Source organism: Mobula hypostoma, chromosome 2, assembly GCF_963921235.1.
Source record: "Mobula hypostoma chromosome 2, sMobHyp1.1, whole genome shotgun sequence".
In the NCBI taxonomy this organism is placed as follows: domain Eukaryota; kingdom Metazoa; phylum Chordata; class Chondrichthyes; order Myliobatiformes; family Myliobatidae; genus Mobula; species Mobula hypostoma.
Window position 1 is genome coordinate 152,888,432 of NC_086098.1, and position 144,179 is coordinate 153,032,610.

The window sequence follows — 144,179 nt, forward strand, 5'->3', positions numbered from 1 at the left end:
TTCCTTGGGGCAAAGCACCTGGACGCAAAGTGTCCGACTTTCCCACAATTATAACAGACGACCCCAGGAGACTTCCTACCAGACTGCTCCCGGTCTACCTTATCCTTTTCACTAGTCCCCGGCTTACTTTCTGACTTTTCCGGCGGACTCTCCCCGCCGTCCTGACTACCCTTCTGGTAGCCTTTACTCGGGGCAACCTTCATTTTATGCGTCAACGCATACTCATCCGCTAACTTAGCAGTTGCGGCTAACGTGGCTGCCTCTTTCTCATCGAGGTAGGGTCTCATACCCTCAGGGACACAACCTTTAAACTGCTCAATCAGAATCAGCTGCAGCAGTCTGTCATAATCCCCCTCTACCCCTTTCGAGGCGCACCAACGCTCACAATATGTTTGCATCTCGCGAGCAAACTCCAAATACGTGCGGTCCCACCGCTTCCTCGCATTCCGGAACCTCTGCCGGTATGCCTCCGGGACCAACTCATAAATCCTGAGGATGGCCTCCTTCACCACCTCATACTTCTGGGCATCTTCCGCGGATAAAGCGGAGTAAGCTTGTTGGGCCTTCCCTTTCAGTACACTCTGAAGTAAAACAACCCACTTATCCCTCGGCCATTCCTGACTTATAGCCACCTTTTCGAAGTGGAGAAAGTACCGATCCACATCGGTATCGTCAAATGGGAGAACCAGCCTAACCTCCTGGGTCGCCCGGAACCCTCCACCTTGGTTCGGCACGAGCCCCTGCTCGGCCCTTATCTTTAACTTCTCCAGCTCAAATTCCCTTTCCCTCTGTTTCTCCTCTCTCTCCAACTGTCTTTCTCTCTCTTGCCTTTCTACCTCTTTCTCTCTCTCTTGCCTTTCTACCTCTTTCTCTCTCTCTCGCCTTTCTAACTCTTTCTCTCTCTCCCGCCTTTCTAACTCTCTCTCTTTCTCCCGCCTTTCTAACTGCTTCTCTTCGTGTTCTAACTGCCGTACCCGGAACTCGTGCTCGAGTCTCAGTTTTTCAAGCTGTACCTGTACCGCGTCTCCAGCAGGTTTTTCAATAGACACCTCCCCCAGCTCACCTTGGGGAAACACACCTTTAGATACATAGTGCTCTACAATAGCTCTGTGTATCTCCTCTCTCCTCATTGTCGACTTCACCTTGGCAAGATTCACCCGTTTGGCCACAGCTATCAATTCCGATTTCCTGGCATCCTCTAATGCCTCCAAGGTCGGCGCCTTTATAAATTCCTCAACCTCCATTTCTGCTGTTTGTCTTTTCTTTCTTTCGGGAATTTTAACCCAATCAATTTACTCCGTCCCAAATTTAGCGTTCAAAATCCCGGACGAGCCCCCACTTATGTTACGTACCCCGTAACTGGGTTGCCAAACCAGCAGAAATGGATCACTCAGTTGGAGTCTGGAGTACTAGAACTAAGAAAGTTTTATTAAAGAAACAAGCAACACAGTAATCGAAAGGATAATAAATGCAACAGTTCAGTGATGATAAACACACATGTGCACAGAAGTAAGATAACAGCATCAATCAAGCTCTATCGTTGTCTAGGGGTAAATGACCAATTTCAAAATGACTCAAAGTTCAGTCCAGTTAGTAGTTCAGTTCGCAGTAATTGTTGCCATGGCGATGGACAAGGTGGGGGAAGAGAGACATAGAATAGGAACAACTGATCATTCAGAACGGCTTCACTCACAGACCAGCGGGATGGCTCACAGACCAGCGAGATGGCTCACAAACAGCTTTTGGGCGGGTCCTTGGTGATGTCACCTGAGGTCACCGACTGTGACCCCTCCTCCAGATGCGGTCGATCCTCTGCAGTGAACCCGGCACCCAGGCAAGGGCGGACACACACCGGGTTCCCGCTGATCGTACCTTTCCACCCTTGTCGTTGTCTGGCACTTCTCACCCACTCGTGAGAGGCGCACCACTTCCAGGGTCTCGTTACCTCGGGTGGCGTGTGTGTCTGTCTTAGCGAACCTGTCCCTTTTTATCCCCCTGCTGGGGTATCGCCTGTCCATCACTTCAAACAGTTCAGGGTTCAAAGGGGGGAGCCGCTCCAGACAGCTCTCTCTCCCACATCCCTTCATTACACATCTCCAGACGCTGCTCCATTGTTCCTTATCTCTCCTTCCCCTGAGGGCAGGTGGCAGACCAACTGCTGATGCCACTGATGCTAGCCCAGGCCAGCAAACATCTTAATTTTATGTGTATTCTCGTAACACTGGGTATATTTAAAGTGGAGGTCGATAGGTTCCTGATTAGTCAGGGTGTCAAAGGTTACAGGAAGAAGGCAGGAGAATGGAGTAGAGAGGGGTAATAAATCAGCCTTGAAGGAATAGTGGGCAGACTCAATGGGCTGAATGGCCTAAATATGCTCATATCTTATACTCAACCTGGACATGCCCTCACCTCATTTGTACCATCAGAGAGCAGCTACAGGAGCCTGAAGACACACGCAGAACGTTTTAGAAACAGCTTCTTACTCTCTGCAAATACAATTCCATTGTTTAAGAAAGAATGAAGAGAGAAAACAGAACTTTAATCCCATTAGCTGACATAATGATTAGGGAAAATAGAAGATGTTATTATTAAGCATCAAAAGGATGTTCAGGAAATAATAATGGTATTGAGTAGAGTTGATATGGATTCTGGCATAGGGTCAAGGAAGTCTTAAGTCTACTCCAGCCTTGAGGAGTGGAAGATGGCTGGGGAGAAAGTCTTTTCAAATGAGGTCGATGTTGGACAACAGATACAACACAATGAAAGAGAAGAACTGGCAGGGACTCCTGTTTGCAAGGATATCTGATCATATCTCACTATCCAAGCTTTGCTCTCTTCTTGCTGCTGCCATCGGGAAGGAGGCTCAGGTGCCACACCAGCAGGTTCAGGAAGAGTCACTAACCTATAACCATCAGGCTCCTGAACCAGCATGGATAACTTCACTCACTTCAACACAGACTGACTACTGAACACCACCTATGGACTCATTTTCAAGGACTCTACAACTCACGTTCTCAGTGTATATTTATACGTTCATTCATTCATCTATTTATTTATCTTTTATTTGTGCAGTTTGTCTTCTTTTGCACATTGACTGTTTGTCAGTCTTTGTCAACAATTCAAAGATTCAAAATACATCTATTATCAAAGTATGTATGTAGTATACAACCCTGAGATTCATTTTCCTGCAGGCAGCCATGAGACAAAGAAATGCCATGGAAACCATTAAAAGAAAACATCAAACACCCAACACACAACACCCAACAAATCGTGCAAATGGCAAAAAACAAGTGAATAATAGACAGAATATAAAACATCAAACCACAGTCCTTGCAGAGCCAGTCCACCCCAATCAAAATCATGCCAAATAGCAATAAACAAAAGTAGTACTCAGAAACATATCAACTGTTGGGTTTTCTAATGAGTCCAATCCACAGAGCATGCTGATCAAACCTTGCCCAAGACCCAAGACCCAAGGCGCCCGCACCTTGCTATTCAACAGAAGGACACGAAGAGGTAGTTTCATGGACTGTCTGCAGGTTGCATTGGTTGCATCTTGCCACAGGTTTGTAGTTTTTCATTGACTCTTTCGTATTTCTCTGTTCTATTGTAAGTGCCTGCAGGAAATAGATCTCAAAGTAGTACATGGTGACATATACGTACTTTGATAATAAATTTACTTTGAATTTTAAACTTTGATCCAATTAACAAGCACCTGCTCCCCTCACGTTGCCAGGGGCAGCAGGTTTATTAAAAAAGTTCTGGCAAGTTTCCACAGTCCATTCTGTCAACTGTTTGCACCATTGTCACAAGATGAATTGAATGTCAAGGATGGAAGACTTCCTATTGAACAGGTTTCTGTATCCTAGTCTGCCTTTTGGGTTATAATCCTAATTTTCTACTTGCTTCCATCATTTTCTTAATTGAAACACCATTGATTTGAGAAGTTGTCATCCTATCTCTATAATTACATTATCCTTCAGTATATAAACTGATTTATCTATGCAATGTTAGGAGAAGCAAGCTGTAATTACCTTACATAAGTGGCAGCTTTGTTCAGTTAGCCTGTGGACATGTAGTTTATATGCAAAACAATCCATCATCCGGCTAGGATTAGCAAAATGAGCATCAGTTCAATTATCTCAATCATTGCTTAAGGAAACACAATAACGAGAGTTAGAAAGCTGCTTTGAAGCATGTTTGATAATGTTGTGGCAGAACAGCTGCTCAAGCATTCGTTCCTCAAAGGGCTCCGTTTTGAGAATCAATTTGAAAGCTGAAGAAAATGCAATCATTTTGTTCCAGCTTTATTTTCCTCTCACTTCTCAAAACAAAATGGTTTCATTACTAGCCCAGGAGCCCCCCCCCCCCCACCACAGTTAATTAGTTAATTTCTAAATATATCTTCCTCCGGGTACTTCATACTTAAAGCTTCAGTCTTCATGACTGATCTTATGAAGCCTTTTTAAGTTTCTTGGAACATTTGCAACCCTCCTGTAACTCTTCCAGCTCACCTGTAATTCTTCTAACTTTCATTGAACGTTTCTATCCCTCCTGCAACTCTTCCAACTTCCTGATATACTTCCAATTCTCCTATCGCTTTGGCCATCTGTTTCTTTTCTTCTAGGTCATGAACAATTTGCATTTATTTCCAAGTTTGTGTGGGCTCTGGGGTGACTCATTAGTCCAACATGGGACCCCGCAGACTTTGGGAACGTTGGTAGCTTGAGAGGTAGTGCACTTCCATTCTGGCATGGCCTCTGCGTGCTCCTAATGCATGGACAGTCCCAAACATCCCTTCTCCATCTTGAAGAGTCATCTCAGAACTTCCAAGGAGACATTGGCTATTTAAATTACCAACCCACGTGATCTCTGGAATGTGGGAACAAACTGGACCAACCAGAAGAAATTCACGAGGCCAATGCAAATTGCACCTGGGCAGGATTGAGCTTTGATCTCCCATGCAGCAGGCAGTGACTTTACCAGTTGCACTATTGTTATATCCTGGGTTTTAACAACAGATGCAACAAGGAGATATGTGCATTCAGAAGGAAGGGCTTCAATTTCTGTTACACCCTTCATAACTTTAAGAGGTTTCTGAAGTGTTAGTAATCAACGAGTTATTTCTCAAGTTAATCCACTGAGATATATACAGGACAGGAGCCAAATTGTGTCTATCTGTCCCACACGGTCAATAGTCTGCTATTGAAAGGGAAGTCTGTTTTACTGATGTTAGTAACCATTTATTTATGATGACACAAAGGAGAGCATTTGGCCCTTTGGATAGTACTGTCACCCAAGAGTCCTAATCTCTCTCACTTTCTTTAGCCTTACATACTGTATACCTTTCAACTTCCCTCTGCCATTCCCTTAAGATGTAATTTACAGTAGTCGGGTAGCCCACCAACATGCCTTTGTGAAGAAAGCAGAGCACCCAGGAGAATCCAACACTCGCTCAGGACCCTCACCATCCAGGGTATGTCCTCTTCTCATTATTACCACTGGCCTAAACTCAGTGATTCCGTAATAATTTCTTCCATCAAATTTCTGAATGGTCCAGGAACCCACAAGCATTACCTTGTTCAATCTTCATTTCCAATTCTGACATGTTTGTTCATGGCCTCCTCTACTGCCATGATGAGGCCAAACTCAGGCTGGAGAAGCAACACCTCATATCCAGTCTAGGTAGCTTCCAACCTGATGGTATGAGCATTAATTTCTCTAAGTTCCAATAATTTCTCCCCCCCCCCCTTTTTTTTCCATTTCCATTCTGATTACTGAAAGTACGCATGCAAGTACAGCAGGCAGTGAAGAAAGCTAATGGCATGCTGGCCTTCATAACAAGGGGAGTTGAGTATAGGAGCAAAGAGGTCCTTCCGCAGTTGTACAGGGCCCTGCTGAGACCACACCTGGAGTACTGTGTGCAGTTTTGGTCTCCAAATTTGAGGAAGGGCATTCTTGCTATTGAGGGAGTGCAGCGTAGGTTAATTCCCCCGTATGGTGGGATTGTCATATGTTGAAAGATTGGAGTGACTGGGCTTGTATACACTGGAATTTAGAAGGATGAGAGGGGATCTGATTGAAACATATAAGATTATTAAGGGATTGGACACGCTAGAGGTAGGAAACATGTTCCCAATGTTGGGGGAGTCCAGAACCAGAGGCCACAGTTTAAGAATAAGGGGTAGGCCATTTAGAACAGAGTTGAGAAAAAGCTTTTTCACCCAGAGAGTTGTGTATCTGCAGAATGCTGTGCCTCAGAAGGCAGTGGAGGCCAATTCTCTGGATGCTTTCAAGAAAGAGTAAGATGGAGCTCTTAAAGATAGCGGAATCAAAGGTTATGGGGATAAGGCAGGAACTGGATACTGATTGTGGATGATCAGCCATCATCACAATGAATGGCAGTGCTGGCTCGAAGAGCTGAACGGCCTACTCCTGCACTTATTGTCTATTTACCCTCTCACCCCGACTCTTCTCCCATCCTGCCCATCACCTCACTCTGGTGCACCCCCCCTTCAGCTTCTTCCCTTGCACGATGCATCATGTCTGATCCCGAATCCCACTCAACCCCATATACCTGGCTTCTCGCCATATCCTTTGATGCCCTGACTGATCAGGAAACTATTAACTTCTGCCTTAAATATACTCACGGACTTGGCCTCCACCGCAGTCTGTGGCAGAGCATTCCACAGATTCACTACTCTCTGGCTAAAAAAAAAAATCCTCCTTACCTCTGTTCTAAAGGGTTGCCCCTCTACTTTGAGGTTTTGCCCTATGGTTCTGGATACCCCCACCACAGAAAACATCCTCTCCACATCCCCTTCCCTCACTGACCCACTATCCCCCTCACCTACCACCTTGTACCTCTTCCCCTCCCCCCACCTTTTTCTGCCCCCTTCCTCTCCAGTCCTGACGAAGGGTCTCGGCCTGAAACACCAACTCTTTATTCCCCTCCATAGATGCTGCCTGAGCAGCTGAGTTTCACCAGTACTTTTTGTGCTTAGCACAAAATTTTCAGCATCTGCAGAATCTCTTGTGTCAGCCTCGTTATTCATGGTTTTTTTGCACTGTATCTTTATTTCTGTAATTTATTTTATGATTATGTTCTATCCTGCTGTGGCAAAATACCAACAGCGCCCAAGGTTGGAATTGAACCGGGATCCCTGAAGCTGCTAGGCAGCGATGTTCAGAGCACGAATATCAGCCGGGGCACTGAGCAGAACTCGTATCTTATTCAGTACTTTACCGTCACCACACAAACAGGCAGATATTCATTTGACTGAGATCTCTGTAAGACACAAAAGCATACTGCATCGCCTTGGATCGTTTGTCCTCTGGGGCAACTGAACAAATGAATTGTTATAACAATGGGTGTGAGCAGCAATGACATTAAAATATTCCAATTAAATTATGTTTTGTGTAATGGCTTAATTATATTTGATATATTTGGATGATCTTGAACAAGGTAACTAATTAGGTAATAATTTCAAGAGTGATGCATCCCTAGAGCAGGAACGTAACACAATCATCCTAATATTGGGCTGCTATTTCAGCCACTGAGCAGAATCTTGGCTTGCCAGGACATCAGCAGTAAAATCTGTATTTAACTAAACAGTTATTCTCATTTTCCTCTTCTTCCTCCTCCTCAGCGATCAGCCCTCCTCGGTCATAGGGCCGCCGAAAGCAGCTCACCAGAGCTCCTCTGTCCTGGGCCAATAGAAGTTTGACTGGCCCTGTGGCTTTCGTTTTCGTCGCCCGACTCCAAATGTTTTCCGGGCAAAGATCCCTCCCCTCCCAGGGATGAGGTCTTCAGAGCTTCTGTTGGCCTCAACAATTTGCTTGAAACATATTAATGCAGGTTGTTATCTTAAAAGTGATCTGGACTGAATAGAGAGCAGGTATCTAAAACACTGAGACTCCCCAGTCCCGATGAAGAGCCCCGGCCTACAATGTCGACTGTTTATTCCCCTCCGTAGGTGCTGCCTGGCCTGCTGAGTTCCTCCAGAACGCTCTGCATGTTGCTGAAGATTTCCAGCACGTGCAGAACCTCTTGTGTTTATGACTTCTAATTAAACGACTTTGATCACTCTGGTGCGACAGAATCAGAGCCAGATTCATTATCGCTGGCGTATGCCATGAAATGTGTTGTTTTGTGACAGGACATTGCAATACATAATAAAAACAATACTTTACAATAAGAAATATACATATATATATATATTCAATAAGTGGTGCAAAAAGAGAATTACATATATATATATATATATATAGTGAGGTAGTCAGTGTACATGGGCTCACTGACCATCCAGAAATCTGACAGTGGTGGTAAAGAAGCTGTTGCTAAACTTTTGAGTGTGTGCTCAGCCTCCAGTGCCTCCAGTGCCTCCAGTGCCTCCAGTGCCTCCTGTGCCTCCTGCGTGATGGTAGGACATGAACAATCTACCGTTCCAGGTCCTGGCATCTGCAGTCTCCTCACTCACTCTGGGCCTAAGCACGTGAGGGAGGACACGCTGGCCTCAGAGAAGTTCACTGGAATGAAACCCGAGATAAAATGCTGGAAGCGGTAGATGTGACGCTAATTACAAAGTTGAAGAGGACAGGTTTATGCTTAGGAATGGTTTGGACGGGTATGCAAATGGCATTAGCTCGTTTCAGCCACTTAGCTGGCACGGTGAATTGGAGATGGAACTGGAATTTGAGTAGGAATTGGTTTATTACCATCAGGTGTGCAGAGATACAGGGAAACGCTTGCCTTGCATACTGTTCATATAGATCAGTTCATTACACAACACACTAAGGCAGAGCAAGGGAAAAGCAATGACAGATTTGGGGGGGGGGTGGCCACAGTAGCGTAGTGGTTAACGTAACACTTCTACAGCGCCAGTGATCCAGGTTCAATTCTACCGCCGCCTGTACAAGCCTGTGAGTTCTCCCTGTGACCACGTGGGTTTGCTCCCACATTCGAACGGCGTTCAGGTGAGTTGTTTAATTGGTCACATGGGTGTCATTGGGCCGTTCGGGCTCGTTGGGCTGGACATGCCTGTTTCCGTGCTGTATCTCCAAATGAAGTAAGAACGCAGAATAAAATGTGACAGTTGCAGAGAGAATGCAGTGCCGGTGAACAATGAGGTGCAAGATCATAGCAAGGTCTATGGATTGTGAATTCGAGGAATCTACCTTATCCTACAAGTACGTGCTTTCAGGACCGGGTACCTGTCTTCAGTTGGGCCGAAGGGCTTATTTCTGTCTGATATATCTCCATAACTTTGTAACTTTGTGACACTGTGGGAACAGGTTTTCACAGAATTATTCCTTCCAGTAGAGGGCTGGTAAAAGATGAATCGAGTTTGCCAGATGGAAGGAGCACAGAACAAGAAGAGATCATTTGAACTAGGAGCCACGCTGCTTCAAGCACCATATCATCCCACAGTGGAAGTGTGGAAGCCTTTTCCCTGGAGAAGTTGAAAGTGAATATTAAGACTGATAGATTTTTGTTAGCAAAGAGTATTACTGGTCATGAACCAAACAGAACACGTGAACCATAGTTAAGCTGAATAATGCAACGTATATACAGAACAATATTTTTTCTGTCAGCCCCAGTGAATCAGGAGTGAGAGAGGAGGCAACTCACAGGTGAGATTTAAAAAGGAACGTTTGCAGGATTTTAGCATTTTCTGGCAGCCCAATCGAATCACGATTCGTTAGCAAGGGCAAATAAAAATAAGGCAGGGGCAAGCAGAGGGGCCATTGTTGGAGTTGGCCAGTGTTAGAGTGGGGAGGCTTTGGTAAAAACAGGCTCAGGTGAGGTAAGCATTCGGTAAGTTTCTTCTTCATCCTTCATTCTTCATCTGTTAGTACACAGTGCATTGAGAATGGCTCCAGGGGCTGTGTTGCGATCTTTGTGTGAGATGTGGGCATTCTGAACAACCACATCCACAGTGGACACATTGAGCTGCTGCTCCTCAGAGAATGTGTTAACGAACCCAATGACCTTCAGCTCATTTGGGAGACCGAGGAGGTGATCATATCACAAACCAGAGAAAATCTGCAGATGCTGGAAATCCAAAGCCACACACACAAAACGCTGGAGGAACTCAGCAGGCCAGGCAGCATCTGTGATGAAGTCCTGCTGAAGGGTCTCGGCCCGAAACGTCGACTGTTTCGGTAGCTGCAGGGACCGGGTCTCTGGCACCGAGTCTGACACTGCAGCTCAGAAGAGAAGTGGGGAGACGAGGACTGGTGTCGTGATATGGGATTCCTCGGAGGAGTAGACAAGAGGTTCTGTAGGTGTGATAAAGACACCCGGAGGGTACGTTGCCTTCCAGGTGCCAGGGTCAGGGATGTCTCAGATTGGTCCACAACGTTCTAAAGGTGGCGGATGAGCAGTTGGGAGTCTTGATACACGTTGGCACCAATGACACAAGTCTGAAGAGGGAGGAGGTCCTGAACAGAGAATTTATGAATCTAAGTAGAAAGCCTCCAGTGTATTAACCTCCAGATTACTGCCTATGTCATTTCCAGAGAGGATAAGAATCGGGTGAATAGGGCAGATGAATGTGTGGTTGAGGAACCGTTTTTTAAAAATACTTTATTAATTTTTATTAAACACAAACAAAAACAAAAACACTGGACATATGCTAACAAAGCTAGGGAATCACACATAAGCAGCAACAAATATATAACTATTAACTTCAAATATACAAACAAAAAAGAAAATCCACTCGAAATACTGCTGGACAGAAGGAACTATATCTAAAGGGAGTCACAAAACAAAAAACATTTACAGAAATAACCCAAAACGTTGATAAATTTGTACAGTCTTTACAGCTTTCTGGTTATGGGAAGTTTTCAGAGTATTAATGTATAGTTTGAAGTCTAACGTAAAAAATATAAATGAAGGTTTCTTATTGCTGTATTTGCATTAATGAATATAAAATTTACTGTAAATTAACAAAAGATTTATGATAAAGAAATTATCCTTATGAAATTTGCTATTATTAGTAAACCCAAATAAAACATTTTCAAAACAAAAAGTAAAATCCACATTAGTCTATTGATCTATAAATTGACAAACATCGACCCAATAAGTTTTAACATATTCACAATCCCAAAACAGATGAAATAAATCCTTTGGATATAAACCACAAAAAGAACAGTTAGTTTCAATATCAGAATTAAACCTTGTCAAATAGAGATGGGATGGATAATATCCACGTATAATTTTAAAAGAAATTTCTTTAATTTTATTCCTCAATAAAAATTTATTAAATAAGTCTCAAATACTCCTCCACGCCAGATTCCCCAAGTGACTGTTCCAAAAACTAACAGCCGTAGGAATAGAAGTAATGTCTTTTTGAAACAAACTTCTAATACCTCTTTTTTTTCCAGAAAAAACGGAGGAAAACAAATCTTTCCTACAGCTGTACTGGATGGTCCACGCTGGGTAATTCAGCTACTGAATATGATGTATTTCTGAACAACATAATTACACCAGAGGGAATTGCATCCATAACAACAGCAAATTCTTTTGGAATTTGGAACTGGTGCAGGGGGAAGGGTTTCAGATTTCACCATCATCACTATGTGCCATTTTGTATGACATAATCACTGTGTGCCATTGAATGACATCATCACTATAATACTGTGTTGAATGATGTCATCACCATGTGCCGTGTTGAATGACATCATCACTATGTGCCATTTCGTATGATGTGGGTGACCATGGTTAATGACCATGATTGTTTTTGGCAAATTTTTCTGCCCATGTGGTTTGCCATCACCTTCTTCTGGGCAGTGCCTTTACAAAACAGGTGTCCTGAGCCATTATCAATACTCTTCAGAGATTGTCTGCCTGGCGTCACTGGTCTCATAACCAGGACTTGTGATATACACCAGCTACTCATACCACCATCCACTGCCTGATCTCATGGCTTCATGTAACCTGATTGGGGTGGGGGTGCACTAAGCAGGTGCTACAACTTGCCCAAGGGTGACCTGCAGGCTAGCGGTGGGAAGGAGTGCCTTACTCCTCCTTTGGTAGAGACGTATCTCCACCCCCTCCACACTGCCACCGGGAAAGGTATGGCCGATACAAAAGGGACGGGTTACACTTGAACCCAAGGGGGACCAAAACACTTGTGGGCAGGTTTGCTAAACCCTCCCCAACGAGAGGAGGGTTTAAACTAATCCGGCAGGTGTATGTGAATCTGAGTAATGGGGCTGAGGATGAGGCAGTTGCTACAGAAGAGGAGGCAGTGTGTGGTGAGACTGTCAGGAAGGACAGGAAAATAGTATGATTATGATTATGAGGACACGCAGTCCCCCTTTATTGTCATTTAGTAATGCATGCATTAAGAAATGATAAAATGTTTTCCCAGAATGATTATCATGAAAATCACATGACAAGCCAACTTAAAAACTAACATAAACCACATAATTATAACATATAGTTACAACAGCGCAAAGCAATACCGTAATTTGATAAGAACAGACCATGGGCACGGTAAAGTCTCAAAGTCTCTCGAAAGTCCCATCATCTCACGCAGACGGTAAACCTCCAGTGCCGCCAACTTGCCGATGCAGCATCCTAGAAGCATCCAACCACAGTCCAACTCCGTCCGTCCAAAAACTCCGAGCCTCTGACCACCTATTCAACACCGAGCACCGAGCACCATCTCTGCCGAGTGCTTCGACCCCGGCCCTGGCAACAGGCAATAGGCAAAGCCGAGGATTTGAGGCCTTCCCCTCTGGAGATTCCCGATCGCACAGTAGCAGTGGCAGCGAAGCAGGCATTTCAGAAGTTTCTCCAGCTGTTCCTCCGTGCTTCTCACATCTGTCTCCATCAAATCTGGATTGTGCACCGCCCCAAGTTACACATACGATATCATTCGGAACGGCCACGTGCACTGCATCGCGCCGCCATCTTCTCCTCCCTCCTTCCAGTAGGGCAAAATTACAGTCAGTGGGATGAGTTGCAGTGCAACAGGGGGCAAAATTTTAAAAGATGAAAAATACGAGAGAGAAGGTGTTGTATTTGAATACACACTGTATACAGAATAAGGTAGATGATCTTATAGCGTAGGTAGAGTTTGGCAGGTATGATGTCATGGGCATCACTGCGTTGCTGAGTTGTGGCTGAAGGAAGATTATAGTTGAGAGCTATATAGAGAATACACATTGTATTGAAAGGACAGGACAGGTAGGTTGGCAGAGGGGATGTGGTGGCTCTCTTGGTAAAAAATGAAATTAAATCCTTAAAGAGGTGACATAGGATCAGAAGATGTAGAATCGTTATGGGTAGAGTTAAGGAACTGCAGGGGTAAAAAAAACTTAGATGGGAGTTATGTTTGGGCCTCCGAAAAGTAGCCAGGATGTTGGCTACTAATTAAAAAGGGGGAGAGAAAATGCCTGACAAAAGGGCAAAGTTACAATAGTTTTCAATCGATTTCAATATGCAGGTAGACAGCGAAAATCAGGAAGAGAGAGAATTTGTAGAATGCCTGCAAGATGGCTTTTTAGAGCGGCTTGTGATTGAGCCTACAAGGGGATAAACTATTCTGGATTGAGTGTTTTGTAGTGAACCAGATTTGATTAGGGAGCTTAAGGTAAAGGAACCCTTAGGAGACAATGATCATAACATGATAAAATTCATCCTTCAATTTGAGAGGGAGAAGTTAAAGTAAAATGTATCCATATTACAGTGGAGTGAAAGGAATTACAGAAGAATAGGAGAGGAGGTAGCCAAAATTGATTAAAGGGGACACAAGCAGGGCTGATAGCAGAACAGCAATCACAGGAATTTCTGGGAGCAATTTGAAAGGCACAGGATAGATACATCTCAAAGAAGAAGAAGTATTCAAAAGGCAGAAGGGACACAACTGTGGCTGACAAGGAAAGTCAAGGCAACATAAAGCAAAAGAGAGAGCATCTAATAGAGTAGAAATTAGTGGGAGGTTAGAGGAATGAGCACATGACCAAGTGATTAGGGCATTGGACTAGTGACCTGAAGGTCGTGAGTTCAAGCCCCAGCTGAGGCAACGTGTTGTGTCCTTGAGCAAGGCACTTAATCATACATTGCTCTGCGATGACACTGGTGCCAAGCTGTGTGGGTCCTAATGCCCTTCCCTTGGACAACATTGGTGTCGTGGAGAGGGGAGACTTGCAGCATGGGCAACTGCTGGTCTTCCATACAACCTTGCCCAGGCCTGTGCCCTGGAGAGTGAAGATTTCCAGGTGCAGATCCATGGTCTCGCAAGCCTAACGTATGCCTTTTTTTTTAGAGGAATGGGAAACTTTTAAACAAAAAACAACAAAAGAAGCCATCTTGCAACTAAAAAAAGGCCATAAAGAGGGAAAAGATGAAAAATGAAGGTAGACATTAGCAGGCAGTGTGTCAGAGGTTTAAGAGTGTCAGTGGGAAGAAGTGAGTGCAGTTGCTATTACAAGGGAGAAGGTGCTTGGAAAGCTGAAAGATCTGAAGGTAGATAAGTGACATGGACCAGATTGACGATACTGCTGGGTTTTGAAAGCAGACATCCCACCCTGCAAAAACTCATTTCAGGGAGGTAGCACCCCGCCCCCTGCAACCCCATACCCCTCCCCCCCCCCACCGGTCGACCTCCAAGGGCGTATGTATACGGGACATTTGATTATGAAAGAGCACAACAATTTATTTGACACATATTGCAACTACACACACACACACACACACACACACACACACACACACACATATATATATATATTCCTTGTTGTGTATTTTGTTGGCAATCTCAATGCTAATGTAAATAGCTTTTCCATTTCTTTAGCAAACTTTCCTTGTACTGTGATGTGGCTCTGCTGAAAAGAACTGTGAAATACTTGAGCAGCCTTCCCTGTGATTAGCCTCCCTAATAAGTTGTGGTCCCTAAAAGAAGTAAAAGCATAAGGTGTATCCTTACTATATTGTCTTATGTAATACTTTGTTCAGTGATCTTGTCTAATCTGTAAACCAATCTGTAATCTGTAAACTGGGTATATGCAGAAAATGTGACATTAAAATGTGTATCATGGAGTCGTTTTTTTATTCTATTACAACTTTAAGCGTGTCTACAGGGAGTTTGGCCTCATCACGTAGGACATCAATAGAGTAGCTCCTTAGCAGCTAGCCAGCTAGTTTAAATAACGTTAGCTATGCTAATGAACGAATGACACCTGTTAAACTCACCTCAACATGTCTTTTACAGTCTTAACCCACCATGGGCAATAGAAAAGTCACTGTTGCAAACAGTACAACGAGCAACACTGTCATTATTTTTGACCCCTATTAGGCAGGGGTACACTTTAGTGTAGTCTGGGGTGAAGTACGTTTTATATTTTCTTTTTTTGGAACACTCTGCCATGGCACTGCAGGACACTAAACTGAACTGATGGAGAGACAGAGGTCGACTGTAAAACCTGCCCACAGAGAAAACTGATGGGTCTACTTAGCACAAAGAGACACCAATCAGGATGCTCGCTCTTGCTCTCGCTCCCGCTCTCCCTCTCCCTCTCATTTCCGGGATATCGTACATAATTTGCGGGCATCAGGGAGCTGCTGTTAATATGCGGGAGATTCCTGCAACTTCTGGGAGAGGTGGGATGTCTGAGAAAGAGGTAGCTGAAGAGATTGTGGAGGCATTAGTAATGATCTTTCAAGAATCACTGGATTCTGGCATGGTTCCAGAGGACTGGAAAATTGTAAATGTCACTCCACTTTTCAAGAAGGGAGGGAGGCAGAAGAAAAGAATTTATAGACCAGTTAATGTGACTTCAGTAGCTGGGAAGATGTTGGAGTCAATTGTGAAGGATGAGTGTTCGGGTTACTAGAAGACACGTGAAAAAGTAAGCCAAAGTCAGTCAGCATAGTTTCCTCAAGTGAAAATCTTGCCTGATAAGTCTGTTGGAATTCTTTGAGGAAATGACAAGCAGGAAAGACAAAGGAGAATTGATGGATGTTGTGTACTTGGATTTTCAGAAGGCCTTTGACAAGGTGCCCCACACAAGGCTGTTTAGCAAGATAAGAGCTCATGGTATTACAGGAAATGTACTAACATGGATAGAGCATTGGCTGATTGGCAGGAGGGAGAGAGTGGGGTTAAAGGCAGTATTTTCTGGTTGGCTGCCGGTGACTAGTGGTGTTCCACAGGGGTCAGTGTTGGGACTGATTCTTTCTATATTATATATGTAAGTGATTTGGATGACAGAATTCAATGTCTTTGTCCTAATTTGCAGACAATAGGAAGATAGGTCGATAGGTGTGTAGTGTTGAGGGGGATGCAGAAGGACCTAGATAGTTAGGAGAATGGGCAAACAAGTGGCAGATGGAATACAGTGTTGAGAAGTGTATGGTCATGCATTTTGGTAGGAATAAAAGCATAGACTATTTTCTAAACGGGGAGAAAATTCAAAAATCAGTGTTGCAAAGGGATTTGGGAGTCCTTGTGAAGGCTTCCCTAAAGGTTAACATGCAGGTTGAGTCGGTGGTGAGGAAGGCAAATGCAATGTTACCATTCATTTTGAGAGGAATAGAATATAAAAACAAGGACGTAATGCTGAGGCTCTATGAGGCAATAGGGAGGCCTCACTTGGAGTATTGTGAGCAATCTTGGGCCCCTTATCTAAGATAAGATGTGCTGACATTGGAGGGGGTTCAAAGGAGGTTCACAAAAATGATTCAGGGAAGGAAAGGCTTACTACTGGAATTTAAAAGAATACAGGGGGATCTCATTGTAACCTATCGAATGTTGAGAGGCTCAGATGGCATGGTTGATTCCTGTGCTGGGGGAGCCTAGGACCTGAAGGCACAGACTCAGAATAGAGGGATATGCATTTAGAATGGAGGTAAGGAGGAATTTATTTTGCCTGAGGATGGTAAGTCTGTGGAATTAGCTGCCACAGGAAGCTGTGGAGGTCAGGTGATTGGACGTACCTAAGCTGGGTGAAGATAGGTTGCAGGGAGAAGGCAGGAGATTGGGGCTGAGAGGGAAATAGATCAGCTATGATCAAATGGTGGTGCTCTTGATGGGCCGAATGGCCTAATCCTGCTCCTTTATCCTGTGGTCTTTTATGTATATGTGTAACGCGCTGTATGGTTTCACTGCTAATGTAATGGCTTCTCTGTAATGTTCACTGCCGAGGTAACGGTTTCTCAGTAGCAGCAATGTTTGGGTTATGGCTGGAGATAACAGGATGCATGTTAGCCAATAAGAGATTTTTGCTGTGTCTTGTGAGTCTGGAAAGGTGTTTTTCTCGCGGTCTTTTGTCGAGGAGAGATGAAGAGGGAGGATGCATATGGAGAGAGCTGGTAGACCACCGGATGGAGTGGACTGGGATCTGAGGGTCTGAAGGTCGGCGATGTTTGGAGGAGACCGATGGTGGAAGAATAACTATTGAGTGAGCTCCAACGTGACTTTGAGTTGACTTGGGCCCTTTTTTTGGTTTATTTTCATTACTAACCCTATATTCAGATTAAGGTTCATAAAGTTCAATCATTTAATTGCATATAGTGTACTGTCTGATATTTTGCATTGTGGGTTTGTAACTGGGGGTACATTATACAGCATCCACATAAACATGATTACGCAGTTTAGTGGAGCTGAAGTCTGCTTCCTCTAGACGAACGCGAGCTGGGCAAGCCTGAGGGTTATATATGTTCCTGTACATCAACACAAGAAAGTGAACGTGAGGTACTATTTGGTGATATATATGTACTCTGATAATAAATTTACTTTGACTTTAAGTGGTGATAATGTTTTGGTTTAAAACCAGATTTAATTTAATTTGTGCACTCAGAAGTAAACCTCACCATCCCACGATATCTCCAACACCTTACTGTCAAAACATAGTTTTGAAGTGTTCTACTGTAGGACTTGATGCAGTTACTTTCTGCACTGCAGGATCTCAGAAAAGATCAATTTAAAGATCCCCTCCGTGTACCTATCCAAACTTCTCTTAAATGTTGAAATCGAGTATGCATCCACCACTTTCACTGCCAACTCATTCCACGCCATCACCACCCTCGGAGTTAATGGGGGGGGGGGTCCCCTTAAATAATTTGCCTTCCAATCGCACGCTACCTCAGTAGAAAAAACCTGCTTGCATTACTCCTATCTATAGCTCCTATAATTTTGTCTACCTCTATCAAATCTCCCTGCATTTACCTGTGCTCTTGGGATAAAAATCCTCACCTATCTAACTTTTCTCTACAACTCAAATCCTGGCAACATCCTTGTAAATGTACCCAGGGAACGTGCTTTTCTCCTTAGACAAGACCCCGGCTTTTATTTGTCCATGGCCAAAGGGTGTCGAGTGATGGACTGGGTGACCCATGAATGTGAGCTGCTCCTCTGTGTTTCTTTTTGAGTAACTTGAATTTTGACGTGTGTTCGGTATGACTACCACCCTTTAAAAAGGCTTTGTTGAAAATAAAGTTACAGATATCCAGAAAGCAGACCGAGGAGATTCACTCGCCCCACCTTCTTACTCTGACTTCTCATCTTTTTTTTTAACCAGTCTTAAGGAAGGGTTGTCAGCCCACAGTGTCAACTACTTACTCTTTTCCATGGATGCTGCCTTGCCTCCAGCATTTTGCATGTGCCGGCTGCGGAATAGTTCAGCGTCAGGGTGAATGAAGTTGTCCACATTGGTTTAGGAGCCTGATGGTCAAGGGGTAATAACTGCTCCTGAACCTGGTGGTTTGGGACCTGAGGCTCCTGTACCTCCTGCCTGATGTTAGAAGTGATGGGAGACCGTGTCCTGGATGGTCCTTGATGATGGCTGCTGCTTCTTGTAGCAGTACTCCTTGTGTACGGTATCAAGATCTTTATCTAAAGTAGGACGTCAATGAATTGGAGACAGAGAAGTTCAGAGAAGGTTTACCAAACTAAGACTTGGAAAAAATCAGACAAGCTGGATTTGGATCTTCTGGAGTTTAGAAGAATGAATGGGGATGATTGGAAGTGAAGAATCTAAAACTAAAGGTTACTAGTTAAAAGTTAGGAGTTGCCATTTTTAGACAGAGATCAATTGAAATTGTGTGTTTTCACATTTCTCTTCTTCAAAGAAACAACGTTTGGAAGTTTTTAAGGCAGAGTTTGAACATAGAACAGTACAGGCCCTTCGGCCCACAATATTGTTCTGACCCTTTAAGTAACTCCAAGATCAATCTAACAATTACCTCCTGCAAAGGTCTCTATTTTACTATTATCTGGGGTCAAGGATCAAGGGGCAACTTTATTTGTTATATACATTAACTGGCATTAGGAATTTGCTGTGGTGTGTTGGTGTAACAAAAATAACAATATTCAACAATGATAAAGAATACAGGATAGATTAGATTAGATTATGAGGACATGCAGTCCTCTTTTATTGTCATTTAGTAATGCATGCATTAAGAAATGATACAATATTCCTCTGGTGTGATATCACAGAAACACAAGACAGGCCAAGACTGAAAAACTGACAAAAACCAAATAATTATAACATTTCGTTACAACAGTGCAAGCAACACCGTAACTTGATGAAGAACAGGCCATGGGCACGGTAAAAAAAGTTCAAAGTCTCTCGAAAGTCCCACATCTCACGTAGACAGGAGAAGGAAGAAAACTCTCCCTGCCAAGCCCGACCACAGTCCGACTCTGATTTGTCCGAAAACTTTGAGCCTCTGACCAGCCTTCCGACACCGAGCATCATCTCTGCCGAGCGCTTCGACTCCAGCCCCAGCCGCCAACAGCAAGCAAAGCTGAGGATTTTGGGGCCTCCCCTCTGGAGATTCTCCATCGCACAGTAGCAGCGGCAGCGAACCGGGCATCTCAGAAGTTTCTCCAGATGTTCCTCCGTGCTTCTCACAACTGTCTCCATCAAATCAGAATTGTGCACGGTACCCTATTTAACAAATATGATATCGTTTCACCAGAGAGCTGTGCGTGCTGCGTTGTGTCGCCATCTTCTCCTCCTGATAAAAAATATATATAAAGTTTGAAGTTTGGATATGGTATAAACTGTGCACAAGATAGTTTGGTAGATGCTTCATAAGCAAAGGGAGTGAAAGGTTACCACCTGTAGATATGAATAAGGACTGAGGTTACAATAGCCATGATGCTATGAAATGGTAGCAGGCTTGAGTTGCCTCCTCCTCTCTTTAACTTATATGTTCAGAGGGCAGGGGAGTTCTCCCTCAAGCAATATTTCGAATGTAGAATATACCTTCGGTTGTGAAGTCAGTGATTTTAGGAGGTAGCTGTGTGAAAATCAGTAGCTGCATTTCCTACGGAGAATCATACAGGTGCTGAGTTTGATCATGCTCAGGGAGTTTCACCACAAATGGGCAAAGATAATCTGAATGGGCCTAAGGCAGTGTGAAGCACGCCTGGTATTCATATCTCCCTGGTAACCAGGCAACTTTGGAGTCTGCTTTTGTAACTAGATCCACATAGATTGTCATTCAGGAGTACAGAAGCCTCAGGTCCCACATCACCAGGTTCGGGAACAATTATTACCCTTCAATCGTCAGACTCCTGAACCGAAGTGAATAATTTCACTATTCAGATTTATCACAAGTGAATGTTAACATACAGTAAAATACATTATTTGCATTGGCCCATAGTGGTTGTCACAGGAACACAGAACGTAGCAAAACAACATGTAACAAGCAACAAAACAACAGAGGCAGAAGAATCCCCTTTCTCCTCTCCCACACACGGACAGTCCTCGAACTCCTGGACAAGCCTTGACCATCAGGTTTTGACTTGCAGACCTTGATCAACCTTCCGCATTCTATCTTTAGTATTGACCCCGGACTAGCCGATGACAGGACCCCAGGCTCCAGGCCTGAACTACAGGTGCATGCACTCACTGACCCTTCTGCCTCCTCATGCTTCCTGCTCCCATGGTCATCCGATCCCAGGACCGACTATTGTTGGCCTTTGAGCGTGGCGAGGAGACCTGGACTGCAGATGTCCTTCATCGCTTTGAGTGCCGGCCAGAGGCCTAGTCTGTGGACATCCTTCTTTGCTCATCCACATCATTGGACTTTGAACGCGGAGCACGGTGTGTCGGCCTGGCCTCTACCTTCTGTACATCCCTGTCCCTAAACCCTAACCTGACCCTTAAATCCACTCTCGGTCCCCAAAACCATCCCCACAAACCTAAAGAAAAGCATCTATGCCTAAGCGACAAACTCGACAGAGGCCTCAGCTTGGTGCCATCTTGATTTAAGCTCTAATACATTTGTTTACTTTCCCTGTAAATGCCAGTAAGAAAATGAATCTCAAGGTCGTCCAGTTTATGGTTAGATATAGTATACATATGTTGAATGTAAATTTATTATCAATTTTTTGAACTTTGAACTGGGAAAATGGTACACACTCTGACCTTCAGAATCATGACATCCTGATCACCACATTATTGCAATCAAATCAGGGTCAATCCAAACTCTAGCCTCGAATCCTGTTAATAAAATCATCAAAGTCATGACAACAGGGCCTACGATGCGGCTAGATTTGTATTTGCAAAGATCATTGCAGACAGTTGGAGTTCACAGTGATTTCTGGAGCCGATATCAGTTTTGATGGTTTTAGTGGAGCAATCTGTATAAAGTTCCCACCTTCAAAGCTGCCAGGAAGATCGATGAGCTGTAAAAGTCCTGCCAGACTCCAGCTGCTTCCAACACTCCTTGAAGTTTCTTTTTTTGTTCATTCACTTGTTCACTGGAAGTGCAAATCTCGCGCAGGACCTGCGTGTATTTCCTGCACTGACTGTCCCTGAATGATAGAGTCATAGAGTACTACAGCACAGAAACAGGCCTTTTGGCCCATCTAGTCTATACTGAACTGTTATTCTGCCCAGTCCCATTGAGAGGCTCAGTTGATCAAATAGTTTGGTTAAAACAAAACTGACTTGTCATCAGTTTTGGGCCAAACCCTGTTAGGATGGTAGATTTTGGGTCAAACTCTGTCTGCATGGTAGATTTTGGACCAAACCCTGTCTGCATGGCAGATTTTAGGCCAAACTCTGCATGGTAGATTTTTGGGCCTAATCCTGTCAAGAAGGTAGATTTTTGAGCCAGACTCTGTCAGGAAGGTAGATTTTGGGCCAACCCTGTCAGCATGGTAGAATTTGCTGCTTGCAATGAACCAAGTGGTTTTTACAACAACCGGTAGTTTTGTGATTACTGATTTAGGCTTTTTTTCAAGGATTAACTTTATTTGTCACATGTGCATCAAAACATTCAAACATACAGTCAAGGATGTGCTGTGGTCATCTTGCAAACGACGTCATGCTTCCAGTGCCAACATAACATGCTCACAACCTACCGGCACGTACCAACCTGTATGTCTTTGGAAAGTGCGAGAAAACTGGAGCATCTGGAGGAAACCAATGTGGCCACACAGAGAACATACAAACTGCTTAGAGACAGTGGTGAGAATTGAACGCAGGTCGCTGCTGCTATAATCAAAAAATGGGTTTCATTTTACCCAGATTTTATTTTAGTTAATTTAATGTAAATTTAAATTCCCCTATTTTATGGTTCAAATTAAGTTCGCCTCTCTCATTGGGTCCCCTCACCCCTACCACTCCCATCTGTCCTCCCCCCACCCCACCACCATCCATTATTCCATTGTCCAAATTCCTCACCAATTAATTTCATCACTCAGCTCACAAATTCTGGTGTTATCTCCACTCTCCCAGCTCCTGGCCTTATCTCCACTCTTCCGGCTCCTGGCCTTATCTCCACTCTCCTGGCCCCTGGCCCTATCTCCACTCTCCCGGCTCCTGCCGTTATCTCCACTCTCCCAGCTCCTGCCGTTATCTCCACTCTCCCAGCTCCTGACCTTATCTCCACTCTCCCGGCTCCTGCCGTTATCTCCACTCTCCCAGCTCCTGCCGTTATCTCCACTCTCCCAGCTCCTGACCTTATCTCCACTCTCCCGGTTCCTGCCATTATCTCCACTCTCCCGGCTCCTGCCATTATCTCCACTCTCCCAGCTCCTGGCCTTATCTCCACTCTCCTGGCCCCTGGCCCTATCTCCACTCTCCCAGCTCCTGGCCCTATCTCCACTCTCCTGGCTCCTGCCATTATCTCCACTCTCCCAGCTCCTGGCCTTATCTCCACTCTCCTGGCCCCTGGCCCTATCTCCACTCTCCCAGCTCCTGGCCCTATCTCCACTCTCCTGGCTCCTGCCATTATCTCCACTCTCCCAGCTCCTGCCGTTATCTCCACTCTCCCAGCTCCTGCCGTTATCTCCACTCTCCCGGCTCCTGGCCTTATCTCCACTCTCCCGGCTCCTGCCATTATCTCCACTCTCCCGGCCCCTATCTCCACTCTCCCGGCTCCTGGCCTTATCTCCACACCATCAGCTCCTGGCCTTATCTCCACTCTCCCGGCCCCTGGCCCTACCTCCACTCTCCCGGCTCCTGGCCTTACCTCCACTCTCCCGGCTCCTGGCCCTATCTCCACTTTCCCTGCTCCTGGTGTTATCTCCATTCTCTCAGCTCCTGGCCTTATCTCCACTCTCCCGGCCCCTGACCTTATCTCCATTTCCCACTCTGCCATCTCTAGTTCAAGTTCAGGTTCACCTTTATTGTCATTGAACTGTACACATGTATACAGCTAAACAAAACAACATTCCTCGGGGACCTCTCTGTGAAACACAGTGAGGTCCACCTGCCGAGAGCACACACTATGGCATTACTTCACCTTCCCTTCCACCTCAGCGCCTCCCCCAGATCCTGTGCTGTTGCAGCTGAATCTCCAGGAGCAGGGACAAGGCTTACTAGTAGCTTTGACTCCCACCCTTCCACCAAACTTCAATGCCCTTTGTGCCATGCTGGCCTGTCATTCTGGATTAGGAATGAAGGCCCAGCTAGTGCAGCCACTCACCTCTGAGACCCTGTCGAGCTGCACCTTTCCAAGCATTGGTCCCGCCTCGCTCACCCAGCACTCAGCAGGCGGAGTGGGTCACCGCCAGTAATCCCTGGGGAAGGTCGGTTTAGAGCTTGCGTCCAGGAGACCCACAGTAGTGAGGACCCACTGCTTTTGAGCCCTCAGACACCCCCCCACCCATGTTGCTCATAATGTGGGTTGGTTTGGCCCCGAGTGGGATCCTCTATCAGTGGACACAGCGGCAGCTGTCTTCAACCATCCACACCCAGGAAGGGTCATTCCAAAACCTTGGGATGCCCCCCTGTCTCCGTTAGGAACGCGACGGATTTCCTGTATCAGCCAGGGTGCTGGTGCCCAGCCTTCTCCACAATCGTTGCTGCAGCTGTTGGGCTCTTCAGATGCTTCGGTACCCAGGTGGGAGAGGCCACACTCAGGACCCGTGGCCTTCTGGGGCCGCTGGGTGTAGATGTGTTCACCTGGCGCCTCCACAAGCTCGGAGAGTGAGGGTCCAGAGGACATTGTCCAGTTCCAGACTCAGGGTGTTGACAGTATATCCAGAGAACAGGGTCCTGTGGAGAGGCTGGGAACCCCCCCACTCCCGGGTGTCTCTGTTTCGGCAACAAACTGCTTCCCATTGGTGCCTGAGTGACAGGGTGGACTCCCAGCTACATCTGCCAGGGCCTGGCTCCCTCAGCTTCTCTGGGCCCCACCCTCACGAGTGGATGATCCAGACAGAGGCAATCCAGATCCCCTCTGGACTTGGGATGGCTCACCAGACCGAGGGGGCTGCTTGCGTCCCGGGACAGAAATCATTCTACTTGGGTTTCAGGGGAATGGGGTGACGGCTCTGCAGTCTGTGGTCCTTTCTCCAGTTCCTGTTACCAATCCAGCTGCCTGATCTCCAGGACGCTAGCGAATGCCGCACCGGATGGTGGTCCTGGTTAACCCTTTCCTGGCCTCTCACACTGTCCTCCTCATACACACTTGTGTTTCACCACTGCTGGGCCGGCTTAGGAGCCCAGGAAGATGCCAATTTGTCTGACATTTAAAGACAAGCCTTCCTCTGTAGGGACTCTCTTCATCCCAACCTAACCCTCACACTGCTGAACTCTGTCTAACGGGACCTCAGGGTGAGGAGGGCAGACCTTGTCCGGCTCCTGGGACAAATTGCTCAAAGTGAGGGTTATTCCTGGAACTCCATCACCAGACCCAAACAGGAACTGAACGGTTAGGACATGGACCTGGACCTTCCAGCTTCTGACTGATGCTCTGGCAATTTTGAGATGCCCATCAGATTCGGGAATCTCAACGAAGCGACATTCATAGAGGATCAAGCAACACACATCAAAGTTGCTGGCGAACGCAGCAGGCCAGGCAGCATCTGTAGGAAGAGGTGCAGTTGACGTTTCAGGCTGAGACCCTTCGTCAGGACTAACTGAAGGAAGAGTGAGTAAGGGATTTGAAAGTTGGAGGGAGAGGGGGAGATCCAAAATGATAGGAGAAGACAGGAGGGGGAGGGATGGAGCCAAGAGCTGGACAGGTGATTGGCAAAAGGGGATACGAGAGGATCATGGGACAGGAGGTCCGGGAAGAAAGACGGTGGGGGGGGACCCAGAGGATGGGCAAGAGGTATATTCAGAGGGACAGAGGGAGAAAAAGGAGAGTGAGAGAAAGAATGTGTGCCTAAAAATAAGTAACAGATGGGGTATGAGGGGGAGGTGGGGCGTTAGTGGAAGTTAGAGAAGTCGATGTTCATGCCATCAGGTTGGAGGCTACCCAGACGGAATATAAGGTGTTGTTCCTCCAACCTGAGTGTGGCTTCATCTTTACAGTAGAGGAGGCCATGGATAGACATGTCAGAATGGGAATGGGATGTGGAATTAAAATGTGTGGCCACTGGGAGATCCTGTTTTCTCTGGTGGACAGAGCGTAGATGTTCAGCAAAGCGGTCTCCCAGTCTGCGTCGGGTCTCACCAATATATAAAAGGCCACATCGGGAGCACCGGACGCAGTATATCACCCCAGTCGACTCACAGGTGAAGTGATGCCTCACCTGGAAGGACTGTTTGGGGGCCTGAATGGTGGTAAGGGAGGAAGTATAAGGGCATGTGTAGCACTTGTTCCGCTTACATGGCTAAGTGCCGGGAGGGAGATCAAGGGGGAGGGATGGGGAGGACGAATGGACAAGGGAGTTGCATTGGGAGCGATCCCTGCAGAATGCAGAGAGAGGGGGTGAGGGAAAGATGTGCTTGGTGGTGGGATCCCGTTGGAGGTGGCGGAAGTTACGGAGAATAATATGTTGGACCCGGAGGCTGGTGGGGTGGTAGGTGAGGACCAGGGGAACCCTATTCCTAGTGGGGTGGCGGGAGGATGGAGTATCATAGAGGATACCGACTTTGGTCATGTCTGTGGAAAGCACTTTAAACCTCTCTTCCCTCTCTTCCATCCCTCCTCATCCTTTGGGCTAGTTGGTCAGTCGTCAGTAGTGTGTGGAGGACGCCCAGGATGAAGATCGACTCCCTTTTAGTCCTTTGTTCACTGCTCCCTCCTAAGTCCCTCTTCATTCTTCACACGACATTTTCCACTAGGTTTTCGGGGGAGTGAAGAGTCTGTTTGTTCCTGTTTCTGGGTTGTCTTTGGGTGTTAGACACGCTGAGTTCTGGAGCCTGCTCACAATTCCCCAACCACAGGAGCCGGGGTGGGTGGGAAAAAAACAGGGTGTGGCCTCCAAAGGAAAAGCATCCCAAACACATCTTCACACAACTGAAGACATTCTCCCCCACCAGTCACTGGGAGCTGATGTTTCTTCCAGACACTGCTGGCTCTAGAGTTCTAGACCAATCAGCACAGCCAGCCCTAAAGTAATGGCATCAGCCATCAGCCAATCAGCAGCCATCACTGTGAGCACTATGGTGCAGGATGGGAGAGGGTTTCAGGCCAACGATAGGAATCAGGGTTCTGTCTGGCTGCTGGTCCGGGGAAGGTACTAGACACCACTAAGACCAGGTTCTGAGCTCAGACGGAGAGAGTGGTCACCGAATGCAATATTGTTTCACTGGTTCGCTGTGATTGAAAAGTAACGTGGAGCTGACCAGCTCTGGAATGTTTGCTGATTTGTGCACAGGGAGATTGGGGGAGGGGCAGCGGGCTGCTGACTATCACCGGGCTCAGCTAGTTTTCTGAACGCCGAGACACAGACTGGTGAGGGGCATGGTAGCATAGCGGTCAGTGCAATCGGTTAACAACTCCAACGATCACTGATTCCACATAGGTTTCCTCCAGATCCTCTGGTTCCAAAGAAGCATGGGTTAGGATCAGTAAGCCTTGCGTGGTAACTCGAATCACCACTGCTCTGAACTAATTCCACAACTGGCAGATTTGTTTTTAAGGACTACAACTCATGTTCTCAGTATTATTTCGGCATTATTTTAATTTGCACTGTTTTACTTTATTTGCACATTGGTTGTTTCATATTCTTGGTTTGTGTATAGCTTTTATAAACCCTATTGTATTTCTGTATTTTTCATGTGGATGCCTGTAAGAAAATGAATCTCAAGGTAGTATATGGTAACTTATATGTACTTTGAAAATAAAGCTTCCTTTGTCTTTGACTTCGAACCTGACATTAGTTTTGGGTGATGTCTCCGCAACAAGTCCAGGTGTCGGAGCAACTTGGGATAAATCTGCCTGTTCTGCCTTTCCAGAAGAAGGCACTCATCCAGTTCCTCTTCCCCTCACCACAGCACTCAGTTTAAATCCAGTTTGCTGCAGGAAGTTCCCATGGTTTGAATTAGAAACTCTGTTACATCTTTACCAATAACTCAGTAGTTAAATCAACCAGTCGCAAGACAGATGAAACGTGACATTGGCCCATTTTGTCTCTGAAGAATCAATGCCATTTTCAAAGACCCTGAACTGCAGGGAAGCCTGGTTAAACAAAATGTAAAATATATCCTTCAGCTGAAGATTGGTAACAAACTGCTTCTATGTCAGAAAAAATCAGGACTCTTTCAGTGAGATTGTGAAACTATTGTGGTGGAATTGATGATTGAATGATTGGTGATGTTTGGGGCGGATAGTGCATAATATTAAAAACTAGCGGAATGTGCACTTACCTCCCAGATTAGGAAGCAAGCGCATTTAATAATTATTATGTAGATTATTGAGGGATGTCTAGTGGATTTGCATTTGAAAATGCGGTGCTTTTGATTGCAAGATTCAAGATTGTTTTGTGCCATAAAGGAGAACAAAATAATTGTTACATGTATTACATGCTAAAGGAGATCTGTTGTTTTTTGTGAGAATGGTCTTTTGGAGGTCACCTGATGTGATTTTCCCGCCGATGTGAGGTCACGTGATGACATGTGCCCTGTGAATATATAAGGGTCGACCCAGGTGATGCAATGGGTTTTTGAGTTTGTAGTTTTCCAGGTGGAACGTGTTGTGCCTCTGTTTCTGTTGCGTGTTTGTTTTTGTGATGCAGTTTCATTTTTAAAACGGAAGGTGCGTTCTCTATGGTATTATTGGACCGGAAATTTGTGGCTGGAAGTGCCAATTTACTCAATTCCGACCGTTTTGAAGGGAGAGTGAAGAATTCATCAAAGTGAAGGATCGAGAGAAGTTGGCATCGTTTGGCAGTTTAATAAAGGATCGACCTTATTGAGTCTTCGTTGGAGAGAACCTGCATCGAGATAACTCTTGCAAAAGGGCAATGAGTTCATGCAAAAAGGTGCTCTCTCTCTCTAAAGGAATTTAAGGTCAGTTGATTTAAACTGTTTATTTTCGGCATCGGGATCCTGTGGACAAAACCAGCAGTAAAGGTGCGTCTGTGAAGAAATCCTTCTCCAGAGAAGTCTCTCCCAATTGAATGTGTAAAACTGTTGGACTTTCGAAGTTGTTGCTTTTAAGAACTATATCTGACTGTATCGCTTTAAGAACTGTTTTCGCATTTAACGCTTTAAGAACCAGAGCGGAGTGGAGTTGGTGAACAGCTGCGTACCTGTTAAACTCTGGTTAAAGTTTTCCTTTGTTTTTTTTTCCCTTATCGTTTATATGTGTTTAATAAATGTTTGGTTGTTTTTATATAACCTGTCTCGATTAATATTCATTGTTGCCGGTTACGTAACACATGGGATTTGATGCAGCACAAAAAGAACATGATAAAATAAACACAATGAATATAAACACATAGCTAGTTTATGTACATAGACTGATTGTACTGTATGTGCAAAAAGTGATTTGGAAGTCTTCAAAGTTCACATTGTTAATATTCAATGAACAGAGGACTGTTGTATAAATGATAAACACAAGAGATTCTGCAGATGCTGGAAATGCAGAGTAACACACTCACAATGCTGGAAGAACTCAGCAAGTCAGATAGCATCGATGGAGAGGAATAAACAGTCAACGTTTCATGTCCTGATGAAGGTCCTTGGCCCAAAGCATTGACTGTTTATTCCTCTCCATCGTTGCTGCCTAACCTGTTGAGTTTCTGCAGTACTTTGTGAGCGTTGCACAGTCATATAATTGCCTCTGTCAGACCAATTTTTGTTAATATTGAACTTTCCTTTAGCAACATGTGAATCGATCACATTTATAACACGGTCTGATAAAATCTATAATGAAACACAAAATACTCTCATACCAGGCAGTGCCTGTTTAAAGAAAAATGGTTAATGTTTCAAGTTTCCTTCAAACCCTGGGAGAGCTCGAGATAAAATATCTTAAAATGCAGAGACAATGGCAATGACAGAGAGAACAAAACCAAATCACTGTTAAAGGACGTGGTTGAGTGAGATTGAAGGAGAAGAGGTGGGATAAATTCAGGTGAGTGGGGTGGTATGGTAAAGGAACCAGTGAGTGTATAAAATGGTGAGAGACATACAGTATATAAGGTAGGTAACCTTTTCCTCAGGGTGGAAGTGACAAGTATCAGGGGGCATGGATGAGGGGGAAGTGGGTGGGGGAGTTTCAAAAGGAGATGCACGAACCAAATCTTTTTACAGAGAGTAGTACACACTGCCGGTGTGGTGGCAGCAGATACAACTGCAGCATCTAGACAGACAAATAAACAATAGAGCGATATAGATCTCACACTGATTGTTCCTTGAGAATGCACTCTGTTAGCCTCAAATAGTAAGACCTTAAGAGATTGGAGCAGAATTAGGCTATTCAGCCCATCTAGTCTGCTCCACCATTCCATCATCACTGACTTATTATCCCTCTCAGCAACATTTTGCTGCCTTCTCCCTATAACTTTTAACACTCTTGCTAATTAAGAACCTATCAAACTCCACTTTAAAAATACCTAATGACCTGACCTCCACAGCTGTCTGTGGTAATGAACACCACAGATTCACCACCTAAATAACTTCCCCCTCATCTCCGTTCTAAAGGACTATACTTCCATTCTGAGGTTGTGTCTTCTGGTCCTAGACTCCCCCATTATTGAAAACATCCTCTCCATGTCCACTCAGTCTAGGCCTTTCAATATTAGAAACATAGAAAACCTACAGCACAATACAGGCCCTTCGGCCCACAAAGCTGTGCCAAACATGTCCTTACCTTAGAATTACCTAGGCTTACACATAGCCCTCTCTTTTTCTAAGCTCCATGTATCCATCCAGGAGTCTCTTAAAAGACCCTATTGTTACCACCTCCACCATTGCTACCGGCAGCCCATTCCACGCACTCACCACTCTCTGCATAAAAAATTTACCCCTGACATCTCCTCTGTACAATACACCCTGGCTGCTGTATTCTAGTCGTCTAAGAGACCAAAGTGGGAATGGGATGAATTAAAGTGACAGGCAAGAGGTAGTTCCAGGTCACACTTGGTGACTGATTGGAGATGTTCTTCAACTGTGTATGATTTCTCCAAAATAGAGGAGAGCACAGGCATGGGAGAGACAACGGGATCTAAATGGTGTGGAAGTGACATCTTGCTCCACTTGGTTGTTGTGATAGTGACCATGGACTCTGAGGGTGTTGTACCTCCTGTGGTTGCATGGGGAGGTGCTGTAAGGAGATTAGAGAGTATTGGTGCAATCTGCAGGAATGTAAACTCAGCCAGCTCTCACATGGACACTAGTCTCCCCAGCATCGACGACACCTTCAGAAGATGATGCCTCAAAAAGGTAGCTCCATCATTAAAGACCCCCATCACCTAGGACATGTCCTCTTCTCATTGCTATCATCAGGGAAGAGATACAGGAGCCTGAAGACAGACGCTCAACATCAACTCTGGCAGGATAGGCAGGACATTACTTCCTACAAAGTTAAACCCAATAGCATGAATGGCAGTGATGCTTCTCTACCAGATGAACTCAACGACATCTACGCCTGACTTGAAAGGGAGGCCAATGTTAGGCTGTCTGTAAGGAGGGTGAACCCTCGCAAGACAGCAGGCCCCGATGGAGTACCTGGTAAGGCTCTGAAAACTTGTGCCAACTAACTGACGGGAGTATTCAAGGACAGTTTCAACCTTTCACTGCTACAGGTGGAAGTTCCCTCCTGCTTCAAAAGGGCAACATTATACCAATGCCTAAGAAATGTAGTGTGAGCTGCCTTAATGAATATCATCCAGTAGCACTCACATCTATAGTGATGAAATTCTGTGAGAGGTTGGTCATGGCTGGAATGAGCTCCTGCCTCAGCAAGGACCCGGACCCACTGTAATTTACCTATTGCCACAACAGGTCAATGGCAGATGCAATCTCAGTGGTTCTTCACTCCTGGATCACCTGGACAATACAAACACCTATATCAGGATGCTGTTCATCGACTATAGCTCAGTGTTTAATACCATCATTCCCACAGTCCTGATCGTTAAGCTACAGAACCTGGGCCTCTGTTCCCTCCTCTGCAATTGGATCCTCGACTTCCTAACCGGAAGACCACGATCTGTGCAGATTCTTCTTCTTCTTCAGCTGTTCATCGAAATCCAATGACGACGTCCACTCCTTTAACGGTAAGATCTTGATGACTATACAGTCCTATCCTGGACCCATGAGCTCTATTGCAGGTGGGACATGTATATGTGGTAATGGTGGCGACCACGGCTGCATTTCTCCTGGCTCTCTTCTGCTGTCTTCTGGTTGTTCTTTCCATCTTCAGAATATGAAGCTCGTCCCTACACAGTTGTCGCCAATGGGTACAGTCAGCAGCAACCTCCTCCAGGTCCTCAGGACTGATCTTGCACTTCCTTAAAGCATTCTTCATCTGATCCTTGTAGTGCTTCTTCAGCCTTCCAGCTGAGCGTCGACCATGAAGTAGCTGGCCGTATAACACTCCGCGGGGTAGCCGACATGGGGGCATACTTATCACATGTCCCAGCCACTGCAGCTGATGCTGGGCGATCATGGCTTCAATACTTCTGCAGTTGGTCTTTACAAGTATTTCAGTGTGAGACACCCGCTCATGCCAGGGTAATTCCCAGGACGCGCTGGAGGCAGCTCATGTGGAAGTGCACCAAGGACTTGATGTGATGGCTGTAGGTTACCCAAGCTTCACAGCTATAAAGGATGGTGGTGACACAGACCGCTTGGTATACGGAGACCTCTGTGGAGGGAGGAAGGCTCCTGTTCTGAAAGACTCTATGCCGAATTCTCCCAAAGGCAGTTGATGTCTGTTTAATGCGGCTCCAGATGTCGTTGTCAATGCCGCTACCCTGGACCATTAAGATACGTTAAAGATGGCACCGGTAACTGGCGACTTTGCGCATGCTCTCCTGAGCAAAATGCCCTCTCCACTATCCTATACCCGAGAAATCCTCCTAAACCTCCAATCTAGCAAGATCAAGATCAACAACACCCTGGCGAAGCTACTGACCGAGCTGGAGACCACCGTGCCAGAATTGCTTCTGAAACTCCGGACCGCACCAGGACCCGACCAGCGAGGCCCACCACGTTCCCGGAGACCCGCGGTCTGCTACCGTGCCGGAGCACTTGGAGACACGGCCCATTCCGACCAGCACCTCTCCGGAGCAGACCACCACACAGAAGTGACGGCGGAGAACTCAAGGTGCCCCAGACGCTTCCCCGGAGTGACCACCGTAAAGCCCTGTTTGTGGCCATTCACAGCTGCCGGAAATGAGGCCTCCGCCGCCGACCTCGGAAATCGAGCCCGAGGCTCAGCTGGAGCGGAGGCCTCCGCTACCGTGACTCGGCTTACGGGCTTGTTTCTGCAAGGAGCCCAGCCATCCGGGATTAAGTGTCGGCTTCGGGGCCCGACCCAGTCAACAGCCCAGGCGCCCAGCAGCTGGAAGTGGCAGGGGAGCCTCCCCCGTTACTCGGCCCGACCCGGAGCATCTAATGACGCGACGGGCCAATCGATCCCAGCAGGATGCGTCCACCAACCACAAAAAGCTGACAACAACACACCGTATCGATGGAAACCTGGAAAGATGCACTACTTACTGCTGGTCAGATTGAAGCTGAGGGGCTTCAGGGTCCCTATGCCCACCATCCCACTAGCTAATGTACAAGCCATAGAGAACAAGGTGGATGATCTTAAAGGGAGACTCACCTACTGCAGGGAGATGCAGAACTGCTGTGTATTCTGTTTCACCGAGACCTGGCTCTCCCCTACCACCCCCGACTATTCCATCCAACCGGAGGGATTTTCGATCCATCGGATGGACTGCATGGCGTCTTCGGGCAAGACAAGGGGAGCTGATGTCTGCCTACTGATCAACACTGCGTTGTGCTCGGACACAGTGGCACTGACAAGCTCCTGCAGCCCGAACCTGGAACACCTGTCAGTGAAGTGTCGTCCCTACTATCTGCCACGGGAATTCACCTCGGTCATACTGACAGCGGTCTACATTCCCCCCCAGCGGACGTGGAGTGTGCTCTGAACATACTGTATACCAACATCAGTGAACTTGAGACCAGGTATCCGGAGGCTTTGCTCATTACAGCCGGGGACTTTAACCAGGCCAACCTCAGAAAGGCGCTGCCAAAGTTATACCAACATGTCTCCTGCCCCACTAGAGGCCCGAGTATACTTGACCACTGCTACACAGCAGTCAAGAATGCCTACCGTTCCGTCCCATGACCTCACTTCGGAAAATCGGACCATCAGGCCGTACTCCTCCTCCCAGATTACAAACAGAAACTGAAGCGGGAGGTCACGGTGTCAAAAGTAGTGTCGCTTTGGACTGAGGAAATGGATGAGGTCCTCCGTGACTGCTTTGAATCGATGACTGGTTAGTATTCAAGGACTCAGCAGCTAGCCTCGATGAGTATGCCTCAGCTGTCATGGACTTTATTTGGAAATGCACGGAGGACTGTGCGTCTCGCAAGACGATCCGAGTATTCCCTCAACGGAAACCTTGGATGAATTATGAGGTCAAGTCCCTTTTAAAAGCTAGAGCTGTGGATTTTAGGTCCGGGGATACCAGTCGCTACATGGAATCCAGGTGTGAACTCTGGAAAGCCATTAAGCGTGCCAAGAGGCAATATCAAACCAAGTTGGAAGCCCAGGCTAACCAGAGGGATGCCAGTAGACTATGGCAGGGTCTAAATGAGATCACTGGGCGCAAAGAAAAGGCTGGGAATATCAATAACTGTGGCGCTCCCCTTCCTGATGAACTTAATGTATTCTACGCAAGATTCGAACAGAAGAGGATCGTCCCACTCCCTCCGGATGAACCGGACCTGGTGGCATCAAGATTCATCATCACCGAGGAGGACGTTAGAAGGGCCTTCCTAAGGATAAATCCAAGGAAGGCAACGGGCCCAGATAGTGTCCCAGGATGGATTCTCCAGGCCTGTGCAAGCGGGCTAGCTGGAGTGTTTGCTGACATCTTCAACTGCTCCTTGCTTCAGTCTAAGATCCCCTCGAGTTTTAAGAAGGCAACAATAATCCCAGCACCGAAGAAGAGCAAGGTGGCATGCCTGAATGACTCTCGACCTGTGACTCTGACATCAATTGCTATGAAGTGCTTCGAGCGATTGGTTATGGCACACATCAACCACAGCCTACCGGTCAACCTCGACGCTTTGCAATTCGCCTACCGGGGCAACAGGTCAATGGCAGATGCCATCTCTCTGGCCCTACATTCCTCCTTAGAACACCTGGAGAATAAAGACACATATGTAAGGCTCCTTTTCATTGACTACAGCTCTGCCTTTAATACCATCATTCCAAACAAACTGATTCCTAAGCTCCGGAACCTGGGCCTTAGCACTCAGATCTGCAGCTGGATCTTCAACTTCCTTACAGACAGAACCCAGGCTGTAAAAATAGGGGACAAGCTCTCCTCTACAATCACTCTGAGCACCAGTGCCCCACAAGGCTGTGTACTCAGCCCCCTGCTGTACTCACTGTACGCCCATGATTGTGTAGCCAAATTACCATCGAACTCAATATATAAGTTTGCTGATGACACAATTGTCGGCCGTATCTTGGGTAATGATGAGTTTGAGTACAGAGAGGAAATTAAGAACCTGGTGGCATGGTGTGAAGACAATAACCTATCCCTCAACGTCAGCAAGATGAAGGAATTGGTTGTTGACTTCAGAAGGAGTAGCGGACCCCACGACCCAATTTACATCGGTGGTGCGCAAGTGGAACAGGTCAAAAGCTTTAAGTTCCTGGGGGTCAATATCACAAATGACCTGACTTGGTCCAACCAAGCAGAGTTCACTGCCAAGAAGGCCCACCAGCACCTTTACTTCCTGAGAAAACTAAAGAAATTTGACCTGTCCCCTAAAACCATCACTAATTTTTCTAGATACACAGTAGAAAGCATTCTTCTCGGGTACATCACAACCTGGTATGGAAGCTGTCCTGTCCAAGACCGAAAGAAGCTGCAGAAGATCGTGAACACGGCGCAGCACATCACACAAACCAAATTTCCATCCTTGGACTCACTTTACACTGCACGCTGTCGGAGCAGTGCTGCCAGGATAATCAAGGACACGACCCACACAGCCAACACACTTTTTGTCCCTCTTCCCTCTGGGAGAAGGCTTAGGAGCTTGAAGACTCATACGGCCAGATTTAGGAACAGCTTCTTTCCAACTGTGATAAGACTGCTGAACGGATCCTGACCCGGATCTGGGCCGTACCCTCCAAATATCCGGACCTGCCTCTCGTTTTTTTTGCACTACCTTACTTCCCATTTTTCTATTTTCTATTTATGATTTATAATTTAAATTTTTAATATTTACTAAATTTTACTATTTTTAATACTTTTAATATTTAATATTTGTAATCCAGGGAGTGGGAAGCGCAGAATCAAATATCGCTGTGATGATCGTACTTTCTAGTATCAATTGTTTGGCGACAATAAAATAAAGTATAAAGTATAAAGTATCCTCAGAGAGAATGCTCCCCAGATATTTGAAAGATGGCACTTTATTGAGGATTAGACCCTCACTGACCATCAACACTGGCGCACCTCAGAGATGTCCGCTTAGCCCACTGCTCTACTCTCTATATACACATGTCGGTGTGGCTAGGCATAGCTCAAATGCCATCTATAAATTTGCTAGTGACACAACCATTGTTGGTAGAATCTCAGATGGAGGTGAGAGGACATACAGGAACGAGATATACCAGCTAGAGGAGTGGTGTCGCAGCAACAACCTGGCACTCAACGTTAGTAAGACGAAAAAGCTGATTGTGGACTTCAGGAAGTATAAGACGGGGTATCACAAATCAATCCTCATAGGGGGATTGGAAGTGGAGAGAGTGAGCAATTTCAAGTTTATGGGTGTAAAGATATCTGAGGATCTAACCTGGTCCCAACATATCGATGCAGCAATAAAGAAAACAAGACAGCTGCTATGTTTCATTAGGAGTTTTGGTTTGTCATCTAAAACACTCGAAAACTTCTATAGATGTACTGTAGAAAGCATTTTGACCGGCTGCATCATCATCTGCTATAGGGGTGTGTCTACTGCACAGGACCAAAAGAAGCTGTAGAAAGCTGTAAAATTAGTCAGCTCCATCTTGGGTCCTAGCCTCTGTAGTATCCAGGACATCTTCAAGGAGCAGTGTCTCAGAAATGCAACATCCATTATAAAGGACCCCCATCACCCAGGGCATGCCCTCTTCTCTTTGTTACCATTGGGAGGGAGGTACAGAGGCCTGAAGGCTCACACTCAGTGATTCAGAAACAGCTTCTTCCCCTCTGCCATCCGATTCTTAAATGGACATTGAACCTGTGAACACTACCTCACTTTTTTAAAAAAATATATGTTACTTCCCTTTTTGCACTATTTTAAAATCCATTCAATGTACATGTATATACTTAATGTAATTGATTTACTTATTTATTTTTTTCTTTCTATATTACCATGTATTGCATTGAACTGCTGCTGCTAAGTTAACAATTTCATGACGCTTACTGGTGATCATAAACCTGATTCTGATGTTTCTTATTTTAATTAACTGTCTTTTTAAATTACTATAATTTATTGCAATGTACTGCTGTCACAAAACAACACATTCATGATAAAAAAGGCAAGCATGCTGTCATTACCAATACGCACAAAATGCTGGAAGAACTCGGCTGGTCGGCAACATCTCAGGAGGGGAATAAACAGTTAATGTTTTGGGCCAAGAGCCCACAATATTCCTCTCATCAATATACCTACCCGAACTTAGCTTAAATGTTGAAATTGGACCTGTATCCACCAATTTCACTGGCAGCTCATTCTATACTCACACAACCCTCTGAGTGAAGAAGATTCCCCTCATGTTCCACTTAAATATTTCACCTTTCACCTTCTATGACCTTTCGTTTTCGTCCAGTCCTCAGTGGAGAAAGCCTGTTTGCACTTACCTTATCTATATCCCTCATAATTTTGTATACCTCTATCACCTCTCCCCTCATTCTCCTACACTCCTGGGACTACAGTCCTCAAGTCCCGGCGAATGTTGGCAAATTTTCTCTGCACTTTTTAATCTCATTAATATCTTTCCTGTAGGCAGGAGACCAGATCTGCACAATGTCTATAAGACCACCAAGCATAGGAACAGAATTAGATTATTTGGTCCATCGCGGCTACTCTGCCATTCCATCATGGCTGATTTATTATCCCTCTCAACCCTATTCTCCTTCCTTCTTCCGTAACATTTGACACACTTGCTAATTAAGAACCTACCAACCTCTGCTTTAAATATACCCGACGACTTAGTCTCCACAGCCTTCTGTGGCTAAGATTTCCACAGATCCCCCATCTGGCTAAAGAAATTCCTGCTTATCTCTGTTATAAAGGAACCTCCCACTTTTCTGAGGCTGTGCCATCTGGTCCTAGACTCTCCCTCTATGGAAAACATCTTCTCTACATCCACTCTGTTTTGGCCTTTCAACATTCGATAGGTTTCAATGAAATCCCCCTTTATTCCAAGACCGAAGGAAGCTGCAGAAGATCATGAACACGATGCAGCACATGAAACAAACCAATCTTCCGTCCTTGGACTCACTTTACGCCGCACGCTGTTGGAGCAGTGCTGCCAGGATAATCAAGGGTATGACCCACCCAGCCAGCACACATTTTTAATATTACTATCGATTTGTACTCCAAGCAGCGGGAAGCGCAGAATCAAATATCGCTGTGATGATTGTACGTTCTAGTATCAATTATTGGCGACAATAAAGTATAAAGTATAAAGTATTCTTCTAAACTCTAGTGAGTACAGGTCCAGAGCCATCAAATGCTCCTCACATGTTAACCCTTTCACTCCTGGAATTATTCTCATGAACCTCCCCTGGAACACTCTCAAGTGCATTTGCTTTTCTTGTACACTTCGCAACAAAAGCCAAAATATCACCTGCTTTCTTAGTCACTTCCTGTACCAGCTTGACGACTGTCTGTATCTTACACGTGAGGACACCACACTATCCTTCTGAGCATTTTCACTTCGGTTCTTATCAAGTCATCTGCTCCACCCAGGACCACAAGGCACAGCACAGAACTGTGAATGAGGGAAACCAGCTTCCTTTTCATTGACTCTATACCCCCTACTGCCTTGAGAAAAGTAGCTAACATCATCAAAGATCCCAGCTCAGCTTCTATTATGCTGTTATAAGACCTCTTATATATGGGAGGCAGCCGGCCAGCTCCTTGCACACTTTCCATCCACGCTCGGTTGTGCATCGAGGTAGCAACTCGGACTCATACAAAAATAGTTAAATGCTATGGAAACAGCAAGAATGCCACCCGAAAAGGAGGTATGGTAGTGCAGGCGTGCAGCAACAGTGTGGTAGCAGTTAGCACAATGCTCTGCCGATCCAGTGATTGGAAGTCAGTTCCTGCAGCTGTCTGTAAGGAATTTGTATGTTCTTCCTGTGAACGTGAGGGTTTCCTCTGGGTGCTCCAGTTTCCTCCCACAGTCCAAAGACATTTACGGGTTGGAGTTAGCAAGTGTGGGCAAACTATGTTGGCACCAGAAGCCATGGCAACATTTGCGGGCTGCTCAGCACATTGTCAGACTGTGTTAGTCATCAACACAAACGAGTCAGTTCACTGTCTGTTTCAACGTTTCAATGTGCATGCGACAAATAAAGCTAACTTTTAATCTTATGAGAAAAGATGAACTGGTGGTTCCTCAATCTAATGCAGGGGTTCCCAACCTGCGGTCCCCAAACCCCTTGCTTAGTAGTATTGGTCCTGGGGGTAGAAAAGGTTGGGAACCCCTGATCTAGTGCATTGTGCCCTTTCCACCTTGTTTGTCTGTCTGCAGGACACTAACTCTGTAACTGTAACGGCTCATTCCACAATCTGTTCCTCTTTCCTTCTGTACTGCTTTAATATCTATGGAGTGGTCTGTCAGGATGGCAGGCAGACAAAAGCTTTTCACTGTATCTCGGTATCTGTGACAATAACAAACCAATTATCTACTCATTTAGAGTCATGGATTCATAGAGCCCCACAGCAAAGAAACTGGCCTTTTGGCCTATGTAAGGCCATAAGACCATAAGATATAGGAGAAGAGCTAGGTCATTTGGCCCATCTAGTGTGTGCTGAATCATTAATCTGCCTAGTCCCATTGACCTGCACCTGGTCCATCGTCCTCGATATCCTTCCCATCCATGTACTTATCCAGATTTCTGTTAAATATTGAAATCAAACCTGCATAGAACATCAAACATAGAGTGTATAACATCGAACGCAAAACATGGAACATATATAACATCGAATATAGAAAAAAGAACATATAGCAGCGAACATAGAACATAGAACACAGCAAAGGAACAGGCTTTCACTGGCAGATCATTCCATATTCACACTATCCTGTGGGTGAAGAAGCTCCCCTCAGGTTATCCTTAAATATTTCACCTTTTGTTTAACTTGTCCTCATTATCAAAGATGAAGATAAAAAAATTGCTTTTTTATTTCTTACACCTTACAAATAGTTTACCGGGAATGACTAAACTTCGGTTTCTGCTCCTGTTGGACCTGGAGATGATCTTGTCCAGCATTCAATAACGAAGCACAAATCTTGTGGTTACAACTATTTTATTTCTTTGTTCATAACAAAGAAAAGGCAGTAAAGTGCAGCAGTAGGGGACGAAGTAACTGTAACCAACTCACTCTAACAGAGAACCTGCCTCACGAGCTCACTGAAAACTAGTTCAAGCTGGTCAGAGAAAGCAGGATCTCCCAGTGGCCACACATTTTAATTCCACGTCCCATTCCCATTCTGATATGTCTATCCACGGCCTCCTCAACTGTAAAGATGAAGCCACACTCAGGTTGGAGAACAACACCTTATATTCCGTCTGGGTGGCCTCCAACCTGATGGCATGAACATTGACTTCTCTAACTTCCACTAATACCCAACCTCCCCCTCATACCCCATCCGTTATTTATTTATTTATTGTTCTAGCTATCTAATTAATTAATTAATTAATTAATTATTCTTTTTTTTTCTCCCTCTGTCCCTCTCACTATACTTCTTGCCCATCCTCTGGGCTCCCCTCCACTTTCTTTCTCCCTAGGCCTCCCGTTCCATGATCCTCTCGTATCCCTTTTGCAAATCAACTTTCCAGCTCTTAGCTCCATCCCTTCCACTCCTGTCTTCTCCTATCATTACAGATCTCCCCCTCCCACTTTCAAATCTCTTTCTACCTCTTCTTTCAGTTAGTCCTGAACAAGGGTCTCGGCCCGAAATGTCGAATGTACCTCTTCCTATAGATGCTGCCTGGCCTGCTGCGTTCACCAGCACTTATTATGTGTATTGCTTGAATTTCCAGCATCTGCATATTTCCTCGTGTTTGAGTCAAACTGGTCAAGTAAAGGTTCCTCCCTGAAAAGAACAGCCTGTGAGACAACAAGCTCGATCTTGATTTATCTTGACACAGGCTCACAGACAAAGAAACTACAGAAATACAGAGCCAGCTGCACTACAGATTACTGAAAATCCACTGAACATTTACAGACAAACAGGTCATCATACAAACATAAAGCTTCAAAGGTTTCTTTGTAACCAAAGTATATAACTCTGAAACCCATCAATTCTCCAGATATCCATGAAACCAAGAAAGAAAGGAAAAGAAAGGTGGGGGGGGGGCACCATCATCGACCCCCAAATCCCACCTCCCTGCAAAAACAAAAGAACAAAAACAAAACAGGCCTATCAACCCCAAAATGCCTCCTCCCTCACAAAATCCGAGCAAAACGGATCAGGCACATCAACTCCCATAAAGAAATAAAGCAATGTTTGTCTAGCTTAAGGAAAGTTAAACCACAAGAAAAATAACAATTTAGGTCCCAATCCAACCCTCCTTTAACCACTTTTCCATTTAGCTACCAACAAGAACTAGAATTTGAATTGCTTTATTTTGTTGCGTGTACTGTGCCATCATACAGTGAAAAACTTTGTTTTACATGCCATCTATACAGATCATTGCATCTCATCTGTACACCAAGGTCGTACAAAAGAAAAACAACAAGAGAATGCAGACTGTCGTGTTGCAGTTACAGAGGAACTGCAGTGTAGGGAGACAATAAGGTGCAAGGCCACGTCGAAGCAGATTGTGAAGTCAAGGATTCATCTCCTTTGTACAAGATGTATCTTAAAATCTTACCCACAATACCTTGCACACTGGGAGGAACGTCATCAAATCCTTTTTGGAAATCAATACACACAATACCCATTGGCTCTGATGTGACATTCTTACAGAAACCGAATTCTTTTTTTCAAGCTTGATTTAATTCCCGATCTCCAGTGCAAGCTGCCACTATGCTGAATTTTGATAAATGTTTCTGCATCTGTTGCTAAGTCTCCAAACCTTTTCCTAAAAGGCTAACTGCTGGTTTTCCTACTTCAAGCTTCAAGACAACATCATTTATTGTCAAACGACATTCAGCTGGCAGCAACTCTTGTTGGAAGCATCATAAGAAAATAAGACTGATAAAAAAGAGGAGAAGAATCAGGCCATTCCGTCCATCGAGATTGCTCCTACATTCAATCATGACTGATTGATTACTCCATTCTCCTGCCTTCTTCCCAGAACCCTTGACACCCTTTCTAATCAAGAATCTATCAACTTCTACTTTAAATATGAACATTGCCTTGGCTTCTACAGCCATCTGTGGCAATGAATTGCACAGAATTATCACTCTCTGGCTGAAGAAATTCCTCCTCATCTCTGTTCTAAAGGGACGTTCTCCTATTTTGAGGCTATGCCTTCTGGTGCCAAACTCTCCCATTCTCTGTTCCGAGTTCCTGTCTCACTCTAGAAACTTGTGGACAAAAGAATTAGGTGTTCAGTTCTGTGCAGCGGCGATGGAGTATGGTATTATTGGAGGCATGTTGACAATTGAGGTGGGAATGGATGTGCAAGATCCCAACATTCCGTATTGAAGAGTTAGGATGACCCTGGGTTACAGGGAGAAGGCAGGAGAATGGGGCTGAGAGCGAAAATAAATAATCCATGATTGAATAACGGGGAAGGCTCGATGCACCAAATGGCCTAACTCTGCTCCTATATCTTGTGGATGCATTGGGAGCATCTCACAGCTCCCCAAATCCAGGTCCAACCTTGACGAGGGCACTTAGCATGTATCGATTTAGCCAGGGTACACTGCTTTCCCCCCACACTCAACGATAGCTTAATTACAAGCATATCCCTCTCACTAATTTATTCTTGTGGAACATCCCATACTAATGGAGTAGGAATTCTTATGGATGAAAACATGGCAAAAAGCGTTTTAGAACGTTGGGCAATATCAGAAAGAGTGCTCCTTGTTAGATTCAGAGGACAACCATTTAATTTAGCAATTATACAGGTATAATTCTTGAACAAGCAAAGAATGGATGCAAATCTCAAGATATTGTTATTGTCATGGGAGATCTGAATGCTAAAGTAGGGCAAGGTGCTGATGGAAATACCATAGGAAAATTTGGGCTAGGGGAAAGAAATGAAAGAGGCGAGAAATGAGTAGAATGATGCAAGATGAATAATCAGATCATTATGAATACCTACTTTAAAAACCATCCAAGGCACTTGTGGACCTGGAAAAATCCAGGTGATAACACTAGAAGTCAAATTGACTTCATTACTATAAACCAAAGATTTAGAAACTCAGTGACTCAATGCAAAACATATCCAGGTGCAGACTGTAATATTGACCATAACCCAGTAATATGTCATGTAAAAGTAAAACTTAAAAAACTAAAGAAGCAAAAACCTGAATTGACTACTCACAATTAATTAAAGAAGAAAAGTTAAGACAAAAATTTACAATTGAAGTAAGGAATAGATTTCAAGGTCCAGAAATAGAATCTGTTGAAGATGATAGCAATCATGTAGAAATGAAGTTTAACTCTCTGAAGGATGCCTTGGTAGAATCAGCAAAGTCAGTGATTCCTAAAAAAAAGCACAAAGAATAAATGGATGACAGATGAAATCAAAATTCTAATGGAAGAAAGGAGACGGAAGAAAGCAAATCCTATGGAATATAAGTCCTTAGATAAAAAAGTTAAAAGTTTATGTCAAAAAGCCAAAGAGGTTAAACAAGGAATGTGAGCAACTAGAAAGAATCCTTATTACTGATCCAAAAAGGTTACATCAACAAATCAAGAATATCACTGGTAAAAAGCTCCTCTGTTCTTCAGGTGGATGTCTGAAAGCAAAGGACAGTACCATTATCATGGGCATGCAGGTACAGCAGGCGGTGAAAAAGGCGAATGGTATGCTGGCATTCACAGCAAGAGGATTCGAGTACAGGAGCAGTGAGGTACTACTGCAGTTGTACAAGGCCTTGGTGAGACCACGCCTGGAGTATTGTGTGCAGTTTTGGTCCCCTAATCTGAGGAAAGACATTCTTGCCATAGAGGGAGTACAAAGAAGGTTCACCAGATTGATTCCTGGGATGGCAGGACTTTCCTATGATGAAAGACTGGATTGACTAGGCTTATACTGTCTGGAATTTAGAAGATTGAGGGGGGATCTGATTGAAACATATAAAATTCTAAAGGGATTGGACAGGCTAGATGCAGGAAGGTTGTTTCCAATGTTGGGGAAGTCCAGAATGAGGGGTCACAGTTTGAGGATAAAGGGGAAGCCTTTTAGGACCGAGATGAGGAAAAACTTCTTCACACAGAGTGGTGAATCTATGGAATTCTCTGCCACAGGGAACAGTTGAGGCCAGTTCATTGGCTATATTTAAGAGGGAGTTAGATATGGCTCTTGTGGCTAAAGGGATCAGGGGGTATGGAGTGAAGGCAGGTACAGGGTTCTGAGTTGGATGATGAGCCATGATCATACTGAATGGTGGTGCAGGCTCGAAGAGCCGAATGGCCTACTCCTGCACCTATTTTCTATGTTTCCATGTTTCTATGAGATTATGAACAGATGGACTGAGTATACCCAGGAATTGTTTAAAGACAATCAGGGTGAAAAACCAGAAATTAAGAAGAACATTGAAGGTCCAAGTATTTTAAAATCTGAAGTTCGTAATGCAATAAATAAGATGAAGAAAGGAAAGGCAGCAGGTCCTGATGAATTAGTAATAGAACAAATTATCGCCCTTGAAGATAATGGAATTGAAAAACTTACTGATTTAATCAATGACATTAATGAGACTGGATTAATACTAGAAGAGATGAAAAAATCAGTATTTATCACTCTTCCTAAGAAACCTGGAGCAATAGAATGTGAATTACATAGGATCATAAGTTTAATGAGTCATATCACTAGGATACTTCTAAGAATTTTGATGACAAGAGCTAAAAGTAAGATACAAGCTGAAATAGGTAAAGAACAATGTGGTTTTGTGAATGACAAAGGTACAAAAAACGCAATATTGATGTTAAGGATACCATCAGAATGAGCTATTCAAGTGCAAAAAGACTTGTTTGTTTATCAACTACACAAAAACATTTGATAAAGTGAAGCACAATAAGTTATTCGAAATATTCCAGGAAACTCTAGATCTAGATTCGAAAGACCTCCGCCTAATCAGAAATCTGTACTGGGAACAAACTGTCACTGTAAGAATAGATGGAGAAGTGAGTCAGTTTATGAAAATCAAGAGAGGCGTTAGACAAGGGTGTGTTTTCTCCTCTGATTTATTTAATGTGTACAGTGAAACAATATTACAAAAAATGAAAGACATCTTGGGAATCAAAGTTGGCAGTGAAAGCTTCAATAATTTCAGATATGCAGATAACTGTGTTAATTGCAAGTACAGAGGAAGAACTGCAAAATTGATATAGTTGTTGGAGAAAGTGCAAAAATTAGTCTATCAATTGCAAAAAGATAGAATGCATGGTGATATCCAAAAAGAAGGAGAATCCTATCTGCAGGCAAAAGGTGAACAGAGAAGACATAAAACAAGTACAGAACTCTTGCTACTTAGGAAGCTAGGTGACATCAGATGGCGGGTACGACAGGGAAATCAAACGAAGAATAGAGATGGCAAAAGACACCTTTAGGAGAATGAAGAGTATGATAACCAAAACTAAACTAGGCATGACAACCCGCCTCAGAGAACTGAAATGTTACGTTTATCGAGTTATATTATACGGATCAGAATGTTGGATAATATCTAGTAACATGAGGAAACGAATTGAAGCAGCAGATATGTGGTTTTTGAGGAGGATGTAAAGAATGTCATGGACGAAACAAATATCTAATGAGGATGTCATGAACAGAGCAAGCACAAAAAGAAAAATAATGTATGAGATCATGAAAAGGCAACTCCCGAAACAAGAATGTGTGGGCCATGGCAGTCAAAGCTCAATCTGGGCATGGCACCTGATGATGATGATGATCTCTCTCACTGGGACTCCTACACAAACTTGGCTCATCAGCTAACAGTCACGTGACTCAGCGGTGAGAGCACCTTTCATAGACAGTACCTGTGTCTATGTTCAACCAACCAGGACCACTGGGAATTCCGATGAAATGAATCTGGACTTGAGCAAGTGCTGTGCAAATACCATCAGTGCACAGTTATCGGTGGGCAAGGAATAACTGATCATACACTGCATACAATTATAAGAATGTGTATTTTCCAATGTCAGCTTTATTAAACAGTTAACAAGATCAAGAAAAGACAAAGATAAAAAGGTGCATTACAGTTAAACCAGTCCAATGTGCTCATAAATATTGGAGCTCATGTTGCTGTTGAGTGACTCATCGAGCTGGGTTGTTAACTTGCAGACGTTTCATTACCCAGCTAGGCAACAGCATCAGTGCAACTTCAAATGAAATGTTGGTGATCTACATGGTTAGTCTTTTACTTGTCCTGGGATTTTGTGTGTGTGTGTGTGTGTGTGTGTGTGTGTGTGTGTGTGTGTGTGTGTCTGTGTGTCTGTGTATGTGTGTGTGTGTGTGTGTTTGTCTGTCTGTCTGTCTGTGTGTGTGTATGTGTGTGTGTCTGTCTGTGTATGTGTCTTTCTGTGTGTGTATGTGTGTCTGTGTGTGTGTGTGTGTGTGTATGTGTCTGTGTCTGTGTGTGTGTACATGTCTGTGTGTGTGTGTGTGTGTGTGTGTGTGTATGTGTGTGTGTGTGTGTGCATGTGTATGTTTGTGCATGTGTCTGTCTCTGTGTGTATGTGTGTCTGTGTGTGTATATGTGTCTGTCTGTGTATATGTGTGTGTGTGTGTGTGTGTGTGTGTGTAAGTGTGTATGTGTCTGTGTGTGCGCGTGCCCACGCCATTTCTATTGGTTACTGATGATGTAATCTGCGATAGGTTTGATTAAAATCCGATTAGGTCATAATTGTTGTCCAGGCTACGATATTCTACCGTTATGTCGGATTAACGTCATCCTCATTGACTGACAAGCAAAAAATCAGGTGTGAATTGGCTCTTGGCTCGAGACTGACGACTTGACGCTGAAGTGGGATGTAAACTGTTTCGATGTCCTTGTTGGTAGAATTTGGTGTGGAGAACAAAGCCTCTAAGAATTCTCGGGCTTGGCCCAGGATAGTGACACTGGTCCAGTCGAATTGATGTGCTTCGCTGTCACAGTTGACCATGGCGGTTTACAGCCAGTTGGTATTCATGTACCCTTGTTGATAGTCTGTCCAACATACTGTGTTGGTGCATGGAATGTTGTACCGTATATGGTGTTCGTTCTGTACATCGTAGCTAGGGGAACCTGCGAACAATAGAAATCACCAACATTTCATTCGAAGTTGCACTGATGATGTTGCCTAGCTGGGTAACGAAATGTCTGCAAACTAACAAGCCAACAACAACATCCTCAACCCAAACTACAGATCTTTTCCAACATCTCATTGGATCTCATTCTGGAGTAGCCAGGGTGTATCACTTTACTCACACACTGAACCCACTGTCTGTTTGAAAGTACCCACCACATTCCAAGCTTCGTTCAAAGACCATCTCCAATGAACCGGCTCTCTCTCAGGAGCATTGGCCCTTCCATCTTGGAGCCATTCATCTGCACAAAGCACTTCTTGCAACGTGGATTCTCCTTCCAATGGCATCCTGCAGCATCTTCCCTTTTGTCCGCTCCACAGCTCCGCCAAAAGATGCCCAACCAAACCAATGTCCTTCAGAAAACTCTTCCCCACAGCTCTCTCAACCCTTCCCTCACACCCCACCATCCTGATTAGCTGACACACATTCCTAAGCCGGACAACATGGCTTCATTCTTTCCAGCATGGCGCACTGTTTTTACAGAAAACTGCTAAAATAAACTACCTCACAACATGGCAGTAGAAACCTTAACCAAGGCTAGTTTACGCTAGTTTAATGGGCTTCTATAAAATCTCAGAGAAGGTAAAAGGCAAAAAAAAATTGAAGGGGTTATAGAGTCATATTGGAATGGAAACAAGACCCTGGGCCCATCAGATCCATGATGGCCAAGATGCCTATCTGATCTAGTCCCATTTGCTTGGATTTGGTCAATGTGAATGTGAGTGTGAATAAGTTACAGGGAAGTAAGAGATGGAGAGAATGAGACTGTTTGTCTGTGACCTTATCTAACAGCTCTCAAATGGTCCTGGCAGCAACATATTCCAGACACCCACCACTTTCTGTGTAAAACACTTGCTCTGTACACCTCCTCTGAGTTCTTCCTCCCACTCAACTTAAGTGAATGCCCACTGCTATTAGACATTTTGACCCAGGGGAAAAAGAAAGATTGCAGCTCTCTATCTATGCTTCTCATAATTTTGTGAGTTTCTATCAGATCTCCACTGCTCCAGAGGAAACAAATCAAGTTTCTCTAACCTTTCCTGTTAGCACTAGCCTCTTCTGCACCCTTCTCCAAAGCCTTTGCGTCCTTCCTATAATAGGACAACCAGGAATGAATGCAATACTCCAGCTGCAGCTGAATCACAATTGTGTACATCTGCAAAACAGTTTCCTGAATTTGAATCCAGTCCCTGAGCTGATAAAGACAAGTGTGTGGGACACTTTCTTTTCCATCCTATCAAATTGTGCAGCCACCTTCAGGAAGCCATGAACTTGGACCCCAAGGTACAGTTGTCTGTCGCTATCCTTCACCCACTGAAGACACAGAAGAAATTCTTTGAACAACGCGGGTGAGGTAGGACGTAGATTCGGCGACAAAGGGAATACACTTCGACATCGGGATGGGGTGCAACGGGGAGGGGAACTGGTATGTGGTGGTGCGCATTTCAGCTACTGTGGGCTGGGGGGAGGGAAAAGTATTACCGAGGGATGTTGCTGAATGGGGTGCTTGTTAAGAACGTGGCTTTGTCAGTTCTAAGGACACATTGGACAGACTGCGTTTGTTTTCCCTGCAGTGGATGCTGCGTGGTGACCTGCTACAAAATTATGAGGGGCCGAGATAGAGTGTGTTGTAAATATCTTTATCTGTTTATGACAGACAGAAATAGGGTATGCTGTAAATATCTTTATCTGTTAATGAGGGGCAGAGATAGAGTGTTTTGTGAATATCTTTATCAGTTAATGCAGGGCAGAGAGAGGGGGTGTTGGAAATACCTTTATCAGTTAACGTGGGCAGAGAGAGGGGGTGTTGGAAATATCTTTATCAGTTATTGCGGGGCAGAGAGAGGGGTGTTGTAAACATCTTTATCAGTTAATGCGGGGCAGAGAGAGAGGGTGTTGGAAATAACTTTATCAGTTAACGTGGGCAGAGAGAGGGGGTGTTGTAAACAGCTTTATCAGTTAATGCGGGGCAGAGAGAGGGGGTGTTGTAAATATCTCTATTTGTTAATGAGTTGCAGATATAGAGTGTGTTGGAAATATCTATCTGTCAATGAGCGACAATGATAATGTCTGTTGTAAATATCTTGACATGTTAAAATGGTCAGAGACGGGGGTGTTGTAAATACCTTTATTGGTTAATGAGGGACAGAGATAGGGTGTGCTGTGAATATCTTTCTGTTAATGATTGGCAGAGATGGGATGACTTGAAAATATGTTTATCTGTTATGAAGGGCAGAGACAGGGTGTGTTTTAAATATCTTTATCTGTTAATGAGGGGCAGAGATAGAGTGTTTTGTGAATATCTTTATCAGTTAATGAGGGGCAGAGAGAGTGGGTGTTGGAAATATCTTTGTTGGTTAATGACAGGCAGAGATAGGGTGTGTTGTAAATATCTTTATTGGTTAACAAGGGGATGAGATAGAGTGTGTTGAAAATATCTACCTGTTAATGAGGGATGAAGATTGGGTGTTTTGTAAATATCTTTATCTGTTAATGAGTGTACAGAGGGAGTGTTGTAAGTATCTTTATTGGTTAATGAGGGGCTGAAATAGGGTGTGTTGCAAATATCTCTATCTGTTAATGAGTGCACAGATAGGACGTGTTGAAAATATCCTTATTAGTTAATGAGGGGCTGAGATCGGGTGTGTTTTAAATATCTCTATCTGTTAATGAGTGCACAGATAGGGTGTGTTGTAAATATCTTTATCTGGTTAATGAGGGGCTGAAATAGGGTGTGTTGCAAATATCTCTATCTGTTAATGAGTGCACAGATAGGACGTGTTGAAAATATCCTTATTAGTTAATGAGGGGCTGAGATCGGGTGTGTTTTAAATATCTCTATCTGTTAATGAGTGCACAGATAGGGTGTGTTGTAAATATCTTTAATGGTTAATAAGGGGCTGAGATAGGGTGTGTTGTAAGTAGCTTTATCCCATGATGAGGGACAAGATAGGGTATGTTTTAAATACCTGTCTGTTAATGCAGGACTGAGATGAGTGTGTTGTAAATATCTTTATCCCATGGTGGTTGTGTTATAAATATATTTATCCCAAGAAGGCATTGGTTTGAGGTGAAATCAAGAATATTTACAAGATTGTTTCTGGTCCAAGTCCTTCAGTTTCTCTCTCCTCAGTTGCTACCTGACCTGCTGAATGTTTGCAACATTTTATGCTTTTGTTTCAAATTTACACATTTAAAAAAATTATTTACCATAACAAATGCCCTGGTAATTGTCCCAAGGCTGTTCATGGGATCTTGCTGTGCTGTGTGTAAACTGCCCACCACCTGCTCTCCGATGTCAAGTATTTTACTACAGAGATTCAGCTTTCAGGCTGAACGAACTCGTTGCACCCGATCACATCCATGTGACCATTTAACCTACTGACTCGTACGTCTTTGGAACCTGGAGCAGCCGGAGGCAGCCCGTGCAGTTAATCAGGAGAACTCCTCGCTGACAGCAGTGGGCATTGAACCCAGGTCACGGGCACGGTGATGGCCTTACACTAACTGCTACGCCACCGCGTTACCCATTCGGCAAGCATTTCTGGCATTGGTGAAAGTCCCGTGGTTTATTCATTCTTTGACTTTTGCTGAGAGAGACAACTTCAAGCAGCACAGAACGCTTTGATGAGCAGTCAAGCTTAATTAGCCGCACAGTGTGTAACCACGGTCGGTAGGAAAGGTGCCCGCAAGGGGCACTTAAACCCATTTAGCTACTTTTCGCAAAGGGACAATATAATCAGAATGCCTATGTGTACTTGAAAAGGTTGATCCTCACATCTCAAACAAAGAACAATATTAAATAAAGATTTCAGAATAAATGTGAAAGGTGGATTATGGTTTAGCCCAGCCAAGTGTTAAATTGGGTCTCCAGCATCCGGCTAAACTATTAGAAATGCTTTATTGCTTCACATCAATTCAGACTTGACTAAAAGCCATTAAAAAAACATTCAATGCTCTGCGTTTCTTTTAATAAAGCACTACTCCAACGTTTACATTTCTCCTTTACAAAGGTGAGGAGTTTTAACCATTTAGCAGCAAGATACTAAACAGAAAGAGAAATTTACAAGGACGTTGCCGGGACTTGCGGAAGTGAGTTATAGGGAAAGGTTGCCTAGATTAGGACTTTATTCTTGGAGTGTAGGAGAATGAGGGGAGATCTTATAGAGGTGTACACATCATGAGGGGTATTAATAGGGTGAATGCAAGCAGTCTTCTACTGAGGCTGGGTGAGTCATATTCAGGGTGAAAGGTGAAATGTCTAATTGAAACCTGAGTGGGTACTTTTCATTCGAAGAATGTGGAACGAGCTGCCAGTGGAAGTGGGAATGCGGGGGGGGGGGGGTTGTTGATTGCAACATTTAAGCGGTTTGGGTAAGTACATGGATAGGAGGAGTGTGGAGGGATAGGGGGTATGGAGGGATAGCAAGGGTATGGAAGGATAGGAGAGGTATGGAGAGATAGGAGGGGTATGGAGGGCTATGGTCCAGGTGTGGGTCGATGGGACTAGGCAGAAAAACAGTTTGGCATTGACTAGAGGGGCTGAATGGCCTGTTCCCGTGCTGTAGAGCTCTATGACTCTTTGACTGTATACTCTAATTTGGGCAGATATTGTTGAGAATGAGTTCCTTGGCTGGGGAGCTTCAAACGTGGGTGAGAAGGAATGAATGGATGGGGGCGGAGGTCAGTCTCAGGATGTCTCAGTCCATGACAACAGAATCTCTTCAGTCAGTAGAGGGACTCTCTGATTTTGGATGTTTGGTTGCTGAGTGTATTCAAAAGTTAAACTGATAGATTTGAGTCTACGTACAGTACGTTGGCTTTACTGCACTGGCGATCACTGATCGGGGTTCCATGCCCACTGCTGTCTGTAAGGAGAGTGTACGTTATCCCTGAGACTGTGCTGGCCTCCTCTCGTGATCACATTTACTCACACATCCCGAAAGACAAACAGGTCAGATGGCTGATTGGTCACATGGGTGACATTGAGTAGCACGATCTCATGGGGCTGGGAGGGCCTGTTACGTCGCTTTATCTCAAAGCAAACAAATAAACAGACAGACGTATAGATAGACAGATGGATAGATAGACAGATAGACATAGATCAACACACAGATAGATAGACATCGGTAGACATAGATCAATACACAGATAGATAGGCATCGATAGACATACGTCGATACACAGGTAGACACAGATAGACATAGATCAATAGACAGATAGATACACAGATAGATAGACATCATTAGACATAGATAGGCAGAGAGATAAATAGACTGACAGATGGATTGATAGTGAGATAAATAGATAGATGGATAGATAGGCGGATGGACAGGTAGAAGGACAGGTAGACTGATAGATAGACAGAGATAAATAGGGAGATAGATGGATAGATAGACAGACATATAGATAGATAGACAGACAGACAGACAGATATTTAGATAAATAAGCTAAGAATGTATATCTTGAGTAGAGGGTGATGGTCTTGGACTGGAAACATCCAAAGTACCTGTGGATTTCTGGAGAGACTGGTATGCAGAATGGACATTGGACCCAAGTACAAGTGGAAAACATGTAGTTCGTATTCACCTGGACCACTTACCTTCACACAATGTTGTGGTTCAAAGCAGAGACATTTATGGACTCGCTCCCATTCATGAGAGTGTAGCAGAATCAATTCCACATGTGCTAACTATCCAGCCTTACCAGCGTTCCTTACTCCCAAAGGCCCCTTACACATTAATGGAAGACACCAGAGGAATTTCACCTTTGAAGTGCATCTGCCCAGTTGTGATTTGGCAATGTTCTCTAAGTCCCTGAATATGTTCTAAGGTTGAAGAGTCAGATTCAGCTGGTAGTTGTTATATTTTGAGTTGATGAGCAGATTTAATCTTGTTAAAAGAATTTTCATTGAAGATATATTATAATTGCTATTACAATCCACAAGACGCAAGATCGCAGTCTACAAGTTGCTGTCTTCTTCCCACTCCCAATGGGCAGGAGATACAAAAACCTGAAAATACATACCACCAGGCTCAGGGACAGCTTTTGTCGCCCTGTTATAATTTAATAAACGGTTGCCAAGTATGATAAGATAGACTGTTGTTTAAGATGGCACTGGTGAAGTGTAGTGACGACTTTCTGGTAGAAAATGAAACAAAATATTTCTGTATTAATCACATTTTTTTCTCAGACACAATCACTGCAATCAGTTTCTCGTTAACTTGCCTGTAACTTCCCTCTTGGAGTTCAGCTGGTGGATCACCTGTAAAACCTGGCACTTTTGTGCAGTGAACTGAGTTAGAAGGTGCAGGATGGTTGCAGTGTGGCGCCTATGGACTGAGTTGAGGTGGCAAGGCCCGGGCACAAGAGTGGGGAATAAGCCAACGTTTGCACATTGCTGGAGTGGACTTGGATGTGGCAGAACCGAGATAAGATGAGCGGAGGCGATGCAGGACTAAGGCAGTGGAGCCCAGGCCCCCGACCAAGAGGGAGAAAAGAGCCGAGGTTTGATCAATTTAAACACTGGGCCAAATCGGAAAGGTTGGGTACGGACCAAACTAAGGCGGTAGGCCCTGGGCCTGAGAGTGTGTTGAAGTGGCAGGGCCTGGGAGCGTGTTGAAGTGGCAGGGCCTGGGAGCGTGTTGAAGTGGCAGGGCCTGAGAGCGTGTTGAAGTGGCAGGGCCTGAGAGCGTGTTGAAGTGGCAGGGCCTGGGAGCGTGTTGAAGTGGCAGGGCCTGGGAGCGTGTTGAAGTGGCAGGGCCTGGGAGCGTGTTGAAGTGGCAGGGCCTGGGAGCGTGTTGAAGTGGCAGGGCCTGAGAGTGTGTTGAACTGGCAGGGCCTGAGAGTGTGTTGAACTGGCAGGGCCTGTGTCCGGGAGTAAGGAATGACCCAAGGAATGAACAATCTAAGCACCAGGGCAGATTGAAAAGGTCAGGGTGTCAGAGCCAGAAGCAAAGGAGGGGCCAGTGTTCAGCTTGTTTCTGCGCTGAACAGAGGCTGCGACCTGCAGCTAATGGGCTTCTGAACTGACTACAGTGATGACTGGCTTTGTGGCTGTGAATTCACTTCTGTGAACTTCAGTTCAGAATGTCACTTGCTTTCCATTATTGTTGGCATGGTTTTTTTTCCTGCACATTGGGTGTTTGACAATCTTCATTTTTTAATGGGTTCTGTTGGGTATCTTTGTCCTGTGCCAGGCTGTAAGGAGACGATCTCAAGGTTGTATAGAGTATACATACTTTGATAATTAAAGTAATTTGAACTTTACCTGATCCTGTAGCACACTGTCCGCCTGTACTGCTCTTCCTCCGTAACCGTCACACTGTATCCTGCATTCTGTTATCGTTTCCCCTCGGACTACTGCAATGCACTGCTTAATGAAATGATGAATGTGGATGGCAGACAAAATGAAGTTTTTTCACTTGCTATGTGAGACCATAATGAGGAAGTAGCGCCACGGTTGCGTAGCGGTTGGCAAAACACTATTGCAGCTCTGGGCGGTCCGGAGTCTGGTTTTTAGTTCCAGTGCCGTCTGTAAGGAGTTTGCTCATTCTCCCTGCGTGAATGTGCGTTTCCTCCGGGTGCTCTGGTTTGCTCCCAACATCCAAAGACGTACTAGTTAGCAGGTTACCTGGTCATTGTAAGTTGTCCTGTGATTGGGCCGGTGTTAAATAGGTGGAGTATTTAGTGACTCCATTTGAATTTCTTTTGCTATTTTAATATGGGCTGCTGTCTACCCAATGTGAACATGTTGCCAAAATAGCAAAGAAAGGAATGTAATCCAAATGTTCTATGTGCTTACATTGATATTGTGATTGACTCGGGTGACACTGGTATTGCCATTAATCTAGCTGTATCAATAGAGTATTGAACTTGGGTTACATTGCTGGAGCAGAATTACCATTTTACTGTCATCCTGAGCAGGGATGACAGTAGAATGGTAATCAATCAATGTTGATTAGTTAGGGCTGCACTGGAACAGTGATTAGCTCTTGCTACAGTACAGTAGTGTTGCTGTTAGTGCAATGCTTTACAACAGCAGTGATCACCGATCGCGGTTCAATTCCCACTGCTGTGTGTAAGGAGCTTGCATCTTCTCCCCAAGACTGTGTGGGTTTGTTCCAGGTGCTCTGGCTTCCTCCCACAGTCTGAAGAGGAACAGCTTAGGGTCAATGCACCGTGGGCACGCAATGTCATGTTGGCGCCAGGAGCGTGGCGATGGTTGTGGGCTGCTCCCAGTGGAATCCTCAGAGCGCTGGTGGTCGATGCAACATGATGCATTTCACCATAGATCTTTGGATATGCGTGTGAAATATAAAGCTAACCTTTATCATGCTCACCTTAATAATTATCCGGGTTTGTGTCTTCCTACGTTAATGAGCTTGGGTTACTTCAGCATAATGACGAACTGAGGCTACATCAGTTAAATAATTGATGAGAATTTTTTTTCTTTTGGTAATTTATTTTTAGTCGATTCATTAGCTGGGCCAGCATCAGATTAACAGCTACAGAGAATGCGGATCCTAGAACCCGGATGCTAAAACACAAGCTGCTGCAGGAACTTGCAGGTCAGGCAGGATTTATGGAGAGAAATGGACATTTGACATTTTGACTCAAATCCCTTCATCTGGACAGGAGGGTCTCTGTTTATATGTTGTTCATAAATTCATTGCTTTTCTTTTTTTCCCTGCAAATGCCTGCAGGAAAATTCATTTCAAGGTAGTATACATGTAGCATATACAGTACATACTTTGATAAAAAAATTATTTTGAACTTTGAGATTCTGCCTGACCTTTTGAGTTCCTCCAGCATCTCGTCTGTTTTACACCAAACTTGGGCTGTCAGTCCATGAATTAACAACTGTTAATAATAGTTTAATAATTAACCAGCATTATAAAATGAACAATGAGGTAGATCAACTTCATAATTAACTCAGTTTTATCCATGCAGAAATTATTCAGATTACATCAGTTTAATAATTTACTTAGTTTACCCAGTCTATTAATTAACAATTACTACGATGGTTTTCAAATTCACCAGCATTATATACGTTTTCTCATTAGGGTTGCATTCATTTGAATAAATAACCTGTGTCAGATAAACACAGTATCTAAACCGTGAAGCATTTGATTAGTAATTGGTTCAGGTTAAATCACTATTGATAGCTAATACTACATCAGACTAACAATTAAATAGACCTGGACCAATTCAGGTCCATGAATGTTATAACATTGCACGGTTTTTGTTCCATATTTAGTTCTACAGTGTGTATTGCCTCAGTCACTGTACTGCACTGTAGACACTTTAAACCACTTGTTATAATGCTCTTTACATTGTAAATATATGCTGGTATTTATTTATTTATGTGCATTTTTTCCATATCCATCCTTTAAACTCTAACTTTATTAGCTTTTTATACATAATTCCATTTTTATATAATTTTGTTTGTTATAATTGTTGAATGTTATTTTTTGTTGTCTGTTGTATCCTGACCAACGCACAACAGCAAATTCCTAATACATCTATATGTATATGGCCAATAAAGTTGATCCCTGGGGAAGCTTGACCGGGACTAGTAATGCACAATAGTGAACTCACAAATAGTAAAGAAGACAATCCTTAGTTCTGTGAAATTCACCAGTTCTCTCCATGCTATTCTGAACATCTTCATGCACTTAATCAAGGCTGCTACACATGGAGATGAATTAGTAGTTATGTACGATAGGCTGCTGGTATCAAAAGAGAGGACGGTTAACAATTTCAAAGTAAAATTTATCATCAGAGTACATACATGTTACCACATACAACCCCGAGATTCTTTTTCTGCGGGTATGCTTAGTAAATCTATTTATACAGCGGTAACTACAAACTGTAAACAACCTGTGCAAATGCAGATATAAATAAACAGCAATAAATAACTAGTATAAAATAACAAGGTAACAGAGTCCTTAAACGTGTGTAGTTATCCCCTTTTGTTCAAGGTTCTAGATGACTGAGGGATAGTAATTGTTCTTTACCCGGTGGTGCGAGTCCTGGGGCAGCTGTACCTTCTTCCTGATGGCAGCAGTGAGAAAACAGCATGGCCTTGGTAGCCAGGATCTTTGATGATGGATGCTGCTTTTCTATGGCACTGTTTCATGTGGATGTGCTCAATGGTTGTGAGGGTTTTACCCGTGATGTACTGGGCCAAATCCACTACCTTTTGTAGGATTTTCCACTCAAAGACATTTGATTTTCCCATACCTGGCCACAATGCAGCCAGTCAGCACACTTTCCACCATACACCCATTGAAGTTTGCCGAGGTTCTTGAAGACATGCCGAATCTCCGCAGACTCCTGAGGAAGTAGAGGTGCTGTCGTGCTTTCTTCACAATTATATCTATATGACGGGTCCAGGACAGGTCTTCTAAGATAGTGACACATCAGGAATTTAAAGTTACTGACCCTCTCCACCTCTGATCCTCCGATGATTACCAGCTTACGGACCTCTGGTTTCCACCTCCTGAAGTCTACAATCAGTTCCTTGGTCTTGTTGACATTGAGTGAGAGGTTGTTGTTATTGCACCACTCAGCCAAATTTTCAGTCTCCCTCCGGTATGCTGATTCATCACCCTATTGATACAATCCACAACAGTGGGCGTCATCAGCAAACTTGTATATGGTGTTGGAGCTGTACTTAGCCACACAGTCACAGGTGTAAAGAGAGAAGAGCAGGGGGCTAAGTACACATCCCTGCGGTGCTCCTGTGCTGATGGAGATGGTGGAGGAGATGTTTTTGCCAATCCTGACTGATTATGGTCTGCAAGTGAGGAAATCCAGGATCCAATTGCACAAAGTGGTATTGAGGCCCAGGTCTTGGAGTTTACTCAACCAACACACATCAAAGTTGCTGGTGAACGACAGCAGGCCAGCAGAATCCCTAGGAAGAGGTACAGTCGACGTTTCAGGCCGAGACCCTTCGTCAGGACGCTAGTGGTGCACCTGTGCTGATGGAGATTGCGGAGGAGATGTTGTTGCCAATCTGAACTGACTCGGGTCTGCAAGTGAGGAAGTCCAGGATCCAACTGCACAAGGAGGTGCTTAGGCCAAGATCTTGGAATTTATTGATTAGCTTTGAGAGGATGACGTTATTGAACGCTGAGCAGTAGTCGATAAGGAGCATTCTGATGTATACATCTTTACACTCCAGATTTTCCACCATATACTACATGAGATTCAAAGTAGAACAACGAAATACAACTGAATCAATGAAAAATTATACACAAATAAGTAATATACAAATGAACACCAGGGGTTCAGAGAGATAATAAATTAGTCATGATAGAATGATGGAGCAGACTCGATGGGCCTAATGACCTAATTCAGCTTCTACAGTATGTCCTATGGTCTTGTATTCAACAGACCCAATCAGCTGGCTTTAATATGCTGAGGCTTCCTTGGAAGTCAATGTCCTGAATCAGAGGGAATACAATCTTTGCTTTTGAGATCTTACCTTCTAATTTAACCCCTCGCAACCAGGTACCATCTATTGGAAACCTATGGACTTGCTTGTCCAAAAGTCAGGCTGTGGTATTAAAGAAGAAGCATTTTCCTTTGCAAGCTGGACATTTCCAGGAACAGGGAGCAAAGACCATCCAGCCAGAAGTCTGAATGGACATCCGTTTGGATGGATGATCTGTTTGTCAGCTCCTTTTAACATTCAGGTTTGGTAGCCCTTGCTAAGCTTTGCTTTCCAGAAAGCCGTGGTCCAGAAGTCAAGGCCCAATGGCCAGAGCCTGGGTCTGCAAGTCCGCCGGAGGGTGGAGGCTGAAGAAATTGCCTGTCCTGGGGTTAGAGGGGTGAGAGGGTAGGTGGCGGGAGGTAGGGAGGACGGGGGCTTTTTTCTCTGTTTGTGCTTTGTTGCCTGGTGTGTTCCATGTAGTTCTGCTGTACATGGTGGGCATGATATGTTGGTGCCAGAAAGCATGGCAACACTTGTGGGCTGCCCCCAGCACATCCTTGAGAGTGTTGTTTGTTAGCGCAAATGATACATTTCACTATATGCTTCGATGTACATGTGATAAATACACCTAAATCTAATCTGATCTCAGGAACGTATATTCTGAAACTGTCAACTGAATCGCTACCTGGTCTCCAGCTCAGAAAATCATGAGGGGCAAAGGTAAGTTGGATGGTCAGGGTAGTGATGTTAGCAGACAGAGGTTTAAACTGAGAGGGGAAAGATTTAAAGGGGATAAGTGATGCAAGTTATTTACACTGAAGGTAGTTGGAATGATTTTGCCAGAGGAAGTGGCTGAAATGGGTACAATGATAAAGTTCAGAAGGTTTAGGGCCAAATGCAGGCAAATGGGACTGGCTTGGACACACGTCTTGGTCGGCACGGATGAGCTGGGCTGAAAGGCCTCTTCTCCTACTGTATAGCAGCATGATTTGCCCCCAGCAGTGTTCAGGAACAGAGCTGACAACCTGGTACGGCTTTAAATATTTCTTCATTGCATTTTGGAGTAGTGTTTCAGTTTGGTCACCTTGTCATGCAAATGGTGTGATTAAAATGGAAAGAGTGCAAAAAATTTACAGTGATGTTATCGGGACTCAAGAGACAGTTATAGGAAGAGGTTCAACACATTCAGATTTCAATTCTTTTACTTATCACACGTACATCGAAACATACAGTGAAATGCATCGATGGCAATATCAAACTCCACTATTATAGGAAACATCCTCCCCACATCCATTCTATCCAGGCTTTCAATATTCAGTAAGTTTCAATGATATCCCTCCTTGTTCTTCTAAACTCCAGCGAGTACAGGCCCCGAGCCATCAAATATTCTTGACCTTTCCCACCCACTTGGCTTCACCTATCACATTCCAGTTGGCCTCTTTCACATCTCCCCACTCCACCTATGTATTCTGGCATCTTCCCCACTCCTTCTCAGTCCTGAAGAAGTGTCTCACTGAAATGTTGATTATTTATTAATTTCCATCGATGATGCTAGGCATGCTGAGTTCTTCCAGCATGCTATATGTACAGCTTTGGATTTCCAGCAGCTGCAGATTTTCTTCTGTTTATGATTTGCTCCTCATACATTAATGCTTTCATTCCCAGATTTGTTCTTGTGAACCTCCTCTGGACTCTCTCCAAATCAAGCACGTTTACTTAGATAAGGGGCCCAAAACTGCTCACAATACTCCCAGTACGGTCTGACCAATTCCTTATAAAGCCTCAGCATTACATCCTTGCTTTTGTATTCAATCCCAAGTCCCTTTGCACCTCTGTTTTTTGAATTTTCTCCCCATTTAGAAATTAGTCTAGGCTTTCAATCCTTCTACCGAAGTGCATGACCATACACTTCCCTACACTATATTCCATCTGCTTCTTCTTTGCCTGTTCTCCCAATCTGCCCAAGTCCTTCTGGAGACTCATGCTTCCTCAACATTACCAGCTCCTCCACCTATCTTTATCTGCGAATTTGGCCACAAAGTTATCAATTCCATCATCCAAATCGTTGACATAAAACATGAAAAGAAGTAGTCCCAATGTTGACTCTTGCAGAACACAACTGGTCATCAACAGCCAACCAGATATTCCGATATTCCGTCCTCTATATTCCGACTCTTTGCCTCCTGCCTATCAGTCAATCTTCTATCCATACTCCTATCTTTCCTGTGATACCATGGGCTCTCAACTTTTTAAGTAGCCTTGTGTGTGGCACCTTGTAAAAGACTTTCTGAAAATCCAAGTGCACAACAGCAACCGGTTCTCCTTTGTTGATCCTGCATGTTATTTCTTTAAAGAATTCCAACAGATCTGTCAGGCAAGATTTCTCCTTAAGAAAACCATGTTGACTTTGTCCTACTTTATCATGTGCCTCCAAGTACCCCGGACCTTCATTCTTAGTAATGGACCAAAACATCTTCCTAACCACTGAAATCAGACTAACTGGCCTATAATTTCCTTTCTTCTGCCTCACTCCCTTCTTAAAGAGTTGAGTGACATTTGCAATTTTACAGTCCTCTGGAACCATTCAAGAATCTAGTGATCTTTGATCCTCCACAATCTCTTCAGCCACCTCTTTCAGAACCCTGGGGTGTAGTCCATCCGGTCCAGGCGACTTATTCATCTTCAGACCTCTCAGTTTCCCAAGCAGCTTCACCTTAGTGATAGCAACGACACTCAATTCTGACCCTTGGCACTCTGAAAGTTCTAGCATAACATTAGTGTCTTCTCCCTTGAAGACTGATGCAAAATACTTATTAAATTCATCCGCCATTTCCTTGACCCAATTGCAATCTCTCCAATTTCATCTTCCAGCCGTTCAATATCCACTTTTCCCTCTCTTTTGTTCTTTATATATCTGGAAATAATTTTTGGTATCTTCTTTGATACTTTTGGCTGTCTGATCTTCACATTTTATCTTTCCTATCCTTATAGTTTTAGTTGTATTCTATTGGTTTTTAAAAACGTCCCAACCCTCTAACTTCCCACTAATTTTGCTATATTATATGTCCTCTCATTTGCTTTTATTCTGTCTTTGATTTCCATTGTCACCTACAGTTGCCTCACCCTCCCTTGTTGGATAGATGGGAGGGACCTGGTTAAGGGCTCTGTGCGCACAACCCTCCGGATAAAAATCTCTGATGGGTAGATGAAAGACCTTATTGATCCTCTCAGCAGTGTTTGCAATCTTATGCAGGGACTTGCAGTCAGACGCCTTACAATTCCCCTACCAGATGACAATGCAGCTGGTCAGCACACTCTTGATAGTGCTCCTGTAAAAATTGGTCAGAATGGGCTGGGGGCGGTGGATAGGGGCCTCACTCACCTCAACCTCCTCAGCAAGTGGAGACGCTGCTGTGCATCTGTGACCAAAGAGGTGATGTTGAGGGACCAGGTGATTTCATCTGTTTTGATCCTTCTCAGAAACTTGGTGCTCCTAACTTTCTCCATGGAGAGGCCGTTTATATACAGTGATGAGTGGTCAGCCTCCACCTTCCTAAAGTCCATATTTGTCTCCTTGGTCTTGTCCGCATCGAGTCTCATATCATTCTACCAGCTGCTCTACTGCGCCTCTTGTCATTGATGCTGATCAGGCCGACCACTGTTGTGTTATCAGCGAACGTGATGATTCTGTTGGGACCCGGGACTAGACAGTACAGTCCTGTGTCAGCAGCATGAACAGCAGTGGGCTGGGCAGGCTGCCCCGGGGGTGCGCCAGTGCTCAGAGTGACGGAACTGGAGATGTTTCTGCCAACATGGACTGACTGTGGTGTTTCTGCCTAGAGGCCTAAGATCCATTTACAGAGGGAGGTGTTGACACTCAACGAGAACAGTTTACCCACCAGCTTCTGAAGAATGATGGTATTAAACGTCGGGCTGAAGCCGATGTGGCATCTTTGCGCATGAGGCACTATTTTCCAGGGGGGCACAGGACGGAGTGGAGTGCAGTGGCTATGATGTCATCAGTGGACTGATTGGAGCAATAAGAGAATGGGTAAGTTTCCAGTGTAACAGGATGGTGGGATTTAACGTGACCCATAACCAGCTGCTCAAAGCACTTCCCAAAGCACCAAGTGTGGGCCGCTCAGTAGCATAGCAACTGGCGCGACACTATAACACGTGAGTGATCGGGGTTGAATTCCCGCTGCTGCCTGTACATTCTCCCTGTGACCGCGTGGATTCCTTGCGGGTGCTCCATTTCATCCCACGTACGGGTTAGTGAAGGTTAGTGAGTTGCGGGCATGTTATGTGGCCGCCGGAAGTGTGGTGACTTGCCCCCAAATCATCCTCGGACTGTTCTAGTCATTGATGGGTTTGACTGTCCATTTCAATACTTTGATGCACATGTGACAAATAATGCTCACCTGTGATCTTCATCCCTTTGAAGTAGTCATAAAAAAGTCATCTGATTTACAAATGTTTATGATTTTTATTATACGAGAGGTATTTTACCTTTTTTTCTCCTTAATAAACAGCTTCGGTCTTGGTAGGGGTTAGATTCTTTTTTTTGTAATAAATTAGTATATTTCAATATAACTTTGACTAACCTGCATGAATACGGGGTAATGAGATTGTTATTATGAATAGATATAATGTAATTGGTAGTTGTTTTTTTCGACCTTTACATATACTTTCTTGTACTCTGTATTCTTTTATGTAGAAACTAATAAAAATATTGAAAGACAAATGTCCTCCCAGCAAAGAAATCTGCCACTTTTACCTGTTTGACCCACTGCTGAGGTTGGGGTTTAAACGTCTCCACAGATAAAGCAATTTAGAAACAAAGAAGCAGAGTTTTGATTCAAGACGCCGACAATTCCTTCCTTCACGCAGATCCCTCTCGACACACTGATCTCCTCCAGCAGATTGCTTGTTGCAACACACACAGAATGCTGGAGGGACTCAACGGCCAGGAAGCATTGTGTGTGCCTTGCTTGCATTTCCAGCATCTGCGGATGTTCTCGTTTGGTAGATTGTTTGGTGCCTCAGATTCCAACATCTGCATTCTCTTGTGTCTCTCAATAAAAAAAAATGCAAGTATTTTTAAATGGAACCACTGTTGTGCTGCAGGAGATGCAGCAGGCAATTTTGGCTCAGTAAACTTCCCACACAGAGGAACGTGATAATGATCAGATAATCTGTTTTAGCGATGTTAATTGAGGAATAAATATTGGCCGAGACACCAGGCACGGCTCATCTGCTCTTCTTCAGCATAGCACCAGGGAATCTTACACATCCAATTGTGGGAACAGATTAAACTTCGGTCTAATGCTTCTTTTGAACGTTGGCACTTCGAATGTGCAGAGTTCCCCTGGTGCTGCAGTGGAGGTCAGACTGTGCTTCAAAGCAGATCAGAAATTAATTCTTTGAAGCATTCTCACCTTCCAGAACAGCTTTTAATTAAATTCCTCAGTTTTCTTTATTGCTGCTCAAGTTTTAGTAGATTCTTGCCGTAGAAACTGCAAACAAAATCTTAATTAGGCCATTTTTTTTTCAAAATATAAGGAAGCCTCGTTAAATATTTTACTCACCTTGTGCTTGCAGATCTTGTGAGATCACCCCGTTTCCATGGAGACACAAGGGATGGCAGATGCTGGGATCTGGAACAACGCACCGTCTGCCAGTGGAGCTCAGCAGGTCAAGCAACATCAGTAGAGCAAAGGGGAGCTGTTGATGTTTCAGGATGAAAGACTGCTTCGGCATTCCATTTCCATGTCCCACTGTTTCCTTACCTTTTCCTGCAGCAGTCCACCCTCACCTTATTCACCCTCTCATGGTGTTTCCAAACTCCCTGCATTGTTCAAATCCTCCCTGTGGGCTTCCACGCTTTCCGTGGAGCCTGGGATGATGGCGGCTCTCTCGGCAACACCCCTGACTGCCAGCAGCTTCTCACAATGTCAGATGGGGTTGAAACAAACCCTGATGCAGCTCCAGAGTCTGCAGTAGAATGCAAAAATGGGGGAAATACACACCTTGAAGCTTATTCTGGGTCATTAACACTAACGGTGCTCCAGAGCAGAGAGAAGATCTTCACATTCAGATTCGGATGAGTGTATTGTTACTTACACCATGATGTAACGAAATATCTTGCTGGTGTGAACCTCAGAATGAGAATCAGGTTTATAATCACTGACGTATATCATGAATGTTGTTATTTTGGGGCAGCAGTACAGTGCAAAACATAAAAAGACTATAAATGGCAAAAAGAAATATACATAAAAATTAAATAAGTAATGCATCAAGAGAGAAAAGCTAGTGAGGTAGTGTCTATGGGCTCAATGTCCATTCAGAAATCTGATGGCAAAGGTCTAGAAGCTATTTCTAAAACATTGATTGTCAGTCTTCAAGCTCCTGTACCTTCTCTCTGAGGGTACTAATGAGAAGAGGGCATGTCCGGGCAATGAGGGTCCTAAATGATTGAGTTTGCCTTTTCAAGGCATTGCCTTTTGAAGATGCCCACGATGCTGGTGCCCATGGTGGAACTGGAAGAACTTACAACTTTCTTCAGCCTTTTCCAGTCCTATGCTGTGCTCTCTCCATACCGGGCAGTGATACCACCAGTTAGAATGCCCTCCATGATACATCAGCAGAAATTTACTGGAGTCTTTAGTGACAAACCAAATCTCCTCAAACTCCTAATAAAATATAGCCACTGGTGTGCCTTCTTCATAATTGCATCAATACGTTGAACCTGGAAAAGATCTTCAGAGATGTTAACACCCAGGAACTTGAATCCCACAGAATAATAAATACAACGATAACTACAGTGATGAGTGCAAAACAATAAAACGGTCCAAAGAATGACAGAGTTATCTAAGCTAGTGCAAATAAAAAGAAGACATTGAAGAGACAAGAAGGGGCTATTCAGATTTATTTATCACATGTACTTTGAAACATACAGTGAAATGCTTTGTTTGTGTTAACAACCAGCACTCCCAAGGATGAGCTGGGAGCAGCACACACTGTCACAACACAGCATGCTCACCGTGCTCAGCAGAACAACATGGAACATAACCAAGCAAGGCATACCAAGCAAAAAGACAACAACATCAAAACAAGCCCCATTCACCCCTGCCCCCCACTCACACCCCCTGCCCCCCACTCACACCCCCTGCCCCCTGCTCACACCCCCTTGCCCCCCACCCACACCCCCGACCCCCACTCACACTTCTTGCCCCCCACTCACACCCCCTGCCCCCCACTCACACCCCCTGCCCCCTGCTCACACCCCCTTGCCCCCCACCCACACCCCCGACCCCCACCCACACCCCCGACCCCCACTCACACCCCCTCTCCCCACTCACACCCCCTGCCCCCTGCTCACACCCCCTGCCCCCTGCTCACACCCCCTTGCCCCCCACCCACACCCCCGACCCCCACTCACACCCCTACCCCCCACTCACACCCCCTCTCCCCACTCACACCCCCTCTCCCCACTCACACCCCCTGCCCCCTGCTCACACCCCCTGCCCCCTGCTCACACCCCCTTGCCCCCCACCCACACCCCCGACCCCCACTCACACCCCCTCTCCCCACTCACACCCCCTGCCCCCTGCTCACACCCCCTGCCCCCTGCTCACACCCCCTTGCCCCCCACCCACACTCCCGACCCCCACCCACACCCCCGACCCCCACTCACACCCCCTCTGCCCACTCACACCCCCTGCCCCCTGCTCACACCCCCTGCCCCCTGCTCACACCCCTTGCCCCCCACCCACACCCCCGACCCCCACTCACACCCCCGACCCCCACTCACACCCCTACCCCCCACTCACACCCCCTGCCCCCCACTCACACCCCCTGCCCCCTGCTCACACCCCCTTGTCCCCTGCTCACACCCCCTTGCCCCCCACCCACACCCCCGACCCCTGCTCACACCCCCTGCCCCCTGCTCACACCCCCTTGCCCCCCACCCACACCCCCGACCCCCACTCACACCCCTACCCCCCACTCACACCCCCTGCCCCCCACTCACACCCCCTGCCCCCCACCCACACCCCCGACCCCCACCCACACCCCCGACCCCCACTCACACCCCCTCTCCCCACTCACACCCCCTGCCCCCTGCTCACACCCCCTGCCCCCTGCTCACACCCCCTTGCCCCCCACCCACACCCCCGACCCCCACTCACACCCCTTCCCCCCACTCACACCCCCGACCCCCACTCACACCCCCTCTCCCCACTCACACCCCCTGCCCCCACTCACACCCCCTGCCCCCGCTCACACCCCCTGCCCCCACTCACACCCCTCCCCCCCACTCACACCCCCGACCCCCACTCACACCCCCTCTCCCCACTCACACCCCCTGCCCCCTGCTCACACCCCCTTGCCCCCCACCCACACCCCCGACCCCCACTCACACCCCCTACCCCCCACTCACACCCCCTGCCCCCACTCACACCCCCTGCCCCCCACTCACACCCCCTGCCCCCACTCACACCCCCTCTCCCCACTCACACCCCCTGCCCCCTGCTCACACCCCCTGCCCCCCACCCACACCCCCGACCCCCACTCACACCCCCTACCCCCCACTCACACCCCTACCCCCCACTCACACCCCCGACCCCCACTCACACCCCCTCTCCCCACTCACACCCCCTGCCCCCACTCACACCCCCTACCCCCCACTCACACCCCTACCCCCCACTCACACCCCCGACCCCCACTCACACCCCCTCTCCCCACTCACACCCCCTGCCCCCACTCACACCCCCTAGCCCCCACTCACACCCCCTGCCCCCACTCACACCCCCTGCCCCCCACTCACACCCCCTGCCCCCACTCACACCCCCTCTCCCCCCACACTCACACCCCCTGCCCCCACCCACACCCCCGACCCCCACTCACACCCCCTACCCCCCACTCACACCCCCTACCCCCCACTCACACCCCCTGCCCCCCACTCACACCCCCTGCCCCCTGCTCACACCCCCTGCCCCCCACTCACACCCCCTGCCCCCACTCACACCCCCTACCCCCCACTCACACCCCCTACCCCCCACTCACACCCCCTCTCCCCACTCACACCCCCTCCCCCCCACACTCACACCCCCTGCCCCCACCCACCCCCGCCCCACCACACCCCGACCCCCACCACACCCCACCCCCACTCACACCCCCTCCCCCACTCACACCCCCTGCCCCCTGCTCACACCCCCTGCCCCCCTCACACCCCTGCCCCCCACCCACACCCCCGACCCCCACTCACACCCCTACCCCCCACTCACACCCCCGACCCCCACTCACACCCCCTGCCCCCCACTCACACCCCCGCCCCCACTCACACCCCCTCACACCCCCTGCCCCCACTCACACCCCCTGCCCCCTGCTCACACCCCCTTGCCCCCCACCCACACCCCCGACCCCCACTCACACCCCCTACCCCCCACTCACACCCCCTCTCCCCACTCACACCCCCTGCCCCCTGCTCACACCCCCTGCCCCCCACCCACACCCCCGACCCCCACTCACACCCCCTGCCCCCACCACACCCCCTGCCCCCTGCTCACACCCCCTTGCCCCCCACTCACACCCCCTGCCCCCACTCACACCCCCTGCCCCCCACTCACACCCCCTGCCCCCCACTCACACCCCCTGCCCCCCACTCACACCCCCTGCCCCCCACTCACACCCCCTGCCCCCCACCCACACCCCCTGCCCCCACCACACCCCCACTCACACCCCCTCCCCCACTCACACCCCCTGCCCCCCACTCACACCCCCTGCCCCCCACTCACACCCCCTGCCCCCACTCACACCCCCTGCCCCCCACTCACACCCCCTGCCCCCACTCACACCCCCTCCCCCACTCACACCCCCTGCCCCCCACTCACACCCCCTGACCCCCACTCACACCCCCTCTCCCCACTCACACCCCCTGCCCCCACTCACACCCCCTGCCCCCACTCACACCCCCTCTGCCCCCCACTCACACCCCCTGCCCCCACTCACACCCCCTACCCCCCACTCACACCCCCTCTCCCCACTCACACCCCCTGCCCCCCACTCACACCCCCTACCCCCCACTCACACCCCCGACCCCCACTCACACCCCCTGCCCCCCACTCACACCCCCTGCCCCCTGCTCACACCCCCTGCCCCCCACTCACACCCCCTGCCCCCTGCTCACACCCCCTTGCCCCCCACCCACACCCCCGACCCCCACTCACACCCCCTACCCCCCACTCACACCCCCTCTCCCCACTCACACCCCCTGCCCCCTGCTCACACCCCCTGCCCCCCACCCACACCCCCGACCCCCACTCACACCCCCTGCCCCCCACTCACACCCCCTGCCCCCTGCTCACACCCCCTGCCCCCCACTCACACCCCCTGACCCCCACTCACACCCCCTACCCCCCACTCACACCCCCTGCCCCCCACTCACACCCCCTGCCCCCACTCACACCCCCTGCCCCCCCCCACTCACACCCCCACCCCCCCCACCCCCACTCACACCCCCTCTCCCCCACTCACACCCCCTGCCCCCTGCTCACACCCCCTGCCCCCTGCTCACACCCCCTTGCCCCCCACCCACACCCCCGACCCCCTCACACCCCTCCCCCACTCACACCCCCGACCCCACTCACACCCCCTGCCCCCCACTCACACCCCCGACCCCCACTCACACCCCCTCCCCCCACTCACACCCCCTGCCCCCACTCACACCCCCTGCCCCCTGCTCACACCCCCTGCCCCCCACCACACCCCCGACCCCCACTCACACCCCCTACCCCCCACTCACACCCCCCTCCCCACTCACACCCCCTGCCCCCTGCTCACACCCCCTGCCCCCCACCACACCCCCGACCCCCACTCACACCCCTGCCCCCCACTCACACCCCCTGCCCCCACTCACACCCCCTGCCCCCCACTCACACCCCCTGCCCCCCACTCACACCCCCTCTCCCCACTCACACCCCCTGCCCCCCACTCACACCCCCTCTCCCCACTCACACCCCCTGCCCCCACTCACACCCCCTGCCCCCACTCACACCCCCTCTCCCCACTCACACCCCCTGCCCCCACTCACACCCCCTGCCCCCACTCACACCCCCTCTCCCCACTCACACCCCCTCTCCCCACCCACACCCCCTGCCCCCCACTCACACCCCCTCTCCCCACTCACACCCCCTGCCCCCACTCACACCCCCTGCCCCCACTCACACCCCCTGCCCCCACTCACACCCCCTCTCCCCACTCACACCCCCTGCCCCCCACTCACACCCCCTGCCCCCACTCACACCCCCTGCCCCCACTCACACCCCCTGCCCCCACTCACACCCCCTGCCCCCACTCACACCCCCTGCCCCCCACTCACACCCCCTCTCCCCACTCACACCCCCTGCCCCCCACTCACACCCCCTGCCCCCCACTCACACCCCCTGCCCCCACTCACACCCCCTCTCCCCACTCACACCCCCTGCCCCCACTCACACCCCCCTGCCCCCACTCACACCCCCTGCCCCCCACTCACACCCCCTGCCCCCACTCACACCCCCTCTCCCCACTCACACCCCCTCCCCACTCACACCCCCGACCCCCACTCACACCCCCTCTCCCCACCACTCACACCCCCTGCCCCCACTCACACCCCCTGCCCCCACCACACCCCCGACCCCCACACCCCCTGCCCCCACTCACACCCCCTGCCCCCACTCACACCCCCTGCCCCCCTCACACCCCCTGCCCCCCACTCACACCCCCTGCCCCCACTCACACCCCCTGCCCCCACTCACACCCCCTACCCCCACTCACACCCCCTGCCCCCCACTCACACCCCCTGCCCCCCACCCACACCCCCTCTCCCCACCCACACCCCTAGCCCCCACTCACACCCCCTGCCCCCCACTCACACCCCCTCTCCCCACTCACACCCCCTGCCCACAACTCACACCCCCTCTCCCCACTCACACCCCCTGCCCCCACTCACACCCCCTCTCCCCACTCACACCCCCTCTCCCCACCCACACCCCCTGCCCCCTGCTCACACCCCCTCTCCCCACTCACACCCCCTCTCCCCACTCACACCCCTGCCCCCCACTCACACCCCCTGCCCCCCACTCACACCCCCTCTCCCCACTCACACCCCTAGCCCCCACTCACACCCCCGATCCCCCACTCACACCCCCTGCCCCCACTCACACCCCCTCTCCCCACTCACACCCCCTCTCCCCACCCACACCCCCTGCCCCCTGCTCACACCCCCTGCCCCCCACTCACACCCCCTTGCCCCCTGCTCACACCCCCTGCCCCCACTCACACCCCCTCTCCCCACTCACACCCCTAGCCCCCACTCACACCCCCGACCCCCCACTCACACCCCCTGCCCCCACTCACACCCCCTCTCCCCACTCACACCCCCTGCCCCCTGCTCACACCCCCTCTCCCCACTCACACCCCCTGCCCCCACTCACACCCCCTCTCCCCACCCACACCCCTAGCCCCCACTCACACCCCCTCTCCCCACCCACACCCCCTGCCCCCTGCTCACACCCCTTGCCCCCCACTCACACCCCCGACCCCCACTCACACCCCCTGCCCCCTGCTCACACCCCTTGCCCCCCACTCACACCCCCGACCCCCACTCACACCCCTAGCCCCCACTCACACCCCCTGCCCCCTGCTCACACCCCCTGCCCCCCACTCACACCCCCTGCCCCCACTCACACCCCCTGCCCCCCACCCACACCCCTTGCCCCCCACTCACACCCCCTCTCCCCACTCACACCCCCTCTCCCCACTCACACCCCCTCTCCCCACTCACACCCCCTGCCCCCACTCACACCCCCTTGCCCCCCACTCACACCCCTACCCCCCACTCACACCCCTACCCCCCCCTCACACCCCCTTGCCCCCCACTCACACCCCTACCCCCCACTCACACCCCCTGCCCCCACTCACACCCCCTCTCCCCACTCACACCCCCGACCCCCACTCACACCCCCTGCCCCCACTCACACCCCCTCTCCCCACTCACACCCCCGACCCCCACTCACACCCCCTCTCCCCACTCACACCCCCTGCCCCCACTCACACCCCCTGCCCCCACTCACACCCCCTCTCCCCACTCACACCCCCTCTCCCCACTCACACCCCCTGCCCCCACTCACACCCCCTCTCCCCACTCAGACCCCCTCTCCCCACTCACACCCCCGACCCCCTGCTCACACCCCCTCTCCCCACTCACACCCCCTGCCCCCACTCACACCCCCTCTCCCCACTCACACCCCTAGCCCCCACTCACACCCCCTCTCCCCACTCAGACCCCCTCTCCCCACTCACACCCCCGACCCCCTGCTCACACCCCCTCTCCCCACTCACACCCCCTGCCCCCACTCACACCCCCTCTCCCCACTCACACCCCCTGCCCCCACTCACACCCCCTGCCCCCACTCACACCCCCTCTCCCCACCCACACCCCCTGCCCCCCACTCACACCCCCTGCCCCCACTCACACCCCCGACCCCCCACTCACACCCCCTGCCCCCACTCACACCCCCTCTCCCCACTCACACCCCCTGCCCCCACTCACACCCCCTGCCCCCACTCACACCCCCTGCCCCCTGCTCACACCCCCTCTCCCCACTCACACCCCCTGCCCCCACCCACACCCCCTCCCCCCACTCACACCCCCTGCCCCCACTCACACCCCCTGCCCCCACTCACACCCCCTGCCCCCCACTCACACCCCCTCTCCCCACTCACACAGTCCTCTGACCAGCTGTACCCTACAGCCTCCAGAGGATTGACGAACATTGGGCCTTTGGCTTCCCCAGCGGACTCACAGGCATGGGGCTTCGGTCATTGGGCCTCAACCTCTGGGCCTCCAATTGACCTTTGGGCTTCGATCTTCAGTATCAACCCAGGGCTATCGATGACAATGAATGAGGACCCCGGATGAGGTAGAGTTAAGGATTTAAACTGTCTTTACAGTTCTTTCAAACTGGAAATCAAATACAACTGCAGATGCTAGGAGCTGCAAGGAGAACAGAAGAACTCAGCCAGTCAGTCAGCACCTGTGGAGCTGTAACACTTTATTCTGCACTCCACCACTGTGCTGTCCTTGTTCCACCTCAGTTCACTGTTGTATCGATTTGATCTGCAAGACCGGTACGCAAAGCAGGGTTTTCTCTGTACCTCAGTGCATGTGACAGTTATAAACCTACTTACCAATCTGTAGAACTAATGACTTCTTTCAGACTTCTCCTCTGAACCACTCATCTCTTTCACATCCCCTTCCCAGTGTTGCTGACACCTTCTCCAGCTCTGAATTGTGCCTGTCTCTGCAATTCCGTTGTTGTCACTGGAGCGTATCTTTTTGTTCTATTTCAGATCTCACTACAATGTTCGCACTTTTCCATTGTTTTGCCCTCATCGTAATGAGTATTATCAATGTATCCTGTTTGTCCTGCAAAGGGATTTCAGCTGAGGAGTTGTGGAAGACCTTCAAAGCTCCTTTTCACAGTGCGCAATAAAATTATATGCCAGTTAAAAGCTGGGGAGTAAAGGTGAGGAGAGTCAGCCTTGGAGAACTCGGAATCAAATTCAAGGCTCATGCATGCAATGTCATCAAGTGTAGTGAGGAACTGGAAGTTTGGCGGGCTGTGAAGATGGACCAGTAGGCTGTGCTATAAGGTTATCTACCCACTGTTCTACGATTCTTGAACAGACGTCTGGTACGATAAAGCTCTCTCAATCTAATCGATCATGGTTCTTGCTCTTTATTTGTCCACCTAAACTGCATGTCCTCTGTAACTACAGCACCAAATTCTGTTCTTCCTCCCCCCACCCCGCCCTTTATACTACCTTGAAGTGCTTTTGTAAAGTGTGGTATGATCTGTCTGGAAGGGACTCAGGCAGATCTTTTCACCAGTGGATGGAAGTTATCCTTGGGCTTACTGGTACCTCTTCTCAGGTTGCCACTGACAGCGGAACCCCCTCCTCAGTCTGTCAGTCACCTCAGACTCCTTTCTCAGCTGAGTAACATATACAAAAGACAGGAGTAACTTGGCAGGTCAGGCGACATTGATGGGCAGGAATACACAGTCGATGATCTGGACCGAGACTCTTCATCAAATCTGGAAAGGAAGGGGATAGAAGGTAGGGGGAGGGGAGGGAGTACAAGCCAGAAGGTGATAGGTGAGGCCAGGTGAGGGGGAAGGTAGGTGGATGGGGGAGGGGGATGTTGAGTAGCAGGGAGGTGATAGGTGGAAAAAGTAAAGGGCTTCTGGTTTTGATGAAAGGACTCGGCCCAAAATGTCATCTGCTTATTCATTTTCCATAGATGCTGCCTGATCTGCTGAGTTCCTCCAGCATTTTGGGTGTGTTTCTCTGGATTTGCAGCATCTGCAGAATCTCTTGTGTCTATCCTTTATCACCATTCCCCTTCTCCTTCTTATCCTCTCAGAAACGCCACACAAACTGTTTCCAGTTCCTTCCTCCCCGACATATGCCGCTCAGCCGTGGGATTTCTCCAGCAGCTGGTCTGTCACTCTCGATTCCAGCATCTGCAGAATCTCTTGTTATTTATTGAATAAATCTTCTACGGTCAAGGTGCAAAACACAGAACCAACAGTCACACACAGCACATATAGCACAAATAATTATGTTGGCAGAAAAACCTACGGTTATAAAAAATAATAATGTAGCCCAAGTCCCTAAGTGTCGTGCCTGTAGATTGATGGTGCATGGATGTTGGCCTGGAGCCATGTTTCTGAAAGAACAAGCCTGCAGCAGTTCCTCATCTCATGTAAGTGCAGTCCCAGACGACGCAATCCAGCTTGTCTTCCACCAAGCAATCAGTTTGCTTCACATGGGAAGGAGATTTGCAGCCACTGAACACGGCAGAGTTCACCATTGCCCACTGAGCCACTTAGTCACAAATTATAACACACTGCAGTATGGTTTGCAAAGCTGATATAAAGCAGGCAGCTCTGAAACTAGAACCACTTTATGACACCTTCCCGCTGAAAACGTATCACTGCACTGACAGATGCAAAAATCATTTATTACAATAATTCAGGATAATTTATTGCAGTGTGAATGTAGCATTGTGCTGCTCATAATGAGCTCTGTGGGGAGAATTTTCACTGAATATGCAAATAGTCAACTCCAGAGATTGTGTAATGTTCATCCAATCTTTACTGAAGTGCTGGTTCTTTTTGCACAGCCAGTAACAAAGGACAGATTTTTGCAGTTTCAACCCCTGCTCTCTTCTATTTTCATTGCTGGGGAATGGGACAGCAGGGACAACTGACTCCTTGAAGGTTAAGTGGGGAATGGCTCTTTGAGCTTTGATTCTGATCGGTGGGTTCACACTTATGTACACTAGGTCATGAGACATAGAAGCAGAATTAGGCTATTCTGCCCATCGATTCTGTTCAACCATTCAGCAGGAGGAGAGAGAGCAGCACGCCACCCATGCACAGCCCTCCGGTGAAAAATGATATCGTATCCATTAAATAGGGGCCGTGGACAATTCTGATTTGATGGAGATGGATGTGAAAGCACAGATGAACATCTGGAAAAATTTCTGAAACGCAGTTCGCTGCTGTTGTTTCTGCATGATTGGGAATCTTTCGGAGGGAAGGCCTCAAAATCCCTGGCTTTGCCTGCTGTTGGCGACTGAGATGGAGGTCGAATCATTCGGATAGAGATGGCGTTCAGTACTTAGTGTCGGACAGCTGATCAGAGCTCAAAGTTTTCAGGTGACTCAGAGTCGGACCATGGTCGGGTATGGCAGGGAGAGGTTTTCTTCCTTCTCTCGTCTGCGTGAGACGTGGGACATTTGAAAGACTTTGAACTTTTTACTGTGCTCATGGACTTCTTCATCAAGTTATGGTATTGTTGCACTGTTGTAACTATATGTTATAATTATGTGGTTTTCTTAGTTTTTTTCAGTCTTGATCTGTCCTGTGTTTTGTGATATCACACCGGAGGAAATATTGTATCATTTCTTAATGCATGCATTACTAAATGACAATAAAAGAGAACTGCGTGTCTTCATAATCTAATCTCATTCTGTCGTGGTTGATTTTTTTCTCTCTCTCAATCCCATTCTGCTACCTTCTCCACTTCTGACACCCTGACTAATCAAGAACCTATCAACCTCCGTTTTAAATGTAAGGGGTTTCTTTTTTTTATGTCACTGCGTAATCTAATTAAAATGGCTTCTTTGTTATGTTATAATTGAAGGGGCTTCTTTGTTATGTTAACTGCTGAGAAAGTCCTTCCCGCTAGCAGTTTGTTTGAATCACGTTACTGATAAGAAGATGTTATGAACCAGTTGCGATAGCTGTTATGTTTTCAGTGTATCTGTAAGATATTGTATGCGCGGGTTTTGGGGGAGAAGACTGGAGAGAGAGACAGAGGATGGACCAGGTGATGTGAGTCCGTTAACAGGGTCGGACCCCGAGCGGGGCATTCGGCGAGGAGAGGAGATGGAGACGGACTCGTGTGGAGCGTCTGGTCAACCACCGATGGTGATCCCAGGTGGCTGGTCGAGGTGGTCTGAGGGGTCGCAGGGTGAAGGAGAAGTTGGGTCCTGAGCTCCAAATGTTTGTGCATGAAGAGATTGAACTTTGATACGTGTGGCATCTTTTATTTTCCTTTTATATTTTATTCTCTATTAATTATATAGTTCCAGTAATATCTATAAACTGTATATCGTTTAATCGTATCTGGTGTATTGTCTGTTATTTGGTGGGGTACATCACACAGCATCCACACAAACTGATTCCCCAGTTTGGTGGGGCCACGGGCTGTTTCCCTAGAAGACAGCGAGCCGAGCGACCCTAAGGCTGGCCGGGGGGGCTACATAAATTTTGTCACGTACCCCGTGACGGGTTAAAGAACCAGCAGAAATGGAAAACACTTTGGAGTCTGGTATTGCTATTAACTAATGGTATTTATTAGTAACTACGCAATACAGTAATATAAAATCATATATATCAAACAAGTTAGCAATGATTTTATATATATAAGTGTGGAAGTATAAAAACCAAGCTTCTTCAAACCTCAGGGTAAATGGATACAGTCTTACAGTGATGAGTAAGGTTCAGTTCAGTTTGTGGTATTGAGTTGAGTAGTGATGGAGAGAGAGAGATGTTTAGTTCTTCAAGTGAGCTGATGCTGTCACTCTTTCCGTTGTCCTCCGAAACTTCAAAGTTAACCGTCTTCAAGTGATAGTCTACAACCCAGGCAAAGGTTAGACACACTGGTAGACTCCACAGGGTCCCTCTTTCATGCACTAATAATCACAGATCAATCCCTCAGAATCGATCCCTCAGAATCGATCCTCAGTCCCACACTTGTGGTCACCTGAACAGAATAGTGGTAACTTCACCGTACCCTTGTGCGTCTGCACCCTGTCCTGTGAAACAAGCAATTACTCTGGTTTAAATACTGTTGTGCTGAACACCAGCTGTCCATCAAGTAGCTCCTCCCTTCTCTCTCTGTAGGAACTTAGAAGCTGGCAGTGTCCTTGCAGAAATCCCAAACTGTGAGCAGTCTATGCCTCTCTCTCTCTCTCTCTAACAAGGTGTTTGTGCTGTACAACTGTCTCGCTCTCTCTCTTTTTAAAAACACAGTTTATAAGGATAATTCAGGATCCTGTCACAATATGCCCAGTGACTTGGTCTCCACAGCCATCTGGAACGATGAATTCCACAGATTCACCACCCTCTGGCTCTAGAAATTCCTCCTCATCTCCATTCTAAAGGGACATCCTTCTATCCTGAGGCTGTGACCTCTGGTCCTGGACTCCCCCACCACAGGAAATATCCTCTCCATGTGCACTCTATCTAGGCCTTTCAATATTCAATAAGCTGCACCTAAAACCCTCAACCAATATCTGCAATCGTGACCAGGAAATTTTCATCAATGCCAACGTAATTCTAGAGCTGATGCAGTGATAACATACTCTATACCCACATGTCAATTATCACACACCCTCAGACCCCACTGATGACTAGTAATTGGTTTATTATTGTCTCAGTTGCTGAGATACAGTGAGAAATCTTAGTTTGTGTGCCATCCCGACAGATCATTCCGTACATAAGTACATCACGGCCACACAAGAGGAAAACCAATACAGAATATAGTGTTACGAAGTTAGACGTATTATCACTGTATATCATGGGAGATTCATTTTCATGCAGGCATTTTCAGAAAAATGAAGAAATACCAGAGCATTTATGAAAGAAGCTACACAGCCAAAGATTGACATACAACTCGTGTGTAAAAGAAGACAAATTGTGCAAATAAAGGTATAAATTAATTCCAGGGAAAGCGCAGTGCAGGTAGACAAATATAATGCAAGTGCCAAGACGAGGCAGATTTCAAGCTCAAGAGTTTAGCTTTATTTTACGAGAGGTCCATTCAAGGATATTAGAGCGGTGGGATAGAAGCTGTCTTTGAGCCTGGTGTTTGGTATTCTCAGACTTTTGTATCTTCTGCCTGATAGCCGTGGGGAGAACAGAGGAGGTGGGTGGGGGGAGGTGTCTCTGATTATGTCCACATCTTGTGACACTTTATAATAGTGACATACTCCCAGACCAAATGTGGCACATTCCCAACCCTAGGACCAATAGGAGAACTCTCAAACAAGTAAATAACAACTCTTCAAGCCTGCAGAACATACAGTATGTATGAACACTGACATGTATACTGTACATTGAATGTTTCACTGATAAGTATTTCTTTCATCATCTCCTTCAATCACCATGCCTTAACTCATAGAGTCCTACAGCACAGAAACAAGATCTTTGGCCAAACTGGTCCATGCCAGGCAACATACCCATTCAAGCTCGTCCCATTTGTTTGCATTTGCACTTAAAACCATGTACAGTAGCTGTACCACTACCGTTTAAGTGTTTGCTGTACCAGCCTTAACCACTCATTCTGGCAGCTCATTCCACTCTCTGTAAAACAATTGCCCCTCAATTTCCAACTAAATCTCTCCCCTCGTAACTCAAACCTGTACCCTCCAGTTCCTGATTCGCCAACCCAGGCAAAAGAGACTGTGGACATTCAGCCCATCTCAGAAACATTGATTTATTAGTTCCATTACTTTTATTTATCATGAGAAAATGCACCTTTGCATTAACAACCGGAGCGGTCTGCAGGCGATGCCGCATATTCCAATGCCAACGCAATATGCCCCACAATATTCAAAGCTCAAAGCAAGTTTATTATCAAAGTGCATTCTATCTATGCCACCATATTCTGTCCTGGGATTCATTTCCTTGCAAGCATTTTCAGGGAAGATAAAGAAATGCCAAAGACTTTATGAAAACTCCACGTAACAAAGACTGTCAAACAATCAATGTGCAAAAGTGATGTTCAGCAGGACAACACAAGCAAAAGCAACAATGACAATAAAGGCAAACCCCTTTCCCCCCTCCCTCCCTCCCACTCACACACACACAGACGGACCGCCAATGTCACAGCAGGCCGCCTCCGGGCCTCCAGCCTCCAGTGCGCTCAAAGACATTGGGCCTCCGACTTCCCCAGTGGATTTGCAGGCTCAGAGACATTAGAGCTCTTGCAATACATATTCTTCATTTGACTTGGTCAAGCCTCCCGTTCTCCTGCCTCACAATCAATTTTACCCTCTTGTCAGCATTAATGCTTCCCTTACCCACTGACTCCAGGAGAGTGCTCATGTCTGGTCAGAGGCAAATGAACCAAACTGAGTATGAGGATTCTGCGTCCAAATAACCTGCCTCCACTCAGCCCTCTTCATTCTCCAGCTGAGACTGGGCACGCTCGTGAGCTAGCATGGCTTGTCATTCCACTCCGAGTTGGAGGTGAGAGCCAGGTTAATGCAATGTATAACATCAGCAGTGAGGCGGGTTCGATTCTGCTGCCATCTGTAAGGAGTCTGTACGCTCTCCCCGTGATTGTGTGGGTTCCCCCACCCCCAGATGCTCCAGTTTCCTTCCACATTCCAAAGACGTACAGGTTGGAAGTTTAATTGGTCGCATGGGTGGAACTGGGTACGTGGGCTTGCTGGACCAGAATGGCCTGTTACGGTGGTGTATCTCTGAATAACTTCTTAAAAAAGAATCCATAAGACCAAAACACATAGGAGCAGAATTAGGCTGTTTTGTCCACCGAGTCTGCTCTGCCAATTGATCATAGCCAATTTATTTTCCCTCTCAACCCCATTCTCCTGCCTTCCCCCATGATCTTTGACCTATCAATCTCCGCTTTAAATATACCCCAATGACTTGGCCTCCACAGCTGTCTGTGGCAATGAACCCACAGATTCAACACTGTTGAGCTAAAGAAATCATCTCTGTTCTAGAAGGGCATCCTGAGCTCCTCCCCCTCCTCCAAGCACATCAGCGCATCACCAGCAAAGAACAGGCTAAGTTTCTCGTTGTGGGGGGTGGTCAAGGCCAGCTGATAATGACAGGATGCGTCAGACATAGCTGTGGAAAAGCTTGCGAAATATACACTCAGTGGACGGTTCCGTTGTTGTTCACACCAAACATCAGAATGGGGAAGAAATGTGATCTAAGTGACTTTGACTGTAAAATGATTGTTAGTGCCAGACAGGGTGGCTTGAGTATCTCAGAACTGCTGATTTCCTGGGGTTTTCATACACAACAGTCTCTATTGCCTGGGGTTTTCATACACAACAGTCTCTATTGCCTGGGGTTTTCATGCACAACAGTCTCTACAGAGAATGGTGTGAGAAACAAATTACATTCAGTGACTGGCTTTTCTGTGCGTGAAAGCACCTTGTTAATGAGAGAGATCAGAGGAGAATAACCAGAGTGGTTCAGTAACCCAAACAACCATGTATTTCAACAGTGGTGTGCAGAAGAACATCTCCAAATGCACAACATGTCAAACCTTGAAGTGGACGGGCTACAGCAGCAGTAGACCTTGGACATACACTCAGTGGTGACTTTATTAGGAACAGGAGGGAGGTAATAAAGTGGCCATTGAGTGTATATTAACCTTCCCCGGCGTCCTGATCACCTCAGTGAGTCATTTTAAAGAACGATTCCAGCAGGGAATCTCTCTTGCTTTGTGCAGCGATCTCTCTCCTGAAGTTCTTGGGTTTTTTTTCTCTGACAGATAATTATTATTGTAAAGTGCAGAGGTGCTGCATGTGTGGGAAGTAGGAGCAGATGCCTCTCAATAAAGGCAGGCTGGGCGAAAGGGATCTGACATTATAGTGCAAACTCGATTAGTCACCGGGCATCTGTTCCAGCACTGCACAGTCTCTCCACAATTTAAGTCAAACTCCTGCTTTTGTCTAACACAATTTCTGTACGATATCAGTCTCATTAGAGCTTGTTGGTAAGTATAATCTTGTGATTGAGAGCCCTCCATCACTCGGAGTCAACCATGGATGATGCATCCCAGCTGCCACTGCATTGCACAAGCCTGGGCAGTACGATATGGAGAACAAGCTGTTGCCCTCTCCACACGACTGATGAATCCAAAGGAATGGCAGAGGCTGATATAGTTTGGCACCAGTGGTGTTGCCAGTCAACATTGAGCTCAATGTAGGACTGCCTTAGGGACTCCAGCTCTGCAATTTCCTTTGGGGTTTACTCCCGAAGCCTTTCTCATGAGCAGGTATAGCCCCAAGGCAGCGGAGGTTTGGGATCAGAGTTTTCCTTCTCCTGGATGAGCTGCTAACACAATGGATGAGCCCAACTGCTCAAAGCGACAGTAAACCATTTTTGCCCCTTCTCCTGTCAGTAGAAACGTTTCCGGCAGGCTTTGTAGCTAAGCCACATGTGAAGACCAGGAACTAGACACAGTTGTCAGAGGCTATTTGAGATGCACACCATTGGAAGCATTTAATAGGTAGTGGGAGCTTATCCTCACTGACAACCTTAAGGGTACTTCAATTTTGTGATACACAAATAGAAAAAGAATATGTCTTCAGATATTCGGCAAGCTTCATTAACCTAGACTTCTGTATTTGCAGTTAGCCTCCAGCCACACAGTGTAAAGGTTTCCAGAGGCACTCTGAAATGTAGTGATAACACAAAAGGAGAAAATTAATCTCTTTCACAAGTCTTGTTTTGCTCCATCACTGTCCAACATGATTATCCTCCTCCTTGTGCATTCGGTTAACTTCCCAATAGTATTTATTATTAATTAATTATTATTATTGTTATTATTTACATTTGCACATTTTGTCTTCTTTTACACATTGGTTGTTTGTCCATCTTTGCTTATGTGTAGCTTTTCATTGATTTCATGCTATTTCTTTGTATCTGTTGTGAATACCCGCAAGAAAATGAATCATTGCGGGTAGATTTAAGGGAATGCAAGGGTAAGAAGAACAACGAGAGTTATATAAAGACCTCTGAACAGCTGCCAGAACGTTTAGCTACAGATTACAAAGGGAGATAGAAAGTGCATATCAAAGGGGCAATGGTACAATTGTCATGGGGGATTTCAATATGCTGCTAGATTGGCGCAGATTTTTCACCCCAAGAGAAAGGATTTGTAGAGTGTCTATGAGATGGTTTTAGAGCAGCTTGTAGTTGAGCACACGAGGAGATCAGCTATTCTGCATTGAGTGTGGTGTAATGAACTGGATTTGATTAGGGAGCTTAAGGTAAAGGAACACTAAGGAGTGAATGATCAAAATACGATAGAATTCACTGGCAATTTGAGAAGGAAATGGTAAAATCAGACGTATCGGTATTACACTGGAGCAAAGGGAATTTCAGAGGCAAGAGATAGCAGCTGGTCAAAGTTGACTGGAAGGGGACACTAGCAGGGCTGATGGCAGAACAACAATGGCTGGAGTTTCGGGGAGCAATTTGGAAGTCACAAGATCCCAAAGAAGAAGTATTCCAAAGGCAGGACAATACAACCATGGCTGACAAGGGAAGTTAAAACCTACATAAAAGCAAATGAGAAAGCATATATGAGAGCAAAAATTAGTGGGAAGTTAGAGGATTGAGAAGCTTTTATAAACCAACAGAAGGCAACTAAAAAGGCCATAAACGGGAAAAAGTTGAAATCTGAAGGTAGCTAGCAAATAATATCAAAGAGGATACCAAAGGTTTTTCAGATTCTGCATAGTTCCAGAGGACTGTAAAATTGCAAATGTCACTCCACTCTCTAAGAAGCGAGGAAGGTAAAAGAAAGGAAATTATAGGCCAGTTAGCCTGATCTTAGTGGTTGGGAAGATGTTGGAGTTGATTATTAAGGATAATGCTTTGGGGTACTTGGAGGCATATGATAAAATGGGCCAAAGTCAGCATGGTTTCCTTATTTTGCCTGACGAATCTATTGAAATTCTTTGAGGAAGTAACAAGCAGGATAGACAAAAGAAGATGTTGTGTACTTGGATTTTCAAAGGCATTTGACAAAGTGCTACACATGAGGCTACTTCACAAGAGCCCATGGTATTTCAGGAAAGATACTGTCATGGATAGATCATTGGCTGATTGGCAGAAGGCAAAGACTGGGAATAAAATTTTTCTGATTGGCTGCCAGTGACTAGTGGTATTCCACAACAGGTAAGCATTGGGACCACTTCTCTTTACATTGTATGCCAATGATTTGGATGACAGAATTGATCATTTTGTGGCCAAGTTTGCGGACGATATGAAACTCGGTGGAGGGGCAGATAGTGTTGCGGAAGCAGGAAGGCTGCAGAAGGACTTAGACAGATTTAAAAAATGGGCAAAGAAGTGGCAGATGGAGTTCAATGTCGGGAAGTGTATGGTCATGCTATTTGGTAGAAAAAATAAAGGCATCGCCAATTTTCTAAATGGAAAGAAAGTTCAAAGCTCTGAGGTGTAAAGAGAATTAGGATCCTCCAGCAGGATTCTCTGAAGCTTACCTTGCAGGTTGATTTGCTGGTGAGGAAGGTAAATGCGATGTTTATTTGAGTGTATTTAAGGGGGTGGTTGATGGATCCTTAGTTAGTTAGGGCATGAAAGGTTACGGGGAGAAGTCAGGAGACTGGGGCTGAGAGGGAAATAGATCAGCCATGATCAAATGGTGGAGCAGAGTCAATGGGCCGAGTGGCTTAAATCTGCTCCAATATATAATGGAGTTATGGTACAAGAAGTAAATACGATAGAATCTTTATACTTTATACGTCATAGTCGCCAAACAATTGATACTAGAATGTACAATCTTCACAGCGATATTTGATTCTGCGCTTCCCGCTCCCTGGATTACAAATCAATAGTAAATATTAAAAATTTAAATTATAAGTCATAAATAGAAAATAGAAAAATGGAAAGTAAGGTAGTGCAAAAAAAAACCGAGAGGCAGGTCCAGATATTTGGAGGGTACGGCCCAGATCCGGGTCGGGATCCGTTCAGCAGTCTTATCACAGTTGGAAAGAAGCTGTTCCCAAATCTGGCTGTACGAGTCTTCAAGCTCCTGAGCCTTCTCCCGGAGGGAAGAGAGACGAAAAGTGTGTTGGCTGAGTGGGTCGTGTCCTTGATTATCCAGGCAACACTGCTCCGACAGCGTGCGGTGTCAAAATACAAAGAGAAATATTAATATTACTAGATAAATAGGTAAATAAATAAAACTGAGAACATCAGTTGTAGTGTCCCTGGAAATGAGTCCATAGGTTGTGGAGTCAGTTCAGTGTTGTCGTGAGTGAAGTTGTCCATACTGGTTTGGGAGCCTGATAATTGTATGGTAATAACTGTTTCTAATCTGGTGGTGTGGGACCTGAGGCTCATCAATTAATTAATGTCATTCAATTAATGGACAAGCTAACACAAGTAGTGAGAATCGCACACAGAGCGTGGGTTGTGAAATTAGCTTTGGAGCAGGAACTTGCCAGTCAAACTCATGAGCTTCTTCAGCCTTTCAATTATTTGATAGCTGATCGCTATCTGAGTAACTTCTTGCTTTGGCTCTATAATCCTTTAACACCCTCACCTAACAACAAACTATCAATCACTGCTTTGAAATGTTCAATCCGTACTTTCAACGGCTTTAAGGGAAGAAGATTTGAGATTTATAGTGCTTTTTGTGTAAGGAAATGCTTCTTGACCTGGGCACTGAGTTGCTGAACTCTGATTTAATGCTGAATCCTCTTCTCCTGGATTCGCCCAAAAGAGGAAATTCTTTCAACCACACCCAATTGGTTAAATCTACCGGTAAAATAAATTTTGTATTCACATTGTCTTCTAGCGTACGGCAAATTCAGTTTCCTGTTGGGAAACAAAACTGGCTAACTGGCTGATATGTCAGTGGGTGAGCACTCTAGTACAACAGATGACAAAACTATAATTGTTCTTCGTACCTGTAGAATCCCCGGATCAATGCTTCTTCTTTTAAAATAATGATCTCTTTTGATGGAATTTCTAACTGAGATTTTAGAAAGGAAAGTTATACTGGAAGCAGGGGGTATAATTTTACCTGACCCATTTTATTTTAGGTATAGTACATGCCGAGTTGCCCTTGAGTAGATGGTGATTTGTCTGTGTAGTGATTTGATCTACATGAACAATCAAGCTTTTCATTAATAATAATAAACCAATTCCAATAGCAGTGACACCACATCCCCCACCCACCAGAGCAAATAGAACAGAGAATTCCAAAGATGCACATATCTCTGTGAGAAAGCATTCCTGACAGGCATCTTAAATGGGAGTATTTTGGTCACTAAATTATTTTATTTCATTTAGCATGCTAATTGGCCGCTCCAGCACAATGTGCCTGCGTTGTCCATGTGACCAGTTAACCACTTACCCACATCTTTTTGGAAAGCGGGAGGAAACTGGAGCATTCGGAGGAAACCTACACAAGAGAATGCACAAACTCCCTCCAGACAGTGCCTGAGTTGTGACAATAATAAACCAATCCTAACTCCAATCCAGTTCCAATTGTCAGACCTTGTTAAGGGGATTTTCACATTGGTCGGCAGTCAAACATTACGCAGACTGCCTGAGATTTCATCCTATCAGAGACGTTTCAGTAAACCAAATGATTTTTTTCTTACAACACAGGTCCTTCCCGTGTTACAATAGGGTTTCTGTTCCTGAGGACTGTTTGTAAATTGGAAGTATGGCAGCCTGACATTATATCTAAGCAGGAGTGTAAAACAGTAAAGGGCAACATGTTGTTAAGCAGGGGTGTTTAACTCAACTATTTGGATTTCTCTGCCACTAACTGCGTTCCCACTTGGCTGAAGAGCTTTGCCTTTCTGCAGCGGGCACAGCCATCCCATCGGTGTCCAGATTGCCTGATTGTTTTCAAGGGCTGTACATAAATCATGCATCCATTACCTGGGCAGCTCCTGTGATACAGTAGGTTCATTGTCCTCATTCAGGTTACCGAAGGAATTAAACTTTCACTGCCCCTCTGATGAGATTTAAACTCAGCTCTCTTGCTTGTTAGATTTGGCCTCCAGGTTATAAATTTAATAGCTTTAATCTCTCCTGAATTCTCCCTGACTCACCTTACTTGCTGCTAAAACCTCCATCCGAGTTTTTGCTAATGTTTGAAAATTAACACCTCAACGTACTAAACCAAATATTAACACCAAAACTAATATCCCAGACACTGGAAGGGGGAGGGAGAGAGAGAAAGAAATATAGAGAGAGATGGACAGATAGAGAAAGAGAGAGAATTGGGTTGATAGAGAGATAGAGATAAAGATAGATAAAACATAGAAAAAGAAAGGAAGATAGGGAGAGATAATGACAGAGAAGGAGATCGATAAATAGAGAGGTGGACAGATCAATAGAGTCTGGTTTAAGATGGTACTGGTGAATCTCAACGGCTTCTGGCTGATGGCCATGAAACAAGGAAAACAACTAAATACCTTGTTAATCACTCTTTTTCTGGCAAACAATCATCACAAACAATAGCCTGTAACTTCCCTTTGGACTTGGAGGCAATTTGATGTGGCAGAACTGAGGCGAAGCGAGGCAGCGGGTCCATTGTCGACAGCGTGGAAGACCTTAAAGCCCAATTTATACTTCTGCGTCAAATGTACGCCGTAGGTATCGCATACCGTACGTCGTACCCTACACCGTAGGGTGACATGCGCCTCCTCAAAAAAGTAACTCGCGCGTCGTGGCGACGCAGACCGCAACAACTGTGACTGGTCCACTTGGTAGCATCACATTTCCTGTTGCTTTTCGCCACCATATCTGTACACTGATGTGAAGTAAATGATTGGAGACGATGAACCAAATCGTCAAATCTACCTGCTGACATCCGAAAATATTTGAAATGCATTTCCTTGTCCATGTCTCTCACGAAGAAACTCAACGCAGTGGCATAGAAACCCTACTGCCAACTAGCGTTTTGGCAGCAAATTGCAGAGCGACGCAGACGCAACTACACATGCTTGCTACGACGTGGGGCTACGCAAAAGTATAAATCAAGCCTACGGCGTAACCCATATGTACAAGTATAAATCAGGCTTTACTTCGATCTGTTTAAGCGCCAGGCTGAATCGGAAGAGTTGGATACGGTCTGAATCCAGGCAGCAGGGTCCAAGCCCAAAGCGTATCGAAGCGACTGAATCCAATGTTTGCACGACGATTCAGGTGCTGGGCCAGATTGAAAAGGTCGGGATGTAGGGACCTGAGGTGTTCAGCTCGTTGCTCTGCGATGTTTACTTGGTTCTGCGCTGAACTAAGGGTCCATAGACAAACTCGTTTTGTAGACTGCAGTTCAGAACGTGTTTATTGTTTCCATTTTTTTTCTCTCAGCACTTTGGATGTTTGACGATCTTATATTTTTGGCGAGAGAGAAATGCGCATGCGTAGGGGAGTCATTGCTTTAAAAGCAATAGACCGAGACATCACACGATTACACTTCCTCCCCCTTTAGATTACACATCGTAAAGCTGTATATCCACAAAGCACTCAATTTCCCTTTCCCAAATCATATTCAAATAAACATGCATTCACAATAACAGTACATAACTAACTTCACAGTTCTAAAGATCCAGACTTTTACGTGGTGCTCTGTTTCTTTCAGGATAGCGTCTCTGGATCAGTAGAGTGACATCAGGTTGCCAGATGTCTTGTCTCAGACAACATTCTTGGTTTCTGGTGTCACGCTGCTGTCAGTGACATGTTCATCACTGAAAGGCAAGTCTGGTGTCTGTAATGTGTCTGACGTTGTTGGATGCAATCAATTCAGGTCTGTTCATCAGCTGAGCATCCAGTATCTGGTCCACATGACGTCTCCATGTCTGATCTCTCACATCCACTGTGTACATCAGAGGTCCAGTTCTTGTAGTTCTCCTACCGAGTGTCCACGTGTCCTTTTGGTAATCATGTGCTAGGACTTCCTGTCCAAACTTGAAACTCCTTTCTGCTTCACTTGGCAACTGGCTGAACTGTTCACTCTGCACTTCCCTCCATAGATCTATTTTCAGGAGGTCTATGGGAGATCTCAGATTCCTGCTCATGAACAGCATTGCGGGAGTTTGATTTATCATTGCATGAACAGAGTTCTGATACACAAAAAGGAAGTTGTCCACCTTGTGCTGTACAGAAATGTCCTCATTGTCCAGCACTTTAATGGACTTCTTGAAGGTTTGGATGATCCTTTCAGATAACCTTTTCATTGTTGTGACTTGAAATGTCTGATGCCATTTTTCTTCATAAACAGCCTGAATTCTTCTGATGTGCATCACTCACAGTTGTTCTGGGAAGTCATTTCTGGCAAAGGTAGTCCTCAGAGTGGAAACAGTCTTTGCTGAGGTGATTGACCTCTTCATCATTCTTGTCAGTCACGATGATGTTCCTGGGATATCTTGGAGCCCTTGGCCCATTGTTCTTTGCCAAATTGCTGGAGCTGATGCAACATCAAAGACGAGACGATTATACTGGAACAGTCTCTTGTGAGTATTGATTGTGAGGAACTTCCTGTTTGACTCATCGATCTCCATTTGCAGATAGGCTTGTGACAAGTCAATCTTTGAAAACCTCTTTCCTCCTGCCAAAATGTCTCCTATTCGTGGCAGGAGATACTGCACGGTACACAGCACTGGGTTGATGGTTTGAAACCCCCACATATGTGAATGGCTATGGCCTTCCCTTTCCTGATCACTAGGACAATGAGTGCGGCCCAATCGCTCCATTCTACCTTGGAGACAGTTCCAGACGTCTCCAAGTTCTGAAGTTCAGCATCAACGTTAGGATGTAGTGCATAAGGCACTGGATGGGCTTTATGGCATCTTGGTGTTGCTGCTTCATTCAATTCAATTCTGGCCTTCATTCCTTTGAGTTTACCAATACCCTTCTCAAACACCTTCTCATTAGCAGTAAGCAGCTGTAACAGTTTCTGATTAGTGGTACCGTTTGGGCTGCAGTTGCCTGTTGATGCCACACTGAGAGCTTTGATTGTGTGCCAGTCTAGTTGGATTTTTCTCAACTATTCACGTCTGAAAAGTGCTGGCCCTCCACTTTTCAACACATAAAGCTCTAACTGTTATACTTGCCCTCCATTTTCTGTAATTCTGCCACATCCTTTGCTGCAGTCGCTAATGATATTGCAATGGTCAATGCCTGTTCTGAGGTTAGGTCTTTTTCTGCCAGTAGCCTCTTTTGAGTGCTTTGACTATGCATGTCCCTAATGCATCAAAAAGTCCAGCTCAAAGTTCACAGTACTGGGAAAGTCCGCGCAGTTCTGCAATGTATTCAGAAATGCTTTCATCCTTTTACTGGTTCCTTTAGTGAAATCTAATTCTCTCTGCTATTACCAGCGATTTAGGGCTCAAGTGTAAAATTGCAACAATTTCATCAACTATGTTGCTTGCTGCCTTTGCAGGGGTTACCGAGTTGCACCCATTAAGCTTAGAAGCATGGGGGCTTTCTTTTCTTCATCCAGATTGTTCACATTACAATACAGTTCAACCCTCTCGCTATATGACTCCCAGCCATTAGTACTATTGAATGCACCAACTAAAGCCATTACCATGATATTTTCACTTTAACTTTGCTGGTCACATCTTTCACTGTGCGCTATTTGGTACTCATGTGTCCCTTTGTTAGCGTCCGTGACAGCTTTCTGTACTGCTTATCTCTTTCTTCTCACTGTCCTGTAATTGTCCCATAACCTTTGGTTCATTTGGTAATATTCTCTGACATATTTGTCACCAATTTGTAGTTTCACAGACACAGCATATACATACTTCGATAATAAATGTACTTTGAACTTTGAGATAGAGACAGTTAAGTCTATAGAGATAAAAACATCTATATATATATATATATATATAGAGAGAGAGAGAGAGACAGAGAGAGCGAGAAAATGAGGTGAGAGAGAGAGAAGGGGGTGAGAGAGAGAGAAAGAAAAAGAGCAAACACATCACAGTTGGCTCAGTCTGTGAGTAAGAATTCCCAGTGACTTGTCATTTGAATTTCCCACCAACTCTCAATCTGATCCTTCTGTCTTTGAGCTCCTACATTGTTTCAATGAAGCCCAGGGAACAACACTTTCCCTTTCAAATATCTAACAATCAGCAATCCCAGTCTTTATATACTACATTTCCATAAGACCACAAGATGTAGGAGCAGAAGTAGGCTATTTGGCCCATCAAGTCTGCTCCGCCATTCAATCATGGGCTGATCCAATTCTTTCAGTCATCCCCATTCCCCTGCCTTCACCCCATACCCTTTGATGCCCTGGCTAATCAAGAACCTATCTATCTCTGCCTTAAATATACACCCAATGACTTGACCTCCACAGCCACTCGTGGCAACAAGTTCCATAGATTTACCACTCTCTGACTAAAGTAATTTCTCCACATCTCAGTTCTAAAAGGACGTCCTTCAATCCTGAAGTCATACCTTCCTGTCCTAGAATCCCTTACCATGGGAAATAACTTTGTCATATCTAATCTGTTCAGGCCTTTTAACATTCAGAATGTTTCTATGAGATCCCCCTTCATTCTCCTGAACCCCAGGGAATACAGCCCAAGAGCTGCCAGACGTTCCTCATATGGTAAACCATTCATTCCTGGAATCATTCTCATGAATCTTCTCTGAACTCTTTCCAATGTCAGTTTATCCCTTCTAAAATAAGGAGCCCAAAACTACACACAATACTCCAAGTGTGGTCTCACGAGTGCCTTATAGAGCAGGGGCCCCCGACCTCTTTTGCAACGCGGACCAGTTTAATATTGACAATATTCTGGCAGACCAGCCAACCAGGGGGAGGGGGGTAGGGTTGCCAACTTTCTCACTGTGTTTACCCCAAGAAAGACTACCATGACCATGAAGTCTTGTGCGGCCACCTGTGTGCGCATACGCACATACATTACGTGCGCTTGCTTGTACGTGCCGATTTTTTTCCACAAATTGTTTTTGGCAATTCTGTTCAGTGAAACTACACTGTACATACATTATTTCTACTTTATATAGGCTGTGTATTTATCCTATCATTCCTGCTTTTACTATATGTCACTGTTATTTTAGGTTTTATGTGTTATTTGGTATGATTTGGTAAGGTTATTTTTTGGGTCTGGGAACGCTCAAAATTTTTTCCCATATAAGTTAATGGTAATTGATTCTTCGCTTTACGCCATTTCGGCATGAAAGCTTTCATAAGGAACCTTATTCCTTATTCCTTAGCGGGGGAAATACTGGACAAGGGTGGTCCCGTATGGGACAAACCAATTTAGCCCAATATACAGGATGTCCCGGCTAATACAGGACAGTTGGAAACCCTGGGGGGAGGGGGTGATGTGTTAATCACGACCGGAATATAGATGATAAGTCAACTATAAGTCACTTATAAGCGGCTAATACACTCAATTTCATTTCTAAAAGGGTTTATCTAATGAATTTAATATTAAGCACACAGCGCATATTTTCCTCGCATGAATATAGTGATACGTCAATCATAAGTCACTTACAAGTCAATAGCATCATAACATTTTAAGTAACGTTAGGATATTAAACACACAGCGCATATTTTCCACATATGAACATATGAATTCATTGCAACACACCAATATCGCTGAATCGGTGGGAGCCCTGGGCTTCTTTCCCTGCAACAAGACGGTCCTATTGAGGGGTGATGGGAGACAGCGATACTCGAAGGGGGTTCCTTATGTCCAGTCTATTCCGCAATTTATTGCAGAATTTTGCAGAAAACCCCGCTTCGCAGAGGTATGGTGGAAATGGAAGCAACACTTTCAGTGCTTTCATGGCTGTCTCAGGATATTCAGCCTTGACTTTGATCCAGACTGCCGGCAGAGATGTTATGTCAAACATACTTTTCAGCCCATCGTCATTTGCAAGCTCGAGCAGTTGATCTTCTTCCCGCACTGACATGGATGATGCATGCATAATGACCTCGCGTGCGTTCAAGTTCAACAGTGGGCGTGACGGGGAATGAGGAAAGGTGCAGCTGACTCATATTGTTCCATATCGCCAAATCATATCGTTTCCTCGCGGCCCGTTAGCACATGCTTTGCGGCTTGGTGGTTGGGGACCAGTGATCTAAGTCTCTCTGCAGGCTGTCTGTTTTCTCAATACTACCCGCTCCTCCACCTATCTTTGTATCATTGGCACATTTAACCACAGATCCATTACTCCCATAGTCCAAATCATTGACATACGTCGTAAAAAGCAGCAGTCCCAACACCGCCTCCGTAGAACTCCACTGGTAACCGGCAACCAGCCAGAATGGGATCCCTTTATTCCCACTGTCTGTTTTCTGCCAATCAGCCAATGCTCCACCCACGCTAGTAACTTCCCTGTAATTCCATGGGCTCTTACCTTGCTAAGCAGCCTCATGTGTGGCACCTTGTCAAAGGCCTTCTGAAAATCCAAGTTCACCACATGTACTGCATTTCTTTTGGTCATTTTTTCACTTTTGGAAATCTTACGTATATTTGTTCATCCTCTCCTGACTAGCTAAACCTCAGAACTGCTTAATGCTTTATGCCATTTTCACCACTTTCTGTCATCCTCTTTGGTACATAATCTTTCCGACCCTCCAGTAGAAAGGTGACATTTCCATTCTTACCCTCTCCCCTTTCATTGCTCCTTCAAAGCTTTGTTCTTCTCTCCATGGGCATTATCTGGACCTGCTGACCGGCTTGGAGGCACAGGAGATGGTAGATGCTGGAGTCTGGAGCAACTCAGAATCTGTGGAGGGAGTCATCTGCAGAGGATCGTAGCATCAGCCATCATCAAAGACATGCTCATGAGGTGATAGTTCAAGCAAGCAGCATCCTTCATTAAGGTTCCTCAGAGCCGGAAGACTCACACTCAATGTTTCAGGAAAAGCTTATTCCGCTCCACCATTAGACTTCTGAACTCATGAACACATCCTCATTTTTTTTGTACCATTCATTTATTTTTGTAATTTATAGTGATGTTATGTCTTTGCACTGTGTTGCTGTCACATTGGTTCGACCACATTTGGAGTAATGGGAGCAGATTGGGGCCCCATATCTAAGAAGGGATGTGCTGACATTAGACGGGGTCCAGAGGGTGACCCTGGGAATTAAGAGATTAACATATGAGGAGCATTTGATGGCTCAGTGCTCGTACTGACTAGAGCTTAGAAGAATGAGGGGCATCTCATTGAAACTGACCAAATATTAAGTGGATCTAGATAGAGTGGAGAGAGGGTGTTTGCAGAACTGGGGAGGCTAGGATCAGAGGGCACAGCTACAGAATAGAATTACATCTCTTTACAACAGGGATGAGGAGGAATTTATTTTGACAGAGGATGGTGACTCTGTGGAATTAATTACCACAAATGGCTGTGGTGGCCAGGTCATTGGATATATTTAAAGTAGAGATGATAGGTTCTCGATGAGTAATGCGTCAAAGGTTAAGGGTGAAAGCAAGAGAATGGGGAAAAGAGGGAAACTAAATCAATCACGATGAAATGGTGGAGCAGACTTGATAGGCCGAATGGCCTAATTCTGCCTCAGTGTCTTGCGGTCTAAAAAGACAAATTTCATGTCTTCTAAGTCGGTGTTACTGAATCTGATTCTGATGGACAGCCGATGTTTTGGGTCGTGACCCTTCATTTGGACTGTGATATTTCCATCAATGTTTGTTTTGTTGAAGAGAGGGGTTTGGATAACAGTTGCTGAGTTCATCATCTTGGTAAGCAGAGAACAGGCAGAGATTATCTGGGCAGTTGAGGTAACTTGGAAGCTGTTTCAAGCGGCTACTTTGAAAACAGATGCTCTGTCAAGGAAACTCAGTAAATAATGGGCTTTCTCTTCACATTTTGTTTCCTGTAAAAACACACTGCTTGCCAATCTATCTGTAATGTAATTTTGGTTTATAATTCTTACATTAATGTTCTGTTAGTTTGATTGATTTGGCCTCAGTCCTGATTTCCATCCGCAGCTGTAAAGTGTGAAATAAATTTCATCACTGACAGGGCACTGCCTCCGAATTACAAATGCAATGATAACAGTCAGCAACACAGTAAATTGCCCTTGTGCTATTGTGAGCTTATATCAACCGAAGACCAGTTTCAACTGGATCAGCCCAGCAATCTGCGGGAAGCTCGCAGCTCACAGCTCGCAGACAGAAAAAGGAATGCTCTTTCATGAAAGTTATCAATTCCGGCTCAGCTGGCAGTAGACACCGGAGAGGAGGAACCCCTCGGCCTGTTAACTGTCTCCAGCTGCCCATCGATCTGCGATGGACTTGTTCCACTCAAGTTCAGGTTGGAAAATCAAACACTGAAGATCAACCGAGTAGCGAATGCATTTCAACAAACAATTTACTGCTTGGCTCACTCCATTTTTCACTCAACCAGGATTTCAAAGGTGGGATTCAATAAGTCTCGAGCTGCTTTTGCATCTCCCTTGGCCTGCACTCAACTCTGAACTGATTCCACAACCTAAAAATTCACTTTCCAGGACACTACAACTCACCTACTCAGAATTATTTATTTATTTTTCTTTATTTGCACAATTTGTCCACTTTTGCACATTGGTTGTTTATTAGTCGTTATACATCATTTTCATAAGCTCTGTTGGATTTCTTTATGTTCCTGTAAATGGTTGCCAAAAAAATAAAATCTCTAGGTAATTCACGGTGACATCTACACTTAGTGGCCACTTTATTAGCTACCCCGTTGCTGCAGTAGCCCATCCACTTCAAAGTTTGACATGTTGCATGTTCAGATATGCCCTTCTGCACACAGTTATTTCAGCTGCTGTCACCTTCCTGTCAGCTTGAACCACTCTGGCACCTCTTCTCTCATTAACAAGGCACTTTTGCCCACAGAACATTGGATTTTTGTTTTGTTTTTCACACCATTCTCTGTCAACTTTGGAGACCGCTGTGTGTGAAACTCCCTGGAGATCAGCAGTTTCTGAGATACTCAAACCGCCCCATCTGGCACCAATCTGATGTTTGGTCTGAATGACATCTTAAACTCTTGATCATGTCCATATGCTTTTACGCATTGAGCTGCTGCCAAATGATTTGCCTTCATGATCAGGTGGTGCAAGTCTACCTTATAAAGTAACCACTGAGGATGTGTACCTTAATAATAAATTTACTTTGAACTTTGACTTTGGATCATTTGGATAACGAAGACAACTATGTCAGACTCCTACTGACCACAGCTCTGCCTTCAATACCATATTCATCCTCACTGAGAAGAGCTGGTGCATTGAATTCAGGGTTAATTCTAACGTCTGCTGTTGTGCTTTCTCGCACTGTATTCCCGTAAGTGGTGACTATCCTCATCTCTCTCAGTTACCTTCCTGGGATCATCCTACTGTCTGGAGCAGTGTGGCCCAACCTCTTCCAGTCCAAATTTGGTGACATTTCGGGTTGGATTTTGATTGGAACTGCAGACAAGGAGTGAGGGTTGAGTGGGTGTTGGCAGGATCAGAATCAGAATCAGGCTTATGATGTTTCGCAGGAGCAGTACACAGCAATACTTAAGCGATATTACTAATTACAATAAGAAAAATGAAATAAGGATGTAGTGGATAAAGAGAGCAAGTGGTAGTGTTCGTGAGTTCATGGTCCGTTCAGAAATCCGACGGCAGAGTAGAAGAAGCTGTTCCTAATAGGGTGGGTGTGTGTGTGTGTGTCCATGTCCTCAGGTTCACATACAGTACCTCCTCTTTGATGGTAGTAATGAGAAGAGGGCATGTCCTGACCGGTGAGGGTCCTTAATGATAGCGCAATTGGTGAGCAAAGAGGGAGGAGGGTTAAGGAGGAGGAGGATAGAGGAGGAGAGAGGGACATACAGGAAGTAAAGGAGCACAGCAGTGCAGTGAGTAGAGAAAACTCTAACCTCAAACCTTCGCTGTCTTGTGGCAGCACTTACTCACGGGGAAGTCTTCGGGAGTAAACCCTGAGTGAAAACCCAGATCTGAGGCCCCCAGCACAGTCCGACATTGAGTTCCACGCTGACTGGCAAGTCCGACTACACCGGTGCCAAACTTCATTGGTTTTTGCCGTTCCTTTGGATTCATCTGCTATGTGGAGAGGGGGAGCCCACTACATGGACAACAGCTTGTTCTCCATATCGTACTGCCCTGGCTTGCATATCGGCTTCAACAGCCACGACGCACCATCTCTGGTTGCCCCAGTTGGTGCTGCAGCCTCAGAGTTCTGGTTCAATCCTGACCTCATGATGCTGGATGCAATTACAAACTCTCCCTGCAATCACATGGATTTCCTCCGGGTGTTCCGGCTTTCTCCCACATCCCAGAGATACGCTGCCTGTTAGGGTAATTGGCCACTATTAGTGTGGGGAAGGGTGGGGGAATTAGGAAAACAGGTGGGAGTGCAAGTTGAGTTTATTGTCATTTGTTCAGGGATGTGTATGAACAGGGGAGGGTATGAACAGAGACGTATATGACAGGGATGTGTATGAATGGGCATGTATGAACAGGGGCATATTTGAACAGGGATGTGTACGAACGGGGACGTGTATGAGCAGAGACATGAATGAACAGGGACATGTATGACAGGGACATGTATGAACGGAACATGTATGAACAGAACATGTATGAACAGGGACAGGTGTGCACAGGTGGAATGGAAAACTTACCTATAGCAGATCGCTGGTGCATGGCATCAGATAAGTTGATGTGTATGTGGGAATGAATAGGTTACAGGGAAGTAGGTGGGGGATGCTGTGAAAGGATTGGTCTGAGAGCTGGCATAGATTCGACAGGCCAAATGGATTCCTCTGTCATAAGAAAATCTAATTTCGGACATGTGGAGGGAAAAGAGGGAGGGAGGGGTGAGAAAGCTCAGAGATGGAGAGTAGACAGTAAAAGGGAAAGGCAGGAAGGCTCCAGAAGGAGATGGTGTGTGAGGGACGGTGAGGAGAGGGAGCTCTGAGTGAACAGTTCCAAGCCTGGACCCATCTCAAGCCAGGACGTGGTCACCAGTTAGCAAGTCAAACCACATCACTGCTTCAATCAAAGGAGCTGAGCCAAGTTGTCTGATTTGATTTCTGTAGGACAGCAGGGCAAAGGTCAGGAGGAATCTGTCACTTCAAGGCAGAAAAGGTAAAGGATATATAAAGGAGGGGAAAAGTACCTGGGGGAAATACTTGAATTTTGAACAAGAGAAGAGTTGGGTTACCATAATAATACTCATTAGATGAGGAAATTATATGAATATTGTGAAATAAAAAGTGTATGGGACAGAGAGAGAGGACAAAACAGAGAGAGGATGGAGGAGAAAAAGAAAGACAGAGAGGAAATAGATGAAAGATCGATAGATTGATAGAGAGAAAGAATTCTGATAGAAACTGCAAGGAAAATATTAAAAGAATTCTCCCAAGTCCTATAAGAGTAATCATGTGCAATGGACACAAAATGCTGGAGGAACTCAGCAGGTCAGACAGCATCTATGGAAATGAATAAACAGTCAACATTTCAAACTGAGATCCTTCATCAGGACTGGGAAGGAAGGGAGAAGATGTCAGTATAAAAAAGTTGGGGGAAGGGGAGGAGAAGAGGCTAGAAGGTGATTGGTCAAGTGAGGTAGGTGAGAGAGGATGTATGAAGTGGGAAGCTGGAAGCTAAGTGGAAAAGGCAAAGGGCTGGAGAGGAAGGAATCCGATAAGAAAGAAGAGTGGACCATGGGAGAAAGAGAAGGAGGAGGGACACCAGGGGGAGGTGTGATAGGCAGGTGTGAAGAAAAGGTAAGAGGCCAGGGTGGGAAATAGAAGAAGAAAGAAGGGGGATGGGAAAAATTACCAGAAGTTGAAGAAACCCACCGCTGTCTGTGAGGAGTTTGTATGTTCTCCCCGTGACAGGGTGGGTTTCCTCCGGGGGCTCTGGTTTCCTCCCACAGTCTAAAGTCATACCAATTGGTAGGTTAATTGGTCATTGTAAATTGTCCCATGATTAGGCTCGGACTAGGTTGGGGAATTGCTGGCCAACGCAGCTTGAAGAGCCGAGAGGGCATATTCTGTACTGTATCCCAATAAATAAATTGTTAAAGATCGATGTTCATGCCACGAGGTTGGAGGCTACCTAGATGGAATACTAAGTGTTACACCTCCAAACTGAGGCTGTTCTCATTGTAGCGAACAAGGAGGCCATGGACTGACATGTCAGAATGGGAATGGGAATGGGGATGGGGATAGGAATGAAAATGGCTGGAGTAACGTGGTGGATGGACAATGATTCAACAGAGAGTTAAGAGTAGCAGGTATGAGAGTTAAAATATGTTGGGTTAGAACTCAAGAGGTTGCAGTTCTGTAATTTTTAATTAGTGGTGAAAGCTCAAGAAAAGAGGAATACAAGAGATACTGAATAGATGTAGTAAACAACCAGTCTGCAGATCTCGATGAAAGGCACTGCGCTGAATGTAGAGGAACACACTCAAATATTCAAGCTCATCTCCTGTGCTGTCAGTGCCACAGGCACTTTCCTTTCAGGTTTATCTTCCAGCAGCATCTCATATTGTGACAGCATTAACTAGGAGAACTACACGGTTCTCAGAAATCCCAGCTCCGAAAGATGAAGTGTACCCTCAGCCCTTGTTAGAAATGACTTGCTTGATCTGTTCCAGGACAAGAGGATATTCAGCCACAAGGTAACAATGGAGTTGTGCTGTAACATGTAAACAAAACAAGAGAATTAAAGTCTTCGAGCCACAGATAGAGCCATAGAATCATGCCGCAAGGAAACAGACTGGTCTCTGTGACCTAGATTCCCATCTAAGCTGTCTGTACCCTCTGTTCCTCTTTCTCCTTTGTTTCCTCACGTTCTGGTGGCCATTTCCTTCCCTTCCCCTGCCCTTGTGACCTACCCATCACCTCCCTCTAGTCTGCCATCTCTTTCCCTGTTCCACTGTCCTCTGCTATCACATTTGTTCTTCTTCAGGCCTTTGCTTCTTCCCTTCTGCCAGCACATTTCTGAATGGTTCATGGACCATTAACACTACCTCGCTATCTTCCTCTCTTTTTGAACTATTTTTTATATATTTCTTATGGTAACAGTGCAATTTTTAATGTCTTGCACTGGACTGCTGCTGCAAAAAACAAATTTCATGACACTTCACGGTGATAATAAATTTTTTTCTGATTATGATTCTATCAGTTCCTAGCTTCTCACGTTATTCTCTTTCATCCTCCCCCACCCTGATACCTCCCCCCTCACTGGAGTCACCTGCCAGCTTGTGCTTTCCCCACTCGCCCCACCCCACCATTTTATCCCAGCTTCCTGCCCCCTTCCTTTCCAGTCCTGCTGAGGGGTCTCTGCCTGAAACATCGACTGCTTATTCCCCTCCATAGACGCTGCCTGACCTGCAGAGTTGCATCAGCTCTTTGTGTGTGTGTGTGTGTGTGTGTGTGTGTGTTGTTGAAGATTTCCAGCATCTGCAGAGTTTCTTGTGTCTCCCATTTAAGCTCATCCCGTATCTCTCTAGCCTAAAACTTTCTGATCTATGTACCTGTCCAAACACCTTGCAAGTGTTATTAACGCACCTGCCTCAGCTGCATCCACTGGCAGCTCATTCCATGCATGGGCCATCCTCTGGGTGAAAAAGCTGCCCTTCGCATTCCTAGTTCGTACTTTCTTTAGTTGCACACTCGTTCATTTGGATTCGGAAGGTCCAGGTGTAATGAGGGCTGAGGGAGCACCACTGTTCTCAGTCAGAATGAGGATGAATGATAATTTACCAGTTATTTGCTGCGGTCTGTCACTGGAATTGATTACCTTCCACTTGTTGCTTTTGGCCTCACAAACGATCTTTCCCTGATTGGAGGGGCCTGACGTGGTCTCAGTCACAAGTGCAATATAACCAGACTCTAATTAAACACAGCCCCTTCAAGGTAAGTGCAAAGATTGCTATAAAGTAGGCTGTTTACTGTTAACATTCTGATAAATACCATTTGTTCCCAACTTTTATCTGACACATCAATCCTGGCCCCACAAGATTCATGATAGTTTAATGTCATTTCCCATACACAAGTGAACAAATTAATTGCTACTCTGGATCCGATGCAGCACAAAAATAACACAATAAGATAAAAGACACGATAATAAAAAAGAACAAATATCAATCCATTCATTAGCTTATATACATAGATTGATTGATTGTATGTACAGTACATAAAGTGACACTAAGCATACAGGTGTCTGTACATAAGGCAACTCTGACAGGGAATGATAAAGTAGTGGTGGTTGGGGGTGTGGAGGCCTGGGTTAGTGGGTGGAGGTGTTGATCAGTCTTACTGCTTGGGGAAAGTAACTGATTTTGAGTCTGGTCGTCCTGGTGTGGATGCTATGTAGTCTCCCTCCCTGATGGGAGAGGGACAAACAGTCCGTGAGCAGGGTGGGTGTGATCCTTCATGATGCTACTGGCCCTTTTCTGACACCTTTCTTGAAGGCAGGCAGGCTGGTGGTCAATGTAGAGTGCCCCTGCCAGCTGCCTCAGCACCAGGCATGCCCTCTTCCCCACTTCCCTCGGCAAGCCAGAAAGCATGCACCACAAGACTCAAGGACAGATTCTATCACTTGTTATAAGATCATTAAATGGTTCCCTAGTAAGATAAGGTGGACACTCGACATCACAATCTATCGGCATGTCAGAGTGGGTAACACAGTAGAATAGTGGTAAGCAACTGCTTTACTGCACCAGCAACTGGGTTTCAATAACTCCCCCCCCACCCCACCCACTGTCTGTAAGGAACTTGAGACCGCGCAGGTATCCACCGGGTGTGCTATTTTCCTCCCACACTTTGAAGACATACAGGTTAGCATTAGTAAGCTATGGGCATGTAATATTGGCGTTGGAAGCATGGCGACACTTGTGGGCTGCCCTCCTCGGACTGTGTTTCCTGCTGATGCAAATGAAGCAATTCACTGTATGTTTCAATGTGCGTGACAAATAAAGCAAATCTCACCTTGTTATCATCTTGCACCTGCAACCTGCACTTTCTTTGCAGCTGTTATGCCTCATTCTATTATTGTTTTACCTTGTTTTACTCAATGCACTGTGTGATGATCTGATCCGTATGAACAGTGTGCAGGACAAGCTTTTCACTGTATCTCAGTACCAGTGTCAATAATCAACCAATTCCAGTTCCAGTTCCAAAGCGCTGAGTGACCTTTCAAACTGAGGTCATGCCAAATCTCTCAGGAAGATGCAAGGTCTTATTGCAAGGAAGAGTAAGGCAGTTCACACTGGTATCCTGGCTTTGAAGGGCAGAGTATGTTCAGGCTATTTCTGAACTGGCTGGGACCTTTAATTAAGATAAAACATTGCAGCTTTACTTGTTTGTAAGGACAAACACAACTGAATGGAACATGCCATGATTTTAAAAGCAAAAATATCAGATGCTAAATATCTGGAACAGAAAATACTTGGAGTATTGTGCTCTATTCTGGCTTCCTCACAATTGGAAGGATGTGGAAGCTTTAGAGAGGGTGCAGAAGAAATTTACCAGGATGCTGCCTGGATTAGAGAGCGTGCCTTTTGAGGATAGGTTGAGTGAGCTAAGGCTTTTCTCTTTGGAGTGAAGGAGAATGGAGGTGACTTGACAGAGGCATAGATCGAGTGGACAGCCAATACCTTTTTCCCAGAATGAAAATGGCTAACAGGAGAGGGCATAACTTCAATGTGTCCAGAGGATAGTATTAGTGGGGGGAATGTCAGAGGTAGGTTTTTACTCAGAGAGTAGTGGATGCATGGAACACACTGGCAGTAGATGCAGATATGTGAAAAGAAAAAGATTGGTTAAGACAAATGTAGGTCCCTTACAGTCAGAAACAGGTGAATTGATCATGGGGAACAAGGACATGGTAGACCAATTGAATAACTGCTTTGGTTCTGTCTTCACTAAGGAGGACATAAATAATCTTCTGGAAAAAGTAGGGGACCGAGGGTTTAGTGAGATGGAGGAACTGAGGGAAATACATGTTAGTAGGGAAGTAGTATTAGGTAAATTGAAGGGATTAAAGGCTGATAAATCCCTAGGGCCAAATGGTCTGCATCCCAGAGTGCTTAGGGAAGTAGCCCAGAGTGGATGCATTAGTGATAATTTTTCAAAACTCATTAGATTCTGGATTAGTTCCTGAGGATTGGAGGGTGACTAATGTAACCATGCTTTTTAAAAAAGGAGGGAGAGAGAAACCAGGGAATTACAGACCGGTTAGCCTAACATCGGTGGTGGGGTAAATGCTAGAGTCTGTTATCAAAGATGTGATAACAGCACATTTGGAAAGTGGTGAAATCATCGGACAAAGTCAGCATGGATTTGTGAAAGGAAAATCATGTCTGACAAATCTCACAGAATTTTTTGAGGATGTAACTAGTAGAGTGGATAGGGGAGAACCAGTGGATGTGGTATATTTGGATTTTCAAAAGGCTTTTGACAAGGTCCCACACAGGAAATTAGTGTGCAAACTTAAAGAACATGGTATTGGGGGTAAGGTATTGATGTGGATAGAGAATTGGTTGGCAGACAGGAAGCAAAGAGTGGGAATAAACGGGACCTTTTCAGAATGGCAGGCGGTGACTAGTGGGGTACCGCAAGGCTCAGTGTTGGGACCCCAGTTGTTTACAATATATATTAACAACTTGGATGAGGGAATTAAATGCAGCATCTCCAAGTTTGCAGATGACACGAAGCTGGGCGGCAGTGTTAGCTGTGAGGAGGATGCTAAGAGGATGCAGGGTGACTTGGATAGGTTAGGTGAGTGGGCAAATTCATGGCAGATGCAATTTAATGTGGATAAATGTGAGGTTATCCACTTTGGTGGCAAGAACAGGAAAACAGATTATTATCTGAATGCTGGCTGATTAGGAAAAGGGGAGGTGCAACGAGACCTGGGTGTCATTATACACCAGTCATTGAAAGTGGGCATGCAGGTACAGCAGGTGGCGAAAAAGGTGAATGGTATGCTGGCATTCATAGCAAGAGGATTCGAGTACAGGAGCAGGGAGGTACCACTGCAGTTGTACAAGGCCTTGGTGAGACCATATCTGGAGTATTGTGTGCAGTTTTGGTCCCCTAATCTGAGGAAAGACATTCTTGCCATAGAGGGAGTACAAAGAAGGTTCACCAGATTGATTCCTGGGATGGCAGGACTTTCATATGATGAAAAACTGGATCGACTACACTTATACTCTCTGGAATTTAGAAGATTGAGGGGGGATCTTATTAAAACATATAAAATTCTAAAGGGATTGGACAGGCTAGATGCAGGAAGATTGTTCCTGATGTTGGGGAAGTGCAGAACGAGGGGTCACAGTTTGAGGATAAAGGGGAAGAATTTTAGGACCGAGAAGAGGAAAAACATCTTCACACAGAGAGTGGTGAATCTGTGGAATTCTCTGCCACAGGAAATAGTTGAGGCCAGTTCATTGGCTATATTTAAGAGGGAGTTAGATATGGCCCTTGTGGCTAAAGGGATCAGGGGGTATGGAGGGAGGGCTGGTGCAGGGTTCTGAGTTGGATGATCAGCCATGATCATACTGAATGGTGGTGCAGGCTCGAAGAGCCGAATGGCCTACTCCTGCACCTATTTTCTACATTTCTATACATTAGGGAAATTTTAAAAGAATCTTAGGTAGGCACATGATGATAGGAAAATGGAGGTTTATGTCGTAGGGAAGGTTAGATTGATCTTGGAGTAGGTTAAAAAGTAGCACAACATTGTGGGATGAAGGGTCTGAAGTCTTCTGTAATGTTCTATGTTCTATTTTCTGAAATGGTGAAAGGAACTCCAATGCCCTTGAGTGGAAAATTCTAGAAAAAGTAGTGGGTATGGTCCAGTCCATCATGGGTAAAGCCCTCCCCACCGTTGAGCACAGCTACCCTGCATGGTGTCACAGGAAAGCAGCATCCATCATCAAGGACCCCCACTAGGCAGTGATGCTCTCTTCTTGCTGCTGCCATCAGGAAAAAGGTAAAGGAGCCTCAGGACCACACCACCAGGCTCAGGAACAGTTACTACACCTCAACCATCAGGCTAATGAACCATAAGACCATAAAATATAGTAGCAGAATTAGGCCATTTGGCCCATTGAGTCTGCACTGCCAATTCATGGCTGATTCATTTTTCCTCTCAGCCCCAATCTCCTGCCTTCTGTCTGTATCCCTTCATTCCCTGACCAGCCAAGAATCTATCAAACTCTGCCTTAAATATACATGAAGACCTGGCCTCTACAGCCCCTTATGGCAATGAATTCCACAGATCCACCACTCTCTGGCTAAAGAAATTCCTCCTCAGCTTCATTCTAAAAGGATGTCCCTCTATTCAGAGGCTGTGCCCTCTGGCCTTAGACTCTCCCAGCATAGGAAACATTCTCTCCACATCCACTCTATCAAGGCCTTTCACTATTCCATAGGTTACAATTAGAATTATGAATTCTGGTGAATACAGGCCCAGGGCCGTCAAACACTCTTCATGTGACAAGGCATTCAATCCTGGAATCATTCTTGTGAACCTCCTTTGAACCTTTCCAAAGTCAGCACATCTCATCTAAGATAAGGAGCCCAAAACTACTCACAATACTCTAAGTGAGGCCTCACCAGTGTTTTATAAAGTCTCATATTACATCCTTACTTTTATACTCTAGTCCTCTTGAAATGAATACTAACATTGCATTTGCCTTCCTCACCGCAGACTCAACCTGCAAATTAACCTTTAGGGAATCCTGCAAAAGTACTCCCAAGTCCCTTTGGCCTCAGATTTGTCTATTTTCTCACCATTTAGAATATAGTCGACCCTTTTATTTCTTCTACCAAAGTGCATAATCCATACATTTCCCAACATTGCATTTCATCTGCCATTTCTTTGCCCATTCTCCTAATCTGACCTTCTGTAGACTCTATTTTCTCAAAACTACCTGCCTCTCCACCTACCTTGATATTGTCCGCAGACTTTGCAACAAAGCCATCAATTCCTTCATTGACGTACAATGTAAAAATAATCAGTCCCAACACAGCCCCTGTGAAACACCTCTTGTCACCAGCAGCCAACCAGAAAAGGCTCCCTTTATTCCCACTCTTTGCCTGCTGCCAATCAACCACTGCTTTATCCATGTGGTAGTCAGATGGGATACACTCACTCAACTTTACTGAACCGTTCCCACTGAAATGTACTCACTTTCAACGACAAACAAGAGAAAATCTGCAGATCATGGAAATCTGAGCAAGTCTCATACACAAAATGCTGGAGGAACCCAGGAAGCCAGGCAGCATCTATGGAAACACTCACAACAAGCTAGAGGAACTCAGCAGGTTGGGCAGCATCTGTGGAAACGATCAGTCAATGTTTCGGGCCGGAACCCTTCGTCAGGACTGAAGAGGGAAGAGGCGGAGGCCCTATATAGAAGCTGGGGGGAGGGTGGGAAGCCGAAGGCTGGTAGGTTCCAGGTGAAAAGCCAGTAAGGGGAAAGATAAAGGGTTGGGGGAGGGGAGGCAGGGAGGTGATACGCAGGAGAGGTGAAGAAAGAATAGGGGAAAGCACAATGGGTAGTAGAAGGAGGTGGAATCATGAGGGAGGTGATAGGCAGCTGGGGGAGGGGGCAGAGTGAAATAGGGATAGGGGAAGGGAGGGGGAGGGAATTACCGGAAGTTGGAGAATTCTATGTTCATACCAAGGGGCTGGAGACTACCTAGACGGTATATGAGGTGTTGCTCCTCCAACCTGAGTTTAGCTTCATCATGGCAGTACCCATTGTGTTTTCCCGTATTCCTTCTTCACCCTTCCTGCCTATCTCCTCCCTGCTTCCCCTCACCCACCACTTTATCTTTCCCTTTACTGGTTTTTCACCCGGCACCTACCAGCCTTCTCCTTCCCACCCTCCCCCCACCTTCTTTGTAGGGCCTCTGCCCCTTCCCTCTTCAGTCCTGACGAAGGGTTCCGGCCCGAAACGTTGACTGTTCGTTTGCACAGATGCTGCCCGACCTGCTGAGTTCCTCCAGCGTGATATGCATGTTGCTTTGATCCCAGCATCTGCAGAATATTTTGTATTTAGCATCTATGGAAAAAAGCACAGTCTTCGTTTTGGCAGGACTGGGAAAAAAAAGCTGAGGAGTAGATTTGAAAGGTGGGAGCAGTTCAAGCAGGCTCATAACTCTCATAGCCATGGAAACTACATAGCTGAATTCGGTGATTTCCTGCACAGCAAACTGGGCCTTGGTTTGTACAAAACCAGCAATGACATTTCGCTCCCAAAACTCTGGCAGTTTCAAAGCAACATGTTCAGTAACTCTGGAATCATGCTAGAGCATCGGGGTCTCCAGTGTAAGTTTTCACAAATAAAACACAGTGAAGAGTTTTATGCTTAATGAAACCCATAACACATTTTATTGGATTTCAAAGCCTAAACCCAAAAGTACACTGAAAATCTTTACGTAACAATGTCATCACATCAGACCATCCTCTTAAAGTGAAACCCCAAGGTCATTGTTGGCGGTTGTGAATTATGTACGTTTCCACCAATTACATTACCCTACACATTTCGTTAGGTTTCAATAGGTACATTGGGAACATAGTGGGTTTCAGCTGCCAAGGTCAGCCATTGCTCATTACGGACACTAATTTCAGGGCAGCGCTACCTTGTGGTGCTACCTGGCACCCCTTCCCTTCTGTCTGGTGGAGCCACGACTTTTCGGGGTCGGGGATGTTGTCTCTGCCCCTGAGCCCCAGAGGAGTCTGGTTCAGGAACAGGGTGTTGATCCAGGGGAATAGCAGTCCCCGATGCAGCCTGGGCCTGTTGAATCCGGGGTCCTTGTTGCAATCCCACCGCTACCTCTATGAGCCCCGAAATGGCAACTGGCGCATCGTAGGGCAGCGGCAATGCCCACGGGGGGGGGGGAATAGACCTCCTGGTATGGACGGGACGGCGTTAGTATTCACCATCGAGCTGTTAATTTCCCTTTTTTGATCTTAAGTTTAGGGAGTTGTGTCTCCTCGCCTCCTCCTCCCATTTATTAAAGCACCACATCATTGAATCAAAATCCCACTTAGGATCCACATTCCCAGCCCTGGTTTCTCCTTTCCAATATCCAATTTTTATCCCATCAAAACAGCCTCTATAGGGCCAATCTCCTTGACTCCAACCACATAAATCACTGGAAAATGTACCTGCTGCCCCTTGTTTCCAACCAAACCTTATCGGCGGAACAAGTAGGTCACCCAACACTCGCTTTGTCCTTTTGTATTTTATTGAACTTTATTGATTGGAGTCTTCATGATCGGATCGGTCAGACATCATTCATGTTGGGGGTCCCTTATTCTTTTTCGATGTTGATGGGTTGGCTTGACCAGGGACTTAACAGCCGGCCTGGTTACCCATTTTACTGTATTCTTACTTAATTATTAGTGCTCTATGCTTCTATACTAACCAAGCTTCATAATTGGCTGATTACCTGGGTCCCGTTAAATTTCATAAAATACTTTGTGTATTAGGTCTAATCTCCTTCTCCCAGTTTCCTTCTTGATCGAGCCGGAGCTCAGGAACTGGTCTCCGGCTGGTTAGGGACGACCTGCCTCATGTCTCACCCTGGTCCCGGCCTTGACTCCCACCTTTCAGGGAAGTCTCACAGGTAGGGTCTCAAATTTATTTATTTATTTTATTTCTTACATCCAAGGGAGTAAAAATCTTCATGCTGCGCCTCCGTCGCGATGTACAAGCATAAAGAGGGGAGTTATGGGAGGATAAAACAGCACCAAGTCATGAAACTGTTCGGAAAATTCTATTTCCACACCAGTCACGGACCTAGGTGTTCAAGAGACTTTTTATTTTACGTGACACGGAGAGCTGCTCCTCCTGAGGGCAGTGACTTGGTTACAGAGAGTTCCTTTATGTAACGTACAGGACATGCAAGCAGTGTGGTTACACATTTCAACAAGAACGATCGTTAGAGATAAAACAAGAACTTTGACCCAGACCTTCTTCAACTGAATGCAAACACATAAAAACACTCTAGTCACATAATTTTGTGATTTACACATATAGTCCTGTGATTGACACCAGTAGGCCAACGGGCAGTACCTGATTTCTGCTGATCTACACACTGAGCAGTGCAGAAATGCAATTCTATAGTCGTGCAAAGGTATGAACCCCGAGTTTGCCAAAATTCCTCCACAGTCACCCAGGGCTCTGCCAAAAAGAAGAGGGAGGTAACACCACAACACTCAGCTCCAAAGTACAAGAGATTCTGCAGATGGTGAGAATGCAGAGTTCCACAGGGTTTCAGCCCAAAATATCAACTGTTCATTCCTTTCTGTAGGTGCTACCTGACATGCTGAGTTCCTCAAGCATTTTATATGTGTTACTCAGCTCCAGAGAGCTGCCTGCAGATTTACAGCCATCACTAACAAACTGTAGCAGAAGTTAATTAAGTACATTTGTTATCAGTGAGCTCTCAGTATGAAAGCATTCTCAGAACAGTTGCACTTCATCTTCATTGATTTTGCATTCACTGGGTATAGACGCACAGAGGAAACTTTACCAAGAAGCATTGCTCCTGCCAAAGGCAATCTTATTAATACAGATGAGGGCAACCGAACAACACAATTTAAAGAGCCATCTTTCTGACACTGCTTGAGGCAGTCCGTTTTATCCAGCTCAGCTGATGAATGGGACAATATTCTGGGTATCACCTTAAACTAAAACATGTCAGTAATGCTGGGGATGACACTTAAACTGCAACAGTTGATGTCCTTGAAGTAAATAAACATTGCATCACCCTAACCCTAATGCAAGCAGAGCAGTCCAGGGACCCACCTGTAATTAAGACTGGGTGATCAAAAAGAGGTGGTCCCTACAACGGGGGAGGGAAGGGTAGAGAGATGGAGTGCTTTAGGGCAGGAATTTCAGGATTTGGACCACTTGAAACTGAAGATACAGCTGTTGGCGGTTGGATACTGAAAGAGGTTCGGTGCGAAGGGTCAGTTTTGAAGGAGTGAAGCAATTTTGGAGCAACGTACCACCCGCACTTTTACCACTTTTCATAATGATGCTTACATTGTAAATATTTGCTGGTATTTATGTATTTATACACATTTGATTCTGTATCTGCTTTTCTAACCATATTTTTATATAATTCTTTATTTTTATAATTGTTGAATGTTACGATTTTTTGCTGCATGGCCTACCAACACACCGCAGCAAATTCCGAACAAATGTAAATGTATATGGGCAATAATGTTGATCCCTGATTCACCATTTTTTTTACACAGCTTGGCTAAAGCAGTGAGAATGGGGAGACTTGTTTGATCCTGTTGACATCGATGAAGCAAGGTTGGATGTTTTTGTGTCGTTGTGGAGCATGTGTTGCTATGGGGATTGTTTGGAGAGGAGATTACTGGATATGAGGAATTGTTGGCCATTCAGGTGCGTTTTGTTTTGGGGAGTAGACCAGCTTGCCTGTCGGATACACCAGAGGCCCCTTTTCTGTTTGGTCTTTCCTGGTTGGTGACTTGGTCTCCACCCTCACAGTCCCAATGGATGATTGTATAAATCATGAGAGATTGAGGAGTTACTGTTAATAGGTGGTTTAGGGAACAAGTTTATTTAAAGCTGAGGGGTCTCAGTATTGTTTTGTGAAGATAGATTGAACGTGCTAAAGGGCTTTTTTTCTTTGGAGTGAAGAGGGATGAAAGGCTACATGGATTTTCAGAAGGCCTTTGACAAGGTGCCACACATGAGGCTGCTTAACAAGCTATGAGGCCACGGTATTACAGGAAAGATTCTGTCATGGATACAGCAGTGGCTGATTGGCAGGAGGCAAAGAGTGGGACTAAAGGGAGCCTTTTCTGGTTGGCTGCCGGTGACTAGTGGTGTTCCACAGGAGTCTGTGTTGAGGACCGATTCGTTTTACATTATATGTCAGTGATTTGGATGATGGAATTGATGGCTTTGTTGCAAACTTAGCAGCTGATATGAAGATAGGTGGAGGGGCAGGTAGTTTTGAGAAAGTAGAGAGGCTACAGAAGGACTTTGACAGATTAGGAGAATGGACAAAGAAATGGCAGATGGAATACAGTGATGGGAATTGCATGGTCATGCACTTCGGTAGAAGAAATGAAAGGGTTGACTATTTTCTGAATGGAGAGAAAATACAGAAAACTGAGGTGTAAGGGGACTTGGGAGTCCTTGTGTAGGATTCCTTAAAGGTTAATTTGCAGGTTGACTCTGTGGTGAGGAATGCAAATGCAATGTTAGCATTTATTTTGAGAGGACTAGTATATAAAAGCTAGAATGTAATATTGAGACTTTATAAAGCACTGGTAAGACCTCACTTGAAGTATTATGAGCAGTTTTGGGCCATTATCTTAGAAGGGATGTGCTGAAACTGAAGAGGGTTCAAGGGAGGTGCACAAAAGTTATTCCAGGATTGAATGGCTTGTCATATGAAGAGTGTCTGATGGCTCTGGGTCTGACATTGGAAGAATGGGGGGGGGGGTGACCTCATTAAAACCTATCGAATGTTAAAAGGTTTTGACAGAGTGGATGTGGAGAGAAGGTTTCCTATGGTGGGAGAGTCTAAGACCAGAAGATGCAGCTTCCGAATAAATGGACAACCCTTTAGAACTGAGATGAGGAAGAATTTCTTTAGCCACAGAGCGGTGAATCTGTGGAATTCTTTGCTACAGGCAGCTGTGGAGGCCAAGTCTTTATGTATATTTATGGCAGAGGTTGGTAGTTTCTTGATTGGTCAGGGTATGAAGGGATATGGAGAGAAGGCAGGAGATTGGGGTTGAGAAGAAAATTAGATCAGCGATCAGCAGACTCAATGGGCCAAATGACCTACTACTGCTGTATATTATGGTCTTGACAGAGGTGTCTGAGTCCCTTCGTTGGTTGGGATCGACAGTAAATGTTGCATCCATTTGTCTACATGATACGCAAGCCAGGGCAGGACGACATGGAGAGCAAGCTGTTACCCACATAGCAGGCTCCCTCTCTCCACGCAGCTGATAAATGCAAAGGAACAGCAGAGACCAATACAATTTGACACCAGCAGCATCAAAGAAGTTGCCAGTCAGCATTAAGCTCAACATAGGACTGCCTTAGGGACTCCAGCTGCAGATTTTTCCCTCGGGGTTTGCTCCCAAAGCCTTCTCCATGAGAGGCAGTGGAGGTTTGAGATCAGAGTTTTCCTTCTCCGAGATGAGCTGCCAACTATGGCTAACGAGTCCCATCTGCTCGAAGTGACTGGCTTTAAGGCACCAGTAACTCACCTCTGCCCCATCTCCTGTCAGTGGAAACGGTTCCGCCAGGCCTAGTAGCTAAGCCATATGTGAAGGCCAGGAGCTGGACAGTTGTCAGAGGCTGTTTGAGATGCATGCCATTGGGAACATTTAATAGGTAGTGGCAGAGTTTATCCCTGCTTCTCTCCCTGGTTATAAAAACCTTTAGGGACCTAATTGGCGGGGATGGTAAGGACATTTAAGAAACTCTTGGGCATGCACGTGAATGATAGGAAAATGGAGGACTATGTAGAAGGGAAGGGTTAGATTGACTCCTATTGGGTTAAAAGGTCAGCACAACATCTTTGGCCAAAGGGCCTGTTGTGTGCTATAGCATTCTATGTTCTATGCTGGAGGAACTTAGTGGCTTGAGCAGGACCTGAGGGAGAAAAGACACGGTCGACATTTCGGGCAAAAACCCTGCATTAGGAGTGAGTGATTTTGGAGGCTGTTAGAGTTGGAATGTGTTACAAAGGAAGAGAGGTGTAAATCCATTGTGTGGATTAGTTTTAACCTGGAGATGATTGCAGCTTGGAGAGAGTTACAGTACAGGCAGTGTGGTTGTTAATGAGGTTACATTTACTTGCATACACAGCTTGGGAAATGTTGGTGGATTATGAGAGCAGTAACTCTTACATCTAATTAAAGTGAAGAGGGAGATAATTATTTACCAATCATTCTTAAAACAAATCTGGATCCGTGGGATTAAATCTCTCTTCTGTAAAGTGGCTCCTCCTGTGCATTCTGAGGTGGCTGACAGGACCATCGCAGTCCCCTCTTGTCAGTAGACAGTTTAGCCATTAGATGCTCTTGGAGAGGAGGCGTGAGTGAGGATAGAGGCATGGTGCTTGCCAAATCCCAACCCTGATGTGTTCAGCTTTTGTACTGCATCACGGTAAGGGGTAGCATAGTGGTTACAGTGACACTATTACAACTCAGGACGTTGGAGTTTGGAGTTTAAACCTCCCTGTAAGGAGTCTCTCTATGTCCTCCCTGTGGAATGCATCATTTTTCTTCTGGTGTGCTGGGTTCCTCCCACAGTCTGAAAATGTACAGGGCAGGTTAATTGGCAGGATAAATTTAAACCCTGTGGTTAAGCATTTTTTACAAACTTGGCTCTAGTTCCATACTTTTTTAACCTTAAAAAATTTAAACTTTGTAGTTTAATTTATCAAAATTACTTTTTTAAGCCTTCGTTGAGTGATCCAATTTTTTTACTTTGGAAAAATAAAGGTATTAATTCTTTTTTCGATTTATTTAAAGAAGATAGACTGATGCCTTCTGAACAATTAGCTGATAAATATTCTCTTTCATACACTTTTTACAATACCTTCAAGTTAGACATTTCTTACAAAAATATTTAAGTAGTTTTCCTTACATATTGGATGCTGATCTGTTAAATACTATTATGAGTATGAACCCTTTGATTAAGGGTTCCATTGGAAGAATTTATAATTTACTATTACAATGGGATAAGCGTCCTTTATTTAAGATTCAACAAGATTGGGAAAAGGAACTTAATTTGACTTTTATGACAGAGGATTGGACACAGATTCTGAAGCTGGATAACTCTTCTTCGATCTGTGCTAGTCATTCACTGATTTAATTTAAAATTGTACATCGTTACCATTTGACGAAGAAGAGATTGTCTAAAATAGACCCTAACGTTGATAGTTATTGTGATAGATGTAAAATTGAGACAACTACACTGACACACATGTTTTGGTCTTGCTCTATACCGGAACAGTTCTGGAACAGTTTTTGACAATTTCTAAAGCACTTAAAATTAATTTACAACTTAACAAATTAACTGTGCTTTTTGGAATAATTCCTCAAAATATCCATGGTATCTCTTTGTCTGACCAACATGTTATTGCATTTGTTACATTGATAGCTAGGAGGGCCATTTTGCTGAAATGGAAGGATACATCAGCTCCCACTTTGTCACAATGGTTCTCTCAAGAGATGCTATGTCTTAGTTTGGAGAAAATTAGAAGTCGAACCTTTGAACCTATGTTTGATTTTGAGAAAGGATGGGGTTCATTTGCTCGTTATTATCATTTAAGTTAATTGATAGATTTCCTCCACGATCTAATTGTAAAATTTTTCGTATTTTTTTTCCTTTCCTTTCTTTAGAAGCTTTTTGTGTGACGCATGGCTCCGGAGTTGAACACCTAATGGGTTTTTTTTTCTCACTTTTTCTTGCTTAGTAGGGTTTTTTTTTTCTTTTTTTTAATCACCAAAATTTTTTCAATCTTTAAAATAATGTTTTTTTTTGAGACATTGTAAGTGTTGCTTACTTCGATGTACTCTTGTTAATTTTGGATAATAATAATAAAAAGATTTGAAGAGAAAGATTAATTGGTCATTTAATTTGTCCGGTGATTAAGTTAGTGTTAAATTTGGAGTTGTTTGTGGTTGCTGAGGGGGCAGCTCGAAGAGCTGAAAGAGCCTATTCCACACTGTATCACTAAGTAAAATAAATTACACACTCCAAAGGCATACGTGTTAATAGTTTAATTGGTCGCACAGTTGTGGGTCATTGGGCCAGAAGGGTTTCTCACCATGCTGTATCTCTACATAAATTATTTCTTGGTGCTGTGGGACTTCAGGCTTCTGTATCTGTTTCCCCAATGGCTGCTGTGAGGTGGCGAGACCCAGATGGTGGGGATCTTTGATGACACGTAGCTTTCTTGAGATACGATAGATACAACTCATGGTGGGGAGGGAGGTGGCTGTGGTGGAGCCCAATAACTGAGAACAATTTCAGTGTCAGTCCAGGTGTAGAAAGCGAAAGCTTGAGAGGCAAGTAAAACAAGGTCATGAAAGCATATGGTGGATAGCAAAGTTTTAAAAAAGTACTATTTTTAATTTACAACATTAAAAATCTCCCCATAAGGTCAAAACTGAAAGAAGTGTCCTTTTGAATGGCACTGAGCATGACTGGAACTAATTAACAGCTCTTGCTTCATTAAAACAGTAATTAGAACCCAGAAGAGTTGTCTAACGGGCCCTTCAGCCCATGATGTTTGTGCTGACCATGAAACTTATCCTATTTTCCTGCACGATCCCTTCCCTGCCTGATCATACGTCTGTCCAAGTGCTTCATAAATGTCACAACTTACAGTACATGCTTACACTGCTTCTCCCCACCTCCCGACAGTGCACCCACTTCCCTCTGTGTAAAAAGGTTGTCCCACACACTTCCCTAAAACTACGCTCTCTACTATTTGATATTTTTACCCTGGGGAAAAGAGTATATCTACCCATTTTATAGACTTCCCTTAGGACTCCCCTCAGCCTCTTGTGCCCCAGGAGAAACAATTCGGGTTTTAATCCAGTTCGAATGACTCTCTGTGGTCAGTTGACATTGTGTCTGCTGCACCTCAACATCAGGAGGTGGTGAATTGAGAATTGGCTTATTATTGGCATGTGCATTGAGAAGCAGCGAGCAACCTTCCTTTGCTCGCCACCCTGACTAATCATTTCCCAGGTATGTACCGAGTAGCAGTGAGAAACCTTTCTTTGCCTGCCACCCAGACTGAACATTCTGTACGTAAGCACATTGAGATAGTAAAAAGGAAAACAATGTAGAATTTAGTGATGGTGTTACAGAGAAAGTTTAGTACAGGTAGACAAATCAAGTACAAGGCATGAAATGAGGTAGACTGGGAGGTCAGGAGTTCAGAATCGGGTTTATTATCATTGATATAGGTCTTGAAATCTGTTGTTTTGCAATAGCAGTACCATGCAATACTTAAACAAATATAGGAATTAAATACTAATAAATTAAATAAATAATGTAAGAAAGACAGCAAAAATATTGAGGAGGTGTCTATTGGTTCATTATCCATTTCAAAATCTGATGGCAGAGGGGAAGAAGCTGTTCCTTAAATGTTGAGTGTGTGTCTTCAGGCTCCTGTAGCAATAAGAAAAGGGCAGTTCACAAGTTCTCTAGCACAAGAGAAGTTGAAACAAGATTGTGATTACAGTAGGATGGAAGCTGTCCGTGAGGCTGGTGGTACGTGATCTCAAGCCTTTGTATCTCCTGCCCAGTGGGAGTTGGGAGGGGTTAAGCAAGAGCAGGAAGCTGTTTTAGCAGTGGTGATATTTCCAGTAGCCCTGATTTCTCATTCCATTGCACATTCCTGACTGATGCCCACCATTAGCTCAGTGAAGAATCCGAATCACTCAAAGTTTCAAAGTAAATTTATTAACAAAGGACGTACTGTATACGCCACCAGATACTACCCCGAGATTTATTTTCTTGCAGGCATTCACAGTGGACACCAGAGAGACAATGGAATCAATGAAAAACTACACACAAAGACTGACAAACCACCAATGTGCAAAAGAAGACAGTATGTGCAAATAATAAATTGGTAAATAAATAGGGAGGTAAGTACATAAATAAATATTGAGTGTAGATTCCTTGACAGTGTGCCCCTAGGTTGAAGTTTAAATAACTTCATTCATCTCAACTCTGAACTAGTTCAGGAGCCTGCTGGCTGAAGGCTAATAAATGTTTCTGGATCTGGTTGTGTGGGACAATTGGCTCTTGTACCTCTTGCCCAATATCCTGGAAGGTGGGGTCTCTGATGATGGATGTTACTTTCCTGTGGCAGTGTTCCTTGTAGATGTACTCAATTCTGGAGAGGGCTTTTCCTGGGCTCTACCCACCATTTTTTTGAAGGCTCTTCCATTCTTGTGCAATGGTGTTTCCATACCAGGCCATGATGCAACTAGTCAGGATACCCTCCGCGGTGCATCTATAGAAGTTTGCCTAAGATTTAGATGACATGCTGAATCTATATGTAGCCCCCCGGCCAGCCTCAGGGTCGCTTGGCTCACTGTCATCTAGGGAAATAGCCCTCGGCCCCACCAAACCGGGGAATCCATTTGTGTGGATGCTGTGATGTACCCCACCCTGCCCAAATAACAGACAATACACCGGATATGATTAAATGATATACAGTTTATAGATATAACTGGAACTATATAATTAATAGAGAATAAAATATAAAAGGAAAATAAAAGGCACTACACTTAACAAAGTTCAATCTCTTCATGCACAAACAGTTGGCGCTCAGGACCCTTCTTATCACTCTGCGACCCCTCGGACCATCTCGACCGGCTGCCTGGGATCAACAACGGTGGTCGACCAGACGCTCCACATGAGTCCGTCGCCATCTCCTCTCCTCGCTGAGCGCCCTGCTCGGGGTCCAACCCCGTTAGCAGACTCACAGCACCGGGTCCATCCGCTGTCTCTCTCTCTCTCCTGCCTTCTGCTCCAAAACCCCGCGCATACAATATCTTCAGGCACACCAAAAGCATAACAACTATTCCAATTGGTTCATTCGTCGTCTTATCAATAGATACTCCAAAACAAACTGCTAGCAGGAGGACTTTCTCAGCAATTAACATAACAAAGAAGCCCTCTCAACTATAACATAACAAAGAAGCCATTTTAATTAAACTACGCAGTGACATAAAAAAAAGAAACCCCCTTACACTCTCCCCCCGCCAAATAAAGTCATGTCCTCATGACTTCTAAATAACTCGCCAACCAGTCCTACAGACACAGAAACCCATCCAGATACACACAGTGATATTGCTCCCCAAATAGTGGACCTTCCGCCCGTTCACGGGCGCTACATATACAAACTTCTAAGAAAGAAGAGGTGCATGGTGCTTTCTTTGTAATGGACCGATCCTCTGAAATGATAATACCAATGAATTTAAAGTTAGTGACCCTCTACACCTCTCATCCCTCAGGAAGATTGGTTCATGGGCCTCTGGCTTCTTTCTCCTATAGTCAATAAACAGCTGTTTGGTTTTACTGGCATTGAGTGAGAGGTTGGTGTTGTGGCACCATTTGACCAGATTTTCACCCAGAGAAAAATAATTATAGAAAGTGTTTCTAATATTTCCCAACAACAGTTTTGCAGTTGGTCTGAAACAAAATTATCAATTAAAAATATAACTGTTTACTTTTACAGTTCCTCAGGCAATTACAAGGGCAGATGTTTGCTCAGTGTTTCATATTCTATGTTGTGTACAGCTGTTACATTTTAATTATGCTTACACTTAACAGTTTTAGCAAAATGATTAATCCATTTACCTCATGACACACTGGAGGTGGAATTGTTAAATGAGTTAATTTGTCACACAGTGACGAGCTGTTAATCTTGATGCGTGTTTAGTTTTCTGATCACAGCCTAACAGTAGCAAGATGTGATAGAACGTATCCACCATATTGTTGTATGGCAGTAATGTTGCAGAAGGCCATTTGGCCCATTGTGTCTGTGCTGTCTCTCAATAGTTCAGTCCACAGACCCATTCCCCTGCTGCTTATCTGTTGCCCAATCAGTTATTTTCACAATTTCCTTTAGAAACTCCTGATCGGGTTCGGTATTGGCTTATTATTTTCAGATGTACAAGATACAGTGAAAAACTTGTCTTGCATATTGTTCTGATAGATCAGATCATTGGCACAGTGCATTGAGGTAAAAGAAGGCAAGAAGGTGGGAGGTGATACATGAAACTGGGAGAGGAGGAGGGGGTGAAGTAAAGAGCTAAGAAGTTGATCGGTGAAAGAGATAAGGGGCTGGAGGAGGGGGAATCTGATAGGAAAGGACAGAAGGTCGTGGAAGAAAGAGAACAGCACCTGAGGAAAGCAATAAGCAGGTAAGGAGATAAGGTGAGAGAGGGAAACAGGAATGGAGAATAGTGAATGTGGGGGGAGGGAATCATTACTGGAAGTTTGTGAAATCGATGCTATTGCCATCAGGTTGGAATAAAAAGTGTTGCTCCTCCAACCTGAGTGAAGTAGAGGAGGCCATGGACAAGCGTATCGGAATGGGAATGGGAAGTGGAATTGAAATGGGTGGCCACCGGGAGATCCTGCTTTTTGTGATGGATAGAGCAAAGGAGCTTGGTGAAGCAGTCTCCCAATCTGTGTCGGGTCTCGCCGATATACAGGAGGCCACTCTGGGAGCACCGGACACAAAATATGACCCCAACAGACTCACAGGTGAAATGTGAGTCTCTCTCACCTGGATGGTAGTGAGAGAGAAGGTGTATGGGCAGGTGCAGCACTTGTTACAAGGATAAGTGCCAGGAGGGAGATCAGTGGGGAGGGACGAATGGACAAGGGAGTCACATAGCGACCGATCCCTGTGGAAAGCGGAAAGTGGGAGGGGGGAGGGAACGTCGACTCAGACCATGAGAGGCCTGCGTCGGGCATTTTCATGCCTTACAAGGCGCAGATTGGAAGTCTGTGTGGGGCGCCACTCCTCGCACAGACACTAGAGCAGTGTGTGGTTAAGCGCCTTGCTCAAGGGCACAAACACGCTGCCACAGCTGAGGCTTGAACTAGCGACCTTCAGATCACTAGACGAATGCCTTAACCACTTGGCCACGTGGGGTTACAGCTACATAGGACCCTGGTCAGACCCCACTTGGAGTACTGTGCTCAGTTCTGGTCACCTCACTACAGGAAGGATGTGGAAACCATAGAAACGGTGCAGAGGAGATTTACAAGGACGTTGCCTGGATTGGTGAGCATGCCTTATGAGAATAGGTTGAGTGAACTCGGCCTTTTTTCCTTGGAGCGATGGAGGATGAGAGGTGACCTGATAGAGGTGTATAAGATGATGAGAGGCATTGATCGTGTGGATAGTCAGAGGCTTTTTCCCGGGGCTGAAATGGCTAGCATAAGAGGGCACAGTTTTAAGGTGCTTGGAAGTAGGTACAGAGGAGATGTCGGGGTTAAGTTTTTTTATGCAGAGAGTGGTGAGTGTGTGGAATGGGCTGCCAGCGACGGTGGGTCTTTTAAGAGATTCCTGAATAGGTACACGGAGCTTAGAAAAATAGAGGGCTACGGGTAACTCTAGGTAATTTCTAAGGTGAGAACATGTTCCACACAGTATTGTAGACCGAAGGACCTGTATTGTGCTGTAGGTCTTCTATGTTTCTGTGGAGTGGAGGGAAAGATGTGCTTGTTGGTGGGATCCCTTTGGTTATGGCAGAAGTTACAGAGAATTATGTGCTGAATGCGGAGGCTTGTAGGGTGATAGATGAGGACAGGAGGAACCCTATCCCTGGTATGGTGGCAGGAGGATGGGATGAGGGAAGATATGCATGAAATGTGGGTGAGGGTAGCATTGATGGTGGAGGAAGGGAAGCCCCTTTCTTTGAAGAAGGAGGACATCTGGAATGAAAAGCCTCATTCTAAGAGCAGAAGTGGTAGAGACAGTGGAACTGAGAGAAGAGGATGGAATTTTTACATGTGATGGGATGGGAAGAGGTTAGCACGATGACATTACAGCTAGGTGTCTGTAAGGAGTCTGTATGCCCTTCCCGCTAATGTGCGAGTTTTACCTGGGTGTTCTGCTTTCCTCCAAAGACATATCGAGCACGTTAATTGGTCATTATAAATCGTCCCCTGATCAGGTTAGGGTAAAACTGGGGTTGCCGGATCGCTGGGCCAACACGTCTTGAAGGGCCAGAGGGGCTATTGCACCCTGTATCGTTAACTAATAAATAAATAAATAAAGTAATTCCTGCCCACTTGTAAGATCCTGAGATTCAGTGATGATTCCACTTTCCTGGCAATAACTTGCAGTCAATTCAAATGCACCCTGCGAAGACAGTTCAGCTCTTTCACTGCAACAATTAACATTGACCTTATTAATAGAGTGTGTACCGGCCAAGAGGGGAATCTGTCTGAACACACAACAGATAGTCAACTGTGCTGTGAGCAAAATCAATTTGCTCACGAGGCAGAGTCCACAGAACATAGAACAGTAAAGGCCCTTCGAATGCTGTGCAGACCTTTCAATGCAATCCAGGATTAATTTAACCCTTTCCTCCCCAATAACCCTCCACTTTACTCTCATCCATGTTCCTGATGCATCTGCCTCAACCACAACCCCTGACAGTGCAGACCATGTTCCCTCCAATGCGAGTGTAAAAACCTGCCTCTCACATTCCCCCCCCAACTATACTACCCTCCAACACGAGTTTAAAAAACTGCCTCTCACATTCCCCCCAACTATACAATCCTCCAACACGAGTGTAAAATACTGCCTCTCACATTCCCCCCCCAACTATACTACCCTCCAACACGAGTGTAAAAAACTGCCTCTCACATTCCCCCCCACTATACTTCCCTCCAACGCGAGTGTAAAAACGTGCCTCTCACATTCCCCCCCACTATACTTCCCTCCAACATGAGTGTAAAAAACTGCCTCTCACATTCCCCCCCCAACTATACTACCCTCCAACACGAGTTTAAAAAACTGCCTCTCACATTCCCCACCAACTATACAACCCTCCAACACGAGTGTAAAAAACTGCCTCTCACATCCCCCCCAACTATACTACCCTCCAACACGAGTGTAAAAAACTGTCTCTCACATTCCCCCCAACTATACAATCCTCCAACACGAGTGTAAAATACTGCCTCTCACATTCCCCCCCCAACTATACTACCCTCCAACACGAGTGTAAAAAACTGCCTCTCACATTCCCCCCCACTATACTTCCCTCCAACGCGAGTGTAAAAACGTGCCTCTCACATTCCCCCCCCACTATACTTCCCTCCAACATGAGTGTAAAAAACTGCCTCTCACATTCCCCCCCCAACTATACTACCCTCCAACACGAGTGTAAAAAACTGCCTCTCACATTCCCTCCCACTATACTACCCTCCAACACGAGTGTAAAAAACTGCCTCTCACATTCCCCCCAATATACTACCCTCCAACACGAGTGTAAAAAACTGCCTCTCACATTCCCCCAACTATACAACCCTCCAACACGAGTGTAAAAAACTGCCTCTCACATCCCCCCCAACTATACTACCCTCCAACACGAGTGTAAAAAACTGTCTCTCACATTCCCCCCAACTATACAATCCTCCAACACGAGTGTAAAAAACTGTCTCTCACATTCCCCCCAACTATACAATCCTCCAACACGAGTGTAAAATACTGCCTCTCACATTCCCCCCCCAACTATACTACCCTCCAACACGAGTGTAAAAAACTGCCTCTCACATTCCCCCCCACTATACTTCCCTCCAACGCGAGTGTAAAAACGTGCCTCTCACATTCCCCCCCCACTATACTTCCCTCCAACATGAGTGTAAAAAACTGCCTCTCACATTCCCCCCCCAACTATACTACCCTCCAACACGAGTGTAAAAAACTGCCTCTCACATTCCCTCCCACTATACTACCCTCCAACACGAGTGTAAAAAACTGCCTCTCACATTCCCCCCAATATACTACCCTCCAACACGAGTGTAAAAAACTGCCTCTCACATTCCCCCAACTATACAACCCTCCAACACGAGTGTAAAAAACTGCCTCTCACATTCCCCCCCAACTATACTACCCTCCAACGCGAGTGTAAAAAACTGCCTCTCACATTCGCCTCGCCAACTATCCTTCCCTCCAACACGAGTGTAAAAAACTGCTTCTCACATTCCCCCCCAACTATACTACCCTCCAACACGAGTGTAAAAAACTGCCTCTCACATTCCCCCCCAATATACTACCCTCCAACACGAGTGTAAAAAACTGCCTCTCACATTCCCCCCCAACTATACTACCCTCCAACACGAGTGTAAAAAACTGCCTCTCACATTCCCCCCCAACTATACTACCCTCCAACACGAGTGTAAAAAACTGCCTCTCACATTCGCCTTGCCAACTATCCTTCCCTCCAACACGAGTGTAAAAAACTGCCTCTCACTTCCCCCCCCAACTATACTACCCTCCAACACGAGTGTAAAAAACTGCCTCTCACATTCCCCCGCAACTATCCTTCCCTCCAACGCGAGTGTAAAAAACTGCCTCTCACATTCCCCCCCCAACTATACTACCCTCCAACACGAGTGTAAAAAACTGCCTCTCACATTCCCCCCCCAACTATACTACCCTCCAACACGAGTGTAAAAAACTGCCTCTCACATTCCCCCCCAACTATACTACCCTCCAACGCGAGTGTAAAAAACTGCCTCTCACATTCCCCCCCCAACTATACTACCCTCCAACACGAGTGTAAAAAACTGCCTCTCACATTCCCCCCCAACTATACTACCCTCCAACACGAGTGTAAAAAACTGCCTCTCACACTCCCCCCCACTATACTATCCTCCAACACGAGTTTAAAAAACTGCCTCTCACATTCCCCCACAACTATCCTTCCCTCCAACGCGAGTGAAAAAAACTGCCTCTCACATTCCCCCCCAACTATACTACCCTCCAACACGAGTGTAAAAAACTGCCTCTCACACTCCCCCCACTATACTATCCTCCAACACGAGTTTAAAAAACTGCCTCTCACATTCCCCCGCAACTATCCTTCCCTCCAACGCGAGTGTAAAAAACTGCCTCTCACATTCCCCCCCCACTATACTACCCTGCAACGCGAGTGTAAAAAACTGCCTCTCACATTCCCCCCCCACTATACTACCCTCCAACGCGAGTGTAAATAACTGCCTCTCACATTCCCCCCCAACTATACTACCCTGCAACGCGAGTGTAAAAAACTGCCTCTCACATTCCCCCCCCACTATACTACCCTGCAACGCGAGTGTAAAAAACTGCCTCTCACACTCCCCCGCAACTATACAACCCTCCAACGCGAGTGTAAAAAACTGCCTCTAACATTCCCCTCCCAACTACACTACCCTCCAACACGAGTGTAAAAAACTGCCTCTCACATCCCCCCGCAACTATACTACCCTCCAACACGAGTGTAAAAAACTGCCTCTCACATTCCCCCCCAAATACACTACCCTCCAACACGAGTGTAAAAAACTGCCTCTCACATTCCCCCCCAACTATACTACCCTCCAACACGAGTGTAAAAAACTGCCCCTCACATTCCCCCCGCAACTATACTACCCTCTAACACGAGTGTAAAAAACTGCCTCTCACATTTCCCCCCCAATATACTACCCTCCAACGCGAGTGTAAAAAACTGCCTCTCACATTCCCCCCCAACTAAACTAACCTCCAACACGAGTGTAAAAAACTGCCTCTCACATTCCCCCCCCAACTATACTACCCTCCAACACGAGTGTAAAAAACTGCCTCTCACATTCCCCCCCCACTATACTACCCTCCAACGCGAGTGTAAAACACTGCCCCTCACATTCCCCCCCAACTATATAACCCTCCAACATGAGTGTAAAAAACTGCCTCTCACATTTCCCCCCCAATATACTACGCTCCAACGCGAGTGTAAAAACCTGCCTCTCACATTCCCCCCCAACTATACTACCCTCCAACGCGAGTGTAAAACACTGCCTCTCACATTCCCCCCCCAACTATACTACCCTCCAACACGAGTGTAAAACACTGCCTCTCACATTCCCCCCCCAACTATACTACCCTCCAACACGAGTGTAAAAAACTGCCTCTCACATTCCTCCCCCAATTATACTACCCTCCAACGCGAGTGTAAAAAACTGCCTCTCACATTCCCCCCCACTATATAACCCTCCAACACGAGTGTAAAAAACTGCCTCTCACATTCCCCCCCAACTATACAACCCTCCAACACGAGTGTAAAAACCTGCCTCCCACATTCCCCCCCAATATACTACCCTCCAACACGAGTGTAAAAAACTGCCTCTCACATTTCCCCCCCAATATACTACCCTCCAACACGAGTGTAAAAAACTGCCTCTCACATTCCCCCCCAACTATACTACCCTCAAACGCGAGTGTAAAAAACTGCCTCTCACATTCCCCCCCCAACTATACTACCCTCCAACACGAGTGTAAAAAACTGCCTCTCACATTCCCCCCCAACTATACTACCCTCCAACACGAGTGTAAAAAACTGCCTCTCACATTCCCCCCCCACTATACTTCCCTCCAACACGAGTTTAAAAAACTGCCTCTCACATTCCCCCCCAAATATACTTCCCTCCAACACGAGTGTAAAAAACTGCCTCTCACATTCCCCCCCAACTATACTACCCTCCAACGCGAGTGTAAAAAACTGCCTCTCACATTCCCCCCCCAACTATACTACCCTCCAACGCGAGTGTAAAAAACTGTCTCTCACATTCCCCCCCAACTATACTACCTTCCAACACGAGTGTAAAAAACTGCCTCTCACATTCCCCCCCAACTATACTACCCTCCAACACGAGTGTAAAAAACTGCCTCTCACATTCCCCCCCCACTATACTACCCTCCAACACGAGTGTAAAAACTGCCTCTCACATTCCCCCCCCAACTATACTACCCTCCAACGCGAGTGTAAAAAACTGCCTCTCACATTCCCTCCCGCAACTATACTACCCTCCAACACGAGTGTAAAAAACTGCCTCTCACATTCCACGCCCAGCTATACTACCCTCCAACACGAGTGTAAAAAACTGCCTCTCACATTCCCCCCCGCAACTATACTACCCTCCAACACGAGTGTAAAAAACTGCCTCTCACATTCCCCACCAACTATACAACCCTCCAACACGAGTGTAAAAAACTGCCTCTCACATTCCCCGCCCAACTATACTACCCTCCAACACGAGTGTAAAAAACTGCCTCTCACATTCCCACCCGCAACTATACTACCCTCCAACACGAGTGTAAAAACTGCCTCTCACATTCCCCACCAACTATACAACCCTCCAACACGAGTGTAAAAACTGCCTCTCACATTCCCCGCCCAACTATACTACCCTCCAACACGAGTGTAAAAAACTGCCTCTCACATTCCCCCCAACTATACTACCCTCCAACGCGAGTGTAAAAAACTGCCTCTCACATTCCCCCCCAACTATACTACCCTCCAACACGAGTGTAAAAAACTGCCTCTCACATTCCCCCCCCAACTATACTACCCTCCAACATGAGTGTAAAAAACTGCCCCTCACATTCCCCACCCAACTATACTACCCTCCAACGCGAGTGTAAAAAACTGCCTCTCACATTCCCCCCCCAACTATACTACCCTCCAACATGAGTGTAAAAAACTGCCCCTCACATTCCCCACCCAACTATACTACCCTCCAACGCGAGTGTAAAAAACTGCCTCTCACATTCCCCCCCCAACTATACTACCCTCCAACACGAGTGTAAAAAACTGCCTCTCACATTCCCCCCACAACTATACTACCCTCCAACGCGAGTGTAAAAACTGCCTCTCACATTCCCCCCCAACTATACTACCCTCCAACGCGAGTGTAAAAAACTGCCTCTCACATTCCCCCCCCAAATAATCTACCCTCCAACACGAGTGTAATAAACTGCCTCTCACATTCCCCCCCAACTATACTACCCTCCAACACGAGTGTAAAAAACTGCCTCTCACATTCCCCCCCCAACTATACTACCCTCCAACACGAGTGTAAAAAACTGCCTCTCACATTCCCCCCCCACTATACTACCCTCCAACACGAGTGTAAAAACTGCCTCTCACATTCCCCCCCCAACTATACTACCCTCCAACGCGAGTGTAAAAAACTGCCTCTCACATTCCCCCCAAATAATCTACCCTCCAACACGAGTGTAAAAAACTGCCTCTCACATTCCCCCCCCACTATACTACCCTCCAACACGAGTGTAAAAACTGCCTCTAACATTCCCCCCCCAACTATACTACCCTCCAACGCGAGTGTAAAAAACTGCCTCTCACATTCCCCCCCAACTATACTACCCTCCAACGCGAGTGTAAAAAACTGCCTCTCACATTTCCCCCCCAACTACACTACCCTCCAACACGAGTGTAAAAAACTGCCTCTCACATTCCCCCCTAACTATACTACCCTCTAACGCGAGTGTAAAAAACTGCCTCTCACATTCCCCGCCCAACTATACTACCCTCCAACGCGAGTGTAAAAAACTGCCTCTCACATTCCCCCCCAACTATACTACCCTCCAACACGAGTGTAAAAAACTGCCTCTCACATTCCCCCCCAACTATACTACCCTCCAACACGAGTGTAAAAAACTGCCTCTCACACTCCCCCCCACTATACTATCCTCCAACACGAGTTTAAAAAACTGCCTCTCACATTTCCCCCCCAACTACACTACCCTCCAACACGAGTGTAAAAAACTGCCTCTCACATTCCCCCCCGCAACTATACTACCCTCCAACACGAGTGTAAAAAACTGCCTCTCACATTCCCCCCCAACTATACTACCCTCCAACCCAAGTGTAAAAAACTGCCTCTCACATTTCCCCCCCAACTACACTACCCTCCAACACGAGTGTAAAAAACTGCCTCTCACAATCCCCCCCAACTATACTACCCTCCAACGCGAGTATAAAAAACTGCCTCTCACATTTCCCCCCCAAATACACTACCCTCCAACGCGAGTGTAAAAAACTGCCTCTCACATTCCCCCCCCAACTATACTACCCTCCAACACGAGTGTAAAAAACTGCCTCTCACATTCCCCCCAACTATACAACCCTCCAACACGAGTGTAAAAAACTGCCTATCACATTCCCCCCCAACTATACTACCCTCCAACGCGAGTGTAAAAAACTGCCTCTCACATTCCCCCCCAACTATACTACCCTCCAACGCGAGTGTAAATAACTGCCTCTCACATTCCCCCCCCACTATACTACCCTGCAACGCGAGTGTAAAAAACTGCCTCTCACATTCCCCCCCCACTATACTACCCTGCAACGCGAGTGTAAAAAACTGCCTCTCACATTTCCCCCCCAACTACACTACCCTCCAACGCAAGTGTAAAAAACTGCCTCTCACATTCCCCGCCCAACTATACTACCCTCCAACGCGAGTGTAAAAAACTGCCTCTCACATTCCCCCCCAACTATACTACCCTCCAACACGAGTGTAAAAAACTGCCTCTCACATTTCCCCCCAACTATACTACCCTCCAACACGAGTGTAAAAAACTGCCTCTCACACTCCCCCCCACTATACTATCCTCCAACACGAGTTTAAAAAACTGCCTCTCACATTTCCCCCACAACTACACTACCCTCCAACACGAGTGTAAAAAACTGCCTCTCACATTCCCCCCCGCAACTATACTACCCTCCAACACGAGTGTAAAAAACTGCCTCTCACATTCCCCCCCAACTATACTACCCTCCAACCCAAGTGTAAAAAACTGCCTCTCACATTTCCCCCCCAACTACACTACCCTCCAACACGAGTGTAAAAAACTGCCTCTCACAATCCCCCCCAACTATACTACCCTCCAACGCGAGTATAAAAAACTGCCTCTCACATTTCCCCCCCAACTACACTACCCTCCAACGCGAGTGTAAAAAACTGCCTCTCACATTCCCCCCCCAACTATACTACCCTCCAACACGAGTGTAAAAAACTGCCTCTCACATTCCCCCCAACTATACTACCCTCCAACACGAGTGTAAAAAACTGCCTATCACATTCCCCCCCAACTATACTACCCTCCAACGCGAGTGTAAAAAACTGCCTCTCACATTCCCCCCCAACTATACTACCCTCCAACGCGAGTGTAAATAACTGCCTCTCACATTCCCCCCCCACTATACTACCCTGCAACGCGAGTGTAAAAAACTGCCTCTCACATTTCCCCCCCAACTACACTACCCTCCAACGCAAGTGTAAAAAACTGCCTCTCACATTCCCCCCCCAACTATACTACCCTCCAACGCGAGTGTAAAAAACTGCCTCTCACATTCCCCCCCCAACTATACTACCCTCCAACACGAGTGTAAAAAACTGCCCCTCACATTCCCCCCCCAACTATACTACCCTCCAACACGAGTGTAAAAAACTGCCTCTCACATTCCCCCCCCAACTATACTACCCTCCAACACGAGTGTAAAAAACTGCCCCTCACATTCCCCCCCCAACTATACTACCCTCCAACGTGAGTGTAAAAAACTGCCTCTCACATTTCCCCCCCAACTACACTACCCTCCAACGCGAGTGTAAAAAACTGCCTCTCACATTCCCCCCCCAACTATACTACCCTCCAACACGAGTGTAAAAAACTGCCTCTCACATTCCCCCCAACTATACTACCCTCCAACACGAGTGTAAAAAACTGCCTATCACATTCCCCCCCAACTATACTACCCTCCAACGCGAGTGTAAAAAACTGCCTCTCACATTCCCCCCCAACTATACTACCCTCCAACGCGAGTGTAAATAACTGCCTCTCACATTCCCCCCCCACTATACTACCCTGCAACGCGAGTGTAAAAAACTGCCTCTCACATTTCCCCCCCAACTACACTACCCTCCAACGCAAGTGTAAAAAACTGCCTCTCACATTCCCCCCCCAACTATACTACCCTCCAACGCGAGTGTAAAAAACTGCCTCTCACATTCCCCCCCCCAACTATACTACCCTCCAACACGAGTGTAAAAAACTGCCCCTCACATTCCCCCCCCAACTATACTACCCTCCAACACGAGTGTAAAAAACTGCCTCTCACATTCCCCCCCCAACTATACTACCCTCCAACACGAGTGTAAAAAACTGCCCCTCACATTCCCCCCCCAACTATACTACCCTCCAACGTGAGTGTAAAAAACTGCCTCTCACATTGCCCCCCCAACTATACTACCCTCCAACGCGAGTGTAAAAAACTGCCACTCACATTACCCCCCCAACTATACTACCCTCCAACACGAGTGTAAAAAACTGCCTCTCACATTTCCCCCCCAACTACACTACCCTCCAACGCGAGTGTAAAAAACTGCCTCTCACATTCCCCCCAACTATACTTCCCTCCATCACGAGTGTAAAAAACTGCCTCTCACATTCCCCCCCAACTATACTTCCCTCCAACGCGAGTGTAAAAAACTGCCTCTCACATTCCCCCCCAACTATACTACCCTCCAACCCAAGTGTAAAAACTGCCTATCACATTCCCCCCCCAACTATACTTCCCTCCAATGTGAGTGTAAAAAACTGCCTCTCACATTCCCCCCCAACTATACTTCCCTCCAATGCGAGTGTAAAAAACTGCCTCTCACATTCCCCCCCCAACTATACTTCCCTCCAACGCGAGTGTAAAAAACTGCCTCTCACATTCCCCCCCCCAAACTATACTACCCTCCAACACGAGTGTTAAAAACTGCCTCTCACATTCCCCCCCCTCTAATCACCTCAAACTTATGCTCTCTCATAAGAACACGAGAAATAGGAGCAGGAGTAGGCCATCTGACCCGTCAAATCTGCTCTGCCATTCAATAAGATCATGGCTGATCTGGCCATGGACTCATCTCCACCCACCTGCCTTTTCCCAAAACCCTTAATTCCCCTGCTATGCAAAAATCTATCCAATCTCGTCTTATTCATTCGTAAGGCCAGTGATGTTGTGGGGATGGAACTGGACTCTCTCACGGTGGTGTCTGAAAAGAGGATGCTGTCTAAGTTGCATGCCATCTTGGACAATGTCTCCCATCCACTACATCATGTACTGTTTGGGCACAGGAGTACATTCAGCCAGAGACTCATTCCACCGAGATGCAACACAGAGCGTCATAGGAAGTCATTCCTGCCTGTGGCCATCAAACTTTACAACTCCTCCCTTGGAGGGTCAGACACCCTGAGCCAATAGGCTGGTCCTGGACTTATTTCCTGGCATAATACACATATTGCTATTTAACTGTTTATGGTTTTATTACCATTTATTATTTATGGTGCAACTGTAATGAAAACCAATTTCCCCCGGGATCAATAAAGTATGACTATGACTATGACTATGACTATGACTATGACTATTAAATATACTTACTGAGGTAGCCTCCACTACTTTATTGGGCAGAGAACTCCACAGATTCACAAGTCTCTGGGAAAAGCATTTCCTTCTAATCCCCATCCTAAATCTACTCCCCCAAATCTTGAGGTTATGTCCCCTCATTATCAGCCATTTCCATCCTGGGAAAAAGGCACTGGTGTCTATTTGATCGACGCCTCTGATAATCATGTACACCTCCATCAAGTTCAAAGTCTAATTTAATGTCAGAGAAATGTATACAATATACATCCTGGAATGATTTTTCTTCGCAAAACATCCACGAAAACAGAGAAGTGCCCCAAAGAATGATCGACAGTTAAACGTGAGAACCACAAAGTCCCCCCCCCCTCAGCTCCCCCCCCCCGTGCGTAAGTGGCAGCGAGCAACAATACCCTCCTCACCCCCCGACAAAAAGCACACCCGCTACCGGGCACAGCTGTGAGCTAGGCAATAGCAAAGATGCAGACCTTGCAGTTACCCAAAAGATTATCGCAATTCATCTGGCATTCGACAAACCACAGATTCTCTCTGTCCCTAATAAGGGAGAAGGAGCTGTCCCCCATTTTCACAGCGAGCGGGAGACATAACAACAACCCGCTGGTTTACGATGTTAAAAGTCTGTTTTGTTGTTTATTACGAGTTCTGTGCCTGAAGATCGCAAAGATCTCGGGTCTTCGGGCCCACAGGGAAAGATTTTCTGGCCTCCCCGACGACATATGAGTCTCCTGCCATGACACTGACCCTCGATCCGCCCATCTCCAGACCCCCGAGATCTTAGGCTTCCAATCACTAGGCCACCTCTCAGGCCGAAAGCTTGGCAGGCCAAATAACAATGGCCGGTCCTGAAACCCCAACAGCAGGCTCTATTTACGCAAAGAACTGAAGTCTGCATGTACCTCTTCAAAAGTACCCTGAAGGGGAAAAATAATGATATTAAAGGTGGAAATAGAGCTGTTTCTGAAGATGCAAACAAAGGAGTCACCATTTAGCACTATCTTAACTCCATTTCCAACCTCCTTTATTGCAAAAAGAAAAGCTCTAGCTTGTTCAACCTATCCTCATAAGACATGCTCTCTAATTCAGACAGCATCCTGGTAAATCTCCTCTGCAGCCTCTCTAAAGCTTCCACATCCTTCCTATAATGAGGTGACAAGAACTGAGAAAGAGTACAGGTAGAAACAGAAACTAGGGCAACTGGGTGAATTTCTCCAGAGGGGGGAAGCAAGAGGGAAACAAGTATCATACCTCAGTGCTCAATCATATCTCCACCATCACTGATCTCACAGAAGATAACACAATCATTTCTATTTTGGAAGGAGATACTAATGTCACCACTTACAGCGTAGAATTCAAAAGGTGAGTTTTCTCTTTATTCTTTCAGAACATATGGATCGATTAAAAATGCATTCATCATTGCTGTCATATACACAGAGGTACAGTGAAAAACTTTGTTTTACATGCCATCCATACAGATAATCTCAGCACATCAGCAGCGATACTGATGTCTCACTAGTTACACAGTGATACATGTAACCTGTAAATAGTTACGGCTTGTCAGTACTTCCAGTTGAACTGTCTTTTTGCAGGCAGATAATAAGGTTTTCCCCCTGTCAGTCTGTGGTTTTGTATTGCCATGTGCTCTTGTCCCTGCTCCTGCTCTATTCCAGCCCCTGTATTACTGAGTACTCCGTCTCTCATCTGTCTCTCATTATTACCTGTATTGCTGCCACCCGTGTCTCATTGTGCTCCACCTATCATCTGCCTCTCTGCTTATTGCTCACCGTATTTCAGTCCTGTGTTTTCACCTGTTTGTTGCCAGATTGTATCAGTGAGTTTTCCTGAGCCTTTCCAGCATTTGTATCTGAACTCTGTTGTCTGAATATTGACTCTTGCCTGTTTCCCGATTCTGGTTTTTTGGATTTCTCTGGAATTTTTAATCTCTGCCTGAACTTTGATGCTGGCTTGTTGCCCCTCTGAATTTGCTACTCAGTAAATATCACAGTGCGCACAGTACTCGTTCTGCGATTGGGTCCCTGCTTCAGCGCCCTGACCTGGTTATAGAGAAAGTGCAATGCAGGCAGATAATAAGGTAAAAAAAGGGAGGTTGTGAGGTTGAATCTATTTTACTGTATTAGGGGACTACTCAATAGTCTTACACCGTCCGTCCTTGAGCCTGGTGGTACCTGCTTTCAGGCTTTTCTATTTTCTGCCCAATGGGAGAGGGAAAAGAGAGAATGTCTGGGTGGGAGCTGTCTTTGATAATGTTAGCGGCTTTACTGAGGCAGCATGAAATGTAGATGGAGTTCAGGGAGAGAAGCTGCTTTCTGTGATGTGATGAATATATCCACAACTCTCTGGAGTTGCTTGTGGTCTCTCCCAGAACACTTGTCATTACCAAGCCATGATGCATCCTGCCAGAAAGCTTTGTATGGTGCATCGATATAAAAACTGGTGAGGGTTGACAGGGACATGATCAATTGTTTTAGTCTCCTGAGGAAGCACTGGTGCTCTTTTGTGATCATGCTGTCTATCTGATTGGACCAGGTCAGGCTATAGTTGAAGCAAACTGAAGCTTCTATACCTCTTGATCTCCGACCAATTGATGTAAATAGGAATGTGTGCACTGTACCCCTTCCAGTAATCTGTAGTTCTATTGTTTGTCTCTATTGCTGTTAATCTGCATTTCTACTTGCTTTTGCACTGAGCAGAGAGTGAGGAAGGGACAATGACACTGCTCTGGGTCTGCAGTCTCGTATCGGCCTGGCTGTGTGAGGACCGGTTCCCCTCCCTGAACAGCATTAATAAACCAGACTGGTTCTTGCAACAGCCCAGTGATGTTATTATTGTCACGATTGTTCCAAACAACATTGAATTCCAACATTTATTCAGTAAAATAAGCTGAACTCACGGCTATCGGTTATTTTCCAAGCCCTCTACCCAACGCTGGCAGACTATTATCTAAATGGAGTCAAGTTAGGAAAAGGGGAAGCACAACGAGATCTAGGTGTTCTTGTACATCAGTCACTGAAAACAAGCATGCAAGTACAGCAGGCAGTGAAGAAAGCTAATGGCATGCTGGCCTTCATAACAAGGGGAATTGAGTATAAGAGCAAAGAGGTCCTTCTGCAGCTGTACAGGGCCCTGGTGAGACCACACCTGGAGTATTATGTGCAGTTTTGGTCTCCAAATTTGAGGAAGGACTTTCTTGCTATTGAGGGAGTGCAGCATAGGTTCACAAGGTTAATTCCCAGGATAACGGGATTGTCATATGTTGAAAGATTGGAGCGACTGGGCTTGTATACTCTTGAATTTAGAAGGCTGAGAGGGGATCTTATTGAACCATATAAGATTATTAAGGGATTGGACACGCTGGAGGCCAGAAACATGTTCCCGCTGATGGGTGAGTCCAGAACCAGAGACCACAGTTTAAGAATAAGGGGTAGGCCATTTAGAACGGAGTTGAGGAAAAACTCCAGAGAGTGGTGGATATATGGAATGCTCTGCCCCAGAAGGCTCTGGAGGCCAAGTCTCTGGATGCTTTCAAGAAAGAGATGGGTAGAGCTCTTAAAGATAGCGGAATCAAAGGTTATGGGGATAAGGCAGGAACTGGATAGTGATTGTGGATGATCAGCAATGATCACAGTGAATGGCGGTGCTGGCTCGAAGGGCCGAATGGCCTACTCCTGCACCTGTTGTCTACTAACAATAACAGAATACAGAATACCTTGTGATGATTATAGAGAGTACAAAGCAGGCAGACAATAAGGGGCAAGGCCATAACAGTGGGCAGGCTGAGAGGCCAACATCTCATCTTGTCATAGATCTAGATACAGCACAGTGACTGGCCCTTCTGTCCCAATGAACCCTTACACCATGTGACCAGTTAACAAACTGATCCAGACACAAGGCCATCCAGGTGGTCATGGGAGAGCATTCAAACTCCTTACCAATGGTGGGATCGAACCCGGCTTGCCGGCACTATAATTGTGTCATGCTAGCCATCATGCTACCTTGCCAACCAGAATGGTCCCCGTTCAGTAGCTTGATTCTTTGCTGGTGTTAGCACATGCAACAAGTGCAATGGTACTAATATCTTTTAATCTGAAATTGTCAACTCTTTCTTGGGGTCTCAATTAAATGGCTGCCCTAGCAGTGTAATAGAAGTCCATCCAGGTATCACTTCCATACGTGTGAAACAAGTCAGTGGATGTTCACGCGGACAGGGATTGTCTGGCATTGCCCTCATGGAGGACACCATCTCTCTATATTATGGAAAGGGTCTTGAGAATGACAGGGTGAATGTATGAGAAGTTTTTGACAGCTCGGGGCCTGTACTCGCAGAGTTTAGAAGAACAGCGTTGGTGTCTCTCATTGAAACCTATTGCACTTTGAAAGGTCTAGATAGAGTGGATGTGGAGAGGATGTAGTGAGGGAGTCTAGGACAAGCGGGCACAACCTCAGAATAGAAGGTTGTCCCTTTAGAGAGATGAGGAGGAATTTCTTTAGCCAGCAGGTGGTAAATCTATGGAATTCATTGCCACAGATGCTGTGGAGGCCAAGTCATTTGTATATTTAAAGTGGAAGTTGATAGGTTCTTAATTTGTAAGGGCGTCAAAGCTTATGCGGAGAAGGCAAGAGAACAGAGTTGAGAGGGATAATAAATCAGCCATGTGAAAAAGGCAGAGACGACTAGATGGGCCAAATGACCTAATTTTGCCTGTTTACATCAGAAAATCTGCGGATGCTGGAAATCCAAAGCAACACACACAAAATGCTCAGCAGGTCAGGCAGCATCTGTGGAAAAGAGTAAACAGTCGACATTCCAGGCGAGACCCTTCACGAGGACTGGAAAGGAAGAGAATAAGTCAGAGTAAGAAGGAGGGGGAGGGCAGGAAAATGTACAAGGTAGTAGGTAGTAGGTGATAGGCGAAACCAGCGGGGGGGGGGAGGCGTGAAGTAAAGAGATGATGGAGTGAAAGAGATAAGGGCTAGAGAAAAAAATGGTCTTCTGTCCTTTCCTATCAGAAATAAAACTTCTGGTAATTGCACCCTTCTCTCCCCCCACCCCACCCCTCCCACCTCTTCAGCATTTCTGTTTCCCCCCTCTCGCCTTATCTTACCTGCCATCACCTCCCTCTGTTGCTCCTCCACTCTTTTCTTTCTTCCATGGCCTTCTGTCCTCCCCCTTCTCCGGCCATGTCTCTCTTTCACCAAAAAAAATTCCCAGCTCTTTACTTCACTCCTTCCCCCTCTCCCGGTTTCACCTATCATCATTCCTCCACTCCCCCCTCCTTCTTACTTTGACTTCCTCTCATCCTTCCTGATGAAAGGATTCGGCCCGAAGCGTCCACCGTTTTCTCTTTTCCATAGATGCTACCTGGCCTGCCGAGTTCCTCCAGCATTGTGTGTGTGTGTTGCCTGTTTCATCTATTGTATGTTCCTCTATAACGTGTCAAGCACAATTACCAATGGGCAGTGAATTCCAACCTCTTCTCATCCTGAAAAGTGAGTAAGTATTTTTAAAAAAAAGTGGTTTTAGAATTGGTAATTTCCACGTGGGGCTGAACACTTTTCTCTGCTGGCTGTGTTAAGGCTTGAAGCAAAGCATTGAACTCCAGCTGTGAATGTGAAGGTGGAGATCAGCACAACACGAACAAAGGGAAACTGAAAAGCAATCCGACCTCTTTCACCCAACGCATTAATGACCCTTCTGTTTTGCTGTCAGAGGACGAGATCGAACAAAGACAGCAAGGGTACATTCCATCTTTTAAGGCTTTTGTTCATTTCCCCATCATTTCCTGTGCTTCACAACTCTGAATGCTTTTACTTCCCTGGGTTTGCTGTGGCACAAGTTCAACTGAACGGCCCTGTGGTTGGGAGACAAATAAAGCACATCAGAGTGTCTGTACCTCAGCACTACCTCGTGTAGCTGGATTGTGAAGTGACCTGCACTCAGTCTGAGTTGGAGAGGCTCAAGTGACCATTCCTTCAGAAACAAGGCTCCCATACTGACCAGGATTCCCATCGAAGCTCTTCCTAAATGTGCTTAGGACCATGTCCCTCTTAGCCTTTCCTGTCCATGGACCTGTCCAATATCGTGAGCACGAAAGATTCTGCAGATGCTGGAAATCCAGAGTAACACACACACACACACATACACAAGGCTGGAGGAACTCAGCAGGTCAGGAGCTCTGTGGAGAGGAATAAACAGTCAACATTGCAGGCCGAGACACCCCTCCCCCCCAGTTCTGATGAAGGGTCTCGGCCTGAAACGTTGACTTTTTATTCCCCTCCGTGGACGCTGCCTGGAGTTCCTCCAGCATTTCGTGTGTTGCTTTAAATGTTGTTATTCTGCCTTAAAATATTGTAATGTTTAAAAGATATTTAGGGAGGTGCTGAACATGGAAAGGAAAGGTTCCGAGGAATTTGTCCCAAACAAGGATGCGGGGCTAGCTTACGTTAACAATTTGGTTAGCGAAGATGAGTCGGGCTGAAAGACCAGTTTCAATGATGTACGTCTCTGTGACTCTATAACATTGCTTTAATTATTTAGAGATATAGCACGGTAACAAGCCTTTCCGGCCAACGAGTCGAAGCTACCCAATTACCACCATCTGATTAATTAGCCTTCTAACTCATTTATCTTTTGGAATGTGGGAGGAAACCGGAGCACCCAAAGGAAACCCACACGGTCATGGGGAGAGCGTACTAACGCCTCACAGAACCTGGGTTGCTGGTGCTGATAGTGTTATACAAGCCACTATTGTACCCTGCAGCGTACAATAGGATTTTGTGCTCAATACCCATAAAACTAACGTTTTCCAGCAACCTATTTGCTGAAAAATATATTCTCCAGCAATAAATATCCACAAGACCCAGGGAAGTATTTTAAATATTTATACCATTGCTTGTCTTATTATAATGATGCCCGTAACATTATACTGGCCTTCTTAACGATAGATCTCACACTTTGTGTCAGCCTGTCAACCTTCAGGCCATGCCACTCAGGGACTTGTGCTGATATTATTTGTGACCCTACTGTCTGTGCTGGATCGTAACTATAGGTGTTGTGCGTGACTGTATGTGCTGTATTTTACACCTTGCCCCAGCGGAATAATGTTTCGTTTAGCCTTGCACGTGTGTGTGGTTGAATAAGCTTGAGCTTGAAATTGAAAAGAATGGATCACTTTCCATATCTTGCTGACCTCGGCTGCCCCAGTCTGGGAGAAGGGGGATTTGGAAAAGTGTCCTATCCTACTTAGGGTGAGCAGACTGGCCCTGCAACAGTACGCCTTTCTGTTGTCAGCTGAGCCAGTCATCACCGATGCAACAGATAGATAGATAGATATACTTTATTGATCCCGAGGGAAATTTGGTTTCATTACAGCCGCACCAACCAAGAATAGAGCATAAATATAGCAATACAAAAACCACAAACAATCAAACAACAATATGCAAACTATGCCAGATGGAAATAAGTCCAGGACCAGCCTATTGGCTCAGGGTGTCTGACCCTCCACGGGAGGAGCTGCAAGTTCGATGGCCGCAGGCAGGAACAACCTCACATGATGCCCAGTGTTGTATCTCGGTGGAATATGGCCAGAGTCCAACAGCAAAAAGTTCAATATCCGGTCTACAAACACGTTCCTCGATCGTAATATGACCTGGATTACACCATCCAGTGTTAACCAGAACAGTAAGCCCCCAACTCCTCTATGCTTACCGCTCTCAGTGCACTTCCCGTCAGCCCGAACGGTCTGGAAGCCGTCCATGGTAAAGTTTTGATTGGGTATGTCCTCGTGCAGCCCCATTCCGGTAAAGCACATAACACTGCACTCTGAAAATGTTCTCTGACTCCTGGCTAGCGCCATCAACTCGTCCATTTTATTACCCTCCAAACTCCTCTTCTCCATAAGCCTCTGTTGTCTCGACCTGGTCCCCTTTCCTCGCCTTTGTGATCACCCTCTGCATCCTCTGTGTGTTTTCCTCCAGATTTCAGCAGGGGTGTCCGCCACTCTGCTCGCTAAACCAGCCGGCATAAGCGCAATCATCTGGTCTCTGGAATAAACAATGTGACCATACTGCTGCCACGCTAATGAGACGTGTCGGAATGTAACTATTTCCAGCCCTAAAATCCCAAATAAAACTTTCTCTACCAGCATGTTAGAGAGGGTGCAGCTTCAACGTGTTACCTTGAAAAAAAATACAACAAATAACGTAAGTTAAAAAAGTAAGAAGAAAAAAGTAAGAAAACTAGTCAGATCGGCTGTAACAGGCTGCATGCACGACCGGCGCATGCGCACTGGAAATTCAACATCATCTCCAATTTCCAATATAATCTTTGGCTGTTTAAGCACATAGTTCATCTCAAACCATGAACAAAACTCATGGCATTAGAATTGGATCTGGTCTATTACTGTCACATGGGCTGAGATACAGTGGAAGACTTGACTTGTAAACTGATTTTACAGATCAGATCAGTACACATTGCTTCCTCTTCATAGATGTTGCCTGAACTGCTGAGTTCCTCCAGTATTTTCTCTGTGGAATATTTATCATCGCAAGGTGTTACCAGAGCAAATACTTAAGGATGTACTTAATGCATCATGGGAAAAAATGTGACATCATCAGTTCCTGGCTTTTGACGAATCAAACTGAAGAAGGAACCTAAATACCTGGTGTCCAAATTCCCCACTAGATGGTCCAGTAAGTCACCTCATGCAGATGGCCTTGTCAAACACCTCAGAGCCCACGGAACCAGATTAAAAACTGTTGAGTCCTGATACTTCTGTGATCCAAAGTTTCTTCAGTGGCTAAGCATGAGTCATAAAGCTTATAGCTTGCGATCTTTTTATTTACTCTCCTCCCATCCGGTAGGCACTACAGGAGCCGCCGCTCCCGAACCAGCAAGCACAGGAAGAGCTTCTCCTCTGAGGCTGTGACCCTGCTGAACCTCACGTCCAGTGCTAAGCAGTATTGCACCCATATTGTACTGTCTCAGTACTTTTATATTTGAATACTGTAGCACTTATTTTTTATTCGCAGTTATTTTGTAAATAACACTATTCTTTGCATTTCTGGTTAGATGCTAAATGAATTTCATTGGCTTAGTATCTGTACTCAGCACAATGACAATAAAGTTGAACCTAATCTAATCTAATTTAAGTGTTTCAATGAGCAGAAAATGAACAAGGAAAAGAAGCGGAGAGAAGAAAGAAGAGGTAAAGGGAAAAACAGTCGTGGTCATCTCATACTCAGTCCACAGAAGACAAAATTCCAGTGATTAAAAACTAACCAATCCAATCAAGCACATTACCTACAAGCCTGAGGAACTACCCAAGTAGAAGAATTTCCTTTAGCGGAGAGGTGTGACTGTCAGGGATAAATTTAAGATAATTGCTGTAAGTTTTGGAGGTGATTCAGAGCATTTGATCGCATAATGGTTCGAATACTCAGCTGACAGTCAAAGTTCTGAATCACTGATCCCAAGGCTTGACTACTTCCGGTAAGATGGTGGCACATGCTAATGCAGCGGCTGCTCTGGGACTGGGACTGCCCTGTGATTTTTTTCTTTGTAAAATTAGTTTTTTATGATCCAAAGACAATTCCATTCCAAGAATTTGTAGAGCAGTGGATGTAGTGTGTATGGATTTCAGTAAGGCATTTGATAAGGTTCCCCTGCAAGGCTCATTCAGAAAATATTGAGGCATGGGATCCAGAATTGCCTTGCCCACAGAAGGCAAAAGGTGGTGTAAATGGTTTGTATTCTGCATGGAGGATGGTGACCAGTGGTGCTCTTTGTGATTTTATAAATGACCTGGATGAAGAAGTAGAAGGGTGGGTTAGTAAGTTTGCTGATGACACAAAAGTTGGAGGTGTTGTGGATGGTGTGGAAGGTTGCCAGAGGTTACAGCGGGATATTGATAGGATGCAGAACTGGGCTGCAAAGAGGCAGATGGAGTTCAACTTAGATAAGTGTGAAGTGCTTCATTTCAGTAGGTCAAATTTGAAGACAGAATATAATATTGATGGTAAGACTCTTGGCAGTGTGGAGGATCAAAGGGATCTTGGGGTCTGAGTCCATAGGACACTCAAAGCTGCTGCGCAGGTTGACAGTGTTGTTAAGGAGGCTTACAGTGTGATGGCCTTCATCAACTGTGGGATTGAGTTCAAGAGCCATGAGGTAATGTTAAAGCTGTATAAGACCTTAGTTAGACCCCACGGAGTACTGTGTTCAGTTCTGGTCACCTCACTACAGGAAGGACATGGAAACTATAGAGAGAATGCAGAGGTGATTTACAAGGATGTTGCCTGGATTGGGGAGCATGCCTTATGAGAATAGGTTGAGTGTACTCGGACTTTTCTCCTTGAGCGATGAAGGATGAGAGGTGACCTGATAGAGGTGTATAAGATGATGAGAGGCATTGATCATGTGAATAGTTAGAGGCTTTTTCGCAGGGCTGAAATGGCTAACATGCGGGGGCATAGTTTTAAAGTGCTTGGAAGAGGAGATGTCAGAGGTATGTTTTTCACACAGAGAGTGGTGGGTGCGTGGAATGCACTACCAGCAACAGTGGAGGAGGTGGATACAATAGGGTCTTTTAAGAACCTCTTAGATAGGTACATGGAGCGTAGAAAAATGGAGGGCAATGTGGTAGAGAAATTTTAGGCAGTTTCTCGAGCAGGTTACATAGTCGGCACAACATTGTGGGCCAAAGGGCCTGTGATGTGCTGTAGACTTCTATGTTCTAACTTCAGGTACTGCAGGGCTACTTCGCCAGTGAGCTGCCTGTTGCTCAGAGTAGCTGGACTGGTGGCGGCAGCAGCTGGCCAGGATACTGAAGAAGAAGCCAGCCATGATATCGACCAGGATGTTGGAGAAAGAGCCAGGCAGGGTGTCGAAGAGGCCGCCCGGGATATTGGACGTGGAGGCGGTCGGGATATCGGAGGACCCTGTGGGATATCAGAGGAGCCGGTATGGTTGGAAGGAGCCAACCTGGTAGCAGATCGTGCTGCTGCCCGCTACTCGGAAACCTCGGAATTGGCTCAGAATAACTGTGGGAGGTTGTCTCAGACACTTCACTTGCGATCGCAGGACTCTGTTGGACAGCGATGGGAGGGGACAGACGACGTAGGAGCTTTGTACCCTTGGTTGTAGTGAGGACTAAGCCTGAAGGCTCAGGCTAGACCGCTGCTGCAGACCGGAAGAGAGGGCGCGGAAGCATTACAGCATAGTGTCCCTGCTCCATTTGGGCCTGGCTGCTCCTGTCAGTGCTGCCCTCCTGTGTTCAAGCGGTGGAATGACAGGCTGGACTGCATGTGTCTGCACACTGCCGGGAGACTGTACCATCGACTGCCGGACACTGTTGCTCAGGGTTTTAGACAATATGTCTTTTTTCAAGTGAAAATGCTTCCCGGTCAATATTTTGAATTGTGTCACTCGCTATTTTTGAATGTTTGCTTGCTATTTTGAATGTCTTGCACCTTGGTCCCGGAGGAACACTGTCTCCTTCCGGAGCATCTATGTATGGTTTGAATGATGATTAAACTTGATCTAAGTTCAATTCCCAATAAGGGAGGCAGGCAACTTAAACAGATGTGTAATTTTGGACAGCAGAATGGTGCAGTGGTCAGTACTGATTCCTCACAGCTCCAGCTGTCTGCGTGGGCTTTGCACATTCTCCTTGTGATTGTGTGGGTGTCATCTCACAATCCAAATATGTGTGGGTTGGGTTAGGGTTAATTGGTCTCGCTGACTGACCCAAGTGTGGTTGTTGGACGGTAGAAGCAGCTGGAAGAGAAAATAGAGAGGATGTACATGGGGGATTGAGATGGATTTGGAATTGGAATCGAAATTGATTTATTATGATCACATGTACTGAGACACAGTAAAAACTGAGAGTAGTTTTGCAAACTATCCATACAGATCACTTCAAGACATACATAAGTGCATTGAGGTAGTACAAGGTAAAAGCAAAAACAGAAGGCCAAAGTTAGTGTTACAGTCACTGTTATGTAACTGGCAACAATGAATATTAATCGAGACAGGTTTTATGAAAACCAAACATTTATTAAACACAAATAAACGATAAGGGAAAAAAAAACAAAGGAAAACTTTAACCGGAGGTTAAACAGGTACGCAGCCGTTCATCAACTCCACTCAGCTCTGGTTCTTAAAGTGTTAAATGCGGAAACAGTTCTTAAAGCGATACAGTCAGATATAGTTCTTAAAAGTGACAACTTCGAAAGTCCAACAGTTTTACACATTCAATTGGGAGAGACTTCTCTGGAGAAAGATTTCTTCGCCGACGCACCTTTACTGCCGGTTCTGTCCACAGGATTCTCGATGTCGAAATTAAACAGTTTAAATCGACTGACCTTAAATTCCTTTTAGAGGGAGAGAGCCTTTGTGCATGAACTCATGGCGCTATTGCAAGAGTTATCTCAATGCAGCTTCTCTTCAACGAAGACTCAATAAGGTCGATGCTTTATTAAACTGCCAAACAATGCCGACTTCTCTTGATCCTTCACTTCGATGAATTCTTCACTCTCCCTTCAAAACTGTCGGAATTGAGTAAATTGGCACTTCCAGCCACAAATTTCCAGTCCAAATGCAATATCTTGTAAGAGAACGCACTTTCTGTTTTAAAAAATGAAACTGCATCACAAAAACAAACATACAACAGAAACGGAGGAACAACACGTTCTACCTGGAAATCTACAAACTCAAAAACCCACTGCGTCACCTGAGTCGACCCTTATATAGTCACGGGGGGGGTCACATGTCATCACGTGACCTCACATCGGCCGGAAAATCACATCAGGTGACCTCTAAAAGACCATTACAACATTCTCACAAAAAAAAGCAGATCTCCTTGAGCATGTAACATCACAATGAAAGTGCCCTGCAAAAATATGGGCCATGATGGGGTACATTGTGAGGTCAAATGTTCATCTCTAAAGTACAAGGTCCATTCAAGTGTTTTAATACGGTGAGGTAGAAGTTGTCCTTGATCCGGGTGGTACGTATTTGCAAGCTTTTGTATCGTCTATCTGAGAATGGAAGATGGCCGGGGTGGGTGGGGTCTTTGATTATGTCGTTTGCTTTCCCAAGGCAGTGGGATGTGGAGACAGAGTCCATGAAGGAGAGACTGGTTTCCATGATGTGCTGAGCTGAGTCCATAGCTCTGCAGTTCCTCGTGCTCTTGGACAGAGCAGTTAGTTGGCAAGCAAAGCAGATAGGACACTCCACTGTGCACTCTAGGCCAGTACGGTAGGTTGGCAATTAGCATAAACCATTATATTGCCAGCTTTAAGATATGGGCTCAATTCCCGCTACTGTCCGAAAGGAATTTGTACATTCTCCCTGCAACCGTGTGGCTTTCCTCAGAGTGTTCCAGTTTCCTGCCACGTTCCAAAGACAGACGGGTTAGGCTTAGTGAGTGGTGGCCATGTTATTTTGGACCGTGTTGGTCATTGACACAACAACACATGTCACTACGTTTCAACATAGATGGGAGAAATAATCTTTAAATCCATAAAAAAAGGCAAGGATAATGGGGGACGGGCTGGCTTTCCTTAGCTTACTGTGGAAGTCGAAGTGCTGATGTGCTTCCTTCTCCATGGTGTCTGTGGGATTCTTCTGTGAGCTAGTATAGACTCAATGGGCTGAATGGCTTCCTAGACGATTAGTAAAGCAAAACACCAGAGTAAAATCAGGTTTAAACTCACTGGCTGAAAGAACGTTGCAGACAGAAACTGC